We start from the raw sequence: 144,179 nt of genomic DNA on the forward strand, positions 1-144,179 counted from the left end.
TTAAGTTACATGGATTACATTTTATTTTTAAAAAAGTTTAAATGACATAATTGTTGTTACAATAATAAGAAGAAAAACGCGAGTTTAAACGTGTTTAAGTGTTTATTATTTTCTGTTTTAAAGTTTGAGAGTATGGGTAATAATAAAAATAAGTGCAGTCTATCCGATGAGAAATATAAAATCAATTGACTCGCGAATGGTATGAATGGTGCTAAAATCGATTTTTATAATTTTAATAATTTACCTCCTTTGGAATTGCTCAAATAAGTCGGACTGATAAAATTAAAAATCAATGATCTTATCTATTTGATCATTGATCTACTTTAAAAAACATTAATAAAAATTATAAATTATAAATTTGATTCGAGAAAATAAAATATAATTCATTTAGAGCAAACCTACACTTAATTATAATGTTAGATTGTTATGCCGGAATTTAATGAAATATTATTATTATTATTATTATTATTATAAAAGTAGGCCAGCTGCTTGATACGACCTGCCCTTAAAATAACCCCACTAAACGTGATTTTCTTAAAGAGAAAGTATCCAAAAATGGAATAAGGTCCACATGTCATCATGGTTGACGTTGACGTTGCCTGCCTTAAAATGGTAATGAAATCTGACATTTGATTTTGCACTTTGGAAAATAGTACACATATTTTAAAATTTTGTTATTAATCCATGTATTATGCATAAATTGTAAATTTAGTATTTTTATTTTAGTTTTAATTAATTTTAGTCCATGTAATTTCTTGTACTTTTTGAATTTAAAAAATTTAGAACGGACTTAAATCTTAACAATTAAATCCTCTTGGTTAAACTTTGCTATTAGTCTTGTATACTTTTTTAAATTTGAAATTTCAGTCTTGATGCAAACGATAACATTTAAATTCACTGGACCACTTTTTTTTTTGAGAAATACGTGGAAATAGTAAGCTGACGTGGAATTGCAAATGTGATAATATGTTTGTCGCATAAAATTGTGAAAAATAGTATAACTTAATGAATTTAATAGCTACAATATGGTTACGATTGAAATTTTAAAATTTGAAAAGTATACGGACTAAAAATTCCAAAATTAAAAGTATAAAAATTAAATCCGAACTTACGCATAGTACACGTATTAATAGCAAGAATTAACATATAAAATAAAATAATATATAATATAAAACTAGTATAATATGATATAAATACATATAGGGACAAATCTCAAAATTATACATGAACTTTGATTTGGTGGAATTATACGCATGAAACTTTGATTGTGGTTCAAATATATATGCAACTTTCATTTTGATTCAATTATACACATTTGAAGAAATAAATACATCAAATTATTTTTATATCGGATAAATATAGTTATTTGTGTAGGTAATATATAAACATAAAATGATGCTATGTCAATAATTGTGTTAATAATTTGTGAGAATTGGATCAAATCAAAATTTCATGTATAAAATTACACATTAGACCAAAATTCATGTATAGTTTTGAGATTTATCAATGCCCATTGATCAAATAGTAAAGATTTCAATCTCTCTTAAGTAAGGTCTCGAGTCCAAATTTTGCAAATTATTGATGAAAAATAGTTTTAGGAAAGTTTTACCCCTTGTTTAAGAGTTTGAGTTGGTTAATTACAAATTTAATCGAGATCCAATGTGACTATTGAATATATATTGTTATAATTTATATTTTATAAACCATGATAAACTAAACACAACTATAACCTAAAATAATAAGCTTTAATTTTCAACTTCGAATCAAAGAATTCAGAAATAAATCTTTGAATTAACATTTTATTTGAAAAATAATTTATTTATGGAAAAAATATGGGTGTAAATAAAACATTATTACTAAAATTACTATTTGGATTTGGCTTAAATAAACTTGAATTCCACTCAGTTATTATCTAGTTAAGATCCAGTAATACTTAATTCAAGTAGTTCATGAGTTTAATCAAGCATATTTATTCCTAATTAGTTTAGAAAATTTTAAAAACTCAAATACGAATGAAGCTCAATTTTTACTAAATAAAATAGTTAAATCGAGTAATTTTAGTAATTTAATTTTTATCTTGAATCAAGTTAAAATATTAAAAAATTAATTTCGATTAAGCTCAAATTAAACTTCAAACCTCAAATTATGAATCGGATTCGAACTTTTAAAAGACTTAAAGCTCAAAATAAATACAAGGGATTTGTCATTTACCATCTACCATTGGTAGGGTTGAGTTTGGTTACATCATGTTTTGAAGATTTTTTAACCTGTTAGCGTGTTTCTCGTATTTTTAGTCGAACAAACAACGATGTCACGATGAGAAGCTTCTCAGCTTTGCGACGACAGGCAACGTCGTGACGACGCAAATGGAGACGTTGTAACGTGGCGACGTGTTCCCCACATAAATCGGTTTTATTTTCCCAGTTAAACTCTGTTATCTTTTTCCAGTTAAACTTACATTACTCCATTGATATTTTAGTATGATTAGACATCTAATCTTAGCTTTTTCAAAGGGGCATTGTATCTCTGTTTTAAAAGGCCAATTAAGAGGCAATTAAAGATGTAGTACTACGAGGCTTTTCTTTTGGAGGCGACAAGATGTAGTCGTAAATGAATATTTGTGAGACTTTTGGTGGTAACTATGAAAAGAATTTTGTACCCCTTTTGAGAGAACTCTATGAGAGTTTGAGCTTTGTTTTCGGGGCTTGGCTCTATATGTTTAGTACATTTAAGTTTATTTTCTTTATATTGTACTCTCGTTTGTTTACTCATTTTGTGAAAAATCAAAGCCTCCTTCTTCGTGGTTTTTATCCTCTTCGGAGGAGTTTTCCACGTAAAATTTGTGTTTGATTTTCTCTACTCTTTCTATTTCGTTGTTTATACAAGTCGATCCCCAAAAGTACGTGATTATTTGGTTCGATACTTTACTTATCATAGTAATTTTGAGTTTTGGATTTTATTTTGATAAAATAGAGTTTATTTTATAACTTTTGATCATTATTCATTAAAACTTAAAAAAACACATAAGTATTTCTAAAAAAGAAAACTTTCAAGTAAATAAGAATGATGAGTAACTCTTAGATAATATCACTTTATATAATGTTTTTAAATTATTTTTCCCATTTTAAATATAAAATATTTACAAAATGTTAAAATTATATAAACATTATATAAAAATAAAATATAATTTAATTCGAATCAAATAATCATAATTTTTTAATTTATAAATCAAAATAGTATGAAATACTAAAATTCAAAACGATTTTCAATTTCTCAATTTCTTTTTTCTTTTCCAATGGTCCTCCACTGCCTTAGCCTCATTGCATTGATTTCAATGGCACAAAATTCAATTGTTAAATGTAATTGAATGTCAACAAAGGCTACACTTTTCCTTGATTGTTAGCTTTGTAGTTGGACCATCTTAATCTTTTAATAATTTTAAATTAGTGTCAATTTAATTTAAAAAATTAGAGTAAATTATATTTAAACTCACCAAATTATTATTAGTAAGTTTATATTTTGGTTACTGCACTTTAAAAAGTTACAAGATAGATATTGACCTATTCGAAAGTTTTCATTTAAGTCATTGAACTATTAAAATTATTGTATGATCTTTTCTGTTTGCACTTGCATTCTACGAACCAAATCCAAGCAACTTTCTTCTATGATCTCCAGCACTGGTTATTAGATCAATTTAGATCTAAGGTATGTTCTTCTATTAGTCGATTGGTACTGGTCCATCGTACCAATCGTTAAATTATCGCTAGGAGTTCGCTAACCGAACTTAAATAAAACATTTAAATAATTTAGTGACTTAAATGAAAACTTCCGAATGATTCAATTGCTATTTTATAAATTTTTTAAAATTAAATAACGAAAAGATAAACTTACTGATAGTTTAGCTGTGCAGTGTTGTTTACCTTTTAAATACTTTAATTTAATTTTTAATAATTTACCTATTGAAAAAATTCGTAGGAATGATATTATTTGTTGACCTAGGTTAAATTATGCAAGTTGAGCTCGATTCCCGATGAAATGAAATGACCATTGCAGTGTTGTACCCAGGACAAAAGAAAAATAAAATAGATGGTGAACAGATTATGGGTGAAAAAAAATCGAAATTTATTTTTACAAAATAAAGCTCAAAAGCTTAAAATCAACATTAAAAGAATAAAAATTGAATTCAACGAAACTAAATTAACAAATAATATGTAAAAATTAAAAAATCGAACCGAACTCAGCTCTAGAAATCAGCTCATGTAGAACTACATGTATAATCATATCTTAACATAACAAAACGAGTTAAAGGATGGATCGATTGATTGCTCAATTTATTCTCACTTCGACTCACATGATAAAAAGTTTCTCGAATCATATCAAAAAACCATAAAGAGAACGTAGGTTCGATATCTAACCAGAACACTAAGCAAATACCCAACCAAAAGCTACTAAGCACAACTAGTTCTTACTATTAAAGTGATGGCATATATTTAAAAAAAAAAAAACCTTAAGCATTCAATTGACATGTAAATCAATTATTATTTGAACAAGATTTATTAGATTTTCCCGTGATAATGACTGTGTGAACCAATAACAATAAAAAATTTATGTTATCACTTTTACTTATGGCAACTAATAGTATTATCAAATTGAATTTGCTAAATATACTAGAACCAAAATTAGACCTATAAAATAATCTATTGGATAAAAGTACTATGGAGTCTTCGTACTAAGAGATAAATTACGTTTTACCCATCTATTAAAAAAAGTTAAGTTAATTTATGCATGTTAAACCAAAAACAAATTGTTAAAAATTTCATCCATTTCTACTACTAAATCCTAATATCTATATGTCGAGTATTGCACCCTTATGTAACTATCTAATTATTACATAAGCTACACTAATTTTAACATATAAATGAATGAATAGAATCTAACTTTTAATATGAATACTTTCATGATACTTTTACGAAAATGTTATGATTTTGTAAAACAAAACTATATAATCCATCATAAAATATAAATAAAAAGATACATACAATGCAATAGATTCCTCGATTTTCGCAAAACCAAATGGAGAACCATAAATATAACCTTAAAATCCCCAACAACTTCAACAAGAAAAACGTGGGTTTCATCAAGAAAAAAGAACCAGTACATTCATTCAACGATGGAGGATATTGACGAATCACTCTGCTTTACTTTTTGGGTTTTCAACCACATACATTTGGTTAATTTACGAAGCCATCCATCGATCGCTATCGAGTGGCCCGATATTTGATTGATGATTTAGGGGTATAGTCTGCAAATTCAAAAGGGCACAGTGTGGCACTGATGATGGTTAGCCATCGCTATCAAAATGGGGGAAAAAGTTAAAGCTTTCTCTGTGTAGTTTTACCCTATTATCATCACACTACTCTACATTGTATCTCGGATTTTATCGGGTTTGAATCTGAACTAGATTTGATTCGAAAGTTTTACGGTTTTACTGATCTTAAAGTGTAGGTAAGTTCGTAATTGTCAAGTGGTTTTTGTAACATAAAATCTAGGGGTGAAAGAAAGAAAAAATTATAAGGCTAGAATTAAATTGTATATTTTTATAAGAGTTAAAATATAATTTTATAATTTTAATAGTTTATATTTGTATTATTTTTTTAAAGATTAAATCAAAATTTTATCATTTTGAGGGTCAAAATATAATTTTACCTTTTTATTAAATTAAAATATTGTAAAACTTAAAAAACCAAAAGTAAAATTTACATTTTAAGGGGTTGGGCCCCTACTAGTCACTCTAGTGCCTCATTTAAATTTTTTTTTTGGATTCGTCCCTGTAGATTATGGGAGTCACGTTTAGATTTGCAACCCTTACTTTGATCCTAGTCGTATTTGTTTGTTGGGCTAAAGGGGATGTGAAGCTTTAATGAGAAAATTCGTATCACTTTTCAATCTATATTAAAAAACTTTGAAGACCAGTTACGAAATATATTTTCATAGAACAAAATCGTGAGACTTTTGAATTAAAATGACTCTAGTTTTAGATCTTGCATATACTAGATTTATGGTACATTTACAATGTTGGTGAAAACAAGTAATTAATAAATTTATAAAAATAATTATATAAATACTAACTATATCTTTAGTTGAGATGAGAATATTGAGAGAATGAAATTTATTATATTTTGGGTTCAAATTTTATTATGTGTAGTTTTTTTTTAAGATTTTATATAGAAACATAAAAAGATAAAATGCCCTCAAAATAATATTTACCCTTTTATAAAATTAAGGTGTTTTTGTAAATTCACAACTGAGTTGAGATTCGGTTGAGGGTGACACCAACTTAATTAGAACTTTAAATATTAGTATAGATATACACAAACATAATGGCAAAGCCGTGGATATAGATAATTAAATGTAAGCCTTTTAGCTTTTGAATAAATGAAAAAAATTACATTTTTGGCCCCTCCAAAGAAATTAATAGTGCAATTTAAGGTTTTTTCAACCAAAAATTTATAATTATATTTTGGCCCCTAAATAAAAATTTGGGGTTCGCCTTCGTATATATGTCATAATGAATTTTTAACATTAGTGAATTTCTCCTCATTTGCCTGTGATTTTTCCCAATAAGGGTTTTACATGTAAAATCTTTGTGTTTTTATTTTCTTTTTTATTGCTTTGCAATCATTCTTATTGCCATTATTGACATTAGTATAACAAACTGGTATCAGAGCTTTTGGGTTGCTTATCTCAGTCACGGTAATGGCTACATTGAAGTATGATATTTTGCTATTAGATTGCAACACTAGATTCATGTTGTAGTAGGTAATAATGTAGGCAATTATTACGCAGATGGATTTAGACGATACCTTACTAGGGGTAGATAAAATGCCTTCAACATTGACGCCTGAAGAAAAGCAGCGTAATGATCGAAAGACCCTTTCGCAATTACATCTGCATCTATCGAATGAAATTCGACAGGACATGTTGAAGGAGAAGATTGATGATGTGTTATGGGTGAAGTTGGAGCAACTATGCATATTGTAAACCTTAACTATCAAGTTGCATATGAAGCAACGCCGTTATTCTCATCGTTTGGAAGAAGGTACATCTTTGGTAGAACACTTAATTATGTTTAAAGAAGGTTAATTCTGTTTTGTTCGTTTCCCCGGTCTTATTTGACCTTTAGAGATACAATTTTGTATAGTCGTGAATCTTTCACAATTGATGAAGTCAATGATACCTTAGCTTTATATGATAAGATGAAACATCTTGTGGCTGGATCCGACTCTTAGGGAGAGGGTCTCATTATTCGTGGGAGACAATAATGAAATACTGGTGATAATCATAGGAGGACACATGAACGAAATCCTAGCAGTAAATTTAAAGGTAGATCGAAATCTTTAAATAGAGGTAAAACCTGTAATTTTTGTAAAAAGAAATAACATATTAAGTCTGAGTGTTATAAGTTGTAGAATAAGATCAAAAGGGAGGTTACGAATCAAAAGGGAAAATAACCAGAAAAATCTGATTAAGCTGATGTAGTAGAAGACTACAGCGATGGTGAACTCCTAGTTGCTCTATTGGCAACTCTAAAGTAAGGAAGAAGTAAGTGAGGAGTGGATCCTCGATTCTGATTGCATTTTCTATATAAGTCCTAATTAGGATTGGTTTACAACATATGAAACAATGTTTGAAGGTGTTGTTTTGATGAGAAATAATGCTTCATTTAGAATTGTAGGCATTCGCATAATCAAAATTAATATGTTCGATGGAGCTGTTAGAACACTTATTGACGTACGACATGCACCGAAATTGAAGAGAAATTTGATTCCTTGAGTACTCTTGATTCAAAAGGGTACAAGTACACAGCTGAAAGTGGATTTCTAAAGATTAGCAATTATTCTCTTGTCTTGGTGAAAGGGCAAAGAAAGACTGCCAAGTTATACATTTTGCAGGGTTCAACAGTTACAAGTGATGCAACCGTTGTTTCCTCTTCCTTATCAAATGATGATGTTACTAGACTTTAACATATGTGTCTGGGGCATATGAGTGAGAACGGCATGACAGAATTAAGAAAAAGAGGACTTTTTGATGGATAAGGCATTAGTAAACTGAAGTTCTGCGAGCATTGTATTTTTGGGAAATTAAAGATAGTTCGATTCACCAGAAGAATCCATAACATGAAGGGAACACTAGATTATATTCATTATAATCTCTGGAGACCATTTAGAGTGCATTTTGGGAGTGGCGCTAATTATATATGCTAATGATCATTGATGATTTTTCTAGAAAAGTTTAGGCATTCTTCCTGAAGCAGAAAAGTGATGTGTTGTCCACATTTAAGGATTGAAAGACTATGATCGATAAGTAGAGAGGAAAACAGATAAAACACCTCTAGACAGATAATGGCTTGGAATTTTATTTTGATGAGTTTAATGAATTGTGGAAATTCGAAGGGATCGTGAGATACTTAACAGTTTGCTGTACTCCACAGTAAAATGGTATTGCGAAACAAAAGAATAGAAAAATAATGAAAAAGTTTGATGCATGTCGTTGAATTCTTGTTTACCGAAGTCATTTTCGGCTAAAGTGGCCTCTACAACATGTTTTCTGATTAACCGGTCTCTGTCCATTGTCGTTGAGAAAAAGACTCCACAAGAGGTATGGTCTGGTACTCTTGCTGATTATTTCGATTTGAAAATTTTTAGGTGTCCCACGTATGCTCATGTCGATAATGGTAAATTGGTGCGTAAATCTATTAATGTATTTTTCTTGGATATAAGGCTGGTGTTAAAGGATATAAATGATGGTGTCCTGAAACTAGGAAAGTTGTAATTAACAAAGATGATATTTTTTATGAAACTGCTATGCTGGATAACTTACCTCTTAAAGACTTTTCTGATAAAGACCAGCAGAGATCAAACACACATATGAAGCAGGTGAAGCTTCAGATTGATCTAGGATCTACAATAGAGTCTACCCCTCAGGTTAGTACAAAAACTCAAAATAGAGTTCTTTTTTCACCATAGTTAGTGCCATAATATTCTATTGTTAAGAATAGACTTAGTAGATAAATTAAACCTCCAAAGAGGTTTGCTGAGGCTAATTTAGTTATTTATGCTTGGAATGTGGCTAAAGATATAATGTAAATTAAGAGTCGTTTACTTATTCTGAGACAGTTAGTTGTGAAAATTCAGGCAAGTGGATGATTGCTAGGCAATAAGAGATGAAATCACTTCATAAGAGTAGTACATGGAACCTAGTGAAGCTTCCTAAGGGTAAAAAGACTATTTGGTGTAAATGTGTGTTCAAGAAGAAATAGGGACTCCAAGAGTTGAAGAACCTAAGTTTAAAGCAAGGTTGGTTGTAAAAGGTTACAGTTAGATTCCAAATGTAGACTTCACAAATGTGTTTTCTCTAATTGTTGCGCATAGTTTGATTCAAGCCTTGCTTGGTATCGTGGCCATACATGATTTGGAGCTTAAACAGTTAGATGAGAAAACAACATTTTTGCATGGAGAAGTTGAGGATGAGATTTACATGCAACAACCAAAGGGTTTCTTAGTCTTAGGAAATGAGGACTATGTTTGCTTGCTGAAAAAGTCTCTTTATGATCTGAAATAGTTACTTAGGCAGTAGTGATACAAGAGGTTTGATTCATTTATTACTACTTCTGATTTCGAAAGAAGCAGTTTTGATAGTTGTGTTTATTTTAAGAATAGTAGTGATGGTTCATCTATAAATCTACTTCTTTATATTGATGACATGTTGATAGTAGCCAAAGATAAATAAGAGATAAGAAAAGTCAAAGCCCAGCTTAGTAAATAATTTGGAATGAAATTTTGGGAGCAGCAAAGAAGATACACGAAATGAAGATTCTCATAGATAGAAAAACATGTAAATTGTACCTAAGTCAGAAAAGGTACATTGAGAAAGTTCTTTGCAAGTTCAATATGCAGAGTGCTAAGTCTATTAGTACTCCATTAACAACCCACTTCAGACTTTCATTGCCCTTGTCTCCACAATCAGATGATGAGATTGATTACATGCCATATGTTCTATATTCTAGTGCTGTGGGATCTCTCGTGTATGCTATGGCTTGCTCACGTCCAAATTTATCATATGCAGTTAGTAGCTACATAACGAAACTCGGTAAGGAACACTGGAAAATAGTTTAGTGGATTTTCAGATACTTACGAGATACTACTGATGTTTGCTTACAATTTGAAAGAACTAGAGATGGAGTTGTCGGTACGTTAATTCTGATTTTGCTAGAGACCTTGATAAAATAAAGTTTCTCACAAGGTACGTCTTTACTATTGGGGGTTGGGCCATCAACTGGAAAGCCACTTTATAGAATACAATTGCTTTGTGTACTAATGAAGCCGAGTACGTGGCGATTACTGAGGCTTGTAAAGAAACTATTTGGTTAAAGAGACTTTTTGGTGAACCCAATAAAGACCTTCATATTAGTATAGTGTTTTGTGATAGTCAGAGTGTCATCTTCCTTACAAAGGATAAAATTTTTCGTGAGAGAACAAAGCACATTGATGTTCGGTATCATTTTGTGTGTGATATTATTGCTTGTAGTGATATTGTTTTGAACAAAGTTAGCACTCATGATAATCCTGCAGATATGATGATTAAGTCATTTCTTATTGCTAAGTTTGAGCATTGCTTGGACTTGGTCTATGTTCATTATTGAAGAATATCCCTTAAGGGGTTTGTGAAAGAAGTGGAGAACTTATTTGTCGAGAATTTGTGTCAAGGTGGAGATTGTTCCTACTCTGCCCGTATTTTTCCGATAAGGGTTTTCCACGTAAAATCTGTGTGTTCTTATTTTCTTTCTTATTTCTTTGTGATAATTCCTATTGCAATTATTGGCGTTAGTAGAACAATTTAAATACAAGTTTAGGATATTACATGAATTATGTAGTTTAAAGTTTTTATTATTTCAATTGCATCCAACTCGATCCAAGCCAAAAACAAGTTCTTTATATATATATATATATATATTCATGTTTATATATTTTTGTTATGTGGATGTTGACTCTTTCAAGAGAAGTCTTCGAAGTGTCATCTGTTCGAAGGCAAAAGACCTTTCAATAGGTTGATATTGCCCTCGATTAAAGTTTTATCCCTCAACTCTAATGAGAGGCCGATTGCCTAAGGCGGTGGATTCAACCAAGTGAAAGTGCCTTGTCAAGTCAAACTATGTGTCATGTTTGCACTTTGTAAGGTTTGAGCCTATATCTTATAGTATATAGGGTAATTTCAGTTGCTACCACTTGGATTACCCAAGTGATACCATAGTTGCCCATACAACATGGCTCAAACCCTTATAAAGCACAAATGCTCACATTTTGTTGTACTCGTCGCCTTAGGTATTGAGACTCATAAAAAAATCAAAAGATAAAACTTCGATTGAAAATAATATCAATTTATTAGAGAGTTTATCAATTCTAGATAAACATCACTTCGAATTTTTTTTTTCAAATAAGTCAAAAATGCTCCGAAAAATTTTCAAGTCTCTAAACTAAATAATAGTGATTTTTATAGGTATTGCCTAGTATTGCATCATTGAACTACGTTCATTATAATGACTCCAAACTTAGCTTTCATAGAGGAACCCACTTTGTGTCACGAGGCCATTATCATGTTTCTAAAATTTTGCTTCACTCTTTCAATAAAATTAAATATAACCAATCGAATTGGTTAAATAATAAAAATCAATAATAGATTCAATTCAAATATTATTTAAAAATTAAAAAAACAAATTATTAAAAATTAAAGTTTTATTTGGTAAGTTAAACAAATTTAAATACATAATTTAAGTAAGGATAAGTGGGTTTATTTTATTTTCTTTAAAAATGATCATCTAATTTACTAACAGCTAATAAAATTTTATGCTATCAGTACAACAAATATTAAAAAAAATTGAACCAATTACAAGAAATCAATTCAATTGAACAAAAGTCAAATTGCTCTTTAATTTGAGGATAACTTTTCCTCAAAAATAACATATTTTTCAAAATTTTGTTGGTTTCTTATATTTGCCAATGTTGTGAGCAAATTGGACAAGCACCCCAAAATTGACATACAAAATAACAAATTATAAATAAAAAATGTCTTTTAAATATAAAATATTTTAAATAATACAAATATTACAATATATTATAGTCCAAATAATTTATATAAATAGTAAAGAAAACTAGTTAAAATTTTGTTATGTGTCTTATTTTAAATAAATTTTAATATACACAAAAAAATTATTATTTTTCTTTGATATGTGAATATTGCTTATCTAATTTTTGTTTTTTTTGCTAAGGTGATGGTTTATTATTAATAAAGACATGTTGCTTATCTAATTGAGCTTTGTTTGGCCTTATTAGGCATAACAAAACTAAATGTTGAACTTATTTTAGGTCATATTAGCTCAACTTGAATAATTATATATATGATTTAAAATGGAATTGAACATAAACAATAAAGTTCTGAATCCAATTATACAAAAATAGAGGAGGTATGTCGATTCTGAATAGAATTTAAAAATTTGATTCAATCGGTTTGAATTTAAACTCGATTTGATTATAAGAACACATTTAAATTAAATCCAAATTAAAACTTAGGATAAGTTTGGATAGGCGATGTGTTTATCTGCGGTTAGTGTAAAATCAGCGGTGTTGGTGAGATTAGATACTGCAGCGATATTGTAGTATGAGACAAAAAGTAAGCTAAATATATCGCATCGCACCCCACCGCCCATCCAAACCCACCTTTAGTCAAACTTGAACTCAAATTGAATTGAACAAAAAACAATTTAAACTTAAAAAAAGCCTAAACCTAAAATAATTTGAACTCACAATGATATAATCTGAAAAATTCAAGCCTTAAATCCAAATAATTGGACCTTAAATAGAATAACATGGACACAAAACAACCTAAATCTCTTAATGTTTTGAATAGAAAATCACCTTAAATTTTAAAATCTAAATTAATCTGACTCAAAATCAATCCAACCCGTAAAATTGCATTCTTATTCAAATGTTCTCATATACCCTTTCTTTTCTCTCTCTATTTAATGTGGGATTGAAGCACCCTATTTGGGTATTCATTTTCATATTATTTATTACATTATATGTAATGTTATTTATGTTTGGAAAATTTTGGTCAATTGTCAAATGTCATGAGGCAATGACATGAGTTAACATTGAACTTGTCCCCTAAGCAATTCATGTGTTGAAAACCAAAGTTGTGTTAATATGTCACATTTCAAGACTTTTAACGTTGTAGTGTTCCAAATTTTCATAGTCACTTCTTACGGGTCAAAAGGGCAAAAAACAACACAAAAACCAAACTTGTAAAACACCTCATCAATGTCCCTTGAATTAACTTTCACCCTTTATCAATGTCTATTGACTTCAACGATAAAAAATCTAATGTTGGTAGACACTTTGATTTATTGTAAACGAAAAAAATTATGTTGGTAGAATTTAACCTCTATTTAAAAGTCTAATCCAATTCAACTCAAGATTTAGTTGAAATCCAATGTAATTATTGAAGGATTTTACCAAAACGAGAAAAACACTTTTATTGTGAATAGAAAAAACTACATTGGTAGAACTTTATCTCTGTTTAAAAGTCCAACCCAACTCAACTCGAGATTTAGTTCAAATTCAATGACCAAAATGAGAAAAACACTTTTACCTTTTATTGTGAATGGAAAAAACTACATCAGTAGAACTTTACCTCGGTTTAAAGTCCAATCCAACTCAACTCAAGATTTAATTGAAATCTAATGTAATTATTGAAGGATCTCACGAAAATAAGAAAAACACTTTTACTCCGTTAAAAAAATAAACAATCACATTTTATTGTCAATAAAATAAAATAAAATATTTTGTTCAAATTCAATTAAATTCAGATAATTATTCTTGTACAGATGTAGATAGAATATCCAACTTGTATGGACAAAGCAAATGGTATGGTAAAGTAAACTTCATTAATGCACCTTCTCTCCTTTTGGTGAATACTTATATTCAACAAAAATGGCTTAATTAATCATTTTCTTGACCATGACCAAATTGTTCATAAACAAATCCAACAATGTTAAGTCAATTTCACATTAAAAGAACAATGTGTATATATATATATATACATATTTATTTTTACACTATGAAATTAGGAATCTTTTTAGGATGGTCTATGGGCCAAAGATATTCAATTATAACACAATTGAGGCAAACAACCATATCAATTATCCATGCTTGTTTGGGTAATGCAAGTAATTAACATGAGTCCTACTAACATGCTTGTTAATAGCTAAAGAGTCAACATCTTCTAAATTTTAAAGTTCTTTATATATATAAAATTTATTCAATTAGTTAATCAATGTTTTCTAAATCAGATCGGTGGTTGAATTAATCAAGTCATTAGTTCTTGATGCGATTGAATTGATTAGAAAATATTAAAATTTAAAATAAATAAATTTAAAAATTCGATTCAACCATTCAGTCGATTTAGACTACGTTGTAGTTCGTTGACAAAAAAATGTATTAAAGAAAGTCTATTTCTGTTAATCACATCATAAATTTGTGCAAGTTTTATTTGTATAAGTAAATTTATTGATTTTAATTTATTTCATAAACTAGGAAGAAGAAAAAAGATGGTACTTATTGAGTTACTTCTCTTCTTAATTAGTTAGTTAACATAGGATGGTTGGATCATTGAATTCAAAATGGTTATTGATAAAGTGGGTGAAACCAAATTAAGAGAAATTAAGTGATGAATTAAAAGGAAAAAATTATTGAATGAATGTATAAATACCTACAAGTATTCATTAAAGGGTGGGTTAGTCCTAAGCTTGAAATCTCGTTCGATATTTTGCAAGATTTAAATAGAAAGATTAAGCCTACAAAATTGCTTAAATAATAAAATTATGTTCGTTTAAAACATGAATTTAGCTTAGTTCTAATATTAAAGGTTTGAGCTTGGTCGATTTGATTAGTCTTTTAATTATGTAGTATATTGGTTTATTTTAGATTTATATATATTATAATTTATATCATATAAAAAATTAAATCTATAATAATACAAAATACTAAAATGTAAGCATGTTCAATTATCTATATTTAAAATTTTAATAAAATATAACCATCTTAATTTTTTTTAAAGTATGGGTGATTATAAAATATAAATGGGCTTGAGAAGGCAAAAATGTGCTAAAACAAAGATTTTTAGAACTATATTGATGGTCAGCCCAGTTAGACCACCGGTTCTCGATTTAATCAGTTTGTCTGATTCAATCTAATAAATTACTAAAAAAGAAAAAATAGAAAAAAAGGGTTAACTGCCAGTTCAACCAATTTTTAGTTTGGTTCAATCGACTTATGGGTTAATCAATCCAATTCCTTATTTCGCATCAATATCGAAGTCCGTTTTTTATCCAACCGGTCCAATCCGATTCTAAAAATAGTGGCTAAAACTATATATCGGTCTAGCCCAAACTCGAGATGTTGAAATAAGACTTCAAGACCTAAAGCATTTAACGTAAGACATTTTCAATAATCATGATTTTCAATATTTGAATTTGTGCTCTCCTTTTTAAAAAAAAATAAGATTAACCAACAATTTACATAGATTACACAAAAAAATTATCAATTGATGTTCAGTTCGGTTATTAAATTTAATATATTTTCGATTAAGATATTAATTAAATGTATTAATTTCATTTTCAATTTCACAATTTAAAACAAACTAATTTCCTTTTTTATATATAATTTATCGATAATCACAAATTTTCAAAAAAAAAAAAAACCCATCTGAATCGTACCGATATTACCTCATAAAAATGGGAGGAACCTTTAAGGGGCTATTTTGTAAATATAAGGGAACATAAGAAAGTTCATCTTGATTAAGGTTAAGTCAAATGACCGAAGAAAGCCCAAAATTAGTCACTGTGGGTTATCAGAAATCTCTCTGCTTTCACCACTGACCGACACGTAGCACTGCATTTATTGATTAATGTTCCCATCTTCTCATTTCCACCGTTGGATCATCCAGGTCCAACCGCTGACATTATGTAAACTGTACGAAATCAGGAACCGATATCAGTCAAACAAGGTCAAATATTGTTGTCAGTCCCTATACTTTTGGGAAGCTTGAGTTTTAGCCCATGTAATTAAAAAAAAGTTAAAAATTCAAAAAACCAGGTTTAATCATCAACTCCCTTAGTTTTTTTAAAATATCAAATTTTACTTTTGAAATTGATTTAATTGGATGGGATATTGTTGATAAATTTTTATAGAAAATACTAATTACATCAACAATTGGATTAAAGTTTTAAATTGAAAAATAAAAGTGTTTCCTTTTAAAAATATTAAGTACGAGGACTAAATCTTGAGGTACAAAGATTAATAATATATTTTCACAAAAAATCAACCATAGGTAACTCTGATTTGGGTTTTAATTTTTTTAAACCGAGCTAATCTAAATCGAATTTAATCAATTTTATTTATTTATTGTGATTGAATTAAAGTATTCTTAATATCTGATTTATGATTCATAAAAGACTAATCATTTCAAGGTTCATGTCTGTCCCTCTTTATACTATTTTATTTTCAAGATTTGAACACGAGTTTTTCCTCTTTGCACCAAATACTTATTGATATTTTTTATTTTCAATGAAAATACCCTTTACATTTGGTTCAATACAACTATATTAATTTACTCAAATATATGCTATAATTTCTGCTTAAATAAATCAAATAGAATACATTCAATTATTACTCTAACATAATTATAAAAAATAATCAAATCAAAAACTGCAACTTGAATTGGTTTTCGATTTTCTTTATAAAGACAAATGTACTCATCCGTTTTACAATTTGAATCTAATTTTGATTGGGTCGAAATGTGATATTCAGGTAAAATTGTCCCAACTATGATAACTTTAGGATTCAAACTCAGTACAAATAAAAACTAAGAATCAACCCTATCGAGTTTTCAACTTAAAAATACACGCTATTATCTTTATAAAACAATGCTATGAACCAACTAAATTAAACCCGAGTTCATATTTCACCTTGTCTTCATTGCCAATCTTTTAAGTATGCTATTATAAATAACCTTTTATTAGTGTGTTAAACAAAGAAAAAGATCTTATGAGTTGTTTAACTTTAGATCACAAACCAGTACTATTTTTTCTTTTTTAAATTTCATTTCATTTTCATTTTCCCATAATTATTTTAGAATGTTTTTAGATAATCCTAGATTCTAATGAAGTTCTTAGCTCAAGAATATCTTTAAAAAAAACTCTCCAAAGAAGATAAATAGAGAAAAAAAGTATCATTAAACACCTTCACCAACAAGAACCAAAAAAAAAAAAAAAAAACAGGTGAAATCCCTTTTTCTTTTGGTCTCAAAACAATTCAAAAGGGAAAGATTGTTGGTTTTAGGGTTTGGGTTCTCATTGATTTTTAGTGAAAAAATTATAAAAAAAAAATTATGGGAAGAGGTAGGGTTGAACTTAAGAGGATTGAAAACAAGATCAACAGGCAAGTCACTTTTGCAAAGAGAAGAAATGGTCTTTTGAAGAAAGCTTATGAGCTTTCTGTTCTTTGTGATGCTGAAGTTGCTCTCATCATCTTCTCCAATAGAGGAAAGTTGTACGAATTTTGCAGCAGCTCAAGGTATATACATACATACATACATACATACATACATACATACATACACACATACACATGCATATTCATATGTGTGTGTATCATTAAAAAAAAAACTAAAAACCCTTTTTTTCCTCTTAGATTCTTTGTTGTTTTTCTTGAGGAGAAATTTTAAGTTTTTGATTTTTTTGGGTGTTTTGATGAAATGTGTAGGTGTTTATAGGAGGGACTAAAGTGCTCATCTTATTTTTGATGTTAGATCTGAAACCCTAAACTATATAAAAAGATCTTACTTTTTAAATATTTCATTCTAATTTCATGTATTTGCTCTTCATTTTAAGTTTAAAAGTTTCTGTCTTTGATCTAAAATTGAAGAAAACTTAAAGATCTGTTCATATCTTTGCTTTGAAATTCTTTTTTTAAAGCTAATTCATGAATGATTTAAAAAAAAAGGATTTCTCTTGTTCTATCATATATTTGTTCTGAATTTCATGAATGATTTTTTTAAAAGGGTTTTCTCTTTTTTTCTTCATATATTTGCTTTGAGATTCATGAATGAATTTTTTTTTTCAAAAAGGATTTCTCTTGTTTTATCATATATTTGTTTTGAATTTCATGAATGATTTTTTAAAAGGGTTTTCTCTTCTTCTTTTCTCCATATATTTGCTTTGAGATTCATGAATGAAACTATTTTTTAAAAGGTTTCTCTTGTTTTTCATATTTTGTTTTGAAATTCATGAATGAAATTATTAAAAAGAAGGTTTTCTCTTGTTTTTGTTCATATCTTTGTTCTGAAATTCATGAATAAAATTACTAAAAGAGGGTTTTCTCTTGTTTTTCCATATATTTGCTTTGAAATTCATGAATGAAATTATTTTAAAAAGCGTTTTCTCTTGTATTTTCTTTCACATATTTGCTTTGAAATTATTTTTACAAAAGGGTTTCTCTTGTTTTTTTTCATATATTTGTTTAGAAATTCATGAATGAAATTATTAAAATAAAGGGTTTTCTCCTCTCTCTCTCTCTCTCTCTTTTCTTTTCTTTTCAGTTCTTAAATCACTATATAAAAAAAAACATGGCCATCTTCCATCTTTGTTAAGCTTCTTAGGGTTTTATTTACTCTTTTTCGACTGAAAATCTAGTCTTTTTTTTTTTTTAATCTTTGTTGTGATTGTGAAAAGTTAAAAAAAAAGAAGCAAGTTTGAAAATCAAACAGACAAAAATCCATTGGATCTTTGTAATAAAAGCAACAAAGCTCAATGTTTTCTTCTGATCCAATCAAGTAGTTTCAGATGTCATTTATCAAATCAAGCAGCGAAGACAAACGAGACATTTTAGTACTGTGTCGGATTTCCTACACAAACGAACTTCCTTTTTATTTTGTTCATTTATTGTTTCCTGAAATTTGTTTCAATTATCAGTTGAAAAGTGGATAAATGGAGAAATCTCCATGAAATGCCTATGGGTTCTTTTAGGGTTTTGGTTTTTCAGGGTATTCAAGCTTTAACTCTTTATATAAACATGACCCAAGCTGATAAAGATAGGTTAAAAAATACCCGAACTCGAATATGATCCAACCTTTGAATTTATTTATTACGATTGTTATTTTTGCGATAAATTTACAAGTGCTATTTTGCTCCTTTGTTTATGGAATAGTTATTATGATATTGATTATGTCTGCAACCATAATAAACACAGTACGATGTTGATGAAGCATGGATGTTCATCATTTGATTAAGAGTTGTATAATTGTAGTTTTAGGATTTATCTTTGCAAAACAATATTGTTCCGCTTATAAAGAAACATTGAATGTTGTAATTTTAACTATATAGTTGTGATTAATGTTGTACTAATTGATTTTTTTATATCCTTAATTTTAACTAAAATTTACCTCAAATAATATTGTAGCATGATCAAAACATTGGAGAGGTACCAAAAATGCAACTATGGAGCTCCTGAGCCAAACGTGTCATCTAGGGAGGCTGCTTTGGTAACATCTAAACTCCATAACTTCATATATATGTATGTATATGTATATCACATTTAAAAAGTAAATACAATTTTTATTAAATGCAATTATAACTTAGGGTTATAATGTTTGGTAGAGTCGAAATAATATTTTCTTTAACTAAACTTTGAGTACGATAATATTTAAGTTCTGACAGTATGTTTGGATTGAGGTAAGAGGAGAAACAGTTAAGTAACTTAACGAAAAGGATTCTTCGTTCCCTTGTTTGGATAATGTATAATATTTTACTTCTATTTTTTTACATTGAAATTTCTTGGATTAATATATTGAAACTATCTAAATAAAAATAAATATATTCTTTTAAGTATAAAAAAATTTAAAGATATTTAATCAACAAGTGATTGAGTGTAATTGTAATGCATTGCACCTCCAAGGGAAGAACGTAGGTTCAAAACTTGGAGACAACATTGTTAGGAGAGGCAGCCACGAACCTGAACATGGATCGTAAAACGAACATGCATAATATGAAAAAAATTAAAAATATCAAGTATGAGTCTCTTTTTTATTCCATTCGCAACCTTTAAAAAATGTTATGTGTGCTTTTAAAAAAAAAAAATTTTATTATGCTCTTATAAAACACTTATCAACTCTATAACTTAGTTTGTAAAGTTTAAAAACTTCACTAATAGTATACCAAATATTTTCCCATTAAATATTTCATTCTTTAGACATGTTGTAAATGCATTTTCATGGTGTGCCTATGTAGGAATTAAGCAGTCGACAGGAATATTTGAAGCTTAAAGCACGTTACGATGCCTTACAAAGGTCCCAAAGGTGAGTTACAATTGTAATGAACGAAATTCGTAGTTTATTCGATTATGTTAAAACAAATATAAAAATGAGTATCGGATATGAGTATATATATACAATATAGATATGTTTAAATTTTTATGAGCCATTTTTAGACATTTGAAGGATTTTTAAAGATTGTGTCTGATAAAAGTTTCGAACATAAGTACTTTAAGAAAAACAAAGAATCAAGATATTTGATTTCGTTAATTATTATTATTTGATTGATTTATTAGGAATTTACTAGGAGAAGATTTGGGACCTTTGAGCAGCAAAGAGCTCGAGTCACTTGAGAAACAACTTGATTCATCATTGAAGCTAATCAGATCAACACGGGTAATTTTAACTATCTATACCATATATAATGTGCTTAATTGAGTTGGTATCACAAGTTAATCGGATGTTAACTAAATTAAAAATGATTAGAAATTTTCTTTACAAAGTAATAAAACATGAATGATTCGAACTTGAAATAACCTAAATTGAAATCGACCCCAAAAATTTTAATTTGATAGATTTATCTTGTAAAATGATGAAATTTAAGTTATTTTAAATGTTTGTTTCCCAGTTTTCTATTGTGACTTTAATTGCATATCTGATTTGACTAAATATCGTGTTGTTGTAGACCCAATACATGCTTGATCAGCTCAATGATCTCCAAAGAAAGGTATGCCATTAATTATCTTTGATTAATTAATTACAACACTTAATTTTTAAATCATTGCTCTCAATTTCAGCAGGAGGCTTAATTCAAACCATAGAAACTTGTTTGGCTTTTTTTGATAAGCGATGCATTTATATGTGATTAATGTAAAAATAACAGTAGTGTAAAATTTGATATTATAGTGTGAGATAAAAAGAAAGTTAAACACACAGTATTGGAAGTAAACGTCCATCCAAAAAGACTCTTTATCTGATACGAGACTGTTTAATGTAATTGAATCAATGATTTTATCGACATTTATCTGTATAGGACGTTTATTCTCATTTACTTATATGTTTTTATGGAATGAAATGAATTTATGAAAAAAAACCAATCTCTCTCTCTCTCACCATTGAAAATATATTTATTTGTTTATTTTTCCTTCTCATGCAGGAACATCTTCTTAATGAAGCCAATAAGACCCTAAAACAAAGGGTAAGCTTTATTTATTTATACTTTTTAAAATATTTTTAGGGTTTAGAATTAGAATTGAAGATCATTATCTGGATTTAAAAAATATCAAAACTAAATATTATGGTTGGAATCGATTTATTATAGTTGGTGGAAGGGTACCAAGTAAACTCGTTACAATTGAATCCAAATGCAACGGAAGACGTCGGCTATGGCCGTCAACAGGTTCATCATCAGCCTCATGGCGATGCCTTCTTCCATCCACTGGACTGTGAGCCAACTTTACAAATCGGGTACGTAAATTTTGATTCCGTTTCAAAGAACAGAATGCTTGATCGAATTGAATTTGTTCGATTCATTGGTTTCTACATCATAAATATTCATTTTCTAAACGGACTTAATTTATTTACCTTCCCATATTTTAAGTCAATTTTCTGGTTTGAATCGATAATACGATTCATGAATAAGTCTAAATCGGTTAATTTCTTTTAATTACAGATATCAGCATGATCCAATGTCAGTGGTGACTGCAGGGCCAAGTGTGAATAATTATATGACAGGTTGGTTACCATAGCATATATATCTCTATATATCTATATAAAGAAGAAGAAACCATGGGTATGGATTTCTTCATAAGAAACTTATTTTATGTTGTTGTATGAAACAAAAGAAATATGTAATGCCATGGATTTATTATTATTATTATTATTGTAACTTTGTGCTTTTAATTAGGATGCACTATAACAAACTCCATCTGTGTGAGCTATAAAGTGCATCTTTCTTTGAACAATTTAATTTGTTGTTAAGAGATTAATGTTTTATTTTGCTTATTTATTACTTATAATTAATCCTTTCTTTAGATGGAAGAATTACAATAATATGAAGAGGATTTACTTATATCGGTGTACAACTTGAGTAGTTTTAATAATTCGGTCGTTATATTTCAGTAGTGTATTCATGTAGATCATGCATGTCAATTTTGATATAAATTTAAAATTTCTAACTATTCATTTTATGTAAAAAAATTTAATCAGTTAAATGTTATTGATATAGATGATATTCTAGATCGATATGATAGAGATATTGGATCAATTTAAAATTTACATGCATTACTAGTACAAATAACTTGAAAAATTTAATGATTGAATCGTTAAAATATTGCTCATATAAAATGTACGAAAAAATGTAAAACCATAAATTTTATACCAATGTAAATAGATACTTTTCTATATATTAATTAATGGTTATTTCATTTAGGGTCGAATTTTGAGATTTATATTTAATGCATTCTCAAATTTTTAAAAAAAACCAAAGTTCAACCTCAGATATAAATCCACTAACTTCCTTAATTTATTCTTTCTATTGTCTTTTAAACGATAGGAGTATTTCAGTAAAATTGATTATTTTGAGAAAATAAGTCATTATGTTTCACTTTATAAAAAAATTATTCTAATCTTTCATTTAATTTTTTGTCGTTTTTAGTTCTTAGATTTACTTATTTGTCAAGTCATATCAAAATAGATATTAAAGTTAATATCTGCTAACTTTATTGATATGACATATACGTAGATGCTATGTTAATAAAGTTAACCGACTTTAACTTTTTCATTTATTTTGAGATAATTTGACAAATAATGAAAGTTAATAATTAAAAGAAGTAAAAAATTAAATAAAAACTAAAATAACTTTTTCTTTATAAAATTAAAGTACCATACAAGTCATTATGACATTTCCATTTATATCATTATAAAGTAGACTTAGAATCTGATTCTTTATGTTTTATATACCCAAATTTATTCGTAACATTAAATCTAATTTTATTCGGATTTGAAAATAAATTTTAATTTTAATTATTAGTTCAAGTTGGAGTTTATTTTAATTTGAGTAGCATTTAATAAAATAGATATGAAAGACTTTGAATGTCTTAGTGTTTTAACTCGATTGGTGTGAGTATTTTGTCAATGTAGAAAAATGTGAGTTCAAGTACACTGAACGCATTATCCTTCTATTTATAGGTTGAAGAAGGATTATGAGTAGTTCTAGATTTTGTGCTAAAAAGAGCATACGATTAGAACTTATAATAATAAGATTGTTAAAAACAAATTAGAAAAGAAATTGATTTTAGAATAAAGTCAAAATTGGTTTAAAAAGTCAAACCCAGTGGAAAGTCGAGTCTAGTGGCCCAATTCAGAATCAATCCCAATGATCCAAGATTAGGTCAAAGTCCAAGTCAAGATCAAGGTATGGTCAAAGTCCAAATTCATTCTACAACAAATATTAGAGGGAATGGTTCAATTAATTTAACCCTTTTCAATTAAATTTTAATATGTATAATTCTAATTTGTATATAAAAAAGATTAAATTTATTGAATTATTTAAAGTTAGGATCAAATTGATAAAATAATTAAGTATTAATGATTAAATACGTTAGTATACCAATTAAAAAATATATATTTATTTTCATTAACGATTTAATAAAGAGAGACCAAAACAAAACCGATCGAAAACATTGATGATAAAAATAAAAATTTATAATTTGATGCAATAATTGTTTTTTTAATAAGGTTTGATCCATAGATTGGTGAATTATTTTAAATTTGTTTTTAATTCAAAGGTAATTAAAAGTTCTCTTTTCTTTCTTCCCCACCATCTACTTTTTGCATATCAAGTTTGATGAGGTAAAGGGAGGTAACAGGATTTAAGTAAAAAAAAATCAATTTATTTATGATAATTTTTCCTTTCAATTGTGAAAAAATATTTAAAATATTTCAAAATTTTAATAAATTTTATTTTGGTGCTATTTATGATTTGTTAAAAGAATTGATTATGGGAGTTTCTGTTTGGATGAAGTATATATTTTATAATTTTTAAAATTTTAAGATGTTGAAAATTTTAATAATTTTTACATTTCTAAATTTTTTATATATTTTTACAAAATTTTAATGTTTTTACTAATTTTTACAATTTTAGTAATTTTAATATTTTAAAATAAATTTTAAATCCATATCTAGTAAAATGGATTTCAACGTTTTGATTCTTTTAAGTTTGTGAGATCTAATTGAACTCTATCATTTCTTTACCCTTTGGTATTCACATATCTTCTATTTTAGTTATAAATATTCAGGTTAGTTGAATATAGAGCTCAAGTATGAAATTAATTGTTATGTTGATATGTGATTTAATCTAAATAAACTACGCTTGTGTTATTTGTTGACTAGAAATGCGTTTCTCTAGTTCTTAATACTATTGATAAATCTATTCATTTCATTATGGAGTTGTTTGTTAATATGAGAAAATTTTCAATGAACTTCCTCTAGATCATCGAGAAGATAAAGAGAGATTACTTGCTAGATGCTCTCTCAACGACTACAACTAATTTATTATAGAATATTGAAATTTATTAACAACTAGATTCTTATTGTATTGATTATTTTATATTTTATTTTGCGATTATTTTCACTAATATTTGTGAATTCGACTTTATTTACTGCTATTATTTATTCAAGATTAAAAAAGCGATGATAAGTCCGTGGGAAGGTTTTATCACAACACAAGTGCCTGTGCTGAAAGTAATTACCATTGCATACATGGCATAGTAAAGGAGATCAACAGTGGAGATAAAATTTGAGCAGCTTGCAGATTTAAGTAACTACTGCATTTTCATCTTATATATCACCTCAACAAAGCTTCATTGTTCTGTGTTCTCTGTTTTCTTCCTTTGCTCCTCCTCATCCCCAACACATTTGAAAAATTATAAAAGACAATTTTTGAATTGCTTGGGTGATTTTGAGGTATGAAGATTCTTGCTGTGTGAGCTTCTTCCTGCTGCAGCTATGGTGGAAATCGAGACTTCTGGTGCCACCGCTTCTTACTCTCAGACCAGCCAGGTCTTTATTAACAAGAAAAATTACTTAAATCTCCCTTTCCCTCAAACTTAAATCTGCAAGCTGCTCAAATTTTATCTCCACTGATTTAACGCTAATATGCTTATGTTTAAGTAATTTTGAGACATGGTATATATGTGTGGTATATTTGGTATATGAATTCGGTACGATGAAAAGATATATTTTATATATGGTTTATGATTAGTTCATGTTGGTAAGCTTGATATAAGGATGATGGATTTGTTTTGGTTGTGTTAATGATGCTATGATAATGTATAATCGGTCATGAAAATAGCTTATTTTGAAAGTATGATTTATAGCATATTTGTGTGATGATTGATTATATAATTCGCTTAAGTGAAGTAAATATAGTTGATGGATGTATTTTAGTTGTGGCTTATTATTGATTTATTTTGGATGTATAATTTGTCTTGTGTAAAGGTTTGAAAGTGGTAAATAATGTGTTTTGATATAATACTTATGCTCACATAAGTTAAGTTATATATGTGTGATAACTTGCATATTGGTTGTTAAAAGACAGCTTATGATGGTAAAATATGAACCTGTTTTGTAATTGATTTGATGGTCATTTAGGTCCGGTTATAAATGGTACAATTAGTGTTGATACGAGATTGTGAAATTGGTTGGTTTATCGAAGAATAAATTTTATGACTGAATATATAGGTAAAGATCGATCGTACAAATGTATTTTGGAAGTGGTGAAAGGGTGTATATTTATATTTGGCTAACGATAGGTAAAATATACTTATACATGTCTATGATATGTTTTGTTTGTGATTTTGTTAATTAATGGTTAAATTGTTAAGTTAAATGCTTGAGTTTAAAATGTACCATATATGTGATTTATGAATTTGGTAAATGGTAGATAGGTGTTTTGGATATTTCATTAGTCAAGTGGTGTTATAATTTTGGTATTGATTTGAGTCGGCTCTTTTGTATAAATTGGTAGTTATTATTTTGTTAAAGTGTGCATAATTTGGTAAAACCAAATTTTATACTTGACCAATATGTGATGTTGTTAATGTCGTATATATATATATAACATTTAATATATCATGTGGTTTGGTTTGACTTAGTAAAATGTGAAGAGTGCATAATTATAAATAGTATTTTTGGAAAGTAGTTAATGAATAGATTTATATGAATGAATGCCTGTTCTAAGTTGTATTTTGATCGGTAATACCTCGTAACCCTAATTCGGCAACAAACACAGGTTCAGAGTGTTACAGAGTGATTGAGTTGTCATCCTACTTCGCGTAAAAAGGTTGTGTGATGTGTTAAGTAAATCTCCGCTAACCAGAATTATGGATAAAAATAAAAATAAATAAATTAGGAGTGTGTTGGGTTGAGTAACCGGGGTGGGGTGCTTGGGTTGTCATTTCACTTCGCGTCAAAAGGACCAATACATTCTTAAGCAAAAAAAAAAATCGACAAAATAAGACAAAGGAAAAGAAAGGAAGAGAATTAAATTTGGGGACTAAAGGTGAAAAAAATAGGTGTCTTGGTAAGTTTAGTAAATTGCCTAACTTTCATGAAATAATCCAAGTTGATTTAATTTTTGTGTGTTTAAGTTTGAGTACTTTTTCGGTTTTGCTTAAAGCAAGCTAAAGGTTCTCAACATTTTCATATGCATTATGCCTAATTTTTATAAAACTCTGGAGTGATACTTCTTTCCATGATAAAATCTAAATTACATAGTAGAATATGAGCCATACTTAAGGGCAAGCATGGGCTAAGTAGGGGGAATATGATAATACTCTAAAGTGACATACTTTTATGAGCTAATTACATATATATTTTGAGTATGATCCTACTAATTTGGGTTGTTTATAGTTTTTTTTATCTTGTAGGGACTAGATTGAAGGCAAAAGGAAATTTAGAGGCAAAAAGCGTGAATTCAAAGACAAAACGGGTCAGCATGCGAAATAGAGAAGATGTGGTGACAAAAATATAAAGTGTGGAAAACTTGGGGCAAAATTTCAAAGAAGAGATTTATGAACATAAAACTTTGTTTAAATTTGAATTCCATTTGGAATTACTGTTAGGATTATTATGATATTGTTTAGATTTAATTTTAATTATACCTCTTGAACTTTATCATCTAGAGTTTAAATATGAACCAACTAGGATTTTTCATGTACTATAAATAAGGGATGGAGTCACATGAATACTCACTCCTCACTTTTGTACAAACTCCCTTCCCCTAAGGCTCTTAGCCTTTTGTTTCTTTTCCTTTCCAATAAAATTCTGTTTCATTAAATTTATGTTTTTATTCAAAAAGTATGAGTAGCTAAACTCGTCTAGCCAAAAGTTATCAAGATTCCTAAAAAAATTCATGAGGCTTAGAACCCACACTTAACCCTTCTCAACGAATATTCATCATTTCTTCGCATTACGGGACTGACACTTCCGTCCATATCCTTCCAAAAGTAATGTTCTTATCTTGAGCAAAGGCGGCTGCTTTGTATGTTTTGGGAAGGTTGCATAGTCAGTTCCCTAACTTACTGCTTCAAAGGTTGTCGAGACCAAGAGACGAAATGGCGTGGCATTCGCCATTGAGAAATGATGATCTAGTGTAAGACAGTCCCACATGAGTGACGGTTGGCTAGAGTCAGGTTCCTTTAGATTGCGCTATAACCTGAAGTGAAGCTGGTGGTCGTAGGCGTCATTTTCCACTATAATTGGCTTATTCGGTCATGAGAAGAACCACCTAAAGGTTTATGATTGAACCAAAAAATGATTGAGATAACCAGAGGTTGGAATCCCTCAAATAAAAAAAAAAACATTTTCTAAACTCTGTTATTTTCACAATTGCGATTTCAATTTATTTAATCTCAACTCGTCCATATTTTTAATTCTGTTTTTTTTCAAGTCATGCATTTTTCTTGGGCTTGACTACGTTCAGAATTTCGAGAAATAAGAAGATGTAGCGATCTAGTCCTTGAGGATTTAACCCTACTTCCCTTATAGTATTCTTTTCGTTATTTATTAGGGATATGATATATTTGGTACCTTCAACTACGCACCATTATTCAAAGAGGAAACATTCATACTAGAAATTGGAAGAATATTGTAATCGATGATAAAATATATTATCGTGTTTATATTTTATTCATATATTGTAGCATTCAAAATTAGCCACATACTGAGTAAAAAGCCAGGGCAGATAAGATATGAAACAATGTTAAGTTGGGGGGAAGATTTTAACACCACATAACTGCCTGTGCTGAAGGCAATCACCATCGCCAACGTTGCATAGCCAAGGACCCCAGAAACAGACCGAATTCGATCTGAAACTGTTAGACGCCAAAAACTAAATCTTGCTAATAGATTATCTAAAACCCCAAAGTGGGTGGTAAGGGCAGAAACAGAGAAAATAAAGGCTATTACATTTGTTATAACAAATGCTTTAAAGGCCACCTCTTGAATTAGAAAAGGAGTGCCCTGCTCTGACCCTTTTTTAGGAGTGCTTTGCTCTGGCCCTTTTTCAGTCCGCAAACCACCAGGAACAGTTATTGCCGCTGCGAATGTGACGGTGGCTATAAGTGCTGCCACTACTAAATGAGCCTCTCTTTTCTTCTCCAAGCTTTCTGTAGAATCATTTGGTAAGGGAAAGCGACGAACTGGTTCCTCTGCCACTTGATCATTCCCAATTTTTTCCAACAAGTCAATGATTTTCTTCTGTCATGTCAGACACATTAGTTGATTGTATTGTAGGTTTATTAAATATGTTAATTCAAAACTTAAATATTAATAGAACCATAACCATGGAAATGCAATACACACACCTGTTTATGATGATATTTCCGAGATCGAAGTGCATTATAAACTTCTTGAGGTGTCATTCCAAAGGCATCTTCTAATTCCATTAGATTTTTGACTGATCCATACACAATCTCAATACCACCGGGCTTGAAAAGAGAAGGCCTTAATGGATTGGAAAAGCCTCTAAAAGCCAGATAATGAAGTAAATTCAAACCTTCGTTGTCCACTTTTTCACAACAATCTGGACATAAAGAGAGAATCTTTGAAACTGTTCCAAGATAGCCTTGCCTGGCTGCCATAAGAAGGGGTGTCATCCCCCACTTTTTATCACCTATATAGGCAGCTGATACATCCCATTTTAACAATTCTTCCACAACTGAGAATCTAGAACCCAAGTGTGCAGCATAATGAAGAGGGGTGTGTCCATCTTCATCTCTTTCCTTTGTCAAATTCCCCTTCTTCTTTAATATTACCCTTATTGCCTCTAAATCCAAGCAAAAGAAAATGTCAATAGACCGGTTCTTTATTTATTTCAAAATTAAAAAAAAATTGGAACGAACTCAACAACATACCTGCATCTTCAGCCATAGCTGCTGCATGCAAAGCTGTTCTACCGTGGGGACCGCCATGAGCAGTTGATTTGAATTTATCTAATAATAGAGTCAACAAGCGCCCAGATCCTCTCCTCCTAGCTGCTATGTAAAGTGGAGTCTCCTGTTTTTTGTTGGCAGAATACGGAAAATCAGGGTCTTCAAACTCCAACAATGCTATCACCACTTCAACATTGCCACACCTTGCTGCTTTATGTAAAGCCGTGTTGGATTCCTGATCCGTAATCCTTAGCATCTCCCTGACTGCACTTACTTGATCCATTCCCAGCTCTAAATCTCCATCTCTAGCTTTTGCGCAAGACTTGATTAGAAGTTTCACAATAGCAGAATGTCCATTCTTTGCTGCAACGTGCAGAGGAGTTTGACCTTTAGCATTCGTTTGGAGTAGCAGTGACGGACACTTGGTGAGAATTTGTTCGATAAAATCTGATCTGTTTTGTCGTTTTATCATAGTAATGAAATTTCTCAATGACGGTTCAACTAGTAAATGTTCTACGCTGCGACATACAGGTTTTAGGGTGACGAATACAAATTTGTTGAGGAGTAAGTTGAGTATTGAGAAAAATATGTCAAAAAGCCAGGCAGCAAGTTCGTGGGTTGCCAAGTTAACATGGAGCACGTTTTCATTGTTTGGGGTCTTTAGCGACTCAAGTTGAAGTCCCTGTTTATTATTGAATTCTTCAATGTTGCCTTTTGCTGCTGCCATATATAGGGAAGCATCCATGTGAGTGATGTTCTCTTCAGGCTCCTCAGGTTCCATTTTTGTTGATCTATTTCTTCCTGGAAAACACCAGACAAAATTGAATTAATTAGCTTGAAACATTCCAAGCTCAAGAAAAAAAAAACAAATACTGCAAATTAAGAAATTTACCAAATGCCATACCTGTTAGTTACTTGCTTGCATATCCTCCATTCAACTCACCTACTATATATAGTTTCATACTTGAACACTTCAGTATAGCGTAAAGAAACCACCATTATATTTTTTAATTCCTTACTTGATCACATTGGCGTAGCATAATCCTCAACAATCCTATTCCTTTTATACTTTTACTTTAAACCAAAAAACATTCTACTATCTTATTCTTGCTGTGGGTTCATCTAAAGCTGGTAGAATTTCCTTTTGCGATAATTAAAAAAGAAAAAACAACTTTACCGTAAGAATACAGCTTTAACACAATTTATAGAATTCAATCAATAGATATAAAAATATACATCATTAATAATCAATGGTTTAATTACATCCTTAAACTACTAATGTTATATTTATAAGCCCTTTCCTTACTAAAATCATTGATATACTATAGGAGAATAAATGTGTTACCTATAATTCTTTCGAACTATTAAATAGGAGCATAAATGTGTTTCAAGATGCTCAAACTCGCATCCTCCTGCATTAATAACAATACTAATGCCAACTGCTAATTAACATCATGGCATGTATAATTCCTTTCTTGAATAACTTAGCATAGCATAATACCAACAATTAATGCTATTACTAATAACATGTGTTATCACGTGATTTTATGAATATAAATTCTCTATTTTTATTAGATAAATTCTATAATTTATTAAATAATAATTAATAAGCATAATTAAATTATACCATGATAATTTAAATATTATAATTTGTTGAGTGTTTTTCTCTGTCCTCTTTAGATGGTGAGGTTGTGTATTTATATGATATGATCACTGTTTATTGATGTGATATTCTAGGTAGGTTCTATGCATGCCAACATGTATCCTATCCCAGAATTAACACGTATTTATACGGTTACATGCGCAATCTCACATATGACGTTGCAGGAGAGTGTAAGTGCTCCTCTTGAGAACACCTAACATCATGCGAGCTCAATTTGTATGCTTGGTATACGAGCTTAACATGCGAATCGTGTAGAATCTAACCCAAACTCATTTAGATTGTGGGTGAAATTTAACTTCAGTACCTTCAAAAAAAAAAATTAGTGTGTGAAATTTTTTGTTATTCTTATTTAATTGTTTTGAATAAAAGATTGTGAAATTTACCACCTCACATCACTTAAAACTTTAATTTTATTTACTTTCTTAATGAAAATAGAGAATTTATTTATATGGAACTTTTAACTTGCAATTGTAACACAAATAAACCCTTAATCAATATAATACAAAATTGCTCCAAGTATAAAGGAAAAGATGTAGCTACAATTTCCTTTTATTCTTCTTTCCCTACATTTTCCTTCACACCATTTATTCTCTTTGCAATTCATAACTTTTGCTTTATTCAATGAGAAGATTTAAGAGAGAAAAACGTTTTCCATTCCCTCTTTTGGTCTCATATCATATAACAATCAAATAATGAATAATAAATGAATATTTTAGCGAAATTTTCAAACAGAAAGGGATATATTTTGTTTTACTATTTTAAGAAAGAAAAAAAAAATTTCTCTATCGAATTATTGTACATTTATATTTGAATTTTAAATTAGGAATTCCGAGTACAAATAAAAAATTCAAGTGGTCTTTAACCACACGTACATTTGATTATATATGTATTACCATAATGTAATACGATAAAGAAGAGGATAACCTTCTTGGATATTCCCAAACAAGCTTGATTGGAAGTCGAGCATGGATGAACCGAAGAGAGAAAGGGAGCATGAAACCAAACCAATTTAAGTAAAATTGAGGGTAAATTTTGTATGGTGGTCGTTTTAGTTATTGAGAGTGTAGAGCTTGTTTGAAGAATCTGTGAAACAACGTAGTTTCAAAAGGGTGAGAATGTTGTAGGTAAGACAAATAAAGTGGTCATTGAAATATCCAAATTGGTTCGTTAAAGCGATGATGGATGATGAGGGTTTGTAATTGTAGGGTGAGAATATGATAAACAAGTTTTATTTTGGTTTTAGCTTTCACCCGTTCTTTTTCCATAAACATAAAAAAAATTTTAATAAACAGAAAATAAAGAAAAACTACGTTAAAAGATATGGACAAAGGAGGAAAATAGTAGGGGAAGAAAAAAAATACAGCAAATTAAGAAATTTTCCAAATGCCATACCTGTTAGTTACTTGCTTGCATATCCTCCATTCAACTGACCTACGATATATAGCTTCATACTTGATCACATTGGCGTAGCATACTCTTATTATACTTTCAAATATTTATTCTAATAATTAAAAATAATTTAACTTTTAAATATTAAAAATTAATAAATTAAATTAGAATTTATATTTAATAAAATAAAGACTTGAAAATAAAATAAATATATCATAGAAGAAAATGAAGTTTGTTTTTATAAAATAACATTTTCTAATTTTAATATTATTCTTAATTAATTTATTATTTTAAAGTATAAAATAAAATAAAAATCAATATAGAATTAAAAGTATAATGATAAATTTATCTCTAATTAATAAGGATAATGACAAATATCAATCAAAATAAAGTAATTATTTCAGAAAATTCAAAATAAAGTAATTATTTCAGAAAATTCAAAATAAAGTATAAAGGAAAAAGATGGAGCTACAATTTCCTTTTATTCTTCATTTTCCTTCACAACATTTATTCTCTTTGCAAACCATAACTTTTGCTTTATTCAATGAGAAGATTTAAGAGAGAAAAACGTTTTCCATTCCTTTTTTGGTCTCATATCATATAACAATCAAATAATGAATAATAAATGAATATTTTTAGCGAATTCTCAAGCGAAAAGGGATATATTTTGTTTTGCTGTTTGAAGAAAGAAAAAAAATCATATCTATCAAATTATTGTACATTGATATTTGAATTAGGAATTAGGAATTTGGGGTACAAATAAAAAATCCAAGTGGTCTTTAATTAACCACACATACATGTGATTATATATGTATTACCATAATGTAATACGGTAAAGAAGAGGATAACTTTCTTGGATATTGCCAAACAAGCTTGATTGGAAGCCGAGCATGGATGAACTGAAGAAAGAAAGGGAGCATGAAACCAAACTAGTTTATGTAAAATTGAGGGTAAGTGTAACACCCCTAACCCGAATCCGTCGTCAGATTAGGGTTACGAGGCATTACCGATCAAAACATAGTTCAGAACCGTCATTCATTACAATTCAAGCACAAAGTAATATGACTTCTTTACAATAGTTATCAAATTCAAACAACATCATTCACTCATTCATATATGTTAAATTCATATATATATATATATATATATATATATATATATATATATATATATACATAACCAAATTCGCATATTAGATTCTCATAGCCAACCAAAAATCAATCATGCTTTACTAATTAAATTACATTTTCAAATCATGCTTCGAAATTCAACCCTTTCATTAACATTTACCTAATCAAATTTCCGAGCCAAGTTATCATACTTCAGTAATACATTACATGTGCTTCATAAATCCAATGCTCGAACCTTATTACCATCAAATTCATGTCAGTCAAATACTTAAAATATTTTCAAACATATATCATTACATTTCATATATTGAACATATGCCAAAACATCCATTTGTATACATTTATTTCATTAACAAATTACTAATCATTCTATTTTATAAACCTATGCACATTCGCACACCAAGCCATACTAACCCAGCGAGACACATTATAATCAAAAGTTAAATGTCGAAATTTCTGTATTCGGACAATCCCTATTTTATTTTGAGCAGCACTTAACATTTTGCAATTAAGTCAATAAACAACAACAACATATAGCATTTAAGTCAATAAGTTTTCCTCCATTTGGATAGCAACTAAATTACACAATATGGCAGCATAACAGCATCACAATTGGTCAGTGAAAATCAACACATTTGAACAACTTAGTTAGTTAAATAAAACCACATAAATGACAACACATTTGGACAATAAGCATGTAAAATATAGCTTTGATTTGCAACATTCATACATCATTAATTCACAAATATTCGGACAGCAATAACAACATTCGGACAGCATTGATTTGTACAAAAATGGACAGCATTTAAGCACTAATTTGGATAGCATTAATATGCTAAAGAATGGACAGCAATTAAGCACCAATTTGGACAACATTAATTTGCTAAAAAATGGACAGCATTTAAGCACCAATTTGGATAGCACCTTATCATTACACAAACCGAATTGCCACCATCCATCACAGAAGATATACCATATGTTACATGGCCTAATATACACAAACATTAGCATCATTATCAAGCCATTTTCACATGGCTACATATATACAAATCAAAATGAACCATATCGAAACTAGCCTATACATGCCATATGTCGAAAGTACAAAATTTTAAAGTACCGAAATAGCGATTGATAGTGTGACGATGTTCCTGGATGATCTCCGAACTCGAGCTAGCTGTCAAAATCTATAAAACAATGAAAAGACACACAAAGTAAGCTTTGAAAGCTTAGTAAGTCATAAGAAATTAATTCATCACGAGAACATGTATAATTTGATTTGTAATAGGCCAAAAATTTTACTAATCTCATACACATATTCAGTCATTTATATCACATAATCCAAATAACTTACCTTATTTTTCAATAAACATATAAATCACATACGTACCTGAGTCATTTAGCTCAAATTCACATTCGTACTCGTTTTGACATTGCCCGTTGAACCATTCGGAATCGTTAAAGATACTCGGAAACACATATATCACATACAATGCCATATCCCAGATATGGTCTTACATGTTATCACATACCGATGCCACTGTCCCAGATAGGGTCTTACAGGTAATCTCATACCGATGCCAATGTCCCAGACATGGTCTTACACGAAATCATACCTTGAAAATCCTAATGTCACTATTCCTTTTGTTTTGTACGGGGCTTTCGGACGTCATAATTCAATCGATTCAAGCTCGAAACAGGTCATCCCATGCTCAATTAAATTTGGCAATACATATATATCAATACATACAATTCAATTCGGCTACATATAATATATATACATACATTTAAATTTAAAAACATTTAATTACTCATGAACTTACCTCTTACAGAAACAAACGGATCGGAACGATTATTCAACAACTTTCGATTTCCCCCGATCTAAATCTGATTTCTTTCTTTCTTGATCTATATGAATTCAAATTTATCTCATTTAATCACCTATTCATTCAATTTCATTCAAAAATACCTATTTGGACATTTTTTCACTTTATCCCCTAAAGTTTTACATTTATTCAATTTAGTCCCTATTTCACAAAATCACAAATTACACAGAATTTCAATACACCCATGCTTAGCCGAATTTGTTAGAGGTCCCTAGCAGCCCAAAACTTGCATTTATTTCACATTTCAACCACTCAATTTACACATTTCTCAATTTAATCCCTATTTGACATTTTTGTCAAAAATTACTTTACAAAACATGTAAAACTATCATCAAACTTTCATATTTCAACATTAAACATCAAAGAACACATCTATTCAACAATGGCAACTCTCAAATTCTTTAACAATTTCGAAATTAAAGATACGAGCTAGCTAGATTGAGCTGCAACGATTATAAAAACATAGAAATCATCAAAAACCGAGCAAAAAAATACATACCATGCATAAGGAACTATGGCCGAACCTTTTAAAGGTCAAAAATGGTGTATTCGTCTTTTATTTTCGGTTAAGGAAGAAGATGAACACCAAACTTTTGTTTTATTTAACTTATGTTAATTATCATTTTACTAAATTAACCTTAATGAAAAACCATCAAATTTCATGATATTATGCCCATTAATGTCCACTCAATTTAATTATGGTCTAATTACAACATAAGAACCTCTAATTTAATATTCCATAGCTATTTAATACCTTTAACAAGTAGAATGCAACTTTTGCATTTTACGCTATTAAGTCCTTTTTTTTTCAAATTGAGTAATTAAACGATAAAATTAGCTCATGAAATTTTCACACATATCAAATAACATGCTGTAAATACTGGAAATAATATTAAAATAATTTTACGACCTCGAATTTGTGGTTCCAAAACCACTGTTCCGATTTAGCTAAAATCGGGCTGTTACAGTAAGTTTTGTATAGTGACCGTTTTAGTCATTGAGAGTGTAGAGCTCGTTTAAAGAACCTGTGAAACAATGTAGTTTCGAAAGGGCGAGAATGTTGTAGGTAAGATAGATTAGGTGATCATTAAAATATCCAAATTGGTTCGTTAAAGCGACGATGGACGAAGAGGGTTTGTAATTGTGGGATGATAATATGAGAAGCAAGTTTTATTTTGATTTCAGCTTTTGCCCATTCTTTTTTCATAAACATTAAAAAAAATTAACAAATAGAAAACAAAGAAAAACTACGTTAAAAGATATGGACAAGGGAGGAAAATAGAGGGGGAAGCAGAAGTGAATAAAAAAACGAAGAAAAAATTAAAAGAACATAAAAGAAAAAAAAATTTCTCAAAACGAAAAAAATATGGGGACCAATTGTATAATTTAACCTAAAATTTTATTTGAAATGATGATTTAACGTTTCATGTCAATTTATCGTTATACCATTAACAAAAATTAATAGCTCAATGACTAAAATGTTATAACACATTAACATAAGTGACTAATATGAGATAAACAAAAGTAATTATTCAAATAATTTACCAAAAAATAGTATAATAGTAAAACCATGAATTTTGTTAATGAAAAGTATGTATATAATATTTATATATAACTGAAAAAGTGGATTATGACCAATTTATTTATTTTAAGGAAATAATAAAAGGTTTATAGTAACTTTTATTAACCTTTATAGATTTAATTATTAATAAGTCATCTTCTTTGAGGTATGGTTATCTAAATTAGTAAAGGTAAAACTGCATTTTGGCCCTCTTAAAATAATAAAAATTGATTTAATCATTTAATAATTATAAAGATATAAATTATTAAAATTACAATTCAATTTCTTCCCTAAAAGATATTATAATTTTGCCCTGCACATGAAATTATTTAACATGGTAAAAGAAATCAATATAATAAAAAAGTGCTCCAAGTATAAAGGAAATAGAAGATATGGAGCTACCATTTCCTTTTATTCTTCTTCTTCCTCTACATTTTCCTTCACACCATTTATTCTGTTTGCAAACCATAGCTTTTGCTTTATTCAATGAGAAGATTTAAGAGAAAGTTAATCTACTTAGAGATTTTTTTTCAATTTAGTACATGAATTTGATTTTAAAGTTCAATTCGCTGCTTGAATTCTTTTATCATAATTAAGTGCCTAAAATTTAACTTCAATGTTTCATTTAATACCTAAACTTTTTTTTGTTTCAATTAAAATACTTCTGTTTTTTTACCATAGTACACATGTAAAATATTTATTAGGCCATATGAAGCCATTTGATTTGAGTATTAAATTGAACATTGAAATTAAACTTAAAGACCAAATGGTATATTAATCCAATAAAAATAAAAACATGTTTGGTATCTTTTTTTTTTCTATAATAAACGAGATTTAATATTTGAAAAATTGTCGAAAAAATGAATTCTTTGATGTTAAGCTAATATCCCCAAAAAAAAAGGAAAATCAAAACCAAGAGCAAAATATTTTTAGACAAGAAGCTCCCATCTTTGCTAGGCCATCAATGAAACAATTCATCTCTTGTCTCTCAACACGTATGTGTCACGGGATTAAAATTTTAGTATGATAAATTGTATAGTATTAAGTAATTCATTTGTTTCAAATTTGCCCAAGTCAGCATTATCCTTGAAAATACGAAAATTTTAAAGAAAAATTCACTAATGCACCAAAATAAAGTAGAAACAACTCAAAAAGAAAACGTGAACAGAAAAGTCACAAAAAAACTAAGCACAACAAGTGTTTTAGTAAATGCCCTCCAAGTATATTTAATAAGTTTGAATGAGATACAATGGGATCAAGTGCTTACAAATAAGGGAAAAGACCTCTATTTAAAATATGATTTTATAGGTGTATGATCACACGTGGCCAAAAAAATTAGTAGCGAACTTAAAATTCTCTTATTTTTCAATAATGCATTTTATTAAATTTTAATTATAACGAAAAATTAGTTAGAACATCTTTATTATTCTTTGATATTTAATAAATCTTACTTTACATAAATATCAATAATAAAAACTTTGATGGTTTAAGATTGAAGATATAACATTTGTAATATGTACAAAATTAAAATAAGAAATAGTTTATTTTTGAATAAAATAAAATTAAAATAGGTAAATAAATCATATTAAGAAGATTAAATGCACGCAAAAAAAAAAAGCAAAAATAGTTGATTTGGGCCCAAATGTTTTCTTATTTGTTCATATGTTTGATAAGTATTGGGCTGTAGGCCGATTTACTTCAAAATTTATAACTTTTATCTTTTATATATGATAAAAACATAAAATGGAAAACCTCAAGAAAAGCCCTGAAATTTGAAAATGCTACATCTTAATCCTTATCTTTATTTTGTTATTAAAAACGATTCACTCATTTAATATATATATATATATTTTAATTTATAAAAATTTGGGTCATAATTAAATTTCAATATATGAATTTTAATTTACGAATGTAGACAACAAATACTTAATAAGATGCTAAATTTTTAGTATTGCAAGGATGCTAAAATCTTCCTTTCACGTAATGAACTCTCTAATCTAAACATTTTTCATTTTTCTCTGAATTTCTATCATAAACCTAAAAATATTTAAAAAAAGAAATTTCAAAATTTTATTTTTAAAAGATGATTTTAAATGTGTCGATCACACCTAATAAAAAAAAAGACCACGACTTCCCATTTTTAAATAAAGCCTTATGTTTTTTTAAACCTAAAATTCTCATATTTTTCAATGATTTGTCAAACTAATTTTTAATTATAATATCTTTATTATTCTTTACTATTTAATATTGTGATTTTTTTACCCTTTTTGAAATTGTCTATCTATCAATTAAATAGAGATTATCTAAAAAAGTTAAAAGTAATATTTATTCAAAGAGGAAACGTTCATACTAGAATTTAGAAGAATATTGTAATCGATGATAAAATATATTATCGTATTTATATATTATCCACAGATACTTTATTACTCAAAATTAGCCACATAACGGAAAAAAAGGCAGGGCAGATGAGATATGAAACAATGACGAGTTCGTGGGAAGGTTTTAAGACCACATAACTGCCTGTGCTGAAAGCAATCACCATCGCAACCGTTGCAGACGCAAGGAGTCCAAAAGTAGGCGGGGTTTCGTATATAATACTTACACGCCAAAGCCTAAGTTTAAATAATATATTATCCTGAAACCCAAAATGAATGGTGAGGACACAAACAGAGAAAATAAAGGCCATTGCATTTGTTACAACAAATGCTTTAAAGGCTGCCTCATCAATCAAAAGGGGAGTGCCTTGCTCTGACCCTTTTTCACTCTGCAAACCACCAGGAACAGTTATTGCCGCTGCGAATGCGACGGTGGCTATAAGTGCTGCCACTATTAAATGAGCCTCTCTTTTCTTCTCCAAGTTTTTTGGAGAGATAGTTGGCAAGCGATGAACTGGGTATTCTGCCACTCGATCATTCTCAATTTCTTCCCAGAATTTTTTGATTTCCTTCTGCCATGACAGACACATTAGCCGATTGTATTGTAGGTTTGTTAAATATGTTAATTCAAAACTTAAATATTAATAAAACCATAACCGTGGAAATGCAATATACACACCTCTTTATGATGATATCTCTTATAGTGAAGTGTACTATAAACTTCTTGAGGTGTCATTCCAAAGTCACATTCCCACTCCATTAAATTATTGACTGATCCATATGCAATCTCAACACCAGCAAGCTTGAAAACTTTATACTTAAATGTAGAATGTCCTAATGGAGAGGAAGAGCCTCTAAAAGCCAGATAATGAAGAAAATTCAAACCTTTGTTGTCCACTTTTTCACAACAATCTGGACATAAAGAGAGAATCTTTGAAACTGTTCCATCATTACCTTGCCTGGTTGCCATAAGAAGGGGTGTCATCCCCCTCTTTTTATCACCTATATAAGCAGCTGATACATCCCATTTTAACAGTTCTTCCACAACCGATATTCTAAGACCCAAGTGTGCAGCATAATGAAGAGGGGTGTGTCCATCTTCATCTCTTTCCTTTGTCAAATTCCCCTTCTTCTTTAATATTACCTTTACTGCCTCTAAATCCAAGCAAAAAAAAAAAAAAAAGTCAACAGACCTGCTGTTTATTTATTTCAATTTAAAAAAAAAAAAAACCTAACTAACTCAACAACATGCCTGCATCTCCAGCCATAGCTGCTGCATGCAAAGCTGTTCTACCGTGGGAGCCGCCATGAGGCGTTGATTTGAATTTATCGAATAATAGAGTCAACAAGCGCCCAGATCCTCTCCTAGCTGCTATGTAAAGTGGAGTCTCCTGTTTTTCGTTGGCAGAATACGGAAAATCAGGGTCTTCAAATTCCAACAATGCTTTCACCACTTCGACATTGCCACACCGTGCTGCCTCATGTAAAGCCGTGTTGGATTCCTGATCCCTAATCCTCAGCATCTCCCTCACTGCATTTACTTGATCCTTTCCCAGCTTCTCTAAATCTCCATCTCTAGGTTTTGCACAAGACTTGATTAGAAGTTTCACAATAGCAGAATGTCCATACCTTGCTGCAACGTGCAAAGGAGTTTGACCTTTAGCATTCGTTTGGAGTAGCAGTGACGGACACTTGGTGAGAATTTGTTCGATAAAATCTGATCTTTTTTCTCCTCTTAACCTAGTAATTAAATTTGGCAAAGACGGAGAGCAGAATTCATATTGTACGGGGAAGAACATGAATTTTAACAGAAATCTGTTAAAAAGCGAGACAGCATTCTCCTGGGTTGCCAAGTTAAGATGGAGCACGTTGTCATGGTTTGGGGTCTTTAGCGACTCAAGTGGAAGCCCCTGGTTATTATTGAATACTTCAATGTTGCCTTCTGCTGCTGCCTTATACAGCCAAGCATCCATGTGAGTGATGTTCTCTTCAGGCTCCTGAGGTTCACAAGAGGAAATAAGCATGATGTTTATCGATGGTTCCATTTTTGTTGATCTATATCTTCCTGGATAACACCAAACAGAATTGAATTAATTAGCTTGAAACGTTCCAAGCTCAAGAAAAAAATACAGCAAATTAAGAAAATTTACCAAATGCCATACCTGTTAGTTACTTGCTTGCATAACCTCCATTCAACTGACCTACGATATATAGCTTGATACTAGAACACTTTAGAATAGCGTAAAGAAACCACCTTTATATTTTTTAATTCCTTACGTGATCACATTGGCGTAGCATTTTCTTTTTATACTTTTACTTTAAACAAAACAACGGTCTACTAACTTATTCTTGCCATGTTTTTCTTAAGTACATGATCTCTTCAAAAGTAATATATATATATAATTGAAAACATAATTTGATGATTTTGATCGACTTTTATTAAATTTTATCACTAACTTTGATTTTTTAATTAAATTTTATCATTCAATATTAATTTGATGATTTCAAAACATAATTTAATATGAAAAAGAACTTTCAAATATTTATTCTAATAATTAACAATAATTTAACTTTTAAATATTAAAATTAATAAATTAAATTAGAATTTATATTTAATGAAATAAAGACTTGAAAAATAAAATAAATATATCATAGAAGAAAATGAAGTTTGTTTTTATAAAATGACATTTTCTAATTTTAATAATATTATTAATTAATTTATTATTTTAAAATATAAAAATAAAATAAAGAATTCAATATAGAGTTAAAAGTTATAATGATAAATTTATCTCTAATTAACAAGGATAATGACAAATATCAATCAATATAAAGTAATTATTTTAGAAAATTCAAAATAAAGTATAAAGGAAAAGATGGAGTACAATTTCCTTTTATTCTTCATTTTCCTTCACAACATTTATTCTCTTTGCAAACCATAACTTTTGCTTTATTCAATGAGAAAATTTAAGAGAAAACTTTTCCATTCCCTCTTTGGACTCATATCATATAACAATCAAATAATGAATAATAAATGGATATTTTAGCTGAATTCTCAAGCGGAAAGGAATATATTTTGTTTTGCTGTTTTAAGAAAGAAAAAGAATCTTATCTATCAAATTATTCTACATTTATATTTGAATTAGGAATTAGAAATTTCGGGTACAAATAAAAAATCCAAGTGGTCTTTAACCACATATACATGTGATTATATATGTATTACCATAATGTAATACGGTAAAAAAAGAGGATAACTTTCTTGGATTTTGCCAAACAAGCTTGATTGGAAGCCTAGCAAGGATGAACCGAAGAAAGAAAGGGAGCATGAAACCAAACTGGTTTAACTAAAATTGAAGGTAAGTTTTGTATGGTGATCGTTTTAGTCATTGAGAGTGTAGAGCTCATTTGAAGAATCTGTGAAACAACGTAGTTTCGAAAGGGTGAGAATATTGTAGGTAAGATAGATAAGGTGGTCATTAAAACATCCAAATTGATTCGTTAAAGCGATGATGGATGAAGAAGGTTTGTAATTGTGAGATGAGAATATGAGAAGAAAGTTTTATTTTGGTTTCAGCTTTTGCCCATTCTTTTTTCATAAAGATTAAAAAAATTTAACAAATGGAAAACAAAGAAAAACTACGTTAAAAGATATGGACAAGGGAGGAAAATAGAGGGAGATGCAGAAGTGAATGAAAAAAAAAAAGAGGAAAAAATTAAAAGAATATAAAAGAAAAAAAATTAAACTTCTCAAAACGAAAAAAATTTAGGGACCAATTGTAGAATTTAACCTTTTTTTTTGAAATGATGATTCAACGTGTCATGTCAATTTATCGTTATACCATTAACAAAAATTAATAGCTCAATGGCTAAAATATTATAACACATTAATATAAGTGACTAAAATAGAGTAAACAAAAGTGATTATTCGATAATTTATCAAAAATAGTATAATAGTAAAACCATGAATTTTGTTAATGAAAAGTACGTATATAATATTTATATATAACTGAAAAAGTGGATTATGACCAATTTATTTATTTTAAGGAAATAATAAAAGTTTATAGTAACTTTTAGTAACCTTTATAGATTTAATTATTAATAAATCATATTCTTTTGACATATGCTTACCTAAACTAGTAAAGGTAAAATTGTATTTTGGCCCTCCTAAAAATAATAAATTTTGATTTAATCCTTTAATAATTATAAAATATAAACTTAATTTCTCTCCTAAGCCCCTCCACGTGAAATTATTTAGCATTGTAAAAGAAATCAATATAATAAAAAAAGTGCTCCAAGTATAAAGGAAAAAGAAGGTGGAGCTACCATTTCCCTTTTATTCTTCTTGCTGTACATTTTTCCTTCACACCATTTATTCTGTTTGCAAACCATAGCTTTTGCTTTATTCAATGAGAAGATTTAAGAGAAAGTTAATGTATTTGAGATTTTTTTTTTCAGTTTAATTTTAAGGTTCAATTCGCTGCTTGAATTCTTTTTTATCATAATTAAGTGCCTAAATTTAATTTCATTGTTTCATTTAATAACGAAATAATTCGCCTCTCAACACCTATGTGTCACAGAATTAAAATTTTAGTCTGATCAATTGCATGGTATTAAGCAATTCATTTGTTTCAAATTCGTCTAAGTCAGCATTACCCTCGAAAATGCGAGAATTCTAAACGAAAATTCTCTAATAAACCAAAATAAAGCAGAAGTAACTCAAAAACAAAAAAAGAAAATGCGAACAGAAAAGTCACAAGAAAACTAAGCACACCAAGTGTTTCAGTAAATGCTCTCCAAGTATATTTAATAAGTCCGAATGGGATACAATAGGATCAAGTGCTTACAAATAAGGGAAAAGACCTCTATTCACACATGGCCAAAAAAATTAATAACGAACTTAAAATTTTCATATTTTTCAATAATGCATTAAATTAATTTTTAGTTACAACGAAAAATTACTTTCAATATTTTTATTATTCTTTGATATTTAATAAATCTTACTTTACATGAATTATGATTTTTTATTATCTTTTTATGAAGTTGTATGTCTATCAACTAATAACATTATATTGATTTCAATTAAATGGAGATTGTTAACACTATTAGAAATATCACAAAAATAATAATAATAAAGTAATGTTCATTGAGGTAACATTAGCACTAGAAATTGGAACAACATTGTAATAGTTGAAAAAGTAATATTGTCATATTTATATTTTACTTATGTATTGTAGGATTCAATTCAAAATTAGCCACATACAGAGAAAAAAGATAGGCCAGATGAGATAAGAAACAATGGTTCGTGGGAAGGTTTTAAGACTACATAAGTACCTTTGCTGAAAGCAATCATCATCGCAACCGTTGCATAGTTAAGGATCCCAGAAACAGACCGAGTTTGATATAAAACTGTTTTACGCTAAAAATTAAATCGTGATAATAGATTATCCAGAACCCCAAAGTGGGTGGTGATGGCAAAAACAGAGAAAATAAAGGCCATTACATTTGTTACAGCAAATGCTTTAAAGGTTGCCTCATCAATCAAAAGGGGAGTGCCTTGCTCTGACCCTTTTTCACTTTGTACCTGTAACAGTTATAGCCGCTGCAAATGCGACGGTGGCTATAAGTGCTGCCACTACTAAATGAGCATTTCTTCTCTTCTCCAATCTTTCTTTAGAAATATTTCGTAGCCAAATCGAATAACTGGTTCGTCCGCCACTTGATCATTCCCAATTTCTCCCAACAATTCTTTGATTTGCTTCTGCCATGCTAGCCACATTAGTCGATTGTATTGTAAGTTTATTAAATATGTTAATTCAAAATTTAAATATTAACAAAACCATAGCCATGGAAATGCAATATATATTTACACACCTGCTTCTGATGATGTTTCTCAGATTGAAGTACACTAAAAACTTCTTGAGGTGTCATTCCAAAAGCACCTTCTAACTCCATTAGATTTCTAAGTAATCTGTATACAATCTCAATGCCGCCACGCTAGAAAAGAGAACGTCCTAATGGAGAGGAAGAGCCTCTAAAAGCCAGATAATGAAGTAAATTCAAACTTTTGTTGTCCACATTTTCACAGCAATCTAGGCAAAAAGAGAGAATCTTTGAAACTGTTTCCAGATAACCTTGCCTGGCTGCCATAAGAACGGGTGCCATCCCCCTCTTTCTATCACCTATATAGGCAACTGATACATCCCTTTTTAACAGTTCTTCCACAACAGACTTGAAACCCAAGTGTGCAACATAATGAAGAGGGGTGTGTCCATCTTCATCTCTTTTCTTCGTCAAATTCCCCTTCTTCTTTGATATTACCCTTATTGCCTCTAAATCCAAGCAAAAAAAAAGTCAATAGACCTGTTCTCTATTTATTTCAAATTTAAAAAAAAAATTGGAACTAACTCAACAATATACCTGCATCTCCAGCCATAACTTGTTGGAGCTGAGAGCAACTAACAGCAAGGTTTAGCAGGAAACTTGCTAAACAAGGATCGAGACTTGCGGCAGAAACAAAGCAGAAAATCTAAACAAATTTTAAAGCAAAGCTAAAATAGAGAGCATATGGATGAAGACTTGATTGAATTCATTCAAAAAACTCAAAATGGCACTAAGCCAATACATAAACCAAGCTTACAGCTCGTCAAAAGTAGTAGGTTAACCTAATCACAACCTACCACCACTAAGTAGCATAGTAACTTGAGCTAATTAACTTGTACAAATGAATAAAGCTGATTAATCAGCTCAATCACCATCAATTTTACATCAAATATAAACCTAACATAGTTAAGATTGAACTAAGTTGCATTACATAAACTTAAAATACAAAATGTTGCAACAACATGCTTGCTGGCTTAATGAACTAGCTGCTTCTGCATGTGATGGCCCTTGACTGTTTTGGTTGCTGCATGCTGACCATGCTTCAACACTCCTCCTTGGTTAGCATGTTGCAAACTCCCATCTTAGCTCTTAAATGTTGAAACTTTGAAACACTGAGGGCCTTTGTCAAAATATCAGCTATTTGCTCTTCAGAATTGCAATGAACCAATTTAATAACATGAGCTTGCTCCATTTCTCGAACTGCATGAAGCTTGATGTTAAAATGTTTTGTTCTCCCATGAAAAACAGGGTTCTTTGCAATTGCAACAGCAGATTGGTTGTCACACATAATCTCTGTTGCTTCTTTTTGCTCATGGGTAAGATCTGTTAAGATTTTTCTAAGCCATATGGCTTGATTGACTGCTGCAGCAGCAGCCACATATTCAACCTTTGCAGTAGACTGAGCTACCACTGCCTGCTTCTTTGAGCTCCAGCAAATCATAGCAGAGCCAAGGTTGAACGCATATCCCGAAGTGCTCTTCATATCGTCCAATGAACCAGCCCAATCACTGTCACAGTATCCAACTAGCTTCAAATTTTCACCCTTGGTAAACAACATTCCATAGGACAAAGTTCCCTTGACGTATCTTAGAACTCTTTTTGCAGCTCTAAAATGGCTTTCATTTGAGTAATGCATAAACCTCGAGAGTATACTTACAGCATATATTATATCAAGTCTAGTGGCAGTTAGATATAGTAAACATCCAACTAGACTTCGATAGGTTGTTTCACAAACCTTTTCATACTTGTCTTGGCTCGATAGCTTTTCTCCAACAGCAACTGGTGTGCTGGTTGCTTTGCAATTCTCCATAGCAAAGGTTTTCTGACTTAGCCAAATTCCTTTCTCAGCTTGTGTTACTTCCATGCCTAAGAAGTAGGACATTAACCCCAAGTTTGACATTTCAAAATGCTGTTGCATTTTGGCTTTAAAACTGACCAGCATCTCTTGATCTCCTCCTGTCACCAATAGGTCATCGACATACAAGGACACAATGAGCTGAATTTCAGCATTGATCGATTTAACATACAGAGTTGGCTCGCTGAGACTCCTTTCAAATCCAAGACTGGTAAGATAACCATCTATTCTGCTATACCAGGCCCTTGGAGCCTGTTTTAAGCCATACAAGGCTTTATTGAGCTTGTACACCATTTCCTCCTTGCTAGACACCTTGAAACCTTGAGGTTGCTCCACATAAATCTCCTCTTCAAGGTATCCATTGAGAAATGCTGATTTTACATCAAGTTGGTGTATCATCTATTGCTTTTGTGCTGCTAAGGCAACTAGCAGTCTTATAGTATCGAGCCTAGCCACTGATACAAAGGTCTCTAGGTAGTCTAATCCATACCTTTGACTGAAGCCTTTCACAACCAATCTAGCCTTCAACTTATTTAAGCTACCATCAGCATTGTTTTTAACTCGATAGACCCATTTGACACCAATAATCTTCCTATTTGCTGGCCTTTCAACCAGACTCCAAGTTTGATTCTTCTCAGTCATCCTGATTTCTTCAATCATTGCCTGCCTCCAGCCCTCCTGACTTTCTGCTTCTTCAAAACAACTTGGTTCAACAATGGCTATTTGTGCTCTTTCATAAACATCAGCTAGTGATCGAGTGCCTCTGACTGGAACATCATCTACATCCATTTCAGATGTGTTTTGATCATTGTCAACTTGGTCCAAAGCCAGATCTTCAGTTACTGCCTCTGGTTCAACTTTCTCCCAATTCCAGCATCCTTTTTCATTGAACACAACATCTCTGCTCACCAGAATCTTGTTTGTACCAGGTTCTAGAATTCTATAGCCCTTTTTAACCATGTTATAGCCAATTAGAATCCCTGCTTGAGCCCTTTTATCTAGTTTACCTCTCTTTACAGCTGAAACTTGTGTATAGCACAGGCAACCAAAAGTTCTGAGATGAGCCAGTGATGGCTTGAATCCAAACTAGGCTTCAAATGGAGTCTATTTTGGAGATAGACTGCAGTGTTAACTGCTTCAGCCCACAAAGTTTTAGGGAGATTCTTCTCAAACAGGAGGCATCTTGCCATGTTCATCAAACTTCTATTTTTTCTTTCACTTACCCCATTCTGCTGAGGTGTATACACATTAGTCAGCTGATGTTTGATGCCTGCTTCTTCACAGTAAGCTTGGAACTGAGCTGAGGTATACTCAGTTCTATTGTCTGACCTCAGTGCTTTAAGCTTGCAACTGCACTTCGATTTCAACAATGACCTTAAACTTTAGGAACACAGATGCAACTTCTGATTTCTGCTTCAGAAAATAAATCCAGCAGTATCTTGTAAAATCATCAATAAAGAGAATAAAGTACCTCTTCTCTTTGAGAGACTCGGTCTTCATTGGTCCACACACATCAATGTGCACAAGCTGCAGCTTCTCTGATGCTCTCCATGTTGTGCTTGTAGGAAATGGCAGTCTCACCTGCTTTCTTTGTTGACATATCTCACAAAGTTTATCATTCTTCACTGAATCGATGAAGTTTTCAGCTAGCCCTTCATTGACCATTTTAGCTATGGATTTGTAGTTTGCATGTCCAAGCCTCTGGTGCTAGAGCCTTGAGTCATCAGTGAAGGCTATACAGGCTGGATGTAAGTCATTTGACCAGTCTACTTCAAAACACTTGTCAGTCATAGTGACTGTTATGAAATTTGATCCATTGGGGTTAAAAATTTGGTATTCTTTCTTCTTAAACACAACTGAGTAACCTTTCTCAAGCAATTGAGTTATACTGAGAAGGTTCCTATCAATTTCAGCTACCAAAAGTACATTTGAAATGATTTTGCCACTTGTAGGGGTACAAATCAGCACATCTCCTCTTCCTTCAACATTTATGAACTGACCATTTCCAATTTTCACCTTTTGTTTTGCAGGTTCTGTCCAAGGTCCTGAAAATAGTTGCATCTGGTCACATGTGGTTTGTGCAACCACTGTCTAGAAGCCAGCCCTTTGAACCCTTCTTTTGGTTTGCTGCACATGACACAGTAAAAACCTGTTCTTCTTGATCACTGCTTTTTTCAGCCACTCGAGCTTCAGCCTTTAGTTGTTGAAATTGATTCTGCCTTGGTTTGCTTCTGTTTTTGCAAACCTTTTCAACATGGCCCTTCTCCTTGCAGTTTTGGCACACTGCATCTGGTCTAAACCAGCATCTATCTTCTAGATGACCAGCCCTTTTACAATGTCTGCAAGATTGATCACTGCTCCTAGCAGCATCAGGCTTAGGCCTATTTTTCCAAAACTTTTTACCTTTATGAGCATTGATGCTTGAGGCTTCTTTAGTTTTGGCTTGAAAAGCCCCTTCCTGGTGCTCCTCTTGTCTGCTGGCTCTTCTTTGCTCTTGTGCATACAAGGCATTGATTAGCTCAGTTAAGGAGATAGTTGTCAAGTCCTTTGAGTCTTCGAGGGATGAAATTTTGGCTTCATACCTCTCTGGTAAAGTGGACATGACTTTCTCAACTATTCTAGCTTCACCGAATTGCTCTCCAAGGAGCCTTATGCTGTTTACTACAGCCATAATTCTGTCTGAATACTTCTTGACTGTTTCAACCTGTTTCATTTTGAGATTCTCAAAATCCCTTCTTAAATTTAGTAGCTATTGTTGCCTTATTCTTTCAGTTCCTTGAAACTCTTCTTTAAGTTTATCCCAGGCCTCCTTTGGTGTTTCACAGGCCATGATCCTCATAAAGATCACATCTGTCACACAATTTTGTATGCATGACATGGCCTTGTGCCTTTTTGTTCTTTCATCAATATGCTGCCTTATTTGAGCAACTGTTGGATTAGCTCGAAGAGGTGCTGGCTCAGCATCTGAGTTAACTACTTCCCATAGATCGAATGCTTGCAGGTAAGTCCTCATCTTAATTGCCCAAATGTTAAAGCCCTCTCCATTGAAGACAGGTGGTAGAGTTGAAGAAAAACCTGATGAAGCCATAGTTCTCTTGCTGAGTTATAATAGGTCCTCTAAGAATGTTGCTCTAGATACCAATTGTTGGAGCTAAGAGCAACTAACAACAAGGTTTAGCAGGAAACTTGCAAAACAAGGATCGAGACTTGCGGCAAAAACAAAGCAGAAAATCAAAACAAATTTTAAAGCAAAGCTAAAATAGAGAGCATATGGATGAAGACTTGATTGAATTCATTCAAAAAACTCAAAATGGCACTAAGCCAATACATAAACCAAGCTTACAGCTTGTCAAAAGCAGTAGGTTAACCTAATCACAACCTACCACCACTAAGTAGCATAGTAACTTGAGCTAATTAACTTGTACAAATGAACAAAGCTGATTAATCAGCTCACTCACCATCAATTTTACATCAAATATAAACCTAACATAGTTAAGATTGAACTAAGTTGCATTACATCAACTTAAAATACAAAATGTTGCAACAACATGCTTCTGGCTTAATGAACTAGCTGCTTCTGCATGTGATGGCCCTTGACTATTTTGGTTGATGCATGCTGACCATGCTACAACATAACTGCTGCATGCAAACCTGTTCTACCGTGGGGGCCGCCATGAGCTGTTGATGTGAATTTATCTAATAATAGAGTCAACAAGTGCCCAGATCCTCTCCTCCTAGCTGCTATGTAAAGTGGAGTCTCATGTTTTTTGTTGGCAGAAGAATACGGAAAACCAGGGTCTTCAAACTCCAACAATGCTTTCACCACTTCGACATTGCCACACCGTGCTGCTTTATGCAAAGCCGTGTTGGATTCCTAATCCCTAATCCTCAGCATCTTACTTGATTCATTCCCGGCATCTCTAAATCTCCATGTCTAGCTTTTGCACAAGACTTGATTAGAAGTTTCACAATAGCAGAATGTCCATAACTTGCTGCAACGTGCAAATGAGTTTGACCTTTAGCATTCGTTTGGAGTAGCAGTGACGGACACTTGGTGAGAATTTTTTCGATAAAATCTTATCTTTTTTCTCCTCTTATCATAGTAATGAAAATACTCAAAGATCGATAGAATGGTACATATTCTACGGGGAATAATACATATAGTACGGGGAGGAAGTTGAGTATTGAGCTAAATCTGTTAAAAAGCCAGGCAGCAATCTCCTGCCATACCAGCCACATTAGCAGATTGTATTGTAGGTTATTATATATGTTAATTCAAAAGCCAAATATTCATATCAATATGTATTCTACCAGACTTAACATGTGTTTATGTAGTCTTATGCGCGATCTCACGTGTGACTTCGTGTTTACATAGTCTCATGCGCGATAACAAGTGTAACTTCGCAAGAGAACATAGGTACCCATCTTGCGAGATCAATATGCGATTTCAATAAAAAACCGACCCATCCAACTTAAACCCATTCGAGAAATAATAAACTTTAAAAAGATATTTAATAACTTTTTGCAACGTTTAGAGATATAATTATTAACAATAAAAATATATTTAATCATATCCTCTGACATATGCTTATCTAAATGCATGCCTTATATACATTTATACAAAGCTTTAAAAGCTATCCCAAGTAATGAATTGCAAGAATTAGAAATTTAAGCAATGGCTTTAGCACCACCTCACTAATATCATTTTCTAATTTTCTTTTATTTTATTTTGATACCATGTTTAAGATTATCTCTAATCTCTTTCTAACTATTAAATAAGAAGATAAACACGTTTCAACACGCTTAAATCCATGTCTATCTATATTGGCAACAATATCAATATTAACTAAATTAAGACTCAGTCAACTTTTTTATTTTTAGAGAGAAACCAAAAGAAATATAATTTTTTTTGCATCATGTTCAAAATTTTATAAATTTATTATCATAGATTTTATGAATTTAAGTTTTATAAGCTATTTGGTTTGAGTACAAAATTAAACATTGAAGTCAAACGTAGGTATCAAAATGAATGTTGAAACCAAACTCACCTACCAAAATATTAACCCAATAAAAGTTATGCTTCATTTCGTTTCTGAAAATAATTTTATTTTTATTTTCTATTTTCATTTCCAAAAATATTTCATTTTCTGCTTTTTAAAATTTAAAAACATGTTTGATAAGTGGAAATATAATTTTGTTTTCAATAATGAAAACTTGAAAATATATTATTTTTCTATAATAGAAATATAAGAAACAACAAAAAAAATTATATTTATATGGATTCAAACTAAAGGACTAGATTTAATTTCAAAAGGCTGTTGAGTCACGATTAAGAAAACAAGAATGAAAACTTCTATTTTTTGAAACCAAACGTAACTTCTATTAACTACCAGAATAGGATTTACTTTCGAACAAAGACATAAATGCGTTAGTCTAAATTAATAATACGTATTTTTAATTATTATTGTTGTTGTAATTGTGTATTTTAATTAATTAGGATGTGTGAGCTATAAGGTGCATCTTTCTTTCAACAATTTAATTTGTTTATAAGGGATTAATGTCGTATTTAATTGGGTCATTATTTAAACTGTCACAGCAAATGTGGGTAAAACATTTTTAAATCACACTTATTTTATTAGTGTCACATATAATACAATATTTGTGACAAAATTCTTTATTATCACAGAATCATCTCCACCCAAGCTAGTAATACTTCTATGTAATAACAGAAATATAAGGCAGGACAGATGAAACATGAGGCGATGGCAAGTCCATGAGAAGGTTTTAAAACCACATAACTACCTGTGCTGAAAGCAATCGCCGTTGCAGTTGTTGCATGACTAAGGAGATTAGAAGCGGACCGAGTTTGATATAAAGTTATATCAGTTATCCAAAAAGGTATTCTTGATAAAAGAAAATCATTAACCCCAAAGTGGATGGCGAGGGCACAAATAGAGAAAATAAAGGCCAATGCATTTGTTACCACAAATGCTTTAAAGGCTATTTCATGAATCAGAACAGGAGTGCCCTGCTCTAACCCCTTTTCACCCTTGAAACCACCTGGAACAGTTATGGCTGCTGCGAATGCCACAGTGGCTATAAGTGCTGCCACTACTAAATTAGTATCTCTTGATTTCTCCAAGCTTTCTGCAGAGACCGTTCGTAAGTGAAAGGGTAAAACCGGGAACTCTGCTACTTTTTCACGTGCAATATCTTTCAACATGTCTTCAATTGGCTTCTGCCATACCAGCCACGTTAGCATATTGTATTGTAGTTATTATATATGTTAATTCAAAAGCCAAATACTAAAAAAACCATAGCCCATAGTCATAGAAATACACACCTTTTCTCGCAGATCAGCCGTAAAAGGTTGCTCATGTCGAATAAAATCACTCACTTTGTCTGGTGTGAATCCAATGTCACCTTCCAAGTTCCTTAGATTTCGGAGTGATCCATATTCAGGCTTAGTACCACCAGGAATGAAAAGAAAATGGGGACTGTCTCTAAAAGCCAGGTAATGAAGTAAACTCAAACCTCTTTTGTCCACTTTATCACAACAATCAGGACAATAAAAGAGAATCTTTCTTACTGTTCCAAGATAACCTTGCCTGGCTGCCATAAGAAGGGGTGTCATCCCCAACTTTCTATCACCTATATAGGCAGCTGATACATCCGTTTTTAACAGTTCTTCCACAACGGAAATGCAACCTAAGTGTGCAGCATAATGAAGAGGGGTGTGCCCATCTTCATCTCTTTCCTTTATCAAATTCGCATTCTTCTTTAGTATTATCGTTGTTGCCTCTAAATCCAAGCAAAAAAAAAAAAAAAAGTAAATAAACCTTTTCTTTATTTATTACAAACAAAAAGAGAAAATAATATGGAACTAACTCATTAACATACCTGCAATATCTCCAGCCATAGCTGCTGCATGCAAAGCTGTTCTACTGTGGGGGCACCCATGACCAGTTGAATTCGATATTTCTAATAATATACTCAGCATGCCCGTGTCTCCTCTCTTAGCTGCTAAGTAAAGTGGAGTCTCCTGGTTTTTGTTAGCAGAATACTGAAAATCAGGGTCTTCATGCTCCAACAATTCTTTCACCATTTCAACGTCGCCATACTTTACTGCTAAATGTAAAGCCGTGTTAGATTCCTGATCCGTGATCCTCAGCATCTCTCTCACTGCATTTACTTGACCCATTTCTAGCTTCTCTAAATCTCCATCTCTAGCTTTTGCGCATGACTTGATTAGAAGTTTAACAATAGCAGAATGACCATTCATTGCTGCAACGTGCAAGGGAGTTTGACCTTTAGCATTCGTTTGGAGTAGTAGTGACGGACACTTGGTAAGAATTTGTCTGATAAAATCTGATCTTTTTTCACTTTTTTTCTTAATAATGAAAAACCACAAAAACAAAAGGATGAAAAAATATAATTTGGGGAAGGATCTAGTTCTTGAGAGAATTCCATTAGAAAACCAGGCAGCAAGCTCGTGGGTTGCCAAGTTAACATGGAGCACGTTGTCATGGTTTGGGGTCTTTTGCGATTCAAGGTCAAGCTCCTGGTAATTATTGAATACTTCAATTTTTCCTTCTGCTGCTGCCTTATACAACGAAGCATCCATGTAAGTGATGTTCTGTTCACGCTCCTCAGGTTTAGGGGCGATTATAGGGCGGGGCTGCCATCGGACCCGACGCAACTTTCGGACCCGGCGCAGCCATCGGACCAGGGGCGGCCATCGGACCCGGGTCTGCCATCGGACCTGGTGCTTTGCAAGAAAACTTACCATTTAGGCCCTCTAAATTTTTTAAAATTTTAAATTAATAAAAATAAAATTATACTTGCGCCTCTCTAAAATTATAAAAATTTAATTTAATACTTTAAAAATTATAAAAATATAAACTATAAACAATTAAAATTTTATTCAGCCCTTAAAATATTGTTCTAGCTTCGCCCATGTAATCACAAGCGGATAGAAGCACGATGTTTGCCGATAGTTCCATTTTTGTTGATCTACTGCACAGCTTTCTTCCTAGATAACACCAAACAAAATGTAATTAATTAGCTAGGAACATTCTAAGCTCAAGGAAAAAAATATTTCTACAAATTCATAAATTTACCAAATGCCTTGCCTATTTGTTGCCTTTCATTCAAGTCACAACTATATATAATTCCATAGTTGAACACTTTAGTGTTGCGTAAAGAACCATCATTACCATAGGAATACAACTTCAGCAATGCTATTCTTGCTACTTTTACTTTAATCGAAATATCATTCTTCTACCTTATTCTTGTCTTCTTATGTGTTCAAATAAAGCATATTGTGATCTTAAAAAAAAAACATTTTATTTTGAGCAAACAACAACATTACCATAGGAATACAACTTCAACAAAATTTAAAGAAATTCAGTATATATATATATATATATATATATATATATATATATATATATCACTTATAATCAATATTTGACTTCAATTCTTTTATATATTAATGAAGATTTGTTTTCAAAATTTGCCCAACTAAAACAAATCCTTCAATCTAATTAATTGCACAATCTATACTAAAATTTTATTACACGTTTGCATGGAAATCATATATTTAAAATTACATAAAATAATTAATGAAATGTAAGGTTTAAAACTAATAATATAAATGTATGAAATTAAAATAAAATTAAGATTAGTTTTAATTGTGGGTAAAAGAAAATTTAAAAGCTAAATACATTAGATTAAGAATACTAAATACATTCCAATTGTTTATAACGGTAGTGTAATTTATAAATTTTATTAGTTTTTAAATAAAAAAGTAACCTCGTAATATTATAAACTATTTAGAATACGTAAAGGCATTTTAATAATTTTATTGACTGAATTGGTGTTGAGTTGACTCGTGTCATCAAATCAGTCACACACTTAAAAAATTAGTATAATACAAAAAAAATATTTACATTTATCAAAACATATTTTCCAATTTTCACAAAATAGAAAATAAAAACTACTTTTAAAAATGAAAATACAGAAAAACCTACCCTAAATTTGCTCCAAGTATAAAGGAAAAAGAAGATGGAGCTACAATTTCCCTTTTATTCTTCTTTCCGTGCAATTGTCTTTCACACCATTTGCAGACCATAGCTTTTGCTTTATTCAATGAGAAGATTTAAGAGTAAAAAGAGTTAATGTACTTTGTGATTTTTCTTTTTCAAATTGGTACATAAGTTTGGCTTCAACGTTTAATTTGGCGTCTAATTTTTTTCAATTCGATATTTTAATTTATTTTTATCATAATTAAGTGCCTAAATTTAGCTTTAATGTTTCATTTAATACCTGAGCTTTTTTTGTCTCAATTAAAACACTTATGCTTTTTTTTACCATAGTACATATGTAAAATATTTATTAGGCGTATGAAGTCATTTGGTTTGAGTATCAAATTGAACATTGAAATCAAACTTAAAAGACCAGATATTTATTTTTAGTTTTTACGTTTAAAATTATGTGTCAACATTTTATTTCCTTAAAATTTTCATTTTAAATATAGCTGCATAAGATTTGAAATGACATTTAATAATTAAATTAACACTTTTAATAACAAAGTTAAGAACTTGATTGATATAACATCGATAGTTTAAATACTTAATTAAAATAATTTGAAGTTCAAAGACTAATTTAGAACAAAAGTTACAATTTATGATGTTTGGTGTAATTAACTCATCCTGCCCCAAATTAAAAAAAAAACTAAAATTATTCATTGTTGGGATTTATTTACGCTTTCGAGCAATTGATTAGTTCTATCGTTTTCAAATTGTTAAATACATAGAATTTATAAATATGGAGTGTTAAATTTGTTGAATTATTTAGAGTTAGGATCAAATTAATAGAATATATAAGTATTGAGGACTAAAAGTGTTGTTATATCAATTTAAAAAAGGTCACTCCGTCATTTTCCTTTAATAATTTAATAGAGAGTAACCAAAATAAAACTGATCGAAAACTTTAGTTACCAAATTTGAAATTTATTTTAATAATTTGATGAATAAAATAGAAATATGCTAATAGTTAGATAACTAATGATATTATTAATTATTATTTCATTTAAATTTAAATTTTAAAATTTATATTTGATACATTGGTTTTAAAAACCGAAGAAACAAAATGGTCACAACAATTGTCATAATAGAAATGAAATATTAATAAATCACACTGTCATAAACAAAATTTATCGGACGAAATTCTTTATTATCACAGACATCTCCACCAAAGCTTGTGATTGTTAATAGTAAAACAGTAAAAAAAAAGCAGGGCCGATGAAACATGAAGCGATGGCAAGTCCATGGGAAGGTTTTAAAACCACATAACTACCCGTGCTAAAAGCAATTACCATCGCAATCACTGCACGACCAAGGAGATTAGAAACGGACCGAGCTCGAGATACAAACATATCAGGTCTCCAAAAATTTCGTTTTGATAAAAGAAGATCCACAATCTCAAAGTGGATGGAGAGGGCAGAAACAGAGAGAATAAAGGCTATTGCATTTGTTACAACAAATGCTTTGAAGGCTGCCACATCAATCAAAAGGGGAGTGCCTCGTTCTGACCCTTTTTCAGTCTGCAAACCACCAGGAACAGTTATTGCCGCTGCGAATGTGATGGTGGCTATAAGTCCTGCCACTACTAAATGAGCATCTCTTGTCTTATCCAAGCTTTCTGCAGAAACAGTCGGTAAGGAAAAGTGTGAAACCGGGCACTCCGCTACTTCTTCACTTGCAATATCTTTCAACAATTCTGCAATTTGCTTCTGCCATGCCAGCCACATTATCCAATTGTATTGTAGGTTTATTATATATGTTAATTTAAAACCAAAATATTGATAAAACCATATTCATAGCCATAGAAATATAAATAGTTATATTAACTGTGTACAATTAATTTTACCTTTTTCTCTTTCTGCCCACTGTTCTCAAAAAATTTCCTCGCTCTAGCGATCCTAGGTCGATATGCATCATAAACTTGATGAGGTGTGATTCCAAGGGCATCTTTCCAGTCCATTAGATTTCTAATTGATGCACATTCCATCCGACTAAGTGTGAAAGAGAAAACTGCTATACTAGGATGATAGACTCTAAAAGCCAAATAATGAAGTAAATTCCAACCTCTCTTGTCCACCTTTTCACAACAATCTGGACAAAAAGAGTGAATCTTTCGTAATATTTGTAAATGGCCTTGCCTGGCTGCCATAAGAAGGGGTGTCATCTCCCACTTTCTATCACATACGTAGGCAGCTGATGCATCCCATTTTAACAGTTCTTCCACAACAGAACTGCAACCTTTGTGTGCAGCATAATGAAGAGGGGTGTGCCCATCTTCATCTCTTTCCTTTGTCAGATTCCCTTTCTTCTTTAATATTATCTTTGTTGCCTCTAAATCCAAGCAAAAAAAAAATGTCAATAAATATATTCTAATTTATTTCAAACAAAAAAAAAATTTGGAACATACCTGCATCTTCAGCCATAGCTGCTGCATGCAAAGCTGTTCTACCGTGGGGCCCCCCCTGACCAGTTGATTTCGATTTATTTAATAATACACTCAGCACGCCCCTGTTTCCTATCTCAGCTGCTAAGTAAAGTGGAGTCTTCTGGTTTTTGTTGGCAGAATACGGAAAATCAGGGTCTTCAAGCTCCAACAATCCTTCCACCATTTCAACATCGCCATACTGTGCTGCTACATGTAAAGCCGTGTCGGATTCCTGATCCGTAATCCTCAGCATCTCTCTGACTGCATTTACATGATCCATTCCCAGCTTCTCTAAATCTCCGTCTCTAGCTTTTGCGCAAGACCTGATTAGAAGTTTCACGATGGCAGAATGTCCATTCCTTGCTGCAACGTGTAAGGGAGTTTGACCTTTAGCATTCTTTTGGAGTAGCAGTGACGGACACTTAACAAGAATTTGTTCGATAAAATTTGATCTTTTTTTACTGTTTTTTTTGTCAATGGAAATCCACAAAAACGAACGGAAGAATAAATAGAATAAGGGCAAGTATCTGCTTGACAGAATTCCAATATAAAAGTTTGCATAATACTCGGGGGTTGCCAAGTTAACATGGAGCACGTTGTCATGGTTTGGGGTCTTTAAAGACTCAAGTTGAAGCTCTGGGTCACCATGGAATTCTTCAATTCTGCTTTTTGCTGCTTCCTTGTACAACTGCTTCCTTGTACAACAAAGCATCCATGTGAGTGATGTTCTCTTCAGGCTCCTGAGGTTCACAAGAGGAAATAAGCATGATGTCTATCGATGATCCCATTTTTGCTGATCTATTTCTTCCTGAAAACACCAAACAAAATTGAATTAATTAGCTTGAAACATTCCAAGCTCAAGAAAAAAAATGCTGCAAATTAAGAAATTTACTAAATGCCATACCTGTTAGTTACTTGCTTGCATATCCTCCATTCAACTCACCTACCATATATAGTTTCATACTTGGAACACTTCAGTATAGCGTAAAGAAACCACCATTATATTTTTTAATTCCTTACTTAATCACATTGGCATAGCATAATCCTCAACAATCCTATTCCTTTTATACTTTTACTTTAAACCAAAAAACATTCTACTAGCTTATTCTTCCTGTGTGTTCATCTAAAGCTGGTAGAATTTCCTTTTGTGACAATTAAAAAGAAAAAACAACTTCACCGTAGGAATACAGCTTCAACAAAATTTATAGAATTCAATCAATAGATATAAAATATACATCATTAATAATCAATATTTTAATTACATCCTTAAATTATAGATATAAGGTCCTTTCCTTACTAAAATCATTGATATACTATAGGAGGATAAATGTGTTACCTATAATCCTTTCTGAACTATTAAATAGGAGCATAAATGTGTTTCAAGATGCTCAAACTCGCATCCTTCTACATTAATAATAATACTAATACCAACTGAACTAAAACGCAAGCAACATCATGACATGTATAATTCCTTTCTTGAATAACTCAGCATAGCGTAATACCAACAATGCTATTACTAATAACATGTGTTATCACGTGAAATGACATTTAATAATTAAATTAACACTTTTATAATACGAAAGAACTTGATTGATATAACATCGATAATTTAAATATTTAATTAACATAGTTTGAAGTTCAAAGACTAATTTAGAACAAAAGTTACAATTTGTGATGTTTGGTGTAATTAACTTTTCCTGCCCCAAATTAAAAAAAAATTATGTAATTATTTGATGAATAAAATAGAAATATGCTAATGATTTTAGTAATAATTATTTCATTTAAATTTAAGTTTTAAAATTTATATTTAATACATTGATGACATATAATTTTAAGAATAATTTTTAAGGGCCGAAGAAACAAAATGGTCACAACAATTGTCATAATAGAAATGAAATATTAATAAATCACACTGTCATAAACAAAATTCATCGGGACGAAATTCTTTATTATCACAGACATCTCCACCAAAGCTTGTGATTGTTAATAGTAAAACAGTAAAAAAAAAAGGCAGGGCTGATGAAACATGAAGCGATGGCAAGTCCATGGGAAGGTTTTAAAACCACAAAACTACCTGTGCTAAAAGCAATTACCATCGCAATCACTGCAAGACCAAGGAGATTAGAAGCGGACCGAGTTCGAGATACAATCATATCAGTTCTCCTAAAAATTAGTTTTGGTAAAAGAAGATTCCCAACCTCAAAGTGGATGGAGAGGGCAGAAACAGAGACAATAAAGGCCATTGCATTTGTTACAACAAATGCTTTGAAGGCTGCCTTATCAATCAAAAGGGGAGTGCCTAGCTCTGACCCTTTTTCAGTCTGCAAACCACCAGGAACAGTTATTGCCGCTGCAAATGTGATGGTGGCTATAAGTCCTGCCACTACAAAATGAGCATCTCTTGTCTTCTCCAAGTTTTTTGCAGAAACAGTCGGTAAGGAAAAGGGTTAAACCGGGCACTCCGCTACTTCTTCAAGTGCAATATCTTCCAACAATTCTTCAATTTGCTTCTGCCATGCCAGACACATTATCCAATTGTATTGTAGGTTTATTATATATGTTAATTTAAAGCCTAAGTATTGATAAAACCATATTCATAGCCATAGAAATATAAATAGTTACATTAGCTGTGTACAATTAATTTTACCTTTTTCTCTTTCTGCCCACTGTTCTCCAAAGATTTCCTCGCTCTAGCGATCCTAGGTTGATATGCATCATAAACTTGATGAGGTGTGATTCCAAGGGCATTGTTCCAGTCCATTAGATTTCTAATTGATGCACATTCCATCTTGCGACTAAGTGTGAAAAAGTAAATTGCTATACGAGGACGATAGACTCTAAACGCCAGAAAATGAAGTAAATTCCAACCTCTCTTGTCCACATTTTCACAACAATCTGGACAAAAAGAGTGAATCTTTTGTGATATTTGTAAATGGCCTTGCCTGGCTGCCATAAGAAGGGGTGTCATCCCCAACTTTCTATCACATACATAGGCAGCTGATGCATCCCATTTTAACAGTTCTTCCACAACAGAACTGCAACATTTGTGTGCAGCATAATGAAGAGGGGTGTGCCCATCTTCATCTCTTTCCGTTGTCAGATTCCCTTTCTTCTTTAATATTATCTTTGTTGCCTCTAAATCCAAGCAAAAAAAATGTCAATAAATATATTCTAATTTATTTCTAACAAAAAAAAAATTGGAACATACCTGCATCTTCAGCCATAGCTGCTGCATGCAAAGCTGTTCTACCGTGGGGCCCCCCCTGACCAGCTGATTTCGATTTATCTAATAATACACTCAGCACGCCCCTGTTTCCTATCTCAGCTGCTAAGTAAAGTGGAGTCTTCTGGTTTTTGTTGGCAGAATACGAAAAATCAGGGTCTTCAAGCTCCAACAATCCTTCCACCATTTCATCATCGCCATACTGTGCTGCTACATGTAAAGCCGTGTCGGATTCCTGATCCGTAATCCTCAGCATCTCTCTGATTGCATTTGCTTGATCCATTCCCAGCTTCTCTAAATCTCCGTCTCTAGCTTTTGCGCAAGACCTGATTAGAAGTTTCACGATGGCAGAATGTCCTTTCCTTGCTGCAACGTGCAAGGGAGTTTGACCTTTAGCATTCTTTTGGAGTAGCAGTGACGGACACTTAACAAGAATTATTCGATAAAATTTGATCTTTTTTTACTGTTTCTTTTATAAATGGAAATCCACAAAAACGAACGGAAGAATAAATAGAATAAGGGCAAGTATCTGCTTGACAGAATTCAGACATAAAACTTTGCATAATACTCAGGGGTTGCCAAGTTAACATGGAGCACTTTGTCATGGTTTGGGGTCTTTAGAAGTTGAAGCTTTGGGTGACTATTGAATTCTTCAATTCTGCCTTCTGCTGCTGCCCTGTACAACAAAGCATCCATGTAAGTGATGTTCTCTTCAGGCTTCTCAGGTTCACCGGAGGATATACGCACGATGTTTGTCGATGGTTCCATTTTTGTTGATCTATTGCATAGCTTTCTTCCTAGATAACACCAATCAAAATGTAATTAATTAGCTAGGAACATTCCAAGCTCAGGGAAAAAAAAATACTACAAATTCAGAAATTTACCAAATGCCTTACCTATTTGTTGCTTGCCTATAATATCTTTCATTCAAGTCACAACTATATATAATTCCATACTTGAACACTTTAGTGTTGCGTAAAGAACCATCGTTACATTTTTCAATTTCTTCCTTGAACACATTCGCATAGCATAATCCTCAGTAATGCTATTCTTGCTACTTTTACTTTAATCAAAACATAATTCTTCCACCTTACTCTTGTCTTCTTATGTGTTCAAGTAAAGAATATTGTGATCTTGAGCATAATGAGCATTGAATATTAGCTCAGTCAAAGAGATGCTCGAGAGATCTCTTGAGTCTTTAAGGGATGAGATCTTGGCTAAGGTTGCAATGACTTTTTCCAATATTCTTGCTTCACTAAACTGGTCCCCAAGCAATCTGATGTTGCTCAAAACAGACATAATTCTGTCTGAGTATTGCTTCACTGTTTCTTCTTCCTTCATCTTCAAATTTTCAAAGTCCCTTATCAAATTCAAGAGTTGTTGCTGTTTGGTTCTTTCAATCCCTTGAAACTCCTCCTTGAGCTTATCCTAGGCCTGTTTTGGAGACTCACAAGCCATGATCCTTGTGAAAATCACATTAAACACACTGTTTTGGATGCATGACATGGCCTTGTGTCTTTTGGTTCTTTCATCTGTGTGCCGCCTGATCTGAGCCACAGTGAGATTGACTCTTAGAGGTGTCAGTTCAACATCCGAGTTAACAACTTCCCACAAGTCGAATGCTTGCAGGTAGGTCTTTATTTTCCCTACCCAAATGTGGTAGCCTTCACCATTGATCACTGGTGGTAGAGTTGGAGAGAATCCGGATGAAGACATGATTTTTAGACTTGAAGAATGACAGGTCCACTAAGAAATAAGTTCTTGATACCAATTGTTGGAACTTAGAAAATAGATTGAAGAAATTTGACAAAAACTTAAGCTAAAAGGCTCGAAAAACTTGTTGAGCAATCAAGCAAAATATCAGACAAAGAACTTGAGTAAAGAACCAGAGAATGAAGAAGAATTTTGAGTGATATTTTCATTGCATTTGAAATCAGGCATATTGCCAATACATAAACCAAGCATTCAGGTGGTCAAAAGAGACAGACTTCACCTAATCCTCAACCTAACTCCACTAGGTATCCTTGAAACTTATAAAACATGACTTGCACACATAGGTAAGCTGATTTATCAGTCTATCAGCACCTAATTATATCAAGCTTACCAGTCTATCAGCACCTAATTATATCAAGTAAATTAACAACTTGGTTTAAATCTAAGTTACAAAACATCAATTTGAAAGTAACAAAATGAAACAGCAGCTTGAACTTCAGCTGCAACTGCATGGCTCGGGCAGCACCTCTGCTTCTTGGCTGCATGCAGGCCAACTTCAACAGACTTTTAGCATTCATTTGGAGTAGCAGTGACGGACACTTAACAAGAATTTGTTCGATAAAATTTGATTTGTTTTACTGTTTCTTTTATTAATGGAAATCCACAAAAACGAATGGAAGAATAAATAGAATAAGGGAAAGTATCTGCTTGACAGAATTCCGACATAAAACTCGGCATAATACTCAGCGGTTGAAAAGTTAACATGGAGCACGTTGTCATGGTTTTTGGTCTTCAGCGACTCAAGTTGAAGCTCTGGGTGATTATTGAATTCTTCAATTTGGCCTTCTGCTGCCACGTAAGCATCCATGTATGTGACGTTCTCTTCAGGCTTCTCAGTTTCACCAGCGCGTATAAGCACGATGTTTAGCGATGGTTCCATTTTTGTTGATCTATTGCACAGCTTTCGTCCTAGATAACACCAAACAAAATGTAATTAATTAGCTAGGAACATTCCAAGCTCAAGGAAAAAAAAAAGGTACTACAAATACAGAAATTTACCAAATGCCTTAACTATTTGTTGCTTGCCTATAATATCTTTCATTCAAGTGTGACAACTATATATAATTCCTTACTTGAACACTTTAGTGTTGCGTAAAGAACTATCGTTACATTTTTCAATTTCTTCCTTAACACATTCGCGTAGCATAATCCTCGAGCTTTAATTAAGGTAAAAGTCCTATGAAAGTTTAGGGTTTAGGGTTTAGATTGTATATTAACTTTTCTTTTTAAAAAATGAGTAAATTAGTCATTATTTATTAAATAAAAAAATAAACTGATCATTTCTATTAAAAGTTTTATCCTTTTCTATTGTTAAAACGGGCATAACAAACAGCATAGTTAGATAGTTAAACATGACATGCAACGTATCCCTCATTCTATCGTACATGGACTAATTTTTACCATAAGGACCAACTTGATCTTTGATCTAATATACAATGACTAATTTTTTTTTTTAGTAAATGGGGCAAAATGCAATACAATTAGTAGTACAAGTAAAAATTTAAATTAGTAAAGGTAAAATTACACTTTGACCCCCTAAAATGATAAAATTTGATTTAATCTTTTAAACATTATAAATATATAGACTATTCAAATGATGAAATTACTTTTTTATTATCATAAAAATTAAAATTTAATTTCGACCCTCTAAAATATTTTTTTCCACCTTTTGCGCCTGAGTACAATTATTTTTCATTAAAAGGAATCAATATAATAAAAAATTTGCTCCAAGTAGATGGAGCTACAATTTCCCTTTTGTTCTTCTTTCTGTACCTTTTTCCTTCACACCATTTATTCTTTTTGCAAATCATAGCCTTTGCTTTATTCAATGAGAAGATTTAATAGCAGAAAGAACGTTAATGTACTCGAGATTTTTTTTTTCAAATTGGTACATGAATTTTGTAACAGCCCGATTTTGGGCCTAGTCGGAACAGTGGTTTCGGGACCACAAATCCGACAAGGAAAATTTTATTTTTCTTATATTTTTATGGTCTACGATTTCAAGAAATGATTTTGTGAAAATTTCGTTCAAAAATTTCGACGTTTGGGCACTCAATTTAGTCAAAAGGACTAAATTGTAAAAAGTGCAAAAGTTGAGTTCTACAAGTTAGAGGTGTCTAATTATTATGAAATTTTAAATTGGAGGTCCTTAAATGGTAATTAGACCATTGGTTATTTATGGACAAAAATAGACATGGTTAGTAAGTAAGCTATTTAAGGGCATTTTGGTAAAATGCCTTAATTAATGAATAAAGACAAAATAACATGAAATAAATTATCATCTTCTTCAATTCTTTTCTTCATGGCCGTATGGAGCAAGGGAACACCATGGCTAGGGTTTGTTCATCTTCCAAGCTTCATGGCAAGTCCGTTCTAGCCTCGTTTTTCTTGTTCTTTGTATTTTTCGAATCCCGATAACTTGCTTAAGCTATCTCTACCATTAATTCGAGCTAGAATTTATGTTTGAAAAATTACCCATAGATGAAAAGTGTGAATTTTGATGTTTCATGATAGAATATGAAGCTTAGAATTATGTTAAACATTTTTTGCTAAGCGAGTTTCAGCGAAAACGAGTAAAACGACTTAATCGGTAAAAATACCTAATGTTCATAAGTGCACTTTAGATCAAGAATTTGATGTTTCTGTAGAAGGGAAAAATGTTCAGCATGTTATATTACATAAGAAAAATAAATAAAGTTTAATTTTTGAGCCTAGGGACAAAATCGTAATTTTGTGAAACATTAGGGGCAAAAATGTAATTTTTCCAAAATGTGATTTTTGGACTGGATTGAATAATTTGAATGTTATATAAGCTAAATATGTTATTATTAGTTAAGAAAGACAAGGAATTGACTTTGATTAGTAAAAAAAAAAGGAGAAAAAGTGAGAAATTTCCCGATTGAACATTCGAAATAAAAATGGGTGTTTTGAATGAAGTAACAGAAATGATTACATATGTGGTATGGACTATGTGTAGGCCACTATGTGAAAGTGAAAGTAATGGTTGAAGTGATTCAAATCGAATTATTAAATTGGTTATGGAGTTGAGTGGAAAGATTGGTATTATAATGTGTTATGGAGAAATTGTAAATTATTGGGAAGTAATAATCTTTGTGGAACTGTCGAAACGGTAAAGATTTGAGTAAGGTATCGATGAACACGTGTGTAGTACTGTGTGAAGGCTACTACATGTATCGATAAATAATGGTCACATGTGTAGTACTAAGTGAAGGCTACAATGTGTACCGAGAAGCTTTGGTCACTTGTGTAGTACTGTGTGAAGGCTACTACGTGTATCGATAAATAATGGTCACATGTGTAGTACTAAGTGAAGGCTACTATGTGTACCGAAAAGCTTTGATCACGTGTGTAGTACTATGTGAAGGCTACTTCGTGAACCGAAAAACTTGATCACGTGTGTAGTACTATGTGTAGGCTACTACGTGTATCAGAATGATAGGTCGCATGTGTAGTACTATGTGCAGGCTACTATGCGTACCGGATAGCTTCGATCACGTGTGTAGTACTATGTGCAGGCTACTACGTGTATCGGATAGTGATGGTCACCTGTGTAGTACTATGTGCATGCTACTATGTGAACCGGTATAATTGATTACAAAGGGTGGTTGCTGTGTGTTGAATCCACCGTGTATCTGTTATTATTCCGAAGTGTTCATCGGGAAATTGACTAAGTGTAATTGATTAATGAATATAGGTGTGGAATTGAATTGAATATCGACTTAGAAATGGAAAAGTGAATTTTGAATTGAATTGTGATTGAAAGTGAAAAAGTGAAATTATGAAAGTGTACATTTAGCAACAAAACAGTTTAGACAGCAACAGTTGTGTGATTTTGAAAAATCACCAAAAATGATGGAAATTGAATTATAGACTGAATAATATATTAAATTGAATCTGAATGAGTCTATTTTCACATAAAAGAAATAGAGCAAGCAAATGAGTTTTATATTATGAGATATTTGAATTTTAGTGAGACAGAGCTAGAATGATTTTGGAATCCACTGTTCTGAATTTTAAAATCACTAAAATTGTACAAAAATAATTATGGCTTGTAATTTACATTCTTGAATTCCTCATTGAGTCTATTTTCAAGAGAAATAAACGAGAACATCATTTGAATTTTGTACAAATATATAAACAATTTTTAGTGAAGAGGAGTCAGAGCTGTTGAGCAGTGAAATAAGGGAGAGTTTAAAGAATAAAATATACTAATTGGCTAAACCAAAAATTCTGAAAATTTTATGGAAAGAAGATATGTGAGTCTATTTTTGGGGAAAATTAGCAGAACTTAATTTAGAGCTCTGTAGCTCCAGATAAAAATAATTTGATGACTATAACTCGATTAGACAGTTTTAAATTTAAATATAAGTGGATAGTGAAATTATGTATAATGCTATTTAAGCATGTTTTATACATAAAGGATGTGAAATGGAGAGGAGGAGGAGGACAATAAAATGTATGAAAGAATTGTGTATAATGGTCATATGGCCAATTATAATCGGTAAATGTTAAATTGAATGGTAAATACGTATTGGTACTGAAGGAACTATTACAGTATTGAAAAGCAATTGATCAAATGTTTAAGAAATTTAGTCATGACACACACACATATATATATATATATATATATATGTGATAATAATGATATATGGATGATTATATCATTGAGTTGCATTGATTAATCCGGTTTATGTGATGAAAATGTCAAGAACATTTGTCTTTGATATGTGATGATCATGGTTTAAGCTCATATGGGAAAATTAAAGTTTCATAGTATGAGAGTGTGGTATTGAAATATATATGTATTGGATTGAGAAATTGATCTGAATTGTGAACATGAAAGATTGTGAATTGAATAAAATGGAAATGGAGCTTTGAATTACATGAGTAAGTATCGGGTCTCGTAGGCCCTATTTGTTATGAATATAATATTTTGAGGATATGTTGTAAAAAATTATAAAAGCATATTAAAAATTTGAAGAGTTTAAATTTTAATGAAATTTTGTAACTCGGTTTAATACGTTTACATGTGTAAGTGTTCTAGTAATACCTCATACCCTATTCCGGAGTTGAATACAGGTAAGGGGTGTTACAAATTTAGCTTCAATGTTCAATTTGGTGTCCAAATATTTTCAATTCGATACTTGAATTTCTTTTTGTCATAATTAAATGCTTAAGTTTAGCTTCAATGTTTCTTTTAATACTTTTTTTTGTCTCAATTAAAATACTTATGTTTTTTTTACCATAGTACACATGTAAAATATTTATAAAGCTATATGAAGTCATTTGGTTTGAGTATTAAATTAAACATTAGAGCCAAATTTAAAGACCAAATGGTATATTAATCCAAAAAAAAAAGAAAGGGTAAGCTTCCTTCGGTTCCTTACAATATTTTTTTTATTTCCTATTATCATTTTCAAAGAAATATTTCATTTTCTAATTTTTAATTTTTTCTCAAATTGAAAAACACATTTGATAAATAAAATTAAAATTTTGAAAACATGAAAAACATGGTATATTCTTTTTTCTATAATAAAATAGAAAGTGTATATTTTATGGATTCAAACCAATGTACAAGATTCAATATTTGAAAATTGTCAAAAATACTTTTATATTTATATAAATTTACATTTTATGGATTCAAACCAACATATAAACTAATGGTGCGTGTAAATATTAGCTCATTAATTACTTACGTTAAATTTATCGGAAGTTGCATCACAAATATTGTTTTGGATGCAAAAGACAATTTCTATTGGTTGTAATTTAAATGAATAGTCCATTAACTCATCTAAACATGATAAGTAAGTGATTCATATAAGGATATCATGTAGTCTAATGTCCAATAAGGAAAATTACTTATCTTAGCTACGAAATAGAATTGACTCTTAAATAGCGATATAGATATATTAGTCTTGATAAAGAATACGTTAAACTAAACACGAGATAAATTAAATTAAATTTAAATTTATTTAAAATTAATTTCCTCTAAAATTATTACTTCGGACTCCCAACATAAAATTCTTGACTTCATTCATAATCACCTGATATACGAACATAAAAGAAAATCTTGCAAACACGAGAGATTATTTAACATGGTACAAGGAAGCCACATGTCATAAGTAATATATATTTTTCTCAATCAAGAAATTATTAGTAATATCATAAAAGGACCATAACAAAAGTCCAAATACATACATCACTTAGTGAAGTATTGAAAATTGAATCCAAACGTGATAGAATTTAACAAAATTCAAACCTATAAGTTAAAAACCAAAAATTAACTCCTCAAAGCTATCACGAGAATTTGAACACAAAATCTAAAGGTAAACTAACTTTTTATCAATAATTCAAGAGACTCATTTTATTTTAAAATACAAAAATTAATTTAAAGGTCCTTACGAACCACTAACCCTAAACTAACAAACCTTACTACTCCTCGCCCCAATTTTGGAGTGTTACAATTAAATACAAAGATATGAATTTTAATTTACGAATGTAGACAACACATATTTAACAATGTGTTAATTTTTGGCATCACGAGAGTGCTAAAATCTTACTTTCACGTAACCAATTCCCTAACCTAAATATTTTTCTCTGGATTTCTATGGTAGACCCAAAATTATCTTTTTAAAAAGAATTTTCAAAATTTTGTTTTAAAATTTAATCGCCACTTTTCATTTTTAAAATAAAATTTCATGTTTTTCTTCAACCTAGAATCCTCATATTTTTCAATTATTTGTCAAATTAATTTTAATTATAACCGAAATTAATTACAATATATCTTTACTATTCTTTGATATTTAGTAAATCTTACTTTGCACAAATTGTGATTTTTTTTACCTTTTTCAAAATTTTAATAAGATAGACATATCTCAAAAAAAAAAAAAATTGAAGTAATGTTTATTCAAAGAGGTAACATTCGAACTAGAAATTGGAAGAATATTGTAATCGATGATAAAGTATATTGTCACATTTATATTTTATATATATAAGGAAGCATGCAAAATTAGCCACACACCAAAGAAAAAGGCAGGGCCGATCAGATATGAAACAATGGCAAATCCGTGGGAAGATTTTAAAACCACATAACTGCTTGTGCTGAAAGCAATCACCATTGCAATCGTTGCATGCCCAAGGATCCCAGAAACAAATTGAGTTCAATTTGAAACTGTTCGATGCCAAAAATTATATCTTGATAATATATTATCCATAACCCAAAGTGGATGGTGAGGGCAGAAACGGAGTATAAAAAGGCCAATGCATTTGTTACAATAAATGCTTTAAAGGCTGCCTCATGAATGAAAAGGGGAGTGCCTTGCTTTGACCTTTTGTCACTTTGCAAACCACCAGGAACAGTTATTGCCGCTGCGAATGCAAAGGTGGCAATAAGTGCTGCCACTACTAAATGAGCATTTCTCGTCTTCTCCAAGCTTTTTGCAGAGATAGTTGGCAAGCAAATGGGACAAATTGGTTCCTCCGCCACTTCATCATTCTCAATTTCTTCCAACAATACTTTGATTTGATTCTGCCATGCCAAACACATTAGCCGATTGTATTGTAGGTTTACTAAATATGTTACTTCAAAACTTAAATATTAATATATAAAACCATAGCCATGGAAATGTAATATATATATACACACCTGATGATGTTTCTCAGATAGAAATGCATTATAAACTTCTTGAGGTGCCATTCCAAAGTCACCTTCCAACTCCATTAGATTTATGACTGATACATTTACAATCTCAATGTAACCATACCTGAAAAGTAAAGGCCCTAATGTGGAGGAAGTGCCCTCTAAAAGCTAGATAATGAAGTAAATTCAAACCTTTGTTGTCCACTTTTTCACAACAATCTGGACATAAAGAGAGAATCTTTGAAATTGTTCCAGCATTAACTTGCCTGGCTACCATAAGAAGGTGTGTCATCCCCCTCTTTGTATCACCTATATAGGCAGCTGATACATCCCATTTTAACAGTTCTTCCACAACAGAAATGCAACCTAAGTGTGCAGCATAATGAAGAGGGGTGTACCCATATTCATCTCTTTCCTTTGTCGAATTCCCTTCCTTCTGTAATATTATCTTTGTTTCCTCTGAATCCAAGCAAAAAAAAAAAACTGTCAATAAATCTGTTCTTTATTTATTACAAAAAAAATATGGAACTAACTCAATATACCTTCATCTTCGCCCATAGCTGCTGCATGCAAAACTGTTCTACCGTGGGGGCCACCATGAGCTGTTGATTTTGATTTCTCTAATAGTATACTCAGCACGCCCGCGTCTCCGCTCCTAGCTGCTATGTAATGTGGAGTCTCCTGGATTTTGTTGGCAGAATACAGAAAATCAGGGTCTTCAAGCTTCAACAATCCTTCCACCATTTCAACATCGCCATATATTGCTGCTACATGTAAAGCCGTATTGGATTCCTGATCCGTAATCCTCAGCATCTCTCTCACTGCAGTTATCTTTCCCATGCATTTCACGTTAGAAGAGAAGAGAAGAAAGAAAGTTTTGCTTTCTTTACAATTTGGTCCTTCCACCAAAAATTTACCATTTTCACCTAGAAATCAAAAGAATTTCCATAACCATCAAGAGAGAAAGATAACAAGAAGACTATGGGGAGCTATAATATCAAGTTAGATTCAAGTAATAGAAGCTGGAGGAGAGAGAAAATCAAGTTAAAGGTTGAAACCAATAGGACAAGGTAAGAACATCAAGATTTCAACATATTTTTAAGTGTGATATTATTGAAAAAGTATGGAAATGATGTTATAGTAGAGTTTTCTTATATAAGGTCTTATGGTTTTAATATATTAGTGAAGGAAAATAAGAGAAAGTGATGGGAAATATTATAGAGAAAGGGAATAAGGGTGTTATAAATTTAGTAATCAACATTTTGCACTAAAACAGTTTTAGACAAAAGCAGTAGGTTAACTTTAAAAAATCACCATAAATCGTGGAAATCGAATTAAGTAGGAATAAAATATGGAATTAAATATTACTGAGTCTAGTTTCTCATAGAAGAAACAATGTAAGTAATGGAATTGTAAATCATGAGATATAATAAATTTTGTGAGACAAGGTCAGAATGAATTCGGGTTCCCTATTCTAAATTGGAAAAATCATTAAAATTTTAAAAAATAATTATGAGTTATAATTTATATTTTAAAATCCTTAATGAGTCTATTTTCAAGAAAAACAAAGGGGACATCATCTGAATTCTGTACAAAGAGATAATTAATTTTTAGTGAAGAGGGGTCAGAACTGTTAAATAGTGAAATAGGGAAAACTTTAAAGAATAAAATGCACTTATTTGTTAAACAAAAATTCTGAAAATTTTATAGTAATAAGATATGTGAGTCTAGTTTCATAAAAATTAACGTATCTCAATTCAGAGTTACGTAGCTCAAGATATAAATAATTTTGTGACTATGACTTAAGTGGACAGCTTTGAATGAACAAATAAATAAATAGTGAAATTATAGATAATGTTACATATAAGCATGTTATATACATTAAGGATGTGGAATGGAGAGGAGGAGGAGGAAAATATATGATTATTCAACTAGCATGAATTTTTATTAAAATGGCTAATTTGCATGTTTTAGGTTAAGGGACTAAATTGAATAAAAGTAATATTTTAAGGATAAATTTGTAAAATGTCAAAACGTGACCAAATTGCATGAAATGAATTTTTTATTATTTAAATTAATAAATTGAATGAAATGTTAATTTAGATCAAGATTGGGTGGAAATTGAGGAAAATAGAAAATTACAAAAATGTCCCTGAATTTTGGTATTTCTACAATTTAGCCCGGTAAGTTCGTGTAACTTGAATTATATTCTTAAATGCTTGAAATTTTTGTTATTGATGTGAATATGATTTGAATGTTAATTGTATGAAAATTGATGGAATATTGATATATTTGATAAAAAGGGGAAGAAATCCTGGTTGAATGGAAAGAAAATTCGATGGATCTCTGAAAAGGAATTGACGGTAAAAAGGGTCTAGCCCGGACGGGTGATCCTATCCTGATATAGCCCTCCTGAAGAATATGTGGAAAATGGATTTAACCCGGACGGGTAATCCGAATTAGGGTCTAAATTTAGCCTGGACTAATAATTCAGATCCAAACTCATTAGAGTAATTGTCATTACAGGGGATTTAGCCTGGACTGGTAATCCCGATAATACTCTATGAGTTTATATTACAGGGGATTTAGCCTGGACAGGTAATCCCACTGTAAGGATGAGGTTCACGAGAGTGTGCTCTCTGAAATAGAAATGTGCGCACACATGAATATGAATTGACGGACCCGAATTTGTACACTAAAGTGTACCCCTAAAAATCCATCGAAATTCTGAGAAATTCAACGGGATAAACATGGAAAAATAACAAGGGAATGGAAATCATGGTATTGATGAGCTCATCAATCATGGTATATATATTATTGATACATGGAATTATTGAACTAACTTGAATGTTGAGTTTGTGCATGTTAGGGGAATAATGTATTGAATGGCATGTATAAGTTAAATTGGCCAACATTAGCTCATTAATGTTTTGATTTTGATTGATTTTAAATATGAATGCTTGATGAAATAAAATGTCTGTAAATTAATTTGTAAACTCCGGTAATACTCTATAACCCTATTCTAGCAATAGATACGGGTTAGGGGTGTTATAGAAACTGCAAAGAATGAGAAGAATTAAGGAAAACGAATGGAAGAAAATGGGGTCCATAGTGTCTGGTAGCTGTGGAAATTGTTACACACTAAATTTTGATCATGTTTGTTATTATGACTCATTTAGACTAAACCCTACATTTTCTTTTCACCCTAACAACAATGAAAATCCCTAAGACCAAAATGAGATTTTTTATTTATGTTTTTAGATCAAGTTAACATGAAAATCCCTACGGACAAAACAAATGATAAGTTAGATCAAGTTTTTATTTATGTTTTTCTTTTAAGATTTTTTAAATATAAAATTGAGTCTTCATTTATTTATAAATATTTTTATATTCTTTTAAAGATTTAAACCATCACAACTATTATCATAATAGTGACGGAATTTTTTTATTATCATTACAACTATTGTGGTATAATTAGTGTACATATAATATAATATTTGTGATGAAATTCGTTATTATCACTAAACAACCTCTTCACGAAAGCTAGGGATTGTTGTATGTAATAACAAACAAAAAAGCCAGGCCAGATGAAACATGAAGCGATGGCAAGCCCATGGGAGGGTTTTAAAACCACATAACTGCTTGTGCTAAAAGCAATCACCATTGCAAACATTGCACGGCCAAGGAGATTAGAAACGGACTGAGTTCAATATAAGATTATATTATATTAATATCCCAAAAATTTAATCTTGGTAAAAGAGGATCCAGAATTCCAAAGTGGACGGAGAGGACCGAAACAGAGAGAATAAAGGCCAATACATTTGTTACAACAAATGCTTTAAAAGTTGCCTTATCAATCAGAAAAGGAGTGCCCTGCTCTGACCCTTTTTCACTATTCAAACCACCAGGTATGGTTATTCCTGTTAAAAATGCAACGGTGGCTATAAGTGCTACCACTACTAAATGAGCATCTCTTGTCTTCTCCAAGCTTTCTGCAGAGATAGTTGGTAAGGGAATGTGGGAAACTTGTAACTCCGCTACTTTTTCATGTGCAACACCTTTCAACAATTTCTCGACTTCCTTCTGCCATACCAGCCACATTAGCCAATTGTATTGTAATGTAGGTATATTATACATGTTAATTCAAAACTCAATTATTAAGCCACTAGTATTAAAAAGATAGATAAACCATCGGATTTTCTTTTATAAAACAATTTTTGCATACAAGCTGTCATTAGAATATTGTGGATGCAAAACACATTTGCAGATTAAAGTTGTTAATATGGTGTGGGTAAACCACTAATCGGTATAGATAAAAGCTACTAATACAGTGTGGATAAATCAATAATTGGTGCAGATAAAAACTGCTAATACAGTGTGGATAAACCATTAATCGGTGCAAATAGGCTACTAACACTTCCTTCGTACTTATAGTCCCACCTCATGCAATGCAATATGACAAACTCAATCAAATCAATATGGTAGCATTTAATTATGCTTTTAACAGAACAACACGGTAGCAATCAATATGCTCATAACAGTAGAATACAATAACAAATAATATGCTTATAACAGATCAACTTAGTAGCAAATAGTCATGCTTATTCAATGTTTGGTTTAACAGCGTCAGAAAGCATACTATACGTACAATCACAAACACCAAAACAATAGTCATACATATTTTTTTACAATTCATGCAAATATAGAAACATCATATTAATACGACTAGTTAATTCATGGGCTCTAACATAATTCATAATTAAGGACTTAATTGAATAATATAATATACTAAAACAGTTTGGGAATCGGGTAAAAATTAAACTAAACAAAAGAGATGGCTATCAAACTCTTCAAAAATGATATCCCACGAACACCTAATGAGATTTTTGAGAAGATGTGTTTGTCGAAACCGTTTTTTTGAAAACAAAAAAAGTTTTAGGTTGTCGACTTAAAAAAAAGAAAATGAAAGTTGTGAGTCGCCACCAATCTTCTATTAAGGTGTGATTGGGTCACCTAAAAACGACTTTGGTCTACGAATTTTAGAAGAACGGGTCCGGGAGTCGGTTACGCATGAGGAAGGATTAGCACCCTCATTACGCCCAAAAATTGGTACCTAGTTAATTAATTAATGTCTTAAGGTCGAAAATTTTAAAAATATAATCTTTAAAAACTTAAAACGTTGCATATTAAGACCCTTTTCAATTTAGAGAAGCAAAAATGCCACACCCAATACGTTAGGGCACAACATTCTAATTTCCCCCAAAATGAATTAGATCAGAATACTTATACAATAAAACTTTAAAAGAACATCCACTCATCCAAGATTTAAGAAATCACACCCAATACGTTAGGGCACGATCCCTTTAGAATCCCAAACTCGGAATATTTCCTTTACTTTAAAAGAACATCCACTTATCCAAGATTTAAGAAATCACACCCAATACGTTAGGGCACAATTCCTTTAGAATCTCAAACTCGGAATATTTCCTTCATGATTTTTAAAAAAAATCTTCATTTCGAGAAATCAATCGTCACATCCAATACGTTAGGACACAACGTGTTGAATTCCCAATAATGAGTTTTATTTTAATTAAAAGAATATCCATTTTGAAAAAGTTTGATTTTAAAAATCGAGTAAAAATGTAATGTTATGCTACTTTAAATATATAATGCAATAATAAATACTACGATAGCATAGAAATAATGCAAATATATGAACAAATAACTAAAATAATGGCCTACAAAATATCAAATAAATGGACAAGATAATAAAAATATATGTAAACATAAATTAATAGACAAATAACTGAAATAAATAAAAAAAATATACATACATCCATGAAAATATATAAGTTTAAAATAATTAAGATAATATCAAAATTAATAAAACATGTGTCTAAAATATACGAAAAATATTAGTTTTTTTTAAGGTGTAAATACATGCAAAAGAAACATATTTATATATATACATATAATAATAATAATTTCATAAAAAAATTAGAAATATTGATTTTAAGAAAAATATGAGAAAGGACTAAATTGGGTCAGAAGTAAAAAAAACAGGGGTAAATCCGCAAATAAATAAAAGTAAAAGGATTAATTTGAACGCGCGAATTACATAGAGGGGCTGGAAGGGAAATTTTCCCTTCTCCTCTAAAACGACGCCGTTCAACTTAGACCCAATTGAAATAAAAATAAATAAAAGGGTAAATTAAGAAAAATAAAATCTGCTTAGGGAGATAAGATCTGAAATCTTCAATCTATTCCACTGTTGCCCAGGGAAGTAGAATTATTGGCTTCAATGTACTCCACTATAACCACAGGGAGGTAAAATCCGCCATCTTCGATCTGCTTCGCTACAAACGAGGAAGGCAAGGTTTTGTTTTCGATCTGCTTCGCTGTCGATGCAGGAAGACAAGATCTGCTCTTTCACTGATCTGTTCTCTGGGGAGCATTACCTGTATAATGAACTTAATTATGCCTAATGATTAGAATGGCATGATCAAAATGCATCAAATGCATGAATGCAAAATTTTATTTTTCCGAGAATGATCTCGCTTAGGTTGTCATTACTCGAAGTTTATTAAGTCTTTGTGACTAACATGCTACAACGCCTTCTTACTTGACTGGCTTTTCTGAAGAAACCTTTAGTCAGGTTGCCCTCCAAGTTTAATCCATTGGGGCGCAAAAATTCATACCATCGTTCTCCCACTAAAATACGTGGCTTTCCTCAATCCTTTCCTATCACAATTCAATGATACATGATCTAAATCTTTATGGTCCTTTACACCATTCCCAGGGTATCGTACCAAAGGCTCATGCCTAAATAAATGCTCTCTTCCCCGAGGTAACCTCCTGGTGATCATTACTTGCTTGTTTGATTTAGGCTTTGTCATCAACACGACATCCAATGTTTTTGACAGCAAAATCCAAAGAGAAAGTCCTAGTTTAGACTGTTCCTTTTCAGATTTCCAACCTTTAAACCCGGTGCGTTCTAAATAATAGTCCTGTTTCAGGCTCTTGTATTATTTAGAAACTCCTAGAGTAATATGCAAAACCTCCTTCGTGAAAGTTTCATTAGTCCATTAATCATTATTCTAATGTAACATGCTTGCAAAAAGGGTATAACAATGGATGAGAATACAATTGGTTCTGAGCATAGCTCGAAAGGAATAGATTATCAAAAATAGTAAACAATGATAGCAAAGAAATTGATTGGGAATGTGTATCTTGGAAAAGAATGAAGTATTCCAAGAATAAAAAATTCAGTATGAATATTGGGTGCCCCAGATATCGCAGCTTGAACTTCTCTGTACAAACTTTTTAAAGATCCTTCTGAGTTTGACATGTGTTTAGGTGATCCACAGTACTCTGCCAATGCCCCAAGATGTTGCCTACCTTTTCCTGATAATTCAGGTATAACAAGATCACCACATGCCCCAATCTGGTTAAACTTTGAGTTGCTCTAATCACCTCGTGCCCCATTCTGATCAATATTTGAGCCGCCCTTTTCGGGTTTTCAACTCAAATCCCCTTTGGTCTCAAAGTGCCTTTTGCGGGTTTTCACTTTGGCCTCTCCATTTTCTTTTCTTTTTTCTTTCACTTTCATTTTTTGTTTTTTTTTTGTTTTTTTTTTTGAATCTGAACTCATAGGATTAGATAAGTTCTCGTTATCCCTTTCGATCAGCACCAATGTAAGATCTTCTTTGTGATCAAATTTCTTTCATAGAGCCTTTTGGGGCAAAATTTAATTATGACGAAAACTTTGGATCTTCCTCTTCAATTATGATGAAATCCAACAACGGAGAAATGGCAACTTGATTTCGACAGGCTAAACCATGATGAGCCAAAGGAGAAGGCATTGCCCCAACAAAGAATTCTAAATGCATCGTTCATGATGTTAATCTTGAACATACTATAAATTCTTGATATCGTATTGTTGTTCCAATTACAATGTCGGTGTTTACTCAAGCATATCCTGATATGACCATATGAAGACATCTTTGAACTCTTTGAAGTAACTCAACAAGGTCATGCTTCATTTCTTCGGTTATGCACGCAATCTTAAAGTCACAATCTCCATTCTCCCCTCATGAAGTAAGATTTCATTCCTGTTCTACCATCCTCAGCAAGTCTAAAAATAGGCTACAATTAGTGTCATCTTTAAAGTAATGAGATCCCTCTAAACACAAATCCCACTCAAAAGGAACTTCTGAGTCCGTAACAGCATCACTCATGTCATTGATATCTGGGGACCCACAGTAAATACCAAAGAATATACAAAAGAATGTATGAATAATCATTTGTACAATTATGGATGAATAAAAGAATAATATGGAAGAAGATCCGAAAGAATAAAAGTATAATTATTCGAAAAGAATATTGGCTTAAAAAAATAAATGCAAAGATGTATTTTATTAGAATAACGACGTTCAGACATGAGCCTATTTCATAAAGGAATTCTTATTGCCTCTAGGCTGAAGGCAACAAGTGTGTTTTGAACATTACTCTGAGTAATCTCTAAATACTACAGGGGCTTCTTCTGCAGTCAAATTATTTAAAACACTCCTAAGTCTATAAGGGCAAAAATCTGACAAGGTCTCTTCTTCAGTTGTGTCATCGTGAACACTTCTCGACACCCCTTCATATTCAATCATGACTGGGTACTAGATGAACCATCTATCTTGACAATACCCATGTTGATGAATTTTTCAACTAGCTTTTTGAAGGTAATGCAATTTTCTATGGAATGCCCCGTAATTCCTGCATGATAATCACATTGTGCACTTGCATCATACCATTTGGGATACGGGGGCTGTGGAGGCTTCACATATAAAGGAGCAACAACATGCGCATTGAATAAGCTTTGATACAGCTCCTTGTACGACATTGGAATTGGCGTGAACTGGAGCTTTTCAGTACTTGGCTTCACACCTAATTCTTGTCTTGATGAACCCTGTTGATTAGCAATCGATTTGTCGTACGTATTCACGCTGTTTACCTCATTTCCCTTTTCTTTTGAGGCTTGCCTTCTGTTATTTCCTCTAGTATCAATCTTTCCGCTCCTTATGGCGCTTTCAATCATTTCACCATTCATGATTATGTCAGAAAAGCTTTTTGTTGCACTCCCTAACATATGTGTGATGAATGGGGCTTTCAATGTATTAACGAAAAGCATCGTCATCTCTCTTTCTAGAAGAGATGGCTGAACTTGGATAGCAACCTCCCTCCATCTCTGTGCGTACTGCCTGAAACTTTCACCAGGCTTCTTCTCCATGTTCTACAGAGTAATTCTATCAGGTACCATGTCAGTCACATGGCTGTATTGTTTCAAGAATGCCTGCGCTAGATCTCTCCATGAATTAATTTGGGTACGGTTCAATCGATTGTACCACCTGGATGCTGCCCCCGTGAGACTATCCTGGAAGCAATGTATCAGCAACTGGTCATTATTAACATATCCAGTCATCCTCCTGCAGAACATAGTAATATGTGCTTCGGGGCTACTGGTTCCATTATACTTCTCGAACTCTGGTGTTTTGAACTTGTGAGGAAGTACCGGACCTGGAACCAAGCTCAATTCTCTAGCATCAATTCCGTGGTAGCTCTCAGTACCTTCTATCACTTTAAGTTTTTCCTCCAACCATTTATACCTTTCCTCGAGCTGTTTTGATAGTTCCTCATTCATTTTTTCCTTTCCAGCCGTCTCATCAAAATCAGGAATAGCAGGATTAACAAAATTGGCACCGGGGTTAGAGCCTGATCCCATCTGGAAATTCATTTGCGTTGCAGCATCACCCGAAGGATTAATGGTAACAGAGGACCTACGCGGGTATATCTCAACTTGTTGGGGTGTAAAGTCCGGAGGATAGACAAGTCCCTCATTGTCACCTTCTTCATTGTTGAGCACCAATCCCTTTCCTTTGTCAACTCCTCCAGCCAATAACTGAGTCAACTTAGCCATCATACTCCCTTGAGATTCCATGATCTTTTCCATCATCTTTTGTTGAATCTTTTCTAATTGCTCATTCATTTGCTCTTGCATTTCTTTCTGGAACTGTTCTAGCCTTTGGTCCATGTCTCTAGTTTTGGATTGAGTTCCGTAGCAGTGTTTGATAGCTTGATTGGTTTCCAGATTAACTGATGAGTAATTTAGATTAATTAGAATCCCTTAATATATTTATTAATGCATATGAAACAATGCAATGCGTGAAATGAAATGAAATGCCATGTCATGCAAATAAAACACCAAAAGTCAGTATAACACAAGATATAATCAAGAAATAGTAAAGATCCCTAATTGGATATCTACTAGGGTATAGTATAATTCTACCTAGGGTGGATTCCTAGGGTTCATTATATGAAGTTTGGCTTCTAGAGTAAAGGTACCCGAACCAGCAGATTCCTCAATCCTCACCCATTATAGGCTCATATGGATCGAGTTCAATTCAGGGGAATACATTTCCCTATGGCTGCACGGAGATGAAAACTCTCACGAAGACATAGGTACGGATGTATCCCGAAAGCAATCCACTACCCTACACGGAGGTAAAACCTCACGAAGGTATAGTTTCTCACTCCCACTTAAAAGGGTAACATTGTTCAACTCATGAAATGTATAATGCAAAAAATATTTAAACAAGAAGATAATGAATGCAAAAGGATATCATGAGTTTTTTTTTTAAATATTTTCTCGACCATAAGATAAAAATTAATCAACTTTGTGGCTCGACTCTCTTAAAAAATTCCCCAGTGGAGTCGCCAAGCTGTCGAAACCATTTTTTTGAAAACAAAAAAAGTTTTAGGTTGTCGACTTAAAAAAAAAGAAAATGAAAGTTGTGAGTCGCCACCAATCTTTTATTAAGGTGTGATTGGGTCACCTAAAAACGACTTTGGTCTACGAATTTTAGAAGAACGGGTCCGGGAGTCGGTTACGCATGAGGAAGGATTAGCACCCTCATTACGCCCAAAAATTGGTACCTAGTTAATTAATTAATGTCTTAAGGTCGAAAATTTTAAAAATATAATCTTTAAAAACTTAAAACGTTGCATATTAAGACCCTTTTCAATTTAGAGAAGCAAAAATGCCACACCCAATACGTTAGGGCACAACATTCTAATTTCCCCAAAATGAATTAGATCAGAATACTTATACAATAAAACTTTAAAAGAACATCCACTCATCCAAGATTTAAGAAATCACACCCAATACGTTAGGGCACGATCCCTTTAGAATCCCAAACTCGGAATATTTCCTTTACTTAAAAAGAACATCCACTTATCCAAGATTTAAGAAATCACACCCAATACGTTAGGGCACAATTCCTTTAGAATCTCAAACTCGGAATATTTCCTTCATGATTTTTAAAAAAAATCTTCATTTCGAGAAATCAATGCGTCACATCCAATACGTTAGGACACAACGTGTTGAATTCCCAATAATGAGTTTTTATTTTAATTAAAAGAATATCCATTTTGAAAAAGTTTGATTTTAAAAATCGAGTAAAAAATGTAATGTTATGCTACTTTAAATATATAATGCAATAATAAATACTACGATAGCATAGAAATAATGCAAATATATGAACAAATAAGTAAAATAATGGCGCAAAATATCAAATAAATGGACAAGATAATAAAAATATATGTAAACATAAATTAATAGACAAATAACTGAAATAAAAAAATATACATACATCCATGAAAATATATAAGTTTAAAATAATTAAGATAATATCAAAATTAATAAAACATATGTCTAAAATATCTGAAAAATATTAGTTTTTTTAAGGTGTAAATACATGCAAAAGAAACATATTTATATATATACATATAATAATAATAATTTCATAAAAAATTAGAAATATTGATTTTAAGAAAAATATGAGAAAGGACTAAATTGGGTGAAAGTAAAAAAATAGGGTAAATCCATAAATAAATAAAAGTAAAGGATTAATTTGAACGCTTGAATTACATAGAGGGGCTGGAAGGAAATTTTCCTTCTCCTCTAAAACGACGCCTGTTCAACTTAGACCCAATTGAAATAAAAATAAATAAAAGGGTAAATTAAGAAAAATAAAAAAAACTTAATTACAAAAACATTAAAAGGCAGAGGGGCTAAATAAAATAAATAAATAAAATTCGCAGTGGTATCACCTTCTCCCCCTTTTTAAAATCGTAAATAAGTAAAAAAAATAATCGGAAGAAAAAAAATAGTAAGCCACCTTTAAAAAACTGCCAATCGTTCTCTTTTTATTCCTCTCCCTCTTTTTTCTCTTTTAACAATGAAGGGAGAGACCTCTATTTATAGTTGAGCCTCCCCAAATCCAGCGGTACCGATCAATTACATCAACGGCTGAGATTAAAGGGTATCTACAAATTAAATCTCTAAGATTACAAAATCATATATTCTAAGATTGCATATCATATCTAAGATTATATATCATATCTAAGATTGCATATCATATCTAGGATTGCATATCATATCTAAGGGTATCTAAGCTTGTACTATTTGTAAGTAATAACAAACAAAAAAGGCAGGGCAGATGAAACATGAAGCAATGACAAGTCGATTATAGATCTAAAACAGAGATTATGGTTAAAATATTGAAGTTACAATGTTGAGAATCTATCAATCAAAGTAAGTTTGGGTTAATTTGAATACATAATTTTTTAATTTTAATTATAAAATATTAATCCAAAACAAGGTTGTTAAAAGATGATTAAAATACTAAATTGTTAGTAAAAGCATCAAAATTATCATTTTGAAATTATCAAAATTAGAGGGCAGGCAGCACATGCATATTACAATATAAGATGAGATAGAATGGAAGAATCATGAGCTAATTAATTAATTAATGATTAAATTTACTTAGTCAAAATAGTTTACTAATATATATGTCTATCAACCAATCATCTTTATAAAAAGAACTTTCAAATTCTTTTAGAAGGTCATTTTATAAGTGTCTCGATCACATTTAGCTAAATAAATTTATGACAAACCTTCTCATATTTTTCAATGATTCGTCAATATAATTTTTAATTATAATGGAAAATTAGTTACAATATTGATATTTAATAAATCTTACTTTGTATAATTTATGGTTTTTGATATTTAATGAACCATCCTTAATTTTTACAAAAAAAGGTGGAATAATCAAACCATAAATCAAGGCTAAGTTTTCTTGAAATTCATGTCTACTAATGATGGGTTACATTCTTGTTTTATTCAAGGTTTTCTTCTTAATAACACGAAACAAAATTTAATTAATTAACTTCAACATTCAAAGTTAGTAGAAAAAATGGTTACAAATTTAAAAAATTAAATTTGACGTGTCATTTAATAATTAAATTTATACTTTTAATAACGAAAGGACTTAAAATTTAGCTTTCAACCTTTTAAAAAAGAGTTGAATTTAGCCATCAATCCTTTAAAAGAAAGTCAAATTATTTTTTTTAACAAAAATACTGGCTAAAATGTTAACATGGCAGCCCGCATGACAATCCACACGTACTTTATGCTATTTTATATAAAATTTTTATAATTATTTTTGTAGACACCGAATTTCGTCCAAGATCCGTAAGTAACAAGAACTGGAGTTTTAATTTGTGGAATTGGGATCCAATTTTTGTTAATATTTATTAGTTTTGAAATGCTATTGTTTTCTATTCTATTTAATTTCACAATTTTTAAAGTCGAATGTTTGAACTTTGGGATAATATTTGATTTGGCCCCAAATGTTTTCTTATCTGTTCATATGTGTAATAAATGTTGGACTGTGGACCCATTTACTTCAAAATTTATAACTTTTTCATCTTTTATATATGATTAAAAGTATAAAATGGAAAACCTCAAGAAAGGCCCTTGGATTTTGAATATGCTACATATTGATCCTTATTTTTGTTTTGCTATTAAATAACTGATTCACTCATTTAATATCTTTGTTTTAATTTATCAAAATTTGGATCATAATTAAGTACCTAGATATGAATTTTAATTTACGAATGTAGACAAAACATAGTTAACAAGGTGCCAATTTTAAACATCGTGAAGGTGCTAAAACTTTTCTTTCATATAAGCAACATTTTCTCTTAATTTTTATCGTAGCCTCAAAATTATCTTTTTTTTTAAAAAAAATTAATATTTTTATTAGGAATTGGAGCAACATTGTAATCAATGATAAAGTAATATTATCATATTTATATTTTACTTAGGTATTTTAACATTCGAAATTCCCAAAATACAGTAGAAAAAGATAGGGCAGACGAGATACGAAACAATGACAAGTATGTGGGAAGGTTTTAAGACCACATAACTACCTGTGCTGAAAGCTATCACCATTGCCAGCGTTGCATAGCCAAGGATCCCAGAAACAAGCTGAGTTCGAAAAAAAATTGTTCGCTGAAAAAATTTAAATTGTGATAATAGATTATCTAAAACCCCAAAGTGGGTGGTGAGGGCAGAAACAGAGAAAGTAAAGGCCATTGCGTTTGTCACAACAAATGCTTTAAACGCTGCCTCATGAATCAAAAGGGGAGTGCCTTGCTCTGACCCTTTTTCACTCTGCAAACCACCTGGAACAGTTATTGCCGCTGCGAATGCGACGGTGGCTATAAGTGCTGCCACTATTAAATGAGCCTCTCTTTGCTTCCCCAAACTTTCTGTAGAAACATTTTGTATGAGAAAGGGACAAACTGGTTCCTCCGCCACTTGATCATTCTCAATTTCTTCCAACAATTCTTTGATTTGCTTCTGCCATGCCACCCACATTAGCCGATTGTATTGTAGGTTTATTAAATATGTTAATTCAAAACTTAAATATTAAAAAAACCATAGCCATGGAAATGCCCCATATATATATATATATATATATATATATATATATATATATACCTGTTTATGATGATGTTTCTCAGATCGAAGTGCATTATAAACTTCTTGAGCTGTCATTCCAAAGGCACCTTCCAACTTTCTTAGATTTCTGAATGATCCATATACAATCTCACTACTACTATACTTGAAAAATGAATTCCGTAATGGGGAGGAAGAGACTCTAAAAGCCAGATAATGAAGTAAACTCAAACCTTTGTTGTCCACTTTTTCACAACAATCTGGACATAAAGAGAGAATCTTTGAAACTATTCCAAGATGGCCTTGCCTGGCTGCCATAAGAAGGGGTGTCATCCCCCTCTTTTTATCACCTATATAAGCAGCTGATACATCCCATTTTAAGAGTTCTTTCACAACTGATATTTCAAGACCCAAGTGTGCAGCATAATGAAGAGGGGTGTGTCCATCTTCATCTCTTTCCTTTGTCAAATTCCCCTTCTTCTTTAATATTACCTTTACTGCCTCTAAATCCAAGCAAAAAAAAAAAAAAAGTCAATAGACCTGCTGTTTATTTATTTCAATTTTTTTTTAAAAAAAAAAGGGAACTAACTCAACAACATGCCTGCATCTCCAGCCATAGCTGCTGCATGCAAAGCTGTTCTACCGTGGGAGCCGCCATGAGGCGTCGATTTGAATTTATCGAATAATAGAGTCAACAAGCGCCCAGATCCTCTCCTCCTAGCTGCAATATAAAGTGGAGCCTCCTGTTTTTTATTGGCAGAATACGGAAAATCAGGGTCTTCAAACTCCAACAATGCTTTCACCACTTCAACATTGCCACACCCTGCTGCTTCATGTAAAGCCGTGTTGGATTCCTGATCCGTAATCCTCAGCATCTCCCTCACTGCACTTACTTGATCCATTCCCAGCTCTAAATCTCCATCTCTAGCTTTTGCGCAAGACTTGATTAGAAGTTTCACAATAGCAGAATGTCCATACCTTGCTGCAACGTGCAAAGGAGTTTGACCTTTAGCATTCGTTTGGAATAGCAATGACGGACACTTGCTGAGAATTTGTTCGATAAAATCTGATCTCTTTTCTCTTTTTATCAAAGAAATGAAAATACTCAAATACCGATGGAATGATACACATCGTATGGGCAAAAATTTGAATAATGAGTGAACACTGTCAAAATGCCAGATAGCATTCTCCTGGGTTGCCAAGTTAACATGGAGCAGGTTGTCATGGTTTGGGGTCTTTAGCGACTCAAGTTGAAGTCCCTGTCTATTATTGAATTCTTCAATGTTGCCTTTTGCTGCTGCCATATATAGCGAAGCATCCATGTGAGGGATGTTCTCTTCAGGCTCCTGAGGTTCACAAGAGGAAATAAGCATGATGTTTGTCAATGATCCCATTTTTGTTGATCTATTTCTTCCTGGAAAACACCAAACAAAATTGAATTAATTAGCTTGAAACATTCCGAGCTCAATAAAAAAAATACTGCAAATTAAGAAATTTACCAAATGCCATACCTGTTAGTTACTTGCTTGCATATCCTCCATTCAACTCTCCTACTATATATAGTTTCATACTTGAACACTTCAGTATAGCGTAAAGAAACCACCATTATATTTTTTAATTCCTTACTTGATCACATTGGCATAGCATAATCCTTAACAATCCTATTCCTTTTATACTTTTACTTTAAACCAAAAAACATTCTACTAACTTATTCTTGCTGTGTGTTCATCTAAAGCTGGTAGAATTTCCTTTTGTGACAATTAAAAAAGAAAAAAACAACTTTACCGTAAGAATACAGCTTCAACAAAATTTATAGAATTCAATAAATAGATATAAAATATACATCATTAATAATCAATATTTTAATTACATCCTTCAACTACTAATGTTATATATATATATATATGGCCCTTTCCTTACTAAAATCATTGATATACTATAGGAGGATAAATGTGTTACCTAAAATCCTTTCTCGAACCATTAAATAGGAGCATAAATATGTTTCAAGATGCTCAAACTCGCATCTTCTTACATTAATAACAATACTAATGTCAACTGAACTAAAACTCAAGTATCCTTTCTTGAATAACTTAGCATAGCATAATATCAACAATGCTATTACTAATAACATGTGTTATCACGTGATTTTTGAATATAATTTCTCTATTTTTATTAGAGAAATTCTATAATTTATTAAATAATAATTAATAAGCATAATTAAATTATACTATGATAAATTCAAATATTATAATTTGTTGAGTATTTTTCTCTGTCCTCTTTAGATGGTGAGGTTGTGTATTTATATGATATGATCACTGTTTATTGATGTGATATTCTAGGTAGGTTTTATGCATGTCAACATGTACCCTTTCTTAGAATTAACACGTGTTTATGCGGTTACATGCACAATCTCACGTATGACCTTGTAGGAGAGTGTAAGTGCTCCTCCTACAAACACCTAGCATCATGCGAGCTTGATACGCGAGCTCAATTTGTGTGCTTGGTATACGAGCTCAACATGTGAATCGTGTAGAATCTGACCAAAATCCATTTAGATTGTGGGTCAATAATAACAAGAATCATAACATAATTAAATCGCTTAACATGAAAATTTAACTTCAGTACCTTAAAAAAAATTGGTGTGTGAAATTTTTATTTTTTTATTCTTATTTAATTGTTTTGAATAAAAGATTGTCAACTTTACCACTCACATCACTTAAAACTTTAATTTTATTTACTTTCTTAATGAAAATAGAGAATTTATTTATATGGAACTTTTAACTTGTAATTGTAACATAAATAAACCCTGTAATACCTAAATTTTGCCCAGCCCGAGCCCAACTATTAAAACCCAGATATGAAAAAAATATCAAATAAATAAAGGTCCAATAATAGTCCAGATACAATCCAATATAATAGGCCCAATTTCAAAAACCTAAAATTGCATACCCAAAACCCACTAAATAGAGGCCCAATGCACCTAGTCCATTAACCTAGACCTAATGGCCCAATGGCCCAATACCTAGCCTAACCAAGACTGAAACCCTAGCGACATTCGGCTCCCAGCGCCGCAGCAACCAGGACCCAACCTCTGCCCGCGCACGTGCGCCACCGCCACGTACCACACCTTCATGCGTTGCACCGCGCCACGTCTCCGTACGGCCGTACCTGCAACAAACAAAATGGACAACGCAGCAGCAAAGCAACAACAGAGGACAAACAAACAAAAAGAAAAGCAGAAATCGACAAAAAATAAAGGAAAAGAAAAAAGAAGAGATATTTTTGTTGTAATTTTTTTATTTCATTTTATTTTCGGCTATATAAAGCCAGTTTTCAGTATTTGTAAGAGATACCCACACGTATATAAAAAAATTTCAGAGAAATCAAAAGAAGAACTGGAAAGGTGATTTCGAGTTTTATTTTCTTTTTTGCTCTCGATCTTTTTCTTTTTTTTGATTCTTTGCTTTCTTTTTTCTTTTATTCATTGTTTAAAAAAAGGAAACCGAGGAAGGATGAGAGTCTACCTGCATAACATGACCGTCGGATCCCTGCTTCCCTCGTCGTAATCGGAGCAAATGGGATCTGAAAGGTTGAGCGGCGCAGGGAGAAATCCTTAGGTTTTATTTTCTTTAGGCTTTTTGTAAATGATAAGAGGTTGATTTGTTTAGGTTTTATTTTAGTTTATATATGGAGGAAACGACGCCGTTTTAAGCATGCTTCAGTAGCTTTAAAAAAGACGCCGTTCAGAAGCCTCTGACCTGCGCGGTGAGCCGACCCGAGGGAAGGATCCGCGCATTTTGGGTCTGATGGGATTATTGCGCAACAAGCCCCTCCGCATTTGTTTTCATTTCACTTTGGTTTTTATTGTTTTTTTTAAATCGCTACCTCATATTTCGTTCCAATTTCAATTAGATCCATGATTAAACGGCACCGTTTCGATGATTAGGGTTGAGTGCCTAGATTTATGCGCTTAATTGTTATTTTAGTCCCTCAATGTTGAATTAATTATCAATTTGGCTCGAATTTGTTTCTCTTTTTAAATTTTGGTTGCAATTTTGATTTAGTTCTTTTTTAGTACTTATTTTTATATATATAAGTAGTTCTTATTTTAATATATTTATTTAAAAAGATCTAACATTACTACGATATTTGACTTGGATATTGTTTTAAAACTTGTTATTAGTGTAATTTTAAATTATAATGTACTATTATTTCAAACTAATATTATCTAAATTCATCATGCATCGTTATTTTAATTTATTAAATATTATAATTTTGAATATATTTTGAATCACTACTTAGGTTTTATAATCAATATTTCTTTTTATGTTTATTTAATATAATTTGTACATTTTCTATAACTTTATAATATTTTTAAAATTTTCTTTTCTTTTCCATCCAAATATAAAAATTTATGTGTTGATACTTTCATATTATATTATTATATATATGTATGTAATTTTAGTAAATTATTTTGAAATATATTTGTATATATGTTTTAAATATTATGTATAATTTACTTTTGTAAAATACTCCTTTATATACTTTATTTATTTCAATTTTTCCTTTTGTTCGCATATTATCATACGTGTAATATTATAAAGTTTTTTTTTGCATGTATCATTTATTAAAATTAGCATATATATTATTTTGAGTTTCTTTTCATGCAATACTTGTTTTAAAATTCATTTTATACTATTATTTCATATGTTATTCATTTTTAACCCTTTTTATATATTTCAATATTCATTTTCTTTAGTTGAAAGCTTGTTATATTTTGTTTATGTTATTTCGCTTGGCACTTCTTTTAAATTGACTATTAATTCATTTAGTTGTTGAATGTTGATATTTGTGTTGGCATGGTATGTGTTTGATATTATTGCCGCATATGTATTATATTATTTATTCGTATTTATTGGTTATCAATGATTATTAGTATACTTTAGCCTATTATTTTGTGTTGTATATTAACATCCCATTCCATTTTTTTTAATATTCGGTTTCACTGAAACCCCAAAATCATTTTATTTCACAATTTTAAAAAGGCCTAGCGTTTATAATTCTCGAGAGAATTGTGCCCTAACTTACTGAGTTTCAATTTTTCTCGATGAATTAGATAGCCATGCGCTTCTTTTATTAAAACCATAACATTTTAAAACTAAGCATTTAAGATTTCAAAATGTTGGATCCTAACTTACTGGATGTGACATTCTGTTATCCCGATTTTAAAATAAAGGCAATGTTGGATATTTAAGAACTTCAAGAAATCGAAACCTAACTTACTGGATCCCGATTTCTTGCTTGACTTGAATGACCGAACAACCTTTCCAAAATTCATGAATTTCAAAAATTTGAAAATACTTAACTTTGACGATTGAATTGTTGCACTCTAACTCACTAAGTATGATAATTTATTTCTTCAAAATGAGTACATCTTTTATTCAAAGCTGAACTTTAAAAGAATCGTATTTTTTTTAAATCTTTTCAAAATTTCGACACTAAGACATTAAAAAATTAATTCGGTACCAATTTTGGGCGTTACGAGGGTGCTAACCCTTCCTCGTATGTAACCGACTCCCGAACCTGTTTTCTCAAAATTCGCAGACCTAAAATCATTTTCAAGGTGATCTGATCACATCTCAATACAAGATTGGTGGAGACTCCATTTCCATTCTCAAAGTCAATCCCCGTTCTTTTAATAAAAAAAATAGCTTCGACAAACCCTTACAATTGTTTTTCTTTAAAAGAAAATCAATGTAATACAAAAATTGCTCCAAGTATAAAGGAAAAAAGATGGAGCTACAATTTCCCTTTTATTCTTCTTTCCCTACATTTTTCCTTCACACCATTTATTCTCTTTGCAAACCATAACTTTTGCTTTATTCAATGAGAAGATTTAAGAGAGAAAAAACGTTTTCCATTCCCTCTTTTTGGTTTCATATCATATAACAATCAAATAATGAATAATAAATGAATATTTTTAGCGAAATTCTCAAGTAGAAAGGGATATATTTAATTTTGCTGTTTTAAGAAAGAAAAACAAACTTATCTATCGAATTATTGTACATTTATATTTGAATTTTAAATTAGGAATTCCGAGTACAAATAAAAAATCCAAGTGGTCTTTAACCACACGTACATGTGACTATATATGTATTACCATAATGTAATACGATAAAGAAGAGGATAACCTTCTTGGATATTTCCAAACAAGCTTGATTGGAAGTCGAGCATGGATGAACCGAAGAGAGAAAGGGAGCATGAAACCAAATTGATTTAAGTAAAATTGAGGGTAAATTTTGTATGGTGGTCGTTTTAGTCATTCATAGTGTAGAGCTTGTTTGAAGAATATGTGAAACAACGTAGTTTTGAAAGGGCGAGAATGTTGTAGGTAAGATAAATAAAGTGGTCATTGAAATATCCAAATTGGTTCGTTAAAGCGATGATGGACGATGAAAGTTTATAATTGTAAGGTGAGAATATGAGAAGCAAGTTTTATTTTGGCTTCAGCTTTCACCCGTTCTTTTTTCATAAACATAAAAAAAATTTAATAAATGGAAAACAAAGAAAAACTGTGTTAAAAGATATGGGCAAGGGAGGAAAATAGAGGGGGGAAGCAGAAGAGAATAAAAAAATAAAAAGAAAATTTAAAAGAACATAAAAGAAAAAAATTTAAATTTCTCAAAACGAAAAAACATTGGGACCAATTGTACAATTGAACTTAAAATTTTTATTTGAAATGATGATTTAACGTGCCACGTCAACTTAACGTTATACCGTTAACCACAATTAATAGCTCAATGACTAAAATGTTACAACACATTAACATAAGTGAGTAAAATGTAAATTGAAGTAAACAAAAGTGACTATTCGATAATTTACCCAAAAATAGAATAATAGTAAAACCATGAATTTTTTATTGAAAAATACGTATATAAGATTTATATATAACTGAACAAGTGGATTATGACCAATTTATTTATTTTTATGGTAACTTTTAGTAACCTTTATAGATTTAATTTTTAATAAATCGTATTCTTTGACATATGCTTACATTTAATATTTCTTTGATGTTAAGCTAATATCCCCCCAAAAAATCAAAACCAAGAGCAAAATATTTTTAGACAAGAAGCTCCCATCTTTGCTAGGCCATCAATGAAACAATTCGTCCCTCATCTTTCAACACGTATGTGTCATGGGATTAAAATTTTAGTATAATAAATTGTATAGTATTAAGTAATTCATTTGTTTCAAATTTGCCTAAGTCAGCATTATCCTCGAAAATGCGGAAATTTTGAAGAAAAATTCTCGAATGCACCAAAATAAAGTAGAAACAACTCAAAAAGAAAACGCAAACAGAAAAGTCACAAAAAAACTAAGCACAGCAAGTGTTTGAGTAAATGCCATCCAAGTATATTTAATAAGTTTGAATGAGATACAATGAGATCAAGTGCTTACAAATAAAGGAAAATACCTCTATTTAAAATATAATTTTATAGGTGTATGATCACACATGGCCAAAGAAATTAGTAGTGAACTTAAAATTCTCACGAAAAATTAGTTAGAACATCTTTATTATTCTTTGATATTTAATAAATCTTACATTACATAAATTATGATATTATTTTTTTATCTTTTATGAAGTTGTATGTCTATCAACTAATAACATTATATTATGGAAATTGTTAACACTATTAGAAATATCACAAATAATAATAATAATAATAAAGTCATGTTCATTGAGGTAACATTAGCACTAGAAATTGGAACAACATTGTAATAGTTGAAAAAGTAATATTATCATATTTATATTTTATTTTTGTATTGTAAGATTTAATTCAAAATTAGCCATGGACAGAGAAAAAAGATAGGCCAGATGAGATAAGAAACAATGGCAAGTTCGTGGGAAGGTTTTAAGACTACATAACTACCTGTGCTGAAAGCAATCATCATCCCAACCGTTGCATAGCCGAGGATCCCAGAAATAGACCGAGTTCGATATAAAACTAAATTCGGGCCTAGTTGTTGTCAAATACAGCAGGCTACCAATGAGGCTCTTGTACCTTGTTTCACAAATTAACTCACCAGCTCCTTGTCTCGATAGCTTACCAACAGCCATTGGTGTGCTTGTTGGTTTGCAATTCTTCATAGAAAACTTGTCAAGAACCTTTATAGCAAAGAATCTCTGACTAAGAAAGATTCATCTTTCAGTTTGCATCACTTCCATTCTAAGAAAATAATTCATATTTCCCAAATCAGACATTTCAAACACCTTCATCATTTTATCTTTGAAGTCTAGCAGCATACTTTTGTCTCCTCCTGTCACCAAGAGATCATCAACATAAAGGCACATGAGCTATGTTTCAGCTTGATTTTTCTTGACATACAGTGTTGGTTCACTGACATTTCTCTCGAATTCCAAACTGAGCAAGTATGAGTCAATTCGAGCATACCAGGCTCTAAGTGCTTGCTTCAGGCCATATAAAGCCTTTTTCAGCCTGTATACCAAGTGTTCTTTTCCAGATACAACAAATCCTTGAGGCTGCTCGATGTAGATCTCTTCTTCCAAAAAGCCATTGAGAAATGCTGACTTTACATCCAGCTGATGAATGGTCCATTGATTTTAAGTAGCCAGAGCAATTATCAATCTGACTGTGTCAAGCCTGGCTACTAGTGCAAAAGTTTCCAAGTAGTCTAGGTCATATCTTTGGTTGAAACCTTGGACAACAAGCCTGGCTTTCAACTTGTTCAGACTGCCATCAGCATTTTACTTTGCTCAATAGACCCATTTTACTCCAATGATCTTCTTTCCAACAGGCTTTTCAACCAGCTCCCATGTCTGATTCTTTTGAATCATGTTGATCTCATCAACCATTACTTGCCTCCATCCTTCATCTGCTTCAGCTTCTTCAAAACTGGTAGGTTCTGCTGTAGCAACATGAGCTCTTTCATAAATTTCATTTAAGAGCCTTGTGCCCCTTACAGGTACATCATTAATGTCTATTTGAGGACTAAGTTGATCGATTTCAGTCTGATCAGGCATAATCTCTTCTGAAACAGCTTCTGGTTCTTTTTTATCCCAATTCTAGCATGCCTTTTCATCAAAGATAACATCTCTGCTCACTTGAATTTTGTTTGTCAAGGGATCCAGGATCCTGTAACCTTTTTTGACTGAACTATAGCCAACTAGTATGCCTAGTTGAGCCCTTTTTGACAGCTTATCTCTTTTCACTTCTGGTATTTGTGCATAGCAAAGGCAACCAAAAACTTCCAGATGAGTCAATGATAGCTTGAATCCAAACCATGCTTAAAAAGGTGTCTTGTGAGCAAGAGCCTTGGTTGGGAGCCTATTTTGAAAGTAAACTGCAGTGTTTACTGCCTTAGCCCACATGGTTTTGGGCAGTTTCTTTTCAAACAGCAAACACCTGGACATGTCCATCAGGCTTCTATTTTTTCTTTCACTAACCCCATTCTACTGAGGTGTGTACACAGTTGTTAACTGGTGTTTAATGCCAGCATCATTGCAAATGGCTTGAAACTGAGCTGAAGTATACTCAGTCCCATTGTCTGATCTTAGAGTCTTTATTTTGCATCCAGTTTCTGTTTCAACTGCAACTTTGAACTTCATGAACACTTGAGCTACCTTAGACTTGTGTTTCATGAAGAAAATCCAGCAAAATCTTGTAAAATCATCAATAAAAAGGATGAAGTACCTATTTTGTTGAGTGATTCAGTCCTCATCGAGCACACACATCAGTGTGCACCAGCTGCAGCTTTTCTGTGGCTCTCTATGCTGTGTTTGCAGGGAATGGCAGTCTTGCTTGTTTTCCTAGCTGGCATACCTCACAAACTTCATCATTCTCTACTGAGTTGTTGAAGTTTTTAGCCAGACCTTCACTGACCATTTGAGCCATCGATCTAAAGTTGGCATGTCCAAGCCTTTGATGCCATAACTTGGAATCATCAGCAGAGGCTGTGTAAGCAGACTTTGAGTCACTTGACCAATGAACCTCAAAGCATTTGTCAGTCATAGTGATTGTCATGAGGCTTGATCCACTTGGATCAGCAATTTGACATTGCTTGCCTTTGAACACAACTGAGTAGCCTTTCTCGAGCAGTTGAACTATGCTGAGAAGGCTTCTGTCAATCTCAGGCACCAATAGCACATTTGAGATAACTTTGTTGCCTGTAGGAGTGCATATCAATACATTCCCTTTACCTTCTGCCTTTATGAACTAGCCATTGCCAACTTTGACTTTGGTTTTGTAGCTTCTGTCCAAGGTCTTGAACAAAGATGCATCTGGTGACATGTGGTTAGTACAGCCACTATCTAATAACCATCCTTTTGAACATTTCTTCTCAGCAGCCAAGCAGGACACAACAAAGACCTGTTCTTCATGGTCACTGCTGTCTTCAGCCACTCGAACCTCTTCATTTTTCTGCTGAGAATGAGCCTGCTTAGGCTTGCCTTTATTTTTGCAGACCCTTTCAACATGGCCTTTCTTCTTGCAGTATTGACATAGTGCATCTGGTCTAAACCAGCATCTTTCTTCTGGATGACCAGACCTTTTACAATGTCTGCAGGGTCGGTCACTGCTTCTTGTAGCTTCAGGCTTAGGCCTGTTTTTCCAGAACTTCTTGCCTTTAATGGCACTAGTGCTCGAGGCCTATCTGGCTTTGGCTTGAAAAGCACCTTCTTGATGGTCTTCAACTCTGCTAGCTCTTCTTTGCTCCTGAGCATAGAAGGTGTTGATTAGCTCAGTCAAGGAGATGCTAGCTAGGTCTCTTAAGTCTTCTAAAGAGGATATCTTTGCCTCATACCTCTCAGGTAAGGTAGAGAGGACTTTCTCCACTATTCTTGCTTCATCAAACTGCTCACCAAGGAGCCTTATGCTGTTAACCACTGTCATTATTCTATCTGCATATTGCTTTACTGTTTCTTCTTCCCTCATCTTCAAATTCTCGAAATCTCTTCTTAAATTCAACAGTTGTTACTGCCTTGTCCTTTCTATGCCTTGAAACTCCTCCTTGAGTTTGTCCCATGCCTGCTTAGGGGTTTTACAGGCCATAATTTTGGTGAAGATGACATCTAACACACAATGCAGGACATGGCTTTGTGCCTCTTGGTCCTCTCATCAACATGTTGTCTGATCTGAGCTATTGTGGGATTGGCCCTCAGTGGTGCTGGCTCAGTATCTATGTTAACAACTTCCCACAGATCAAAGGCCTATGGGTAAGTCTTCATCTTGACCAGCCATATATGAAAACCATCTCCATTGAAGACTGGTGGGGCTGCTGGTGAAAAACCTGATGAAGCTATAGTTTCTGGTGTTGAACTACAACAGGTCCTCTAAGAATACAGCTCTAGATTCCAATTGTTGGTGTTTAAGGCAGTAAGCAAGCTTGTTCTGACTTGCTTGGATAACAAGCCTCGAGGCTTGGGGAAGAAACAAAAGCAGAAAATGCTTTGCAAGTAAAAACAGAAGAAAAAGCAAAGAAATTGTAGAGGATTTGAATGAAAACAAACTGAATTTTTCATTAACAAGATAAGGGACTAAGCCATTACAAATATATTAGTCAACTTTTACAAAACAAGTAAGCTATCATCTAATCAATTACCTAACACCACTAAAATTACATTGGAAATTGTTAATCAGCTTGCTTAAGTTACTTTGCTGATTTTTCAGTCAATCAACATCAAAAAACACATCATAATTTTACCAACTAAGTTCTACAAGAACTAAGTCACAAAATATAGAATTAAGCCAACAAAATCTGCTGAATTTGGACAGCATTCACGAGCTTCAGTTCCTGTCTTCATGTGCTGCTACTTTGCTCCATATGTTTTGCATGGCCACCATTGTTGCTGTCAGTGTTGCATGGAAACTAACTTCAACACTCCTCCTTATTTTTCCTTAAAGATTCCAAAAATCCTTCAAAAAATCCTTTAAGAAAATAAAAGAAAAAACTGCTAAGGCCGAGGGAACATGAAGTGATGGCAAGTCCGTGGGAAGGTTTTAACACCACATAAACGGCTGTGCAGAAAGCAATCATCATCGCATACATTGCATAACCGAGGAAAGGAGAAGCTGACGTTATGTTAAATCCTATTTTATCACGCGAACGTGACTGAAAATGTTGCAACATCCCATAGTGGATGAGGAGGACATGAACAGAGAGACCAAAGGCTATTGCATCTGTTACGATAAATGTTTGGAATGCTACCTTATGAATTAGAAAAGGAGTGCCCTGGTCTATTTCTTTTTCACCCTTGAAACCACCTGGAACGGTTATTGCTGCTGCAAATGTGACGGTGGCTACAAGTGCTGCCACTACTAGTTGAGTATCTCTTGCCTTCTCCAGATATAGTCTCTTCTCCAAATCATTTCCCGTGACAGTTGGCGAGGGAACGGGATTAACTGCTTCCTCCGCCACTTCTTCATTAACAACAATATCTTTCACCAATTTCACAATTTGGTCCTACCACATTAGCCGGTTGTATTGTAATGCATGTCATTATATATATTGAAACAATACACACGCATACTACGCTACCACATAAGTGAACCTATAGACTAAACCCCAGTATCGGGCATGAATGAGCTATGTAGATAATAATAATTATACATGCATCTTATTTAACCACTTTAATTCAAACCCCGAAATAATAATAAAATCATAGCCGTAGCCGTAGAAACACAAATATAAGTGTACCATTTTACGTTGATCGTTCTTGGACTTGCAAGATGCCTCGCCTTGATATGCATCACAAACTTGTTGAGGTGTGATTCCAGAGGCATCTTTCCAGTCCATTAGATTTTTTATTGATCCATATTTATACTTCGCATCACCAGTTATGATAAAGGAAAGAATTAATTCAAGAGAACGGTCTCTAAACGCCAAAAAATGAAGTAAATTCCAACCTCTTTTGTCCACTTTTTCACAACAAGCTGGACAATGAAAGAGAATCTTTCTTACTGTTCCTTCATGGCCTTGCCTGGCTGCCATAAGAAGGGGTGTCATCTCCCACTTTTTATCACCTATATAAGCAGCTGAAACATCCCTCTTTAACAGCTTTTCCACTATTGGATAGTAACCTAAGTGTGCTGCATAATGAAGTGGGGTGTGTCCATTTTCATCTATTTCCTTTGTTAAATCCCCTTTCACCTTCAGTATTTTCTTTGTTGTCTCTAAATTCAAGAAAAATACAAACCTAAAAAGGTCAATAATCTATTCTTTCTTTCTTTTTGTCTCAAACAAAAAAGATTTGGAGCTAACTCAACTTACCTACATCACCAGACATAACTGCTGCATGCAAAGCTGTTCTACCGTACGGCCCCCCATGAACAGTTGATTTCCATTTATCTAATAATATAGTCACCGATCGCCAATATCCTCCCTTAGCAGCCAAGTAAAGTGGAGTTTCGTGGTTTTTGTTCACAGAATATGGAAAATCAGGGTCTTCAAGCTCCAGCAACGCTTGTACCACTCCAACATGGCCGTACCGTGCAGCTACATGTAAAGCCGTGTTGGATTCCTCATCCTTAAGCCTCAACATCTCCCTAACAGCCTCCAATTCGTCCATTCCCAGATTTTCTATATCTCCATTAGCACGAGACTCGATAAAAAGTTTCACAGTGGTAGAACGTCCATACCTTGCTGCAATGTGCAATGGAGTTTGACCTTTACGGTTCGCTTGGAGTAGCAGTAACGGACACTCGCCAAGAATTTTTTTGACAAAATCTGATCTGTTACTGCGTCTGGACCTTGATTTAAAAGACCATGCACTCGCAGTACGCTCGCTGTTTGCCAAGTTAACATGGAGCACATTGTCATAGTTTGGGGTCTTTAGTGACTCAAGGTTAAGCCCCTGGCAATTATCAAATTCTTCAATTTTGCCTTCTGCTGCAGCCTTATACAAAGGAACATCCATGTAAGTGATGCTCTCTACAAGCTTCTCAGGTTCTCCAATATCTTCCATTTTGTTGATCTATTGCACCGCTTTCTTCCTGGATAACACCAAACAAAATTTAATTAATCAGCTCAAGCAAAAAAAAAAAAACTACAAATTCAGAAAATTACCAAATCCCTTACCTATTTGTTGCTAATTGCCTATAATATCTTTCATTCAAGTAGACAACTATATATAATTTCATACTTGAACACTATAGTGTAGCTTAAAGAAACCACCATTACTATTTTTTTTAATTCCTTCCTTGAACACATTGGCATAGCATAGTCCTCAACAATGCTATTCTTGCTTTGTATTCAAGTAAAGCTAATAAAATTCCTATTGTGATAATTAAAAGAAAACAAAATTACCATAAGAATACAACTCCAACAAAATTTATAGAATTCAATGAAAAGATATAAAAGATATAAAATTTATAATCAATTTTTATTTAATTTGAGTTGATTGCACTAGACATCTCCAAACTATGGGCCCAATTTAAATTGGTCTTCAAATTTTAAAACATTCTAATTATATTTTCGAACCACGATATTATATCAATAAGGTCTTTTGTTACTAAAATTATTAATTTAATCACTAAATGAGACATTAGATCTTATGCAACATAATTTAAAATGACAAATTTAAAGAAAAATTAATATTGTAAAAACTTGGTTTTAAAGTTTTCAAAGCTTTTATAGGAACTATTGATATGTCACGAAACTAATTAAAAATTGACTAAGGCAAGTGTACCTATAAGTTAATAGTATAGCTATGGTGAGTAAAGATACGTCCTCACGAAGACTAAAAACACTAGTAATTACTATCTTTTATTATTAAACCGAATAAATAGAGTGATTAATTAAAAATTAAAATTAACTAATTTAATTAACTAAAGAACACGACAAATAACAAATCACGAAAATAATCGATTAACAACCAAGAAGTGAAATAATACCTAGGTAAGAATCCATCTAGATTCCATCTATCACTTTCAATCTAAATTACGCAATTTCTTTACTTAGCAACTTGATCCGTAGAAATCTCTAAATTATGCTAATATCTCTTTCGAGCATAAGGGCAACTAACTCTAGGTTGATTAATTGAAATTACTTTCAAATTAAAACCCCTATTATCGCATTAACTCGTGCTATGGATTTCCCTATTAGATTTTACTTTGATCTGATAGATTTATGTCGTCCTATTTCTAGAATTGCATGCAACTCCACTCAATTACGCAAGATCTAATCTTAAACAAGGTCTATTAGACCTCCGATTTAAGCACATCGAACATTGATCAATACTCTAGAAATATTAAACAAAGAATTAAGCACTTATAATTGAGAACAAAAAACTAAGAGTTTTTTTGCGTAAAATAAAAATCAAATGACAGAATCCATCATAGGATTCGTCTTCCCTAGGTAGTTAGAAAATTACTTCATGCTTGAAAATAGAAATATCCCATATACAATAGAACCGGAAAAAACTAAAGAAACCCATGATAACTGCTAGAAATCAATTGAGAATCTTCAATCTTGACGAAAATCCGCTTCAAAGTCAGCTTCAATGGTGTTTTTTGAGTTGTTTTCTTAAATATTCTTTGACGACTCTCTCCTATCTTCTTATTTTGTCATATATATATATATATGTCTTAAAATGCCTAAAAACCTAGAAATCGTGATTTTTCACTATTCGATGCGTAATTTCGTAAAATTGGCATGGCCTACGACATGCCCATGTGGGTCACCCGACCGTGTATGTTGACCATGTGGAATGGATCATCCCATGTGGATCCTTTAGGTTACTCCGACGCTCTAGTTTTCGCTCCTTTTGCTCCCAAATGCTATGTTAAGCATTAAAACATGAATTTAAAGGATTAAGAGTATAAAAATAATAATTAACATCGAATAATCACCCAAAAAGCATTAAAAATAAGATTAAAATATGTTACTTTTAGCACTTGTCAAATATTTGCACACTTAAGCATTTGTTTTTCCTCAAACAAAATTCTTTACCCACATTCAAGTAAACTTCCTCAATTTATTGTTTCATCGACAATATTGTAGGATAATCTATAGATAATCATGCATTGGAAATTTAAACTAAAATAATACTAAAGAATACAAGCAATCCAAGTAGAAATTTTTATGGCTTAAAAACATAGGCGTCTCCCCTATCTCAATAATTATCTAAAATTCGAACTTAACAAGAATTAACAGCCTGACTAAGGTTCACTCTAAGCATTCAAAGTGATTAAGGTTCAAGTAATATGCACTTAATAGTCAAAGTGTTTAAAGTTAAAATATGTTACTTTTAGCACTTATCAACTATCGTTTGCTCTCTCTCTCTTTTCAGTTTTAATTTACTTTTATTTTTAATTTTAAAAGTTATACAACAAAATTTTACTTTTTATAAAATTTTCATTTTAATTTATGTTACATAAGATTTTATGGGTCATTTAATGATTAAATTAATGATTTCAGTAATGAAAGGACATAATTGATATATAATATCAATAGTTTATGCTATGATTAAAATAAGGGTCATAATTTAAGAATGTATAATGCAAGTAACCCACATAGAATTTATATATATATATATATATATATATATATATATAAATTGAGAATTTGTTTATTTAAAATATGACATTGTAATTGTGAAACAAATAAGCCACTATAATTATTTAAAGAAAATATCAATAATAAAAACTTTTGATGGTTTAAGATTGAAGATAACATTTGTAATATGAACGAAATTAAAATAAGAAATAGTTTATTTTGTAAATAAAAGAAAATTAAAATAAGTAAATAAATCATATTAAGAAGATTAAATGCACGTAAAAATAGTAAAAATAGTTTATTTGGGACCGAATGTTTTCTTATTTGTTCATATGTTTAATAAGTATTGGGCTATAGCCCCATTTACTTCAAAATTTATAACTTTTATTTTTATATATGATAAAAACATAAAATGGAAAACCTCAAGAAAGGCCCTGAAATTTGAAAATGCTACATCTTAATCCTTATCTTTATTTTGTTATTAAAAAACGATTCACTCATTTATATATATATATATATATATATATATATATATTAATTTATAAAAATTTGGGTCATAATTAAATTCCAATATATGAATTTTAATTTACGAATGTAGACAACAAATATTTAACAATGTGCTAATTTTAGCGTTGCAAGGATGCTGAAATCTTCCTTTCACGTAATGAACTCTCTAATCTAAACATTTTTCTCTGAATTTCTATTATAAACCTAAAATATTAAAAAAAGAAGTTTCAAAACTTTCTTTTTAAAAGATGATTTTAAATATGTCTGGTCACACCTAAAAAAAAATGACCACGACTTCCCATTTTCAATAAAGCCTTATTTTTTAAACCTAAAATTCTCATATTTTTCAATGATTTGTCAAACTAATTTTAATTATAATATCTTTATTATTCTTTACTATTTAATATTGTGATTTTTTTACCCTTTTTGAAATTGTCTATCTATCAATTAAATAGAGATTATCTAAAAAAGTTAAAAGTAATATTTATTCAAAGAGGAAACGTTCATACTAGAATTTAGAAGAATATTGTAATCGATGATAAAATATATTATCGTATTTATATATTATCCACAGATACTTTATTACTCAAAATTGGCCACATAACGGAAAAAAAGGCAGGGCAGATGAGATATGAAACAATGACGAGTTCGTGGGAAGGTTTTAAGACCACATAACTGCCTGTGCTGAAAGCAATCACCATCGCAACCGTTGCAGACGCAAGGAGTCCAAAAGCAGGCGGGGTTTCGTATATAATACTTACACGCCAAAGCCTAAGTTTAAATAATATATTATCCTGAAACCCAAAATGAATGGTGAGGACACAAACAGAGAAAATAAAGGCCATTGCATTTGTTACAACAAATGCTTTAAAGGCTGCCTCATCAATCAAAAGGGCAGTGCCTTGCTCTGACCCTTTTTCACTCTGCAAACCACCAGGAACAGTTATTGCCGCTGCGAATGCGACGGTGGCTATAAGTGCTGCCACTATTAAATGAGCCTCTCTTTTCTTCTCCAAGTTTTTTGGAGAGATAGTTGGCAAGCGATGAACTGGATTTTCTGCCACTTGATCATTCTCAATTTCTTCCCAGAATTTTTTGATTTCCTTCTGCCATGATAGACACATTAGCCGATTGTATTGTAGGTTTATTAAATATGTTAATTCAAAACTTAAATATTAATAAAACCATAACCGTGGAAATGCAATATACATACCTCTTTATGATGATATCTCTTATAGTGAAGTGTACTATAAACTTCTTGAGGTGTCATTCCAAAGTCACATTCCCACTCCATTAAATTATTGACTGATCCATATGCAATCTCAACACCAGCAAGCTTGAAAACTTTATACTTAAATGTAGAATGCCCTAATGGAGAGGAAGAGCCTCTAAAAGCCAGATAATGAAGAAAATTCAAACCTTTGTTGTCCACTTTTTCACAACAATCTGGACATAAAGAGAGAATCTTTGAAACTATTCCATCATTACCTTGCCTGGTTGCCATAAGAAGGGGTGTCATCCCCCTCTTTTTATCACCTATATAAGCAGCTGATACATCCCATTTTAACAGTTCTTCCACAACCGATATTCTAAGACCCAAGTGTGCAGCATAATGAAGAGGGGTGTGTCCATCTTCATCTCTTTCCTTTGTCAAATTCCCCTTCTTCTTTAATATTACCTTTACTGCCTCTAAATCCAAGCAAAAAAAAAAAAAGTCAATAGACCTGCTGTTTATTTATTTCAATTTAAAAAAAAAAAAAAAAAACCTAAGTAACTCAACAACATGCCTGCATCTCCAGCCATAGCTGCTGCATGCAAAGCTGTTCTACCGTGGGAGCCGCCATGAGTCGTTGATTTGAATTTATCGAATAATAGAGTCAACAAGGGCCCAGATCCTCTCCTAGCTGCTATGTAAAGTGGAGTCTCCTGTTTTTCGTTTGCAGAATACGGAAAATCAGGGTCTTCAAACTCCAACAATGCTTTCACCACTTCGACATTGCCACACCGTGCTGCTTCATGTAAAGCCGTGCTGGATTCCTGATCCCTAATCCTCAGCATCTCCCTCACTGCATTTACTTGATCCGTTCCCAGCTTCTCTAAATCTCCATCTCTAGGTTTTGCACAAGACTTGATTAGAAGTTTCACAATAGCAGAATGTCCATACCTTGCTGCAACGTGCAAAGGAGTTTGACCTTTAGCATTCGTTTGGAGTAGCAGTGATGGACACTTGCTGAGAAATTGTTCGATAAAATCTGATCTTTTTTCTCCTCTTAACCTAGTAATTAAATTTGGCAAAGACGGAGAGCAGAATTCATATTGTACGGGGAAGAACATGAATTTTGACAGAAATCTGTTAAAAAGCGAGACAGCATTCTCCTGGGTTGCCAAGTTAAGATGGAGCACGTTGTCATGGTTTGGGGTCTTTAGCGACTCAAGTTGAAGCCCCTGGTTATTATTGAATACTTCAATGTTGCCTTCTGCTGCTGCCTTATACAGCCAAGCATCCATGTGAGTGATGTTCTCTTCAGGCTCCCGAGGTTCACAAGAGGAAATAAGCATGATGTTTATCGATGGTTCCATTTTTGTTGATCTATATCTTCCTGGATAACACCAAACAGAATTGAATTAATTAGCTTGAAACATTCCAAGCTCAAGAAAAAAAATACAGCAAATTAAGAAATTTACCAAATGCCATATCTGTTAGTTACTTGCTTGCATACCCTCCATTCAACTGACCTACATATACAGCTTCATACTTGAACACTTTAGTATAGCGTAAAGAAACCACCTTTATATTTTTTAATTCCTTACTTGATCACATTGGCGTAGCATTTTCTTTTTATACTTTTACTTTAAACAAAACAACGTTCTACTGACTTATTCTTGCCATGTTTTTCTTAAATACATAATCTCTTCAAAAGTAATATATATATATAATTGAAAACATAATTTGATGATTTTTATCGATTTTAATTAAATTTTATCACTAACTTTGATTTTTAATTAAATTTTATCATTCAATATTAATTTGATGATTTGAAAACATAATTTAATAAGAAAAAACTTTCAAATATTTATTCTAATAATTAATTTATAAAATGACATTTTCTAATTTTAATAATATTATTAATTAATTTATTATTTTAAAATATAAAAATAAAATAAAGAATTCAATATAGAGTTAAAAGTATAATGATAAATTTATCTCTAATTAACAAGGATAATAACAAATATCAATCAAAATAAAGTAATTATTTTAGAATATTCAAAATAAAGTATAAAAGAAAAGATGGAGCTACAATTTCCTTTTATTCTTCATTCTTCCTTCACAACATTTATTCTCTTTGCAAACCATAACTTTTGCTTTATTCAATGAGAAGATTTAAGAGAAAAAAAAGGGTTTTCCATTCCCTCTTTTGGTCTCATATCATATAACAATCAAATAATGAATAATAAATCAATATTTTTGGCGGATTTCTCAAGCGGAAAGGAATATATTTTGTTTTGCTATTTTAAGAAAAAAATTCTTATCTATCAAATTATTGTACATTTATATTTGAATTAGGAATTAGGAATTAGGAATTTTGGGTACAAATAAAAAATCCAAGTGGTCTTTAACCATACATACATGTGATTATATATGTATTACCATAATATAATACGGTATAGAAGAGGATAATTTTTTAGATATTGTCAAACAAGCTTGATTGGAAGCCGAAAATAAATGAACTGAAGAAAGAAAGAGAGCATGAAACCAAACTAGTTTAAGTAAAATTGAGGTAATGTTATAATACATTAATATAAACGACTAATATGAAGTAAACAAAAGTAATTATTCTTATAATTTACCCAAAAATAGTATAATAGTAAAAACATGGATTTTGTTAATGAAAAGTACGTATATAATATTTATATATAACTGAAAAAGTGGATTATGACCAATTTATTTATTTTAAGGAAATAATAAAAGTTTATAGTAACTTTTAGCAACCTTTATTTATAGATTTAATTATTAATAAATCATATTCTTTTGACATATGCTTACCTAAACTAATAAAGGTAAAATAAAATTTAATTTAATTCTTTAATAATTTAAGTTGACACTTAAAATCTAGTTGGATTGCCATGTAGGATTACCGTTAGGAAGATAATGGAACTTAACGGAAGAGTGATCACTTCGTAACAAAATAATAACATAAGTGACTAAAACGTAACATTTCAAACATAAGTGACTAAAATGTAACTTGAGATAAACAAAAGTGACTATTTTTGTAGTTTACCCTTATAAAAATATAAACTTAATTTCTCTCCTAAGCCCCTGCACATGAAATAATTTAACATTGTAAAAGAAATCAATATAATAAAAAAAGCGCTCCAAGTATAAAGGAAAAAGAAGATGGAGCTACCATTTCCCTTTTATTCTTCTTGCTGTACATTTTTCCTTCACACCATTTATTCTGTTTGCAAACCATAGCTTTTGCTTTATTCAATGAGAAGATTTAAGAGAAAGTTAATGTATTTGAGATTTTTTTTTTCAGTTCAATTTTAAGGTTTCAGTTCGCTGCTTGAATTCCATAATTAAGTGACTAAATTTAATTTCATTGTTTCATTTAATAACGAAACAATTCGCCTCTCAACACGTCTGTGTGACAGGATTAAAATTTTAGTCTGATCAATTGCATGGTATTAAGCAATTCATTTGTTTCAAATTCGTCTAAGTCAGCATTACTCTCGAAAATGCGAGAATTCTAAAGGAAAATTCTCTAATAAACCAAAATAAAGCAGAAGTAACTCAAAAACAAAATAATAATAATAATAATAATGCGAACATAAAAGTCACAAGAAAACTAAGCACACCAAGTGTTTTAGTAAATGCCCTCCAAGTATATTTAATAAGTCCGAATGGGATACAATGGGATCAAGTGCTTACAAATAAGGGAAAAGACCTCTATTTAAAATATGATTTTATAGGTGTCTAATCACATGTGGCTAAAAAAATTAATAATCAAACTTAAAATTCTCATATTTTTCAATAATGCATTAAATTAATTTTTAATTACAACGAAAAATTACTTACAATATTTTATTATTCTTTGATATTTAATAAATCTTACTTTACATGAATTATGATTTTTTTCATCTTTTATGAAGTTGTATGTCTATCAACTAATAACATTATATTGATTTCAATTAAATGGAGATTGTTAACACTATTAGAAATATCACAAAAAATAATAATAATAAAGTAATGTTCATTGAGGTAACATTAGCACTAGAAATTGGAACAACATTGTAATGGTTGAAAAAGTAATATTGTCATATTTATATTTTACTTTTGTATTGTAGGATTTAGTTCAAAATTAGCCACGTACAGAGAAAAAAGATAGGCCAGATGAGATAAGAAACAATGGTTCGTGGGAAGGTTTTAAGACTACATAACTACCTTTGTTGAAAGCAATCATCATCGCAACCGTTGCATAGTCAAGGATCCCAGAAACAGACCGAGTTCGATATAAAACTGTTTCACGCTAAAAATTAAATCGTGATAATAGATTATCCAGAACCCCAAAGTGGGTGGTGAGGGCAAAAACAGAGAAAATAAAGTCCATTACATTTGTTACAGCAAATGCCTTAAAGGCTGCCTCATCAATCAAAAGGGGAGTGCCTTGCTCTGACCCTTTTTCACTTTGTAAACCACCTGAAACAGTTATTGCCACTGTGAATGCGACGGCGGCTATAAATGCTGCCACTACTAAATGAGCATTTCTTCTCTTCTCCAAGCTTTCTTTAGAAATATTTTGTACGCCAAATCCAATAACTGGTTCGTCCGCCACTTGATCATTCTCAATTTCTTCCAACAATTCTTTGATTTGCTTCTGCCATGCTAGCCACATTAGTCGATTGTATTGTAGGTTTATTAAATATTTTAATTCAAATTAAATTTAAATATTAACAAAACCATAGCCATGGAAATGCAATTTATATTTACACACCTGCTTCTGATGATGTTTCTCAGTTCGAAGTACACTAAAAACTTCTTGAGGTGTCATTCCAAAAGCACCTTCTAACTCCATTAGATTTCTAAGTCATCTGTATACAATCTTAATGCTACCACGCTTGAAAAGAGAGCGTCCTAATGGAGAGGAAGAGCCTCTAAAAGCCAGATAATGAAGTAAATTCAAACTTTTGTTGTCCACATTTTTACAGCAATCTAGACATAAAGAGAGAATCTTTGAAACTGTTTCCAGATAACCTTGCCTGGCTGCAATAAGAACGGGTGTCATCCCCCTCTTTCTATCACCTATATAGGCAACTGATACATCCCTTTTTAACAGTTCTTCCACAACAGACTTGCAACCCAAGTGTGCAGCATAATGAAGAGGGGTGTGTCCATCTTCATCTCTTTCCTTTGTCAAATTCCCCTTCTTCTTTGATATTACCCTTATTGCCTCTAAATCCAAGCAAAAAAAATAAGTCAATAGACCTGTTCTCTATTTATTTCAAATTTAAAAAAAAAAATGGAACTAACTCAACAATATACCTGCATCTCCAGCCATAACTGCTGCATGCAAAGCTGTTCTACCGTGGGGGCCGCCATGAGCTGTTGATGTGAATTTATCTAATAATAGAGTCAACAAGCGCCCAGATCCTCTCCTCCTAGCTGCTATGTAAAGTGGAGTCTCCTGTTTTTTGTTGGCAGGATACGGAAAACCAGGGTCTTCAAACTCCAACAATGCTTTCACCACTTCGACATTGCCACACCGTGCTGCTTCATGTAAAGCCGTATTGGATTCCTGATCCACTGATCCCTAATCCTCAGCATCTCCCTCACTGCATTTACTTTCATTCTCGGCATCTCTAAATCTCCATCTCTAGCTTTTGAACAAGACATGATAGAGGAAGAATTAGAAACAAACAAATGATTTTCAAATCCAAATTCAGTTACACTACGTGGCTAAAATATTCCCAGGTTGTTAGCATCCATAGTACACTGTTATTACCATTTACCGTCTGTTTTACCACCTCTCCTATAGTATTATAAATAATTGTCTCTGTAAACGTTGTAGAATGGGGTTTTTTTCTTCAATAATATTTCAATGCATTCTTCTTGTTTCCTTAGCTTAACAGCTTGATAGTTCACTGCTTGGTTATCATGGTATCAGTAGCCACTGCCTAGCAGCACCTCTGGTCCTCTTTTACCCTTCGCACTATGTCTGACTCCGACAATGAGGACTCTATCCTCGCTCCCACCCCTCACCCAGCCAACCCACCTCAACCCTTCTCCAACAAACGGATTAACATCCGCCTCGATGACTCCAACTTCCTTTTATGGAAGCAACAAGTTCTTTTAACCCTTCGCAGTCATGACTTGGAGGATTTTCTTGACAGTACCATTCCTCCTCCACCAAAGTTTTTAACCCTTGCCTCTGGTGAACAAACTCGTAACCCCGCATATAAACACTACCTTCAGCAGGACTCTGGCCTCGCTTCTTGGCTTCTGTCCAACGTCGGCCCTGATGTTCTCCCTCGTCTTGTCGGGGCAGACACAGCCTGCGCCATCTGGGACTGTCTCCTCCGGTTATTCTCCAAGCTCTCCACCACCAAGATGATGCACTTGCACTGCAAACTCCGTGCTATGAAAAAGAATCACCTTTCAATGGCCCAATACATTGCCCAGATAAAAGATATTACCGACACTCTTGCGGCGTGTGGCAACCCAGTCTCCGAACTTGAGCACATCGCCACCATCTTGAACGGCCTACCCACAGAATTTGATTCCTTTATTGCCGTCATCACCGCCAGCCAGCAACCGTACACTCTTGATAGTGTTGTTTCCGTTCTCACCAACGCTGATACTCGCCTTAGAGATCAACCAGTTATCTCAGCCTCACTTTTCAATTCCCAAGCTCAAATCTACCCTCAATCCACTACAGCCCATATTACATCACATGTCTCCTCACACTCAGCCCATTATTCACCAAACCCAACCTTTCCCAATCAACAATCCTATCCCTCGACTACTTTCTCCCCGGCTCCTCCTCGCCCATCTAACCCGTCCTCTTCAACTCGCGGCCGTCGCGGTGGTTATTCCAACCTTAACAATCGGCCACAGTGTCAATTGTGTGGGAAAAGAGGTCACTTGGCCGATCGTTGCTGGGATCGATATAATGACTCACCCTCGTACCAACCTCGACCGAATCGTCCTCTCCTCTGAATCCCTCTGCCAACTACACCATTCTCTATGATAGCGACGGCAATATGTACTCCTCCGAAGGGTACACTCCTTATGCTCACTCTAGGTCGTCTGTTACGGCTGCTGTTCAGCCCTCCGGTATGTCGCAGACTTCTTTACCTGCTCAAGCCAACACTATTACAGCCCCCACCTTGAATCTCTCCTCTCAGGCTTGGTACCCCGATTCAGGCGCAACGCATCACATAACAAATGACCTCTCCAATCTTTCTCTTGGGAATTCCTCTCCTAGCTCGGGTAAGGTTTTTGTTGCCAATGGGAATACATTACCTATTACTTGTGTGGGAAAGAACTCAGTGCACACTGCCTCCAAAGTATTATTACTTGATCAATTACTGCATGTTCCTCATATTACTAAGAACCTAGTCTCTGTGTCTAAGCTCTGCCGTGATAATGATATTTTCTTTGAATTTCATTCTGCTTACTGTGTTGTTAAGGATGAGCACACAGGAGCCACTTTACTCCATGGCATTGAGCAAGATGGCCTGTACAGATTTCTTAAACCAACTTCAAAGGTGTTCCCAGTCTCTGCTGCGACCTTTCAGTCCGAAGTTGCTGATCACGATACCACTTACTGGCTATGGCACCGTAGACTAGGACACCTTGCACCTGAATCACTTGCTACTGCTATGCGAGTTTGTAATAAACCAGTACCTAGACTAAAGAAAAACTTACTCTGTGTTGCTTGTCAGCTGGGTAAAAATCATAGACTTCCATTTCAATCATCTACCACTGTTTATACCAAACCATTAGAACTTGTTGAAATTGATCTGTGGGGCCCAGCACCTGTTCAGTCTAATGGCTTTCTTTATTATATGTCCTGTATAGATGCATACAGCAGAAATTGTTGGCTATACTTGTTGAAATCTAAAGATGAAGCTCTTACTGCATTCCAGTTGTTTAAGACACTTGTTGAAAAACAACTTAACACCAACCTTCTTGCTGTACAAACTGATTGGGGTGGGGAGTTCAGACCCTTCCTCCAACTCCTTGCTCAACATGGCATACAACATCGAATCACCTGTCCACATACTTCTCAGCAGAATGGAATAGTTGAAAGGAAACACAGGCACATAGTAGACCTTGGACTTACCTTACTTGCTCAAGCCTCCATGCCTATAAAGTTTTGGCCAGAAGCCTTCCAGACTGCCGTATATTTGATTAACAGACTTCCCACCAAAGTTTTTCAAGGGGATACTCCACACTCTACACTTTACTCTACATCTCCGGACTATGATTTCCTCAAAGTCTTTGGCTGCCAATGCTTTCCATATTTGCGGCCTTATCACAATCATAAGCTGAGTTTCAGAACTGAGCCATGTACCTTCATTGGCTACAGCCCAAACCATCTTGGTTATAGATGCCTCTCTCCATCTGGCAGAATCTACATCAGCAGACATGTCAAGTTCAATGAACATGTCTTTCCTTTCTCTGCTGCCCCAGCATCTACTACTCAACCCACAACTGACACATATCTATCTCCTGCATTACCTGTTTTTGGGTCCTTTAAGCCACCTGTACCTCCTACATCACTCGATCACAGGCAGCCCACTCAACCCGCAACTGTCCCTCTGCCCTCTCCCACTCCGCCTACTATTTATCCCTCTGAGCAGCCTACCATTACTACTACTGCTCATCCTGCACCAACTAACCTTAATACTCATGGCATGACCACCCGAAGCAAGTCAGGTATCTTCAAACCTAGAATCCTTACAGTTGCTAGTTGTGATCAAGAACCATCTGATATTTATGCTGCCATGAATACTCATCACCGGAAAGAAGCAGTTTTAGCTGAATATAATGCTCTACTTCACAATGACACATGGTCTCTTGTTCATCTACCAATCAATAGGAAAGCTATTGGATGCAAATGGCTATTCAAAACCAAGAGACACCATGATGGTTCAATTTCCAGATACAAAGCTCGCCTTGTAGCTAAAGGCTACACTCAAGTTCCAGGATTTGATTTTCTGGAAACTTATAGTCCAGTTGTCAAGACCCCTACCATTAACATCTTTATATCTCTTGCTGTCTCCAATTCGTGGCCTCTCCGACAAGTAGACATAAATAATGCTTTTTTAAAGGGGGAACTTCATGAAGATGTGTATATGTCTCAGCCACCTGGCTTCGAAAAACTGGCAGCAAATGGAACAACCTTAGTATGCAAACTTAACAAGGCCTTGTATGGGTTAAGGCAGGCACCAAGAAACTGGTTCTATAAACTCAAACAATTTCTGACCTCTATTCAGTTCACCTCGTCAAAGGTAGACTCATCCTTATTTTTGCACAAACATGCTGGTGTTACAACCTTACTCATTGTCTATGTGGATGATATTCTCATTACAGGAGGTTCACCTGCCTTCATAGACTTTATGGTCTCTCAACTTCATGCAAAGTTCTCTCTTAAGGATCTCGGAGAGTTAAAACTCTTCCTTGGTATAGAAGTTCACAGGTCCACCACAGGTCTTCTTCTTAATTAGAAGAAATACATTCTGGATGTTCTTGGCAGGGCTGGTATGCATGAAGCTAACACTACAAGTACTCCAATGGCAGCATATCCCAAACTTTCCAAAGCTGAAGGAAATCTTTTTTCTGATCCAACTCTCTATAGGAGTGTGATTGGTGCACTACAGTATATATGTCACACTCGTCCTGATATTAATTTCAGTGTCAACAAGGCTGCTCAGTACATGCAACAACCCAGAGACACCCACTGGACCGCAGTTAAAAGAATCTTAAGATACTTGCGAGGTACTCTTGACTATGGACTGTGGTTTACAGTAGACAAATCCATGAATCTCACCATGTACTCAGATGCAGACTGGGGAAGCGATGCAGATGACAGACGATCTACCTCAGGCTATTGCCTCTTTTTAGGCGCAAATATCATCTCCTGGAGTTCCAAGAAGCAAAGGGCAGTCTCCAGGTCAACTGCAGAAGCAGAATATAGATCCCTCGCTGATGCTGCTTCTGAACTCATGTGGGTCCAAGCAATTCTTGCTGATCTTGATGTGCATACAGCCAATGTGTCAAAAATCTGGTGTGACAACACTAGCACTGTTGCTATGGCTGCAAATCCGGTTCTTCATTCCAAAACAAAACATGTGGATCTGGACCTTCATTTTGTAAGAGAAAAAGTTATGGCAGGCAAATTCCAAGTCAACTATGTGCCAGCAAATCGTCAAATAGCAGATGCACTTACAAAACCTCTGCTGCTATCTGCCTTCTGCAGTCAACGCTCGAAACTACGTGTGCTTCCTTCAACTACAGCTGCCACTTTCGCAAAGAAGGAAGGAAAAGAAGCAGGGTGAATGATAGAGGAAGAATTAGAAACAAACAAATGATTTTCAAATCCAAATTCAGTTACACTACGTGGCTAAAATATTCCCAGGTTGTTAGCATCCATAGTACACTGTTATTACCATTTACCGTATATTTTACCACCTCTCCTATAGTATTATAAATAATTGTCTCTGTAAACGTTGTAGAATGGGGTTTTTCTTCTTCAATAATATTTCAATGCATTCTTCTTGTTTCCTTAGCTTAACAGCTTGATAGTTCACTGCTTGGTTATCAAGACATGATTAGAAGTTTCAAAATAGCAGAATGTACATACCTTGCTGCAACGTTCAAAGGAGTTTGACCTTTAGCATTCGTTTGGACTAGCAGTGACGGACACTTGGTGAGAATTTTTTCGATAAAATCTGATCTTTTTTCTCCTCTTATCATAGTAATGAAAATACTCAAAGACCGATAGAATGGTACATATTCTACGGGGAAGAATACATATAGTACGGGGAAGAAGTTGAGTATTGAGCTAAATCTGTTCAAAAGCCAGGCAGCAATCTCCTGCCATACCAGGCACATTAGCAGATTGTATTGTAGGTTATTATATATGTTAATTCAAAAGCCAAACATCATACTTAATATGTGTTTATGTAGTCTTATGCGCGATCTCATCTGTGACGTGATAACATGTATAACTTCGTAGGAGAACATAGGTGCCCATCTTGCAAGGTCAATATACGAGCTCAATAAAAACCGACCCATCCAACCCAAACCCATTCGAGAAATAATAAACTTTAAAAAAGTATTTAATAACTTTTTGCAACCTTTAGAGATATAATTATTAACAATAAAAAATATTTAATCATATCCTTTGACATATGCTTATCTAAATTCATGCCTTATATACATTTATACAAAGCTTTAAAAGCTATCCCAAGCAATCAATTGCAAGAACACTACACCAAAACAGGCTTTTAGCGGCGTTTTTAGCGGCGTTTGTATAAAAAACGCCGCTAAAGATCGAGCATTAGCGGCGCTTTTTGGAAAACGCCGCTAAAGATCGAGCATTAGCGGCGCTTTTTGGAAAACGCCGCTAAAGATCGAGTATTAGCGGCGATTTACGGAAAACGCCGCTAAAAACAAGCATTAGCGGCGTTTTCCAGAAAGCGCCGCAAAAAACCTTAGCCGACGACGCCGTTTTGTGAGCTTTCAGGGCTTTAGCGGCGTTTTTGAGAAAGCGCCGCTAATGCTCAGGGCTTTAGCGGCGTTTTTGGAGAAGCGCCGCTAATGCTCAGGGCTTTAGCGGCATTTTTGAGAAAGCGCCGCTAATGCTCAGTGCTTTAGCGGCGTTTTTGTTAAAAGCGCCGCTAATGCTCAGGGCTTTTAGCGGCGTTTTTTATAAAACGCCGCAAATGTTCTATTTTTAGCGGCGTTTTCTAAAAAGCGCCGCTAATGCTCAGGGATTTAAAATAATTTAAAATAATTGTTAAAAATGGAAAAATTAAAATACTATTATTTAAAATAATTTTAAAGTTTTTTGGATACAATACTAATTTTTTAATTTATATATTAAATAATTTCTTATATAATCGTAAAAGAGATAGTATTAATTTTAAAATATTGAATTAATTATCACTATAGTTTAGGGTTTTTGGTTTAGGGTATATGGTTTAGAGTTTAAGATTTAGGTGTTACCATTTTAAGGTTTATGGATTATGGGTTTAGGGGTTATGGTTTATGGTTTATGGTTTATGGTTTATGGTTTAAAGGTTGGGGTTTAAGGTTTAGAGGTTATGTGCTAAGGGTTTATGGGTTTAGGGTTTTAGGGTTTAAGTTTAGGGTTTAGGGTTTAGATTAACTAGTATTTTCTAATTTATATATTAATTAATTTCTTATATAATTGTAAGAGAGATAATATTAATTTGGTTCTTCAAAATCGATATAAGCTATATCCAAGGATATTCCCATCTTATCCCATCCTGGTTCAGTATTTTTAGTGCTCGGTTTAGTTTTTTTATCCAATTTAGTTTTTTGCGTGTTTTGTCTTGCCTCCGCCGTGATCAAATAATTATATATGGATTTAGGGATTATGGATTATGGATTAAGGGTAGGGATTTAAGGTTTAAGTGTTAAGAGTTAAGGGTTAAGAGTTAGGGATTTAGGGTTTATGATTTAGGGATTTAAGGGTCGGGTTAGGGTTTAGGTTTAGATTAATTAGTTTTTTTAATTTATATATTAAATATGTTCTTATATAATTGTAAAAGAGATAATAATAAATTTAATATATTAAAATTATGAGTATAGTTTATATTATTTAAGAGATATATAATAGATAGACTTTATGTATATTGAATGACTAATTTAGGGTTTAAGGTTTATTTGAGATTTGTTCAATGATACAATTTTATACAATCAATTAATACTTTTATATTTAAAAATATTTAATCTAAACCATTTGATATATTTGATATGAATATATAGTTAATTATTTAATTTGGATAGGACCAAATTATATGAAAAAATCTGAAAATAAAATGAGATAAAATGATATGGATATATAGGTAATTATTTAATTTAGATAATTCTAACTTAATAATTAATTACAGTAATTTTATCATTTATTTTCTTATTAAAATATATAATATTATTTTGAGAGTACTTGATTTTTTTATTTTATAAAAAATTAAATTATAAAAAAATAAAATAAAATTTTTTTAGTATAACAAAACAGTATCGTTTTGTTCAAAATAAAATAAAGAAAAAATATGCATTAGCGGCGTTTTTTTTTCTAAAACGCCGCAAAAAAATTCCACTGGCGCCGTTTTTATAAAATCCCTTCTTTTTTTCCCCCTTCTTTTCCCCAAAATTTCAAATGAAATCCCACCTGAAATCTTTCTTCTTTTTTCCCGTTTTATTTTTCCCAAACCATTTCTCCTTTATTTTTTGCCCCCAATTTCCCCAAATCGACAGCCCTCTGCATCTCCATTGGTCCCGCCCATTTTCGCAGCCTCGACTTCGGTGAACGAAACGACTACCTCAAAGGCATCGTCACCGATGTTATCCATGACCCAGGTCGCGGTGCGCCCTTAGCTTGCGTCGTGTTCCGTCATCCATTCCGTTACAAGAAGCAGAAGGAACTGTTTGTCATCTTTTATTTCTCTTTTAGTTGGATTGATGTCGATGTGAATGAGGGGGATTTGATTGTTACTAGCTTTTTGAGATCGAAGTTGAAATCAGTGTTGTGAACTTTTGTGGTTTGATAGGTGAAGTACTGTTCAGAGAACAACAAGCGTCTGATTCACTTCTCTACTTGTGAAGTGTATGGAAAAACTATTGGAAGCTTTCTTCCTAAAGATTCTCCTCTCCGTCAGGTAACCTTTCACTTTCCTTTTTTAATAACTTAATTGAGTATCTCTTGAAAAAGGATTTTACATCTATGCTTTGCTTTTAACAGGGTAACATGTATGGTTTTGTATAGATCTTTCGGTGGTCTTTTTATGTGAAAGATTCAATGTTTATTTTTTGATTTCCGGCAAGTTCTTACAATATGGTGTTGGTGATTGCCAGATGAAGCTCGTGTTAAGGAGTTTGACTTGAAGCAGATGTGGAAGAGTCCTAATGGGACTATTAGGAATATTTTGAACGGTTAGCATTAATACATTCATATCTTTCTAGAATTTTCCTATTATTTTGTGATGTTTCAATATCAGTTATTTTGACTGGTGTAATCTTTCAGGCACTGTCTTTAGAGAACCAATTATTTGCAAAAATGTCCCTCGACTTGTCCCAGGTATTTAGCTTTATCATGATGTTGTAGATGTATATTTTTATTTAGTTACTTACATTTATATTAAGCTATGTTGATTTCTTGTGTCATCAGGTTGGACAAAGCCTATATGCATTGGAAGGCATGCCTTCGGTGATCAGTACCGAGCAACTGATGCTGTCATTAAAGGAGCTGGGAAACTTAAACTTGTTTTTGGTAAAATCTTTTCTTTGCCTTGATGATTTCTGATATTCAATTGTTTGTTTTTAATGGTATTTGGTAGTACCTCGCGCTTGATTTTTGGATAATTAGCATCGATTGCTATTGTTTGCAGTTCCAGAGGGACAGGGTGAGAAGACTGAATATGGAGTTTTCAACTTCACTGGTGAAGGAGGAGTTTCACTGGCCATGTATAACACAGATGAGGTCTGAATCTATAATTCTGTTGATGGTCTTGTTGCCTTTCTTTTTTTTCTAGTGGTGTCTAATTTCTTTTTCTTTATTTTTGGCTTGGGGATGAAGTCTATTCGTGCTTTTGCCGAGGCTTCCATGAACACTGCTTATCAGAAGAAGTGGCCTCTTTATCTTAGTACGAAGAATACTATTCTTAAGAAGTATGATGGAAGGTATGTGGCTTGCTTAATAAGTAAAACTTTTATTACTGCAAGCTCTTCGTTATTCTGTTTTTGACTCCTATAGCTATGTTTGTTTATTTAATGAAGATTTAAGGATATCTTTCAAGAGGTTTATGAGGCTAACTGGAAATCAAAATATGAGGCTGCTGGGATATGGTGAGGATCTTTTTCACTTTGATTGACTTAAATTAATTTTCTTTAAATTTATGTCAAATATTGATTCAGATTATTTAATTTAAGGTATGAACATCGTCTCATTGATGATATGGTGGCATATGCTCTAAAGAGTGAAGGTGGTTATGTTTGGGCATGCAAGAACTATGATGGTGATGTCCAGAGTGATTTCTTAGCCCAAGGTTTGTGTCACAAACTAGTAGAAGGGAAAAAAAATGTTCCCCTTTCAATCCCAAATTGATAAAATTTCACATTATTCTTGCGGCATGGTAGCTATATTGCTTTTCTAACTAGACCTGAATTGCTTTTTGTAGGTTTTGGATCTCTTGGATTGATGACATCTGTGCTGGTATATCTCATGTCAACAGTTTATTTAATTTTATTATCTTCTCTGCTGGTGATAAATAGTCTTCTTATCTTCCTCCTGGGATGAAGATGAATACTAAACATGGGATGATGTAAATTCAATCCCCATCTTACATGCCACTTACCCTACATGATGAATTTGTTTGTGTTTCAGGTTTGCCCAGATGGGAAGACAATAGAAGCAGAAGCTGCTCATGGTACTGTTACACGGCATTTCAGAGTTCACCAAAAGGGTGGTGAGACCAGCACGAACAGCATAGCATCTATCTTTGCTTGGACGCGTGGGCTTGCACACAGGTAGTACCGATGGCATCTTTCTTTTTCACATGGGCGGCTAACAAAATTATTTAAATGTTTACTAGAACTATTATGTTGTTTACAGGGCAAAATTGGATGACAATCCTAAACTCTTGGATTTCACTGAGAAACTAGAGGCAGCTTGTATTGGAACTGTGGAATCTGGAAAGATGACCAAAGATCTTGCACTAATCATTCACGGCTCTAAGTAAGTATTTATCAAGCATGTTTTATGCAATTTAACCGCCAGTGATTTTTATGGTCTGTTAACTTGCAAATGATCCTTCATAAGAAATGTTTGTGCATGTCGGTGCGTACTCATATAATTTGCTTTTGTACTTTGCATACATGTACATATATGTTATAAAGAACTTGGTTATAACATTGACATGGATGCTGCAGGCTTGCTAGGGACAAGTACCTGAATACTGAGGAGTTCATTGATGCTGTTGCAGCAGATCTAAAAGCAAGACTTTCTTAAGCATAAATTTGAACATGGTAACTACTCCTAACCATCAAAGTTCTTTGTGCTTGTTTTGCCCCCTCCACCTTGTATAGACCAATTTATTGGGAAGATAAACATATGAAATTAACTTATTTGCGTAATTGTTAAGTGAAAAACGTTTTATTAGCAAGTTTCACATTTTGCAATAGATGTTTTAACTTGGATAAATATGAGAAATTTTTTTAATAGCATGTTTTGTGCTATTAAACTCTAGTACTCAGGGCAGTAGTTGTTGGGATGTAAAATCTGTTGTCTATCTACCTAAATATATGACAAAAGCAGAAGTACATATTGGAGATACTCTCACATGCACATTCATTCGTTTGAAACACGATATCTAGTTATTTGTCTTTGAACTGAGTTGGATTTTTCCATGCTTATGTAGGAACACATGCCCTATGCCCTATTTTCGTTTAAGGACCGCCAAGGAAATTCTGAAACTGAAAGCTGATTGATCGGATGTGTATGCCGGCTTTCATCAACTACTTTCGAAGGCCTTACTAGGAATTGAAATGGTGTGCAAAGAGATTGCTTCTTTTGATCTGATTTTTCGATATAAATACTGGACAAAGTATGGATATTTTACTGCTGTTAGTAAAATAGGATTCTCTTCTTAGGATCTTAGTTTCTTCACTTGTATTAGACTCAACAATGGCTTGCATTGCATTGGTGTTGATTTTACCAAAATTTCGAGGTTTACAATTTTAATTTTATTAATTATTTACGTTTCTCACTTTTATTAATTTTATTATTATTTAAGCTTCCTTTATTTGCCTTCTTTTATCATTTTCATAGAAAATTTAATTTAAATAATATTTTTTATTTATCCTTAAAAGTATATTTAAGGATCAAATTTAAAAAATAAAAAATAAAAAAATATTATCATAAAAATAAATATGATTTGATTTAAATAAATTTTTTGCATGATATGTTTTAGCGGCGTTTTTGCGGGAAGCGTCGCTAAAAGTTTGTTCTATAGCGGCGTTTGTGGGGAAAGCGCCGCTGAAGGTCCTGGTCTTTAGCGGCGTTTGTGGAAAAAGTGCCGCTAAAGGTCATGGTCTTTAGCGGCGTTTGTGGGAAAAGCGCCGCTAAAGGTCCTGGTCTTTTGCGGCGTTTGTGGAAAAAGCGCCGCTAAAGGTCATGGTCTTTAGCGGTGTTTGTGGAAAAAGCGCCACTAAAGGTCATGGTCTTTAGCGGCGTTTGTGGGAAAAGCGCCGCTAAAGGTCCTGGTCTTTAACGGCGTTTGTGGAAAAAGCACCGCTAAAGGTCGTGGTCTATAGCGGCGTTTGTGGGAAAGCGCCGCTAAAGGTCATGACTTTTAGCGGCGCATTCAATAGCGGCGTTTTTTGTGGCGCTTATAAAAGCACCGCTAAAGGCCTAAAAAAGCGTCGCTAAAAGCCTGTTTTGGTGTAGTGGAATTAGAAATTTAAGCAATGGCTTTAGCACCACCTCACTAATATCATTTTCTAATTTTCTTTTTATTTTATTTTGATATTATGTTTAAAATTATTTATAACTATTAAATAAGAAGATAAACACGCTCCAACACGCTTAAATCCATGTCTGTCTACATCGACAACAATATCAATATTAACTAAATTAAGACTCAGTCAACTTTTTATTTTTAGAAAGAAACCAAAAGAAATATAAAATATTTTTTTGCATGATGTTCAAAATTTTATAAATTTATATATTAATATCATAGATTTTATGAATTGAAGTTTTATAAGCTATTTGGTTTGGGTACAAAATTAAACACTGAAGTCAGTATCAAAATGAATATTGAAACCAAACTTACCTACCAAATGATATATTAAGCCAAAAAAGCTAAAATAATTTTATTTTTATTTTTCTATTTTCATTTCCAAAAATATTTCAATTTCTATTTTTAAAAGTTTAAAACATGTAGAATTATAATTTTGCTTTTAATAATGAAAACTTGAAAAACATATTATTTTTCTATAATAGAAATATGAGAAAAAAATATTTATATGGATTCAAACTAAAGTACTAGATTTAATATTAAAAAGCCGTTGAAAGAAAATAATATTTTGAGTTTATAATAATTTGAATCAGGATTAAGAAAACAAGAATGAAAACTTCTATTGTTTTGAAACCAAACGTAACTTCTATTAGTTAGTAGTCTAAATGTATAGTTCTTAATTAGTTCATGGAATCATGATACGTTGTCTAATGTCCAGTCCTAGAATAGGATTTACTTTCGAACAAAGACATAAATGCGTTAGTCTAAATTAATAATACGTATTTTTAATTATTATTGTTGTTGTAATTGTGTATTTTTAATTAATTAGGATGTGTGAGCTATAAGGTGCATCTTTCTTTCAACAATTTAATTTGTTTATAAGGGATTAATGTCGTATTTAATTGGGGCATTATTTAAACTGTCACAGCAAATGTGGGTAAAACATTTTTAAATCACACTTATTTTATTAGTGTCACATATAATACAATATTTGTGACAAAATTCTTTATTATCACAGAATCATCTCCACCCAAGCTAGTAATACTTCTATGTAATAACAGAAATATAAGGCAGGACAGATGAAACATGAGGCGATGGCAAGTCCATGAGAAGGTTTTAAAACCACATAACTACCTGTGCTGAAAGCAATCGCCGTTGCAGTTGTTGCATGACTAAGGAGATTAGAAGCGGACCGAGTTTGATATAAAGTTATATCAGTTATCCAAAAAGGTATTCCTGATAAAAGAAAATCATTAACCCCAAAGTGGATGGCGAGGGCACAAATAGAAAATAAAGGCCAATGCATTTGTTACCACAAATGCTTTAAAGGCTATTTCATGAATCAGAACAGGAGTGCCCTGCTCTAACCCCTTTTCACCCTTGAAACCACCTGGAACAGTTATGGCTGCTGCGAATGCCACAGTGGCTATAAGTGCTGCCACTACTAAATTAGTATCTCTTGATTTCTCCAAGCTTTCTGCAGAGACCGCTCGTAAGTGAAAGGGTAAAACCGGGAACTCTGCTACTTTTTCACGTGCAATATCTTTCAACATGTCTTCAATTGGCTTCTGCCATACCAGCCACGTCAGCATATTGTATTGTAGGTTATTCAAAAGCCAAATATTAATAAAACCATAGCCCATAGTCATAGAAATACACACCTTTTCTCGCAGATCAGCCGTTAAAGGTTGCTCATGTCGAATAAAATCACTCACTTTGTCTGGTGTGAATCCAATGTCACCTTCCAAGTTCCTTAGATTTCGGAATGATCCATATTCAGGCTTAGTACCACCAGGAATGAAAAGAAAATGGGGACTGTCTCTGAAAGCCAGGTAATGAAGTAAACTCAAACCTCTTTTGTCCACTTTATCACAACAATCAGGACAATAAAAGAGAATCTTTCTTACTGTTCCAAGATAACCTTGCCTGGCTGCCATAAGAAGGGGTGTCATCCCCAACTTTCTATCACCTATATAGGCAGCTGATACATCCGTTTTTAACAGTTCTTCCACAACAGAAATGCAACCTAAGTGTGCAGCATAATGAAGAGGGGTGTGCCCATCTTCATCTCTTTCCTTTATCAAATTCCTATTCTTCTTTAATATTATCGTTGTTGCCGCTAAATCCAAGCAAAAAAAAAAAAAGAAAAAAAAGAAGTAAATAAACCTTTTCTTTATTTATTACAAACAAAAAGAGAAAAAAATATGGAACTAACTCATTAACATACCTGCAATATCTCCAGCCATAGCTGCTGCATGCAAAGCTGTTCTACTGTGGGGGCCCCCATGACCAGTTGAATTCGATATTTCTAATAATATACTCAGCATGCCCGTGTCTCCTCTCTTAGCTGCTAAGTAAAGTGGAGTCTCCTGGTTTTTGTTGGCAGAATACTGAAAATCAGGGTCTTCATGCTCCAACAATTCTTTCACCATTTCAACGTCGCCATACTTTACTGCTAAATGTAAAGCCGTGTTAGATTCCTGATCCGTGATCCTCAGCATCTCTCTCACTGCATTTACTTGACCCATTTCCAGCTTCTCTAAATCTCCATCTCTAGCTTTTGCGCATGACTTGATTAGAAGTTTAACAATAGCAGAATGTCCATTCATTGCTGCAACGTGCAAGGGAGTTTGACCTTTAGCATTCGTTTGGAGTAGTAGTGACGGACACTTGGTAAGAATTTGTCCGATAAAATCTGATCTTTTTTCACTTTTTTTCTTAATAATGAAAAACCACAAAAACAAAAGGATGAAAAAATATAATTTGGGGAAGGATCTAGTTCTTGAGAGAATTCCATTAGAAAACCAGGCGGCAAGCTCGTGGGTTGCCAAGTTAACATGGAGCACGTTGTCATGGTTTGGGGTCTTTTGCGATTCAAGGTCAAGCTCCTGGTAATTATTGAATACTTCAATTTTTCCTTCTGCTGCTGCCTTATACAACGAAGCATCCATGTAAGTGATGTTCTGTTCACGCTCCTCAGGTTTAGAGGCGATTATAGGGTGGGGCTTCCATCGGACCCAGGGCAGCCATCGGACCCGGGGCAGCCATCGGACCCGGGTCTGCCATCGGACCCGGCGCCTCGCAAGAGAACTTACCATTTAGGCCGTCTAAATTTTTTAAAATTTTAAATTTGTAAAGATAAAATTATACTTTAAGCCTCTCTAAAGTTATAAAAATTTAATTTAATACTTTAAAAATTATAAAAATATAAACTATAAACAATTAAAATTTTATTTCAGCCCCTAAAATATTGTTCTAGCTTCGCCCATGTAATCACCGGTGGATATAAGCACGATGTTTGCCGATAGTTCCATTTTTGTTGATCTACTGCACACCTTTCTTCCTAAATAACACCAAACAAAATGTAAATAATTAGCTAGGAACATTCCAAGCTCAAGGAAAAAAATATTTCTACAAATTCATAAATTTACCAAATGCCTTGCCTATTTGTTGCCTTTCATTCAAGTCACAACTATATATACTTCCATATTTGAACACTTTAATGTTGCGTAAAGAACCATTTCCTGGAACACATTCGCATACCATAATCCTCAGCAATGCTATTCTTGCTACTTTTACTTTAATCGAAATACCATTCTTCTACCTTAGTCTTGTCTGCTTATGCGTTCAAGTAAAGCATATTGTGATCTTAAACAAAAAAAACAAACGTTTTATTTTGAGCAAACAACAACATTACCATAGGAATACAACTTAAACAAAATTTAAAGAATTCAGTTATATATATTGACTTCAATTTTTTTATTAATGAATATTTGTTTTCAAAATTTGCCCAACTAAAACAAATCCTTCAATCTAATTAACATAATCTATACTAAAATTCTATTACACGTTTATGTGGAAATTATATATTTAAAATTACATAAAATAATTAATGAAATATAAGGTTTGAAACTAATAATATATATGTATGAAATTTAAATTAAATATTAATTTTAATTGTGGGTAAAAGAAAATTTAAAAGCTAAATACATTCCAATTGTTTATAATGATAGTGTAATTCATAAATTTTATTAGTTTTTAAATAAAAAAGTAACCTCGTAATATTATAAACTATTTAAAATATGTAAAGACATTTTAGTAATTTCATTGATGAATTGGTGTCGAGTTGACTCATATCATCAAATCAGTCACGCACTTAGAAAATTAGTATAATACAAAAAATATATATATTTACATTTATCAAAACATATTTTCCAATTTTCACAAAATTGAAAATAAAAACTACTTTTAAAAATGAAAATACAGAAAAACCTACCCTAAATTTGCTCCAAGTATAAAGGAAAAAGAAGATGGAGCTACAATTTCCCTTTTATTCTTCTTTCCGTGCAATTGTCTTTCACACCATTTATTCTATTTGCAGACCATAGCTTTTGCTTTATTCAATGAGAAGATCTAAGAGTAAAAAGAGTTAATGTACTTAGTGATTTTTCTTTTTCAATTTGGTACATAAGTTTGGCTTCAACGTTTAATTTGGCGTCTAATTTTTTTCAATTCGATATTTGAATTTATTTTTATCATAATTAAGTGCCTAAATTTAGCTTTAATGTTTCATTTAATACCTGAGCTTTTTTTTTTGTCTCAATTGAAACACTTATGCCTTTTTTTTTACCATAGTACATATGTAAAATATTTATTAGGCAGATGAAGTCATTTGGTTTGAGTATCAAATTGAACATTGAAATCAAACTTAAAAGACCAGATATTTGTTTTTAGTTTTTACGTTTAAAAATTATGTGTCAACATTTTATTTCCTTAAAATTTTCATTTTAAATATAGCTGCATAAGATTTGAAATGACATTTAATAATTAAATTAACACTTTTAATAACAAAATTAAGAACTTGATTGATATAACATCGATAGTTTAAATACTTAATTAAAATAATTTGAAGTTCAAAGACTAATTTAGAACAAAAGTTACAATTTATGATGTTTGGTGTAATTAACTCATCCTGCCCCAAATTAAAAAAAAAAACTAAAATTATTCATTGTTGGGATTTATTTACGCTTTCGAGCAATTGATTAGTTCTATCATTTTCAAATTGTCATAGACAAAAACACGAAGAAAATCCAAGTGTTAAATGCATAGAATTTATAAATATGGAGTGTTAAATTTGTTGAATTATTTAGAGTTAGGATCAAATTAATAGAATATATAAGTATTGAGGACTAAAAGTGTTGTTATATCAACTTAAAAAGATCAACGCTCCGTCATTTTCCTTTAATAATTTAATAGAGAGTAACCAAAATAGAACTAATCGAAAACGTTAGTTACCAAATTTGAAATTTATTTTAATAATTTGATGAATAAAATAGAAATACGCTAATAGTTAGATAACTAATGATGTTATTAATAATTATTTCATTTAAATTTAAATTTTAAAATTTATATTTGATACATTGATGACATATAATTTTTAGAATAATTTTAAGAACCGAAGAAACAAAATGGTCACAACTAAATGAGCATCTCTTGTCTTCTCCAAGCTTTCTGCAGAAACAGTCGGTAAGGAAAAGGGTGAAACCGGGCACTCCGCTACTTCTTCACGTGCAATATCTTTCAACAATTCTTCAATTTGCTTCTGCCATGCCAGCCACATTGTCCAATTGTATTGTTGGTTTATTATATATGTTAATTTAAAACCTAAATATTGATAAAACCATATTCATAGCCATAGAAATACAAATAGTTATACTAACTGTGTACAATTAATTTTACCTTTTTCTCTTTCTGCCCACTGTTCTCGAAAGATTTCCTCGCTCTAGCGATCCTAGGTCGATATGCATCATAAACTTGATGAGGTGTGATTCCAAGGGCATCTTTCCAGTCCATTAGATTTCTAATTGATGCACATTCCATCTTGCGACTAAGTGTGAAAAAGTAAATTGCTATACGAGGAGGATAGACTCTAAACGCCAAAAAATGAAGTAAATTCCAACCTCTATTGTCCACCTTTACACAACAATCTGGACAAAAAGAGTGAATCTTTTGTGATTTTTGTAAATGGGCTTGCCTGGCTGCCATAAGAAGGGGTGTCATCCCCAACTTTCTATCACATACATAGGCAGCTGATGCATCCCATTTTAACAGATCTTCCACAACAGAACTGCAACATTTGTGTGCAGCATAATGAAGAGGGGTGTGCCCATCTTCATCTCTTTCCTTTGTCAGGTTCCCTTTCTTCTTTAATATTATCTTTGTTGCCTCTAAATCCAAACAAAAAAAATGTCAATAAATATATTCTAATTTATTTCAAACAAAAAAAAATTGGAACATACCTGCGTCTTCAGCCATAGCTGCTGCATGCAAAGCTGTTCTACCGTGGGCCCCCCCTGACCAGTTGATTTCGATTTATCTAATAATACACTCAGCACGCCCCTGTTTCCTATCTCAGCTGCTAAGTAAAGTGGAGTCTTCTGGTTTTTGTTGGCAGAATACGGAAAATCAGGGTCTTCAAGCTCCAACAATCCTTCCACCATTTCAACATCGCCATACTGTGCTGCTACATGTAAAGCCGTGTCGGATTCCTGATCCGTAATCCTCAGCATCTCTCTGACTGCATTTACTTGATCCATTCCCAGCTTCTCTAAATCTCCGTCTCTAGCTTTTGCGCAAGACCTGATTAGAAGTTTCACGATGGCAGAATGTCCATTCCTTGCTGCAACGTGCAAGGGAGTTTGACCTTTAGCATTCTTTTGGAGTAGCAGTGACGGACACTTAACAAGAATTTGTTCGATAAAATTTGATCTTTTTTTACTGTTTCTTTTATAAATGGAAATCCACAAAAACGAACGGAAGAATAAATAGAATAAGGGCAAGTATCTGCTTGACAGAATTCCGACATAAAACTTTGCATAATACTCAGGGGTTGCCAAGTTAACATGGAGCACGTTGTCATGGTTTGGGGTCTTTAGCGACTCAAGTTGAAGCTTTGGGTGACTATTGAATTCTTCAATTCTGCCTTCTGCTGCTGCCTTGTACAACAAAGCATCCATGTAAGTGATGTTCTCTTCAGGCTCCTCAGGTTCACCGGAGGATATACGCACGATGTTTGTCGATGGTTCCATTTTTGTTGATCTATTGCATAGCTTTCTTCCTAGATAACACCAAACAAAATGTAATTAATTAGCTAGGAACATTCCAAGCTCAAGGAAAAAGAATACTACAAATTCAGAAATTTACCAAATGCCTTACCTATTTGTTGCTTGCCTATAATATCTTTCATTCAGGTCACAACTATATATAATTCCATACTTGAACACTTTAGTGTTGCGTAAAGAACCATCGTTACATTTTTCAATTTCTTCCTTGAACACATTCGCATAGCATAATCCTCAGTAATGCTATTCTTGCTACTTTTACTTTAATCAAAACATAATTCTTCTACCTTATTCTTGTCTTCTTATGTGTTCAAGTAAAGAATATTGAGATCTTGAGCATAAAGAGCATTGAATATTAGCTCAGTCAAAGAGATGCTCGACAGATCTCTTGAGTCTTCAAGGGATGAGATCTTGGCTTCATATCTCTGAGGTAAGGTTGCAATGACTTTTTCCAATATTCTTGCTTCACTAAACTGGTCCCCAAGCAATCTGATGTTGTTCACAATAGACATAATTCTGTCTGAGTATTGCTTCACTGTTTCTTCTTCCTTCATCTTCAAATTTTCAAAGTCCTTTCTCAAATTCAAAAGTTGTTGCTGTTTGGTTCTTTCAGTCCCTTGAAACTTCTCCTTGAGCTTATCCTAGGCCTGTTTTGGAGACTCACAAGCTATGATCCTTGAGAAAATCACATTAGACACACTGTTTTGAATGCATGACATGGCCTTGTGTCTTTTGGTTCTTTCATCTTAGTGCTACCTGATCTAAGCCACAATGAGATTGGCTCTTAGAGGTGCCAGTTCAACATTTAACAACCTCCCACAAGTCGAATGCCTGCAGGTCGGTCTTTATTTTCACTACCCAAATGTGGTAGCCTTCACCATTGATCACTGGTGGTAGAGTTGGAGAGAATCCGAATGAAGACATGATTTTTAGACTTGAAGAATGATAGGTCCACTAAGAAATAAGCTCTTGATACCAATTGTTGGAACTTAGAAAATAGATTGAAGAAATTTGACAAAAACTTGAGCTAAAAGGCTCAAAAAACTTGTTGAGCAATCAAGCAAAAAATCAGACAAAGAACTTGAGAATGAAGAATAATTTTGAATGATATTTTCATTGCATTTGAAATGAGGCATATTTCCAATACATAAACCAAGCATTTAGCTGGTCAAAAGAGACAAACTTCACCTAATCATCAACCTAACTCCACTAGGTATCCTTGAAACTTATAAAACATGACTTGCACACTAGGTTTAACTCCACTAGGTACCTAATCATCAACCTAACTCCACTAGGTAACCTAATTTATCAGTCTATCAGCACCTAATTAAATCAAGTACATTAACAACTTGGTTTAAATCTAACTATGTTACAAAACATCAATTTGAAAGTAACAAAATGAAACAATGACTTGAACTTCATTTGCAATCGCATGGCTTGGGCGGCTCCTCTGCTCCTTGGTGCATGCAGCCAACTTCAGACTTTTAGCATTCATTTGGAGTAGCGATGACGGACACTTAACAAGAATTTGTTCGATAAAATTTGATTTGTTTTACTGTTTCTTTTATTAATGGAAATCCACAAAAATGAATGGAAGAATAAATAGAATAAGGGCAAGTATCTGCTTGACAGAATTTCAACATAAAACTCAGCATAATACTTGGGGGTTGTCAAGTTAACATGGAGCATTGTCATGGTTTTTGGTCTTCAGTGACTCAAGTTGAAGCTCTAGGTGATTATTGAATTCTTCAATTTTGCCTTCTGCTGCTACGTTGTACAACGAAGCATCCATGTATGTGACGTTCTCTTCAAGCTTCTCAGTTTCACCAGAGTGTATAAGCACGATGTTTAGTGATGGTTCCATTTTTGTTGATCTATTGCACAGCTTTCTTCCTAGATAACACTAAACAAAATCTAATTAATTAGCTAGGAACAATCCAAGCTCAACAAAAAAAAATACTTACCTATTTGTTGCTTGCCTATAATATCTTTCATTCAAGTGTGACAACTATATATAATTCCTTACTTGAACACTTTAGTGTTGCGTAAAGAACTACCGTTACATTTTTCAATTTCTTCCTTAACACATTCGCGTAGCATAATCCGCTGTAGACCGAGACACGACCTGCTGTTTCTTAGACGACCATGACACAGGATTGGACCCAAAAAATACACTGTATCCTGAAGTTGATCATTGATCATCGAAATCCAACCCCCAGTTAGCATCAGAAAACCCAACCAGAGATAATAAACCGGACCGACGAAAAGCAATCCCAAAATCAAGAGTTCCAGACAAATACCGCAATATCCTCTTAAGAGCACCCATATGAACTGTGGTAGGATTATGCATGAATTGGCAAACCCTGTTTACCGCATACGCAATATCAGGCCTAGTAATAACAACATACTGTAATGCACCAGCCAAACTCCTATACCCAGTCGGATCAGACAAAGGATCCCCGTCATCCTTAGAAATATGAGATGAACTAATCATGGGTGTATGAACACTTTTAGCATTAGACAAGCCACTACGTTTCAATATATCGTGAATGTACTTCTTTTGACCGATGTGAAGACACCCAGCGGAGGACCTAGTGACCTCAATACCCATAAAATAATTAAGACTTCCAATGTCTTTTAGAGAGAATTCATCATTCAGCAACTTCACAAACCTGTCAATAGAAGACGATAAGTCACCAGTATGTCATCGACATACACAAGAACATATAGAATGGAGTCAGAGCAAGCACGAACAAACAACGACGCATCGGACTTTGAACTAACAAACCCAACTGTCAGAAGAAACGTCCTTAACTTCTCAAACCATGCGTGGGGAGCCTGACGTAGACCATATAAAGCCTTTTTTAAATGACAGACCAAGGGTTTTCCATCAAACCCAAGCTGCACATATCCCAGGGGTTGCTGCATAAATACTTCTCTATCAATATCACCATTTAAGAAAGCATTGTTGACATCAACTTGACGAAGTGACCAACCTTTAGTAACCACAATCGACAAGATAACCCTGATAGTGGCAGGTTTGACTACTGGACTAAACATTTCTTGAAAACCATAGCCCGGAACTTGAGGACAACCTTTCGCAACCAGACGCGCTTTGCACCGTTCAACTATACTGTCTGGGTTTTTCTTGACTTTGAATAACCATTTGCAGCCAATAACTTTGCGACCTGATGGCAGAGGGACAAGTTCCCAGGTACCATTACGAATCAGGGCATCATACTCAGCTTGAGCAGCAGCCTGCCACTCAGGGCTAGCAAAAGCTTCCTCAATTGTTGATGGTTCACTAACTTCAACAACAAGGACTTTAGGTTTAAAAATACCAGCCTTTGATCGAGTAGTCATGGGATGAAAATTCGTATCAGGCACAAAAATCTCTGGTTCTATAGGAACAGATGGAATTGGAACAACTGGTGTGGGAGACTGATCACCAGAATAAGAAGGAATACTATGAGAGTTAGTACTTGTTGGACTAATATCTACTTCATTTTGAGGAACCGAATACCCATTTAAAGAGGGAATACTATAAGAATTAGTACTTGTTGGACTAATATCTACTCCATTCTGAGGAGCCGAATACCCATTTAAAGAGGGAATACTATGAGAATTAGTACTTGTTGGACTAATATCTACTCCATTCTGAGGAACCGAAGATCCATTCAAAGGACTCGGGCATGCAGGATCAGTTACTGTGTTCCTATGACAAGACACATTATTCTTAAGCACAGGAAACAGGTAGGTATAGTACGCACCTCCCGAGTAGAGCGTGATAAGGACGTCGGAGAAAGAAATTGTGATTCATCAAACTCTACATGACGAGAGACAATAATTCGACCATCAGGTAAAAGACATTGATACCCCTTGTGACAAGAGCTGTATCCCAAGAACGTACACGGTTGAGACCGAAAATCTAACTTGTAACGTTGAAACTGCCGCAAATACGGATAGCAACAACACCCAAAAATACGCAAATGATCATAGGTAGGATCACGCCCATACATAACTCTATACGGAGTCTTACCATCCAGCACTGGTGTGGGAAGGTGATTTATTAAGTGAACCGCGCATGTAAACGCATAAGCCCAAAATTCCATTGAAAGCCCTGCTTGAGCTAAAAGAGTGAGTCCCATTTCCACAATGTGTCTATGTTTACACTTTGCAACGCCATTTTGTTCAGAAGTATGAGGACATGTAATACGATGAATGATGCCTTGAGAAGCCAGAACTGAAGCGACCGCTCTATACTTCCCACCCCAGTCACTCTGAAACTGTTTGATAGATTTGCCGAATTGATTTTGAATGAGTTTCTGAAACTGAATGAAGCAAGTCACAGCCTGAGACTTCTGCCGAATTAAATACACCCAAGTGAACAGAGAACATATATCGATAAACGAGACATAATACTAATTTGACCCAGAAGCAACTGAGGTAGGTCCCCATAAATCCGAAACAACCAAAGAAAAGGGATCAGTATATTCAGTAGTAGAAACAGGAAACGGCAACTTATGAAACTTTCCCTTTTTACAAGCAGTACAAACATCAGTACTTATAACAACTTTATTTATGAAACTTTATTTTATCTTAACATCAATGATAAAGTAATATTATCGTATTTATATTTTACATATGTATTGAAGGATTCACAATTCCCCAAATACAGAGTAGAAAGGCAGGGCAGATGAGATACGAAGCAAAGGCAAGTCCGTGGGAAGGTTTTAAGACCACATAACTACCTGTGCTGAAAGCAGTCACCATTGCCAGCGTTGCATAGCCAAGGATCCCAGAAACAGACCGAGTTCGATATAAAACTGTTCGACGAAAAAAATTTAAATTGTGATAATAGATTATCCAAAACCCCAAAGTGGATGGTGAGGGCAGAAACAGATAAAATAAAGGCCAATGCATTTGTCACAACAAATGCTTTAAACACTGCCTCATGAATCAAAAGGGGAGTGCCTTGCTCTGACCCTTTTTCACTCTGCAAACCACCTGGAACAGTTATTGCCGCTGCGAATGCGACGGTGGCTATAAGTGCTGCCACTATTAAATGAGCCTCTCTTTCCTTCTCCAAACTTTCTGCAGAAACATTTCGTATGGGAAAGCTACAAACTGGTTCCTCCGCCACTTGATCATTCTCAATTTCTTCCAACAATTCTTTGATTTGCTTCTGCCATGCCACCCACATTAGCCGATCGTATTGTAGGTTTATTAAATATGTTAATTCAAAACTTAAATATTAATAAAACCATAGCCATGGAAATGCCCCACATATATATATACACACCTGTTTATGATGATGTTTCTCAGATCGAAGTGCATTATAAACTTCTTTAGGTGTCATTCCAAAGGCATCTTCCAACTTTCTTAGATTTCTGAATGATCCATTTACAATCTCACTACCAGCATACTTGAAAAGTGAACGCCCTATTGGGGAGGAAGAAACTCTAAAAGCCAGATAATGAAGTAAACTCAAACCTTTGTTGTCCACTTTTTCACAACAATCTGGACATAAAGAGAGAATCTTTGAAACTGTTACAAGATAACCTTGCCTGGCTGCCATAAGAAGGGGTGTCATCCCCCTCTTTTTATCACCTATATAAGCAGCTGATACATCCCATTTTAAAAGTTCTTTCACAACTGAGATTCTACGACTACGACCAAAGTGTGCAGCATAATGAAGAGGGGTGTGTCCATCTTCATCTCTTTCTTTTGTCAAATTCCCCTTCTTCTTTAATATTACCCTTATTGCCTCTAAATCCAAGCAAAAAAAATGTCAATAGACCTGTTTATTTATTTCAAAATTTTAATATAAAAAAGGAACTAACTCAACAACATACCTGCATCTCCAGCCATAGCTGCTGCATGCAAAGCTGTTCTACCGTGGGGGCCGCCATGACCAGTTGATTTGAATTTATCTAATAATAGAGTCAACAAGCGCCCAGATCCTCTCCTCCTAGCTGCTATGTAAAGTGGAGTCTCCTGTTTTTTGTTGGCAGAATACGGAAAATCAGGGTCTTCAAACTCCAACAATGCTTTCACCACTTCAACATTGCCACACCCTGCTGCTTCATGCAAAGCCGTGTTCGATTCCTGATCCGTAATCCTCAACATCTCCCTCACTGCATTTACTTGATCCATTCCCAGCTTCTCTAAATCTCCATCTCTAGCTTTTGCACAAGACTTGATTAGTAGTTTCACAATAGCAGAATGTCCAAACCTTGCTGCAACGTGCAAAGGAGTTTGACCTTTAGCATTCGTTTGGAGTAGCAGTGACGGACACTTGCTGAGAATTTGCTCGAAAAAATCTGATCTCTTTTCTCTTTTTATCATACTAATGAAAATACTCAAATACTGATGGAATAATACATATCCTTCGGGGAATAATATGAATAATGAGTACACAATGTCAACAGCACTCTCCTGGGTTGCCAAGTTAACATGGAGCAGGTTGTCATGGTTTGGGGTCTTTAGCGACTCAAGTTGAAGCTCTGGGTGATTATTGAATTCTTCAATTATGCCTTCTGCTGCTGCCTTGTACAACAAAGCATCCATGTAAGTGATGTTCTCTTCAGGCTCCTCAGGTTCACCGGAGGATATAAGCGCGATGTTTGTCGATGGTTCCATTTTTGTTGATCTATTGCACAGCTTTCGTCCTAGATAACACCAAACAAAATGTAATTAATTAGCTAGGAACATTCCAAGCTCAAGGAAAAAAAAAAGGTACTACAAATTCAGAAATTTACCAAATGCCTTACATATTTGTTGCTTGCCTATAATATCTTTCATTCAAGTGTGACAACTATATATAATTCCTTACTTGAACACTTTAGTGTTGCGTAAAGAACTACCGTTACATTTTTCAATTTCTTCCTTAACACATTCGCGTAGCATAATCCTCAACAATGCTATTCTTGCTATGAGCTTTAATTAAGGTAAAAGTACTATGAAGGTTTAGGGTTTAGATTGTATCTTACCTTTTCTTTTTAAAAAATGAGTAAATTAGTCATTGTTTATTAGATAAAAAAAGTAAACTGATCATTTCTATTAAAAGTTTCATCCTTTTCTATCAATAAAACGGGCATAACAAACAGAATAGTTAGATAGTTAAACATGACATGCAACGTGTCCCTCATTCTAATGTACATGGGCTAATGTTTACCAGAAGGACCAACTTGATCTTTGATCTAGTATACAATGACTAATTTACTTTTTTTTTTTATAAATTAAATGGGGCAAAATGCAATACAACTCGTAGTACAAGTAAAAAAATTTAAATTAGTAAAGATAAAATTACACTTTGGCCCCCCTAAAATGATAAAAATTTGATTTAATCTTTTAAACATTATAAATATATAGGCTATTCAAATGTTAAAATTACATTTTATTATTATAAAAATTAAAATTTAATTTCGACCCTCTAAAATTTTTTTCCACCTTTTGCGCCTGAGTACAATTATTTTTCATTAAAAGGAATCAATATAATAAAAAATTTGGTCCAAGTAGATGGAGCTACAATTTCCCCTTTATTCTTCTTTCCCTACATTTTTCCTACACACCATTTATTCTCTTTGCAAATCATAGCTTTTGCTTTATTCAATGAGAAGATTTAATAGCAGAAGAACGTTAATGTACTCGAGATTTTTTTTTTCCAAATTGGTACATAAGTTTGGCTTCAATGTTTAATTTGGTACCCAAATATTGTCAATTCAATGCTTGAATTTCCTTTTGTCATAATTAAATGCTTAAATTTAGCTTCAATGTTTCTTTTAATACCCATTTTTTTTATCTCAATTAAAATACTTATGTTTTTTTTTTACCATAGTACACATGTAAAATATTTATTAAGCTATATGAAGTCATTTGGTTTGAGTATTAAATTGAACATTAGAACCAAATTTAAAGACCAAATGGTATATTAATCCAAAAAAAAATGGGTTAACCTTCCTTTGGTTCACTACACCAAAACAGGCTTTTAGCGGGTTTTTTTTTGCCTAGCGCCGCAAAAAATGCCGCTATTGACAATGCCGCAAACTTTTGCGACGATTTTAGAAATAAATGCCGCTAAAGAACAAGACCTTTAGCGGCGCTTTTCCTACAAACGCCGCTAAATCCCCGAAAGCTCAGAAAACGGCATCGTTGGGCTTAGGTTTTTTTGCTGCGCTTTCTCAAAAACGCCGCTAAAGCCCTGGGCATTAGCGGCGCTTTCTTAAAAATGCCGCTATATCCTCGAAAGCTCAGAAAACAGCGTCGTTGGGCTTAGGTTTTTCTTGCGGCGCTTTCTCAAAAACGCCGCTAAAGCCCTAAGCATTAAAGGCGCTTTTCTAAAAACGCCGCTAAATCCCCAAAAGCTCAGAAAATGGCGTGGTTGGGCTTAGGTTTTTTTGTGGTGCTTTCTCAAAAACGCCGCTAAAGCCCTGAGCATTAGCGGCGCTTTCTTAAAAAAGCGGCTAAATCCCCGAAAGCTTAGAAAACGACGTCGTTGGGCTTAGGTTTTTTGCGGCGCTTTCTGGAAAACGCTGCTAATGCTTATTTTCAGCGGCGTTTTCCATAAAGTGCCGCTAAGGATTGATCTTTAGCCGCGTTTTTAATCCAAACGCCGTTAAAAGCCTGTTTTGGTGTAGTGGTTCCTTACAATATTTTTTTTATTTTTATTTTCTATTATCATTTTCAAAGAAATATTTCATTTTCTAATTTTTATTTTTTTTCAAATTGAAAACACATTTGATAAAGATGAAAAACATGGTATCTTTTTTTTTTCTATAATAAAATAGAAAGTGTATATTTTTATGATTCAAACGAATGTACGAGATTTAATATTTGAAAAAGCTGTCAATTTTTTTTTACATTTATATAAATTTACATTTTATGGATTCAAACCAACATGTAAACTAATAGTATGTGTAAATATTAGCTCATTAGTTACTTACGTTAAATTTATCGGAAGTTGCATCACAAATATTGTTTTGGATGCAAAAGATAATTTCAATTAGTTGTAATTTAAATGAATAGTCCATTAACTCATGGAAACATGATAAGTAAGTGATTCATATAAGGATATCATGTAGTCTAATGTCCAATAAGGAAAATAACTTATCTTCGCTATCAAAATAGAATTGACTCTTAAATAGTGATATAGATAAAGAATACATTAAACTAAACACGAGATAAATTAATTTTAAATTTATTTAAAATTATTTCCCCTCTAAAATTATTACTTCAGACTCCCAACACAAAATTTTTGACTTCATTCATAAACACTTGATATACGAACATAATAGAAAATCTTGCAAACACGAGAGATTATTTAACATGGTACAAGGAAGCCACATGTCATAAGTAATATATTTTTTTCTCAATCAAGAAATTATTAGTAATATCATAAAAGGACCATAACAAAAGTCCAAATACATACATCACTTAGTGAAGTATTGAAAATTGAATCCAAACGTGATAGAATTTAACAAAATTTAAAAACCAAAAATTAACTTCCTCAAAGCTCTCACGAGAATTTGAACACAAGATCTAAAGGTAAACTAATTTTTTACCACTAAATCAAGAGACTCATTTTATTTTTAAAATACAAAAATTAACTTAGGACTTACGAACCACTAACCCCAAACCAACAAACCTTACTGCTCCTCGCCTCAATTTTGGAGTGTTACAATTAAATACAGAGATATGAATTTTAATTTACGAATGTAAACAACATATATTTAACAAGATAGACCCAAAATCTTCCGTAACCAATTCCCTAACCTAAATAATTTTCTCTGAATTTCTATGGTAGACCCAAAATTATCTTTTTAAAAAAGAATTTTCAAAATTTTGTTTTTAAAAGATGACTTTAAATGTGTTTGATCACACCTAGCCAAAAATTTAATCGCCACTTTTCATTTTTAAATAACATTTCATGTTTTTCTTAAACCTAGAATCCTCATATTTTTCAATTATTTGTCAAATTAATTTTTAATTATAACTGAAAATTAATTACAATATATCTTTACTATTCTTTGATATTTAGTAAATCTTACTTTACACAAATTGTGATTTTTTTTTGACCTTTTTCATAATTTTAATAAGATAGACATATCTCAAAAAAAAAAAAATTGAAGTAATGTTTATTCAAAGAGGTAACATTCGAACTAGAAATTGGAAGAATATTGTAATCGATGATAAAGTATATTGTCACATTTATATTTTATATATATAAGGAAGCATGCAAAATTAGCCACACACCAAAGAAAAAGGCAGGGCCGATCAGATATGAAACGATGACAAGTCCGTGGGAAGATTTTAAAACCACATAACTACCTGTGCTGAAAGCAATCACCATTGCAATCATTGCATGCCCAAGGATCCCAGAAACAAATCGAGTTCGATTTGAAACTGTTCGATGCCAAAAATTATATCTTGATAATATATTATCCATAACCCAAAGTGGATGGTGAGGGCAGAACGGAGTATAAAAAGGCCAATGCATTTGTTACAATAAATGCTTTGAAGGCTGCCTCATGAATGAAAAGGGGAGTGCCTTGCTTTGACCTTTTGTCACTTTGCAAACCACCAAGAACAGTTATTGCCGCTGCGAATGCAAAGGTGGCAATAAGTGCTGCCACTACTAAATGAGCATTTCCCTTCTTCTCCAAGCTTTTTGCAGAGATAGTTGGCAAGCAAATGGGACAAACTAGTTCCTCCGCCACTTGATACCTTTTGTAAACACCGAATTTCGTCCAGGATCCGTAAGTAACAAGAATTGGAGTTTTAATTTGTGGATATGGGATCCAATTTTTGTTAATATTTATTAGTTTTGAATTTAATTTCACAATTTTTAAAGTCAAATGTTTATGAACTTTGGGATAATATTCGATTTGGGCCCAAATGTTTTCTTATCTGTTCATTTGTGTAATAAATGTTGGACTGTGGGCCCATTTACTTCAAAATTTATAACTTTTTTTATCTTTTATAATGATAAAAAATTAAAATGAAAAACCTCAAGAAAGGCCCTTGAATTTTGAATATGCTACATCTTGATCCTTACTTTTGTTTTGCTATTAAATAACCGATTCACTCATTTAATATCTTTGCTTTTAATTTATCAAAAATTTGGATCATAATTAAGTACCTAGATATGAATTTTAATTTAACAAGGTAGACAAAACATATTTAATAAGGTGCCGATTTTGAGCGTCGCGAGGATGCTATGTAAACAACATTTTTTTTTAATTTTTATCGTAGACTCAAAATTATCTTTTAAAAAAAAATTAATTTTTTATTAGGAATTGGAACAACATTGTAATCAATGATAAAGTAATATTATCATATTTATATTTTACATTTGCATTAAAGGATTCAAAATTTCCCAAATACAGAGTAAAAAGGCAGGGCAGATGAGATACGAAACAATGGCAAGTCCGTGGGAAGGTTTTAAGACCACATAACTACCTGTGCTGAAAGCAACCACCATTGCCAACGTTGCATAGCCAAGGATCCCAGAAACAGACTGAGTTCGATATAAAACTGTTTCACGAAAAAATTTAAATCCTGATAATTGATTATCCAGAACCCCAAAGTGGGTGGTGAGGGCAGAAACAGAGAAAATAAAGGCCAATGCATTTGTCACAACAAATGCTTTAAACACTGCCTCATGAATCAAAAGGGGAGTGCCTTGCTCTAACCCTTTTTCACTCTGCAAACCACCTGGAACGGTTATTGCCGCTGCGAATGTGACGGTGACTATAAGTGCTGCCACTACTAAATGAGCATCTCTTGCTTTCTCCAAGTTTTTATCTGCAGATATGTTTGGCAAGCCGATGGGATAAACTGGTTTCTCCGCGACTTCTTCATTCACAATTTCTTTTAACAATTTCACAATTTGTTCCTACCACATTAGCCGATTATATTATAGATCATTATATTATATATGTTATATAATCATAATTCAAAACACAAATATTAATAAAACCATAGCCGTAGGCATACAAATACAAATATAAATATACCTTTTTCTCTTCCTTATCATATTGACATGCATTGAAAACTTGTTGAGGTGTGATTCCACTAGCATCTTTCCAGTCCCTTAGATTTCTGACTGATCCATATTCAGTCGTGGTAGCATTATCATTCTTTAATAAAATGCGGAATCCACGAGAAAGGTCTCTAAACGCCATAAAATGAAGTAAATTCCAACCTCTTTTGTCCACTCTTTCACAACAATCTGGACAATAAGACAGAATCTTTCTTACTGTTCCAAAAAGACCTTGCCTGGCTGCCATAAGAAGGGGTGTCATCCCCCACTTTTTATCACCTATATAAGCAACAGATATATCCCATTTTAACAGCTCTTCCACAACAGCATCGTGACCCAAGTGTGCAGCATAGTGAAGAGGGGTGTGTCCATTTTCATCTGTTTCCTTTGTCAAATTCCCTTTCTTCTCTAGTATTATCCTTGTAACCCCTAAATTCAAGCCCAAAAAAAAAAAGTCAATGGTTCTATTCTCTGTTTATTTCAAACAAAAAAAAAAAAAATTGGAACTTAACTTACATGGATCTCTAACCATAGCTGTTGCATGCAAAGCTGTTCTACCGTGGGGGCCACCATGAGCAGTTGATTTTGATTTATCTAATAATATACTCAGCAAGCGCCGACTTCCTCTCCTAGCTGCTAAGTAAAGTGGAGTTTCGTGGTTTATATTGGCAAAATATGGAAAATCAGGGTCTTCATGCTCCAGCAATGCTTGCACCACTTCAACATGGCCATACCGTGTTGCTATATGTAAAGCCGTATTGGATTCTTGATCCGTATGTCTGATCATCCCCCTCACTGCATTCAGTTGATCCATTCCCAGCTTCTCTAAATCTTTATAAATAACCCTTGCACAAAACATGATTAGATGTCGTACAATAGTAGAATATCCATACCTTGCTGCAACATGCAGTGGAATTTGACTTTTAGCATTTGTTTGGAGTAGCAGTGATGGACACTTGTCAAGAATTTGTAGGACAAAATCAAATCTGGTACGTTGCCAGATACGCTCAGGGGTTGACAAGTTAACATGGAGCACGTTGTCATGGTTTGGGGTCTTCAGCGACTCAAGTTCAGGCCCCTGGTAATTATTGAATTCTTCAATTTTGCCTACTGCTGCAGCTTTATACAATGAAGCATCCATGCAAGTGATGTTCTCTGCAGGCTTCTCAGGTTCACCGGAGGAAATAACAATGTCGTTTAACGATGGTCCCATATTTGTTGATCTATTGCACAGCTTTCTTCCTTGAAAACACCAATTAATATTCAATTACCGTGGAACATTCAAAGATAAACGAAAAAAAGATTACAAATTAAGAAAAATTACAAAATGCCTTACTTATTCCAAGACACCTTGTGGCTTATCAAGACAAGTGACACATATAAACATAATCAAGAAAAATTTTGTAGAAATAGCATATGACACCACGACAAGAAATGACCTATAATGTCACAGTGATATGAGAAACACCGTCATCTCGACGAGGCCAAAACAATAAGTGGTGCTACAATATCGTGATGTGGCAAACTATTTGACAACGTCAGAAAGTAACGATGTCACCGTCAACCTTGTAATTTAATTTATTTACAATTCAGTTAACATGGAGCACGTTGCCAGATACGCTCAGGGGTTGACAAGTTAACATGGAGCACGTTGTCATGGTTTGGGGTCTTCAGCGACTCAAGTTCAGGCCTCTGGTAATTATTGAATTCTTCAATTTTGCCTATTGCTGCAGCTTTATACAATGAAGCATCCATGTAAGTGATGTTCTCTGCAGGCTTCTCAGATTCACCGGAGGAAATAACAATTTCGTTTAACGTTGGTCCCATATTTGTTGATCTATTGCACAGCTTTCTTCCTTGAAAACACCAATTAATCAATTACTAACAAACCCTAATGTATGATATCTGCTACTTTGATAGACTAATTTGAGTATTTAGAAGTTGATATGTATGATTTGACTATTTCATAATAACATGTATGATATTTGTATATGAGCATGCGGGACATGTTAGTTCTGTTATATTTGTTATCTGATGTATGGGGTGGGATTTGTATATGTGGAGGAAGTGTTCTGTGAGGTGACATTTCGCCGATATACTGGCAGCTTGACTGCATACTATTCTTGATAAGTGTTGTAAAGACACTATGTGGTGTGTAGGGATGAGTGGGTGTTTTATACCCCATATGGTGTGTTGGGATGGTCAGAGATGGTGTGTAGAGGATGGGGGTAGGACTTTGGGTATCTGTATGTTTCTAATAATCCGATTATGATATTATATGATTCTGTTAATGACTTATGCCCGTATCTGATTTGCTACATGAGAAATCTGAGTTTATGTGTATGCATGTCTCTGTTAAGTTACACATTGAGTTTTTGAAAACTCACATTTGTTTGTCTACTCTATTCAGGTAATCTTCAGACATAGGCAGGTCGGTGCAACGGAAGCTCAGCGATGACCACTAGTATGGAAACTATCCTTTAATTATTGGTTTTATTTTAATTTATGGTTTTTCTTGAGAGTTTTGTAATTTTGGGACTCTCCGGACTTTTTGATTTCTTTTGGTTTTTGTTGTTGTTTTTGGTTTGATTATGTTTTCTGCAACGCACAACAAACAATTTTTCG

General features: G+C 32.6%; 12 protein-coding genes across 18 annotated transcripts; 1 reads left to right on the top strand and 11 right to left on the bottom strand.

The window, feature by feature from the left end:
* The first annotated feature begins 17,180 nt into the window (after positions 1–17,180).
* LOC105780435 (agamous-like MADS-box protein MADS4) lies at positions 17,181–22,425 on the top strand. The gene is made up of 8 exons (XM_012604765.2): positions 17,181–17,687; positions 19,572–19,653; positions 20,399–20,466; positions 20,718–20,817; positions 21,107–21,148; positions 21,578–21,619; positions 21,743–21,888; positions 22,094–22,425. Exons 1-8 carry the CDS (start codon positions 17,503–17,505, stop codon positions 22,167–22,169), a joined length of 741 nt encoding a protein of 246 aa, XP_012460219.1. The 5' UTR covers positions 17,181–17,502; the 3' UTR covers positions 22,170–22,425.
* Positions 22,426–28,570: 6,145 nt separating this feature from the next.
* On the bottom strand, positions 28,571–88,015 carry LOC105779347 (ankyrin repeat-containing protein ITN1). 2 transcript variants are annotated; one of them, XM_052629034.1, is made up of 4 exons: positions 87,429–88,015; positions 29,838–30,058; positions 29,289–29,749; positions 28,571–29,181 (listed from the first exon to the last, which is right to left on the bottom strand). In XM_052629034.1, exons 1-4 carry the CDS (start codon positions 87,998–88,000, stop codon positions 28,609–28,611), a joined length of 1,827 nt encoding a protein of 608 aa, XP_052484994.1. In that variant the 5' UTR covers positions 88,001–88,015; the 3' UTR covers positions 28,571–28,608. The 2 variants fall into 2 exon arrangements, with proteins under 2 accessions (XP_052484994.1, XP_012458555.2); XM_012603101.2 differs by lacking the exon at positions 87,429–88,015 and adding an exon at positions 30,760–30,889 and having other exon boundaries at positions 29,838–30,656.
* Positions 39,787–42,184, bottom strand: LOC105779344 (ankyrin repeat-containing protein ITN1). 2 transcript variants are annotated; one of them, XM_012603097.2, is made up of 4 exons: positions 42,019–42,184; positions 41,109–41,921; positions 40,536–41,011; positions 39,787–40,425 (listed from the first exon to the last, which is right to left on the bottom strand). In XM_012603097.2, the coding sequence occupies exons 2-4, from the start codon at positions 41,899–41,901 to the stop codon at positions 39,880–39,882; spliced, it is 1,815 nt and encodes a 604-aa protein (XP_012458551.1). In that variant the 5' UTR covers positions 41,902–41,921; positions 42,019–42,184; the 3' UTR covers positions 39,787–39,879. The 2 variants fall into 2 exon arrangements, with proteins under 2 accessions (XP_012458551.1, XP_012458549.1); XM_012603095.2 differs by having other exon boundaries at positions 39,787–40,428; positions 42,019–42,176.
* Positions 53,202–55,709, bottom strand: LOC105779174 (ankyrin repeat-containing protein NPR4). Its single transcript, XM_012602917.2, has 3 exons — positions 54,489–55,709; positions 53,932–54,389; positions 53,202–53,826 (listed from the first exon to the last, which is right to left on the bottom strand). The coding sequence occupies exons 1-3, from the start codon at positions 55,375–55,377 to the stop codon at positions 53,269–53,271; spliced, it is 1,905 nt and encodes a 634-aa protein (XP_012458371.2). The 5' UTR covers positions 55,378–55,709; the 3' UTR covers positions 53,202–53,268.
* On the bottom strand, positions 57,816–63,116 carry LOC105779173 (ankyrin repeat-containing protein ITN1). 2 transcript variants are annotated; one of them, XM_052629040.1, is made up of 3 exons: positions 62,308–63,116; positions 58,521–59,005; positions 57,816–58,383 (listed from the first exon to the last, which is right to left on the bottom strand). In XM_052629040.1, exons 1-3 carry the CDS (start codon positions 62,603–62,605, stop codon positions 57,859–57,861), a joined length of 1,308 nt encoding a protein of 435 aa, XP_052485000.1. In that variant the 5' UTR covers positions 62,606–63,116; the 3' UTR covers positions 57,816–57,858. The 2 variants fall into 2 exon arrangements, with proteins under 2 accessions (XP_052485000.1, XP_052484999.1); XM_052629039.1 differs by lacking the exon at positions 62,308–63,116 and adding an exon at positions 59,082–60,791.
* Positions 60,977–62,289, bottom strand: LOC128040378 (uncharacterized). The gene is made up of 2 exons (XM_052629048.1): positions 61,747–62,289; positions 60,977–61,609 (listed from the first exon to the last, which is right to left on the bottom strand). The coding sequence occupies exons 1-2, from the start codon at positions 62,065–62,067 to the stop codon at positions 61,547–61,549; spliced, it is 384 nt and encodes a 127-aa protein (XP_052485008.1). The 5' UTR covers positions 62,068–62,289; the 3' UTR covers positions 60,977–61,546.
* A 10,173-nt stretch (positions 88,016–98,188) lies between the features above and the next one.
* LOC105779172 (ankyrin repeat-containing protein ITN1) lies at positions 98,189–100,697 on the bottom strand. Its single transcript, XM_012602915.2, has 3 exons — positions 99,894–100,697; positions 99,321–99,796; positions 98,189–99,086 (listed from the first exon to the last, which is right to left on the bottom strand). The coding sequence occupies exons 1-3, from the start codon at positions 100,585–100,587 to the stop codon at positions 98,499–98,501; spliced, it is 1,758 nt and encodes a 585-aa protein (XP_012458369.1). The 5' UTR covers positions 100,588–100,697; the 3' UTR covers positions 98,189–98,498.
* Positions 100,698–104,139: 3,442 nt separating this feature from the next.
* On the bottom strand, positions 104,140–106,432 carry LOC105779358 (ankyrin repeat-containing protein ITN1). Of its 2 annotated transcripts, none has more exons than XM_052629033.1 (4): positions 106,311–106,432; positions 105,413–106,225; positions 104,839–105,314; positions 104,140–104,728 (listed from the first exon to the last, which is right to left on the bottom strand). In XM_052629033.1, the coding sequence occupies exons 1-4, from the start codon at positions 106,318–106,320 to the stop codon at positions 104,183–104,185; spliced, it is 1,845 nt and encodes a 614-aa protein (XP_052484993.1). In that variant the 5' UTR covers positions 106,321–106,432; the 3' UTR covers positions 104,140–104,182. The 2 variants fall into 2 exon arrangements, with proteins under 2 accessions (XP_052484993.1, XP_012458566.1); XM_012603112.2 differs by having other exon boundaries at positions 104,140–104,731.
* A 16,903-nt stretch (positions 106,433–123,335) lies between these two features.
* On the bottom strand, positions 123,336–125,817 carry LOC105779341 (protein ACCELERATED CELL DEATH 6). The gene is made up of 4 exons (XM_052629044.1): positions 124,618–125,817; positions 124,052–124,509; positions 123,704–123,958; positions 123,336–123,626 (listed from the first exon to the last, which is right to left on the bottom strand). Exons 1-4 carry the CDS (start codon positions 125,486–125,488, stop codon positions 123,609–123,611), a joined length of 1,602 nt encoding a protein of 533 aa, XP_052485004.1. The 5' UTR covers positions 125,489–125,817; the 3' UTR covers positions 123,336–123,608.
* Positions 125,818–127,691: 1,874 nt separating this feature from the next.
* LOC105779170 (protein ACCELERATED CELL DEATH 6) lies at positions 127,692–129,504 on the bottom strand. 2 transcript variants are annotated; one of them, XM_052629045.1, is made up of 3 exons: positions 128,690–129,504; positions 128,130–128,615; positions 127,692–127,992 (listed from the first exon to the last, which is right to left on the bottom strand). In XM_052629045.1, the coding sequence occupies exons 1-3, from the start codon at positions 129,476–129,478 to the stop codon at positions 127,828–127,830; spliced, it is 1,440 nt and encodes a 479-aa protein (XP_052485005.1). In that variant the 5' UTR covers positions 129,479–129,504; the 3' UTR covers positions 127,692–127,827. The 2 variants fall into 2 exon arrangements, with proteins under 2 accessions (XP_052485005.1, XP_052485006.1); XM_052629046.1 differs by having other exon boundaries at positions 127,853–128,054.
* A 4,528-nt stretch (positions 129,505–134,032) lies between these two features.
* Positions 134,033–136,274, bottom strand: LOC105779346 (ankyrin repeat-containing protein ITN1). Its single transcript, XM_052629043.1, has 3 exons — positions 135,367–136,274; positions 134,814–135,280; positions 134,033–134,696 (listed from the first exon to the last, which is right to left on the bottom strand). Exons 1-3 carry the CDS (start codon positions 136,151–136,153, stop codon positions 134,259–134,261), a joined length of 1,692 nt encoding a protein of 563 aa, XP_052485003.1. The 5' UTR covers positions 136,154–136,274; the 3' UTR covers positions 134,033–134,258.
* Positions 136,275–140,819: 4,545 nt separating this feature from the next.
* LOC128040377 (ankyrin repeat-containing protein ITN1-like) lies at positions 140,820–142,936 on the bottom strand. Of its 2 annotated transcripts, XM_052629042.1 has the most exons (4): positions 142,891–142,936; positions 142,071–142,796; positions 141,529–141,983; positions 140,820–141,407 (listed from the first exon to the last, which is right to left on the bottom strand). In XM_052629042.1, exons 2-4 carry the CDS (start codon positions 142,765–142,767, stop codon positions 140,859–140,861), a joined length of 1,701 nt encoding a protein of 566 aa, XP_052485002.1. In that variant the 5' UTR covers positions 142,768–142,796; positions 142,891–142,936; the 3' UTR covers positions 140,820–140,858. The 2 variants fall into 2 exon arrangements, with proteins under 2 accessions (XP_052485002.1, XP_052485001.1); XM_052629041.1 differs by lacking the exon at positions 142,891–142,936 and having other exon boundaries at positions 142,071–142,880.
* Positions 142,937–144,179: the final 1,243 nt, after the last annotated feature.

Source organism: Gossypium raimondii, chromosome 4, assembly GCF_025698545.1.
Source record: "Gossypium raimondii isolate GPD5lz chromosome 4, ASM2569854v1, whole genome shotgun sequence".
Lineage (NCBI taxonomy): Eukaryota > Viridiplantae > Streptophyta > Magnoliopsida > Malvales > Malvaceae > Gossypium > Gossypium raimondii.

Bases quoted from the DNA above. Each gene is read 5' to 3' on its own strand.
- LOC105780435 (XM_012604765.2), top strand. From the start codon at position 17,503: ATGGGAAGAGGTAGGGTTGAACTTAAGAGGATTGAAAACAAGATCAAC. The intron at 19,654-20,398 runs GTAACATCTAAA...GTGCCTATGTAG, and splicing joins CATCTAGGGAGGCTGCTTTG to GAATTAAGCAGTCGACAGGA. The intron at 21,889-22,093 runs GTACGTAAATTT...TTTTAATTACAG, and splicing joins GAGCCAACTTTACAAATCGG to ATATCAGCATGATCCAATGT.
- LOC105779347 (XM_012603101.2), bottom strand. From the start codon at position 30,636: ATGGAACCTGAGGAGCCTGAAGAGAACATCACTCACATGGATGCTTCC. The intron at 29,750-29,837 runs GTATGTTGTTGA...GCTTGGATTTAG, and splicing joins AGCTATGGCTGAAGATGCAG to AGGCAATAAGGGTAATATTA. The intron at 29,182-29,288 runs GTGTGTGTATTG...CTGACATGACAG, and splicing joins GGAAATATCATCATAAACAG to AAGAAAATCATTGACTTGTT.
- LOC105779344 (XM_012603095.2), bottom strand. From the start codon at position 41,901: ATGGAACCATCGATAAACATCATGCTTATTTCCTCTTGTGAACCTCAG. The intron at 41,012-41,108 runs GCATGTTGTTGA...GCTTGGATTTAG, and splicing joins AGCTATGGCTGGAGATGCAG to AGGCAGTAAAGGTAATATTA. The intron at 40,429-40,535 runs GTGTGTATATTG...CTGTCATGGCAG, and splicing joins AGAGATATCATCATAAAGAG to AAGGAAATCAAAAAATTCTG.
- LOC105779174 (XM_012602917.2), bottom strand. From the start codon at position 55,377: ATGGTAAGTTTTCTTGCAAAGCACCAGGTCCGATGGCAGACCCGGGTC. The intron at 54,390-54,488 runs GTATGTTAATGA...GCTTGGATTTAG, and splicing joins TATGGCTGGAGATATTGCAG to AGGCAACAACGATAATACTA. The intron at 53,827-53,931 runs GTGTGTATTTCT...CTGGTATGGCAG, and splicing joins CGGCTGATCTGCGAGAAAAG to AAGCCAATTGAAGACATGTT.
- LOC105779173 (XM_052629039.1), bottom strand. From the start codon at position 59,811: ATGCTTTGTTGTACAAGGAAGCAGTTGTACAAGGAAGCAGCAAAAAGC. The intron at 59,006-59,081 runs GTATGTTCCAAA...GCTTGGATTTAG, and splicing joins AGCTATGGCTGAAGATGCAG to AGGCAACAAAGATAATATTA. The intron at 58,384-58,520 runs GTAAAATTAATT...CTGGCATGGCAG, and splicing joins GTGGGCAGAAAGAGAAAAAG to AAGCAAATTGCAGAATTGTT.
- LOC128040378 (XM_052629048.1), bottom strand. From the start codon at position 62,067: ATGACACCCCTTCTTATGGCAGCCAGGCAAGGCCATTTACAAATATCA. The intron at 61,610-61,746 runs GTAAAATTAATT...CTGGCATGGCAG, and splicing joins GTGGGCAGAAAGAGAAAAAG to AAGCAAATTGAAGAATTGTT.
- LOC105779172 (XM_012602915.2), bottom strand. From the start codon at position 100,587: ATGGAAGATATTGGAGAACCTGAGAAGCTTGTAGAGAGCATCACTTAC. The intron at 99,797-99,893 runs GTAAGTTGAGTT...TCTTGAATTTAG, and splicing joins AGTTATGTCTGGTGATGTAG to AGACAACAAAGAAAATACTG. The intron at 99,087-99,320 runs GTACACTTATAT...CTAATGTGGTAG, and splicing joins AGAACGATCAACGTAAAATG to GACCAAATTGTGAAATTGGT.
- LOC105779358 (XM_012603112.2), bottom strand. The intron at 105,315-105,412 runs GCATGTTGTTGA...GCTTGGATTTAG, and splicing joins AGCTATGGCTGGAGATGCAG to AGGCAGTAAAGGTAATATTA. The intron at 104,732-104,838 runs GTATGTATATTG...CTATCATGGCAG, and splicing joins AGAGATATCATCATAAAGAG to AAGGAAATCAAAAAATTCTG.
- LOC105779341 (XM_052629044.1), bottom strand. From the start codon at position 125,488: ATGGTAAGTTCTCTTGCGAGGCGCCGGGTCCGATGGCAGACCCGGGTC. The intron at 124,510-124,617 runs GTATGTTAATGA...GCTTGGATTTAG, and splicing joins TATGGCTGGAGATATTGCAG to CGGCAACAACGATAATATTA. The intron at 123,959-124,051 runs GTGTGTATTTCT...CTGGTATGGCAG, and splicing joins CGGCTGATCTGCGAGAAAAG to AAGCCAATTGAAGACATGTT.
- LOC105779170 (XM_052629045.1), bottom strand. From the start codon at position 129,478: ATGGAACCATCGACAAACATCGTGCGTATATCCTCCGGTGAACCTGAG. The intron at 128,616-128,689 runs GTATGTTCCAAT...TTGGATTTAGAG, and splicing joins AGCTATGGCTGAAGACGCAG to GCAACAAAGATAATATTAAA. The intron at 127,993-128,129 runs GTAAAATTAATT...CTGGCATGGCAG, and splicing joins GTGGGCAGAAAGAGAAAAAG to AAGCAAATTGAAGAATTGTT.
- LOC105779346 (XM_052629043.1), bottom strand. From the start codon at position 136,153: ATGGAACCATCGACAAACATCGCGCTTATATCCTCCGGTGAACCTGAG. The intron at 135,281-135,366 runs GTATGTTGTTGA...GCTTGGATTTAG, and splicing joins AGCTATGGCTGGAGATGCAG to AGGCAATAAGGGTAATATTA. The intron at 134,697-134,813 runs GTGTGTATATAT...GTGGCATGGCAG, and splicing joins AGAAACATCATCATAAACAG to AAGCAAATCAAAGAATTGTT.
- LOC128040377 (XM_052629042.1), bottom strand. From the start codon at position 142,767: ATGGGACCATCGTTAAACGACATTGTTATTTCCTCCGGTGAACCTGAG. The intron at 141,984-142,070 runs GTAAGTTAAGTT...GCTTGAATTTAG, and splicing joins AGCTATGGTTAGAGATCCAT to GGGTTACAAGGATAATACTA. The intron at 141,408-141,528 runs GTATATTTATAT...CTAATGTGGTAG, and splicing joins ATGATAAGGAAGAGAAAAAG to GAACAAATTGTGAAATTGTT.